Source organism: Haliotis cracherodii, unplaced genomic scaffold, assembly GCF_022045235.1.
Source record: "Haliotis cracherodii isolate W230 unplaced genomic scaffold, xgHalCrac1.p SCAF_9, whole genome shotgun sequence".
Classification (NCBI taxonomy): domain Eukaryota; kingdom Metazoa; phylum Mollusca; class Gastropoda; order Lepetellida; family Haliotidae; genus Haliotis; species Haliotis cracherodii.
The window spans coordinates 13,965,972-14,101,604 of NW_027266343.1; the positions used below are offsets into that span (position 1 = coordinate 13,965,972).

At 41.4% G+C, this 135,633-nt stretch overlaps 5 protein-coding genes across 5 annotated transcripts; 2 read left to right on the forward strand and 3 right to left on the reverse strand.

The window, feature by feature from the left end:
• The first annotated feature begins 4,811 nt into the window (after nt 1-4,811).
• On the forward strand, nt 4,812-34,465 carry LOC139452713 (uncharacterized). The gene is made up of 10 exons (XM_071234283.1): nt 4,812-4,857; nt 6,917-7,071; nt 7,874-9,621; nt 9,952-10,083; nt 11,168-11,319; nt 12,291-12,408; nt 13,531-14,332; nt 16,258-25,276; nt 25,715-25,814; nt 27,506-34,465. Exons 1-10 carry the CDS (start codon nt 4,838-4,840, stop codon nt 27,584-27,586), a joined length of 12,327 nt encoding a protein of 4,108 aa, XP_071090384.1. The 5' UTR covers nt 4,812-4,837; the 3' UTR covers nt 27,587-34,465.
• Nucleotides 34,466-44,977: 10,512 nt separating this feature from the next.
• On the reverse strand, nt 44,978-68,289 carry LOC139452761 (putative cytochrome P450 120). Its single transcript, XM_071234357.1, has 11 exons — nt 67,863-68,289; nt 63,350-63,427; nt 60,339-60,423; nt 58,267-58,302; nt 56,678-56,814; nt 55,290-55,369; nt 53,969-54,175; nt 52,745-52,855; nt 50,182-50,309; nt 46,978-47,065; nt 44,978-45,408 (listed from the first exon to the last, which is right to left on the reverse strand). Exons 1-11 carry the CDS (start codon nt 68,077-68,079, stop codon nt 45,277-45,279), a joined length of 1,299 nt encoding a protein of 432 aa, XP_071090458.1. The 5' UTR covers nt 68,080-68,289; the 3' UTR covers nt 44,978-45,276.
• A 2,663-nt stretch (nt 68,290-70,952) lies between these two features.
• LOC139452673 (uracil-DNA glycosylase-like) lies at nt 70,953-85,781 on the forward strand. Its single transcript, XM_071234217.1, has 8 exons — nt 70,953-71,130; nt 75,797-76,024; nt 76,583-76,678; nt 77,657-77,711; nt 79,014-79,056; nt 80,333-80,421; nt 82,317-82,495; nt 83,924-85,781. The coding sequence occupies exons 1-8, from the start codon at nt 70,960-70,962 to the stop codon at nt 84,071-84,073; spliced, it is 1,011 nt and encodes a 336-aa protein (XP_071090318.1). The 5' UTR covers nt 70,953-70,959; the 3' UTR covers nt 84,074-85,781.
• A 4,901-nt stretch (nt 85,782-90,682) lies between these two features.
• On the reverse strand, nt 90,683-104,635 carry LOC139452073 (uncharacterized). Its single transcript, XM_071233385.1, has 7 exons — nt 103,909-104,635; nt 102,440-102,694; nt 101,841-102,224; nt 100,766-101,105; nt 97,402-97,523; nt 93,002-93,080; nt 90,683-92,309 (listed from the first exon to the last, which is right to left on the reverse strand). The coding sequence occupies exons 1-7, from the start codon at nt 104,633-104,635 to the stop codon at nt 90,683-90,685; spliced, it is 3,534 nt and encodes a 1,177-aa protein (XP_071089486.1).
• Nucleotides 104,636-111,969: 7,334 nt separating this feature from the next.
• LOC139452492 (uncharacterized) lies at nt 111,970-124,364 on the reverse strand. The gene is made up of 2 exons (XM_071233988.1): nt 123,703-124,364; nt 111,970-114,274 (listed from the first exon to the last, which is right to left on the reverse strand). Exons 1-2 carry the CDS (start codon nt 124,087-124,089, stop codon nt 114,029-114,031), a joined length of 633 nt encoding a protein of 210 aa, XP_071090089.1. The 5' UTR covers nt 124,090-124,364; the 3' UTR covers nt 111,970-114,028.
• Nucleotides 124,365-135,633: the final 11,269 nt, after the last annotated feature.

Genomic DNA, 135,633 nt, shown 5'->3' on the forward strand with positions numbered 1-135,633 from the left:
ACTAGCCCTACCCACCACCTCGCCCCACCACCCCTACCCACCATCACCCCACCACACCACCATCACCACCCCACCACACCTACCCACCATCACCCCACCACCTCGCCACACTAGCCCTACCCACCATCACCCAACCACCTTGCCCCACCACCCCTACCCACCATCACCCCACCACCCCTACCCACCATCACCCAACCACCTCGCCACAGCCCACCACCATCATCACCCCTCAACCCCTACCAACCCCACCCCACCACACCCCCACCTCGCCCCACCAACCGTCACCCCACCACCCCTACCTCACCATCCCCTCACCCCACCACTTCGCCACACCACCCCTACCCACCGTCACCCCACCAACCCTACACACCCCACCCCACCATCCCCTCACCCCACCACCATCACTCCACAACCTCGCCACACACCACCCGACCATCCCCTCACCACACCACCTCGCCACTACCACACCACACCATCACCCCTGGTGTGGTATGCCCCCAGGACATCACGCTTTTCGTCACAAACTGAGATTGGGCAGTCGACGCGGTAGGGCATGGGTTGTGACTCAAGCTTACTCAATAGTACTGGTTTTTCGGGTCCAGGCCCGATTGACTGACTGGTGTTATTTGATTACCATCAGAAAAAAACAAACATAAGTCACTGACTCACTGACACAACAGCCACCGGATACACCCTTTGGACTCCTCGGCTCCTTACGTATCCTACATATGGAAAACTAAAGACTATATCAGGACGAACTCTTTCTTTCTTAAATGTTCTTCAGCCATAGTTTACTTCTCGGATCGACAATGACGCAGTTCTGTCAGCGGAAATACAGGCACACACATGACGAACAAATAAATGCATTTCTTCAGCTGTGTCAAAGGGAGAACTCGACAAAGTGGAGAACGCGGATCTGTATTGCATTGATCCATAAAGCTGTGTTGGCGATATAAATAGATACCCGATGATGTCACCAACTTCGCCCGCTTGTTCTGATTATAAAAAGGAAGCCTTCCCGTGTGTCTTCAGTGACCGAGCTGGGGTGATCAGGCGTTACCTCGCAGCTACAGATCCCCAGAACACACATGGATATACGTATGAATCATGTAATTAAGGTAAGTTTCAACATTCACATGCAAGAGCCGATCCAGCATTTTTAAAAGGGAGGGGTAAAAAATATCATCGCCTACTGCCTACAACATACTAATATAATAATGGGATGGGATGGGTTGGTGTGTGTGTGTGTGTGTGTGTGTGTGGTGGCCGTTGGCTGCTCCAGACGAACGATACGCACCCTTTTTCAGCATTACAGTCAGAGACATGGTGGTGAACACAGGACAGACCTAGGACTTGAAGACCGCGTGTCTTAATTTAACTGAAAGATCGCCAAGGAAGATCTGATTTTAATGAAACTGGTCTTTGTCTTCCCTTTACTGACAAACTCAGTGAGATGTTTGTCCATCAGTACAGTACAAGGACAAAATGGGAGGACTGGTCACACTAGTTCTCAATCGGATATACTCGACTTATTTCGCTTACTACATAATATTTTGACTGAGGCAAGCAGGATTTTCTTTACAGGAGGTTATCTACCCCTGATATTCCATCTGGAGTGACGTCCCTTTAACAAATATGGCCGACTCGACTCATGTGATTAGAGAGAAAACTACGACTGTTTCTTAATCGTCCGAAAACCCGTAACACGGGGATACATTAGTAGGAAATACAAACTAAAGGCGTTAACACTTATAAACGTTAAAAGGTCATCTGTATTGACACTAAATGTGGTCACGTGGGAGGTACGCTATCATCACGTGACTTTATTTGACGTCTGCTTCCTTTTGTTGTTTTTGAGATCATTTCATGACGAATGGTCGAGTTCTGGGAAAATGTCCCTTTGAAATACATTAGGAATCTCTCCCAATTCCAACATGTATGTTGAAAATATTGATCAAGGGCGAATTTAATAACCAAATATTGGGGTAAGAAACACTATATTTATTGATCGATCTTTTTTTAATTTCGTCTTTCTCTGATCTACAACTATCATGGAAGTATTTTACACGACATAACCATCACCTCAATTTTGACCCGAACGTCTTAAAGGTAGTGTATGCCTGTTGTTATAAGTTAGAGAGAGTTGGGATTTTAGTTTGAGATTTTTAAAATTCTTAGACAGCTTAAAACTAAAGATAATTGGCACCAACATAACGTTCTAGATGAAAGAAAATAGGGCCAAATATAGATTTAGTTCGCGAAACAATTTCGCGTTTGGAATGGTGATATTTTTGTTGAATTCGCCTTTAAAATGAACAAAATATATAAATCTACACGTCATTCTTGAATGCATTTATGGTATGGTGCCTATTTAGGGAGGTGAGGGACACCTGATTCACTACAAGGGCGTGTACAAGTCGGTGGTAGGCGGACCATGTGACTTCGTTTGTCCCTCGGTCCGTCCCTCCTGACATACATCGCCCGGATCCGTCACGTGATTGACGTCGAACACATTCGTGCACTTCTCGGATAGACAGATATACTTATCTTATATGTCACTTATATAGCCATCTTGAACAAGATTCAGCCTATCTAAACAAAGATCACTTCCGAGATTGAGTTCTCTCCACCCGATTGTGCCATTGGCATCAGCTCTGAATTCATTTAAGAATTGACCTTCACTTTGTGTGAGTTCATTGGAGTATGAACCTTCATAGAGTGAGGGCCAAACTGTATGAACGTCGGAGCTTGCGACGACGTTCATACAATGTTTGGCCCTCACTCTATGAAGGTTCATACTCCAATGAACTCACACAAAGTGAAGGTCAATTCTTATAATTTTTTCATCACAATTTCTTACCCCAAACGATGTAGGCCAAGATGTAAACACAATTTCATTTACGTACGTGTGACTTCATGTTTACACTGACAGCCATACGACAACCAGCTATATCGCGGAGTAAAATAGTTCCTCAAAAAGAGAGGTGACATGGGCGTATGGATGCACAACTTGCTCTTCAGAAACATCTTAAGCAGCACCTGTGTTCAAATCATATCCTCATTAGATGAGAAAGGTCTGTAAAGAACTACCTCAGTAAGTCAGTCACAATGACAGCGCGTCGTGATACATTTACATCAAGTACAAGACGTCAGAATGGCCGACACGATAAACGTGACGTGAGAGATTTCCGAAGTTGTTAATGAATGTGTGGCGGTTACATGTGTACGTCATCATTGATCAACTGGCCGATCATTGAAAGGTGAATAAAGATGCGTCAAACAGACACTAAGGTAAATTCATAGATTGCTGGAGACGGTCAATGTCAACCTTGGCACGGATCGAGTCGACTCTACGATAGTTTAGATGTGCATTTCATCGTTTGTTCATTAGGATAGGCCGCAGCGAGGATATTCGTGAACAATCATGCAGTCACGCTCTCTGACATTTCTCAATGTATACTGAAACGCTGAGACCAAGAATAAAGGTTCTAAATGATCAGAAAGAACGCTTATGTGTGTTTTCGTGCTAGGGAATTCGTCAGTGTTTACGTCATTAAAGAACACGGTCTCGTGAAAAACGTATGAACGTCAAATTGTGTCGTTCATACACTTATAATTTTTTAATTTGAAGTTTACACGATATACGGCTTTTCCATTGGACGAGAGGTTGGTCACATGACCGTGAAATTGACGTTCATAAGTGTATGAACGACACAATTTGACGTTCATACGTTTTTCACGAGACCGTGTTCTTTAAATGACGTAAACACTGACGGACTACTTCCACATTCCTGGGGAAACCCCTGGGAATACCCTAGCACGAAAACACACATAAGCGTTCTTTCTGATCATTTAGAACCTTTATTCTTGGTCTCAGCGTTTCAGTATACATTGAGAAATGTCAGAGAGCGTGACTGCATGATTGTTCACGAATATCCTCGCTGCGGCCTATCCTAATGAACAAACGATGAAATGCACATCTAAACTATCGTAGAGTCGACTCGATCCGTGCCAATGCTGACATTGACCGTCTCCAGCAATCTATGAATTTACCTTAGTGTCTGTTTGACGCATCTTTATTCACCTTTCAATGATCGGCCAGTTGATCAATGATGACGTACACATGTAACCGCCACACGTTCATTAACAATTTCGGAAATCTCTCCCGTCACGTTTATCGGTGTCTGCCATTTTGACGTCTTGTACTTGATGTAAATGTATTACGACGCGCTGTCATTGTGACTGACTTACTGAGGTAGTTCTTTACAGACCTTTCTCATCTAATGAGGATATGATTTGAACACAGGTGCTGCTTAAGATGTTTCTGAAGAGCAAGTTGTGCATCCATACGCCCATGTCACCTCTCTTTTTGAGGAACTATTTTACTCCGCGATATAGCTGGTTGTTGTATGGCTGTCAGTGTAAACATGAAGTCACACGTATGTATTGTGTTTAGATCTTGGCCTACATCGTTTGAGGTAAGAAATTGTGATGAAAAAATTATAAGAATTGACTTTCACTTTGTGTGAGATCATTGGAGTATGAACCTTCATAGAGTGAGGGCCAAACATTGTATGAACGTCGTCGCAAGCTCCGACGTTCATACAGTTTGGCCCTCACTCTATGAAGGTTCATACTCCAATGAACTCACACGAAGTGAAGGTCAATTCTTAAATGAACGTCAATTTCACAGTCATGTGACCAACCTCTCGTCCAATGGAAAAGACGTATATCGTGTAAACTTCAAATCAAAAAATTATCACTTGATATGTATCGACCTACTTGTTGGAGCGGTGTGTATATCACGGATCCTATACAATATGACACACAATATCCGATGCGTTGCATAAAGTACAGGTAGGACACATTTCTCAGTTGGCCCTTTCTTTAACTAGGGGTACAGGCTTTATTTTCCAAGCCTGAGCGCGTATTCAATATGGTAATAATTACAATGATTTGAGAATTGTACACATTCAAAAAGAAATTGTAGTTACTAGAGATCTAGTTAGTTAGGGTATTGTCGGTAAAGTGAAATTAAAGAAAAGTTTACAGAACTTTGAAACTTGGTGTCTGTCCATTATGGATCAATGCTCCCAAATGTTATGTATATTGCTTGATCATAATAATCTAGTTTGTCTAACTCGTATTACTTCTTGAGTAGAAAAAAAACAACCGATTTTGATATTACATTACATTCACGTTGGTGCATTTTCGGGTTTGCGGATCTTATGGATCAGTAATAAAACTCATTGGATTTAATTATTACTTACAAAACAAGTTCGTATAACGTTTGCAAACGTTTTTACATAAATATGGGACTAGGATTCACATGCCATCAGTCATGGACACTATATAGCGACCTCCATTTTCTTGTTAGGCTGAATGTCGTCTTGTCAATACTGCAGTGCCCCTTTAGTCTGTATTTTAGTATACTATTACTATTTGTATGATGTGTTCTAAATCCTCCAGTGAAATGTTCGATAGTCTGTGACAAACGAACAGTGCTGTAAAACCTTCGCGGTGATGTGTATCTAAAAATAGATGGGTATTCCCAACTATTAGTATTTATAGTACGGGTATTCCCCTTGCAAACCGGCTGCCGTTCCCAGTTTCACAAAGCAGCAACAAATTACAATGTATTTTATTGTAAATCCATTTGATTAGATGGATTTAAGCAGATATTGATTACTATATTTTTGTGTGCCCACTTTATGTTTCCGACTGGTTATCTGTGATACCTCTCATCAGTACACTATAGGTGACTTTGACAGGCAAATCGGGTTTGGTTTGGTTTGTTGTTTAACGCAGCACTCAGCAATATTCCAGCTGTGGTCTGTAAATAATCGAGTCTGGACCAGAGAATCCAGTGACTGATATCATGAGCATCGATCCACGCAATTGGGATCGATGACCTGCATCAACCAAGTCAGCGAGCCTGACCACCCGATCCCGTTAGTCGCCTCTTACGACAAGCATAGTCGCCTTTTATGGCAAGCATGGGTTGCTGAAGACCTATTCTACCCCGCGTCTTCACGGATACCAAAAAGATAAGAGATATTTTGGTATCATTTGGGTAGCATGACAAAGGCTCACCAACCTCTGCCACATCCATCAATGACATATCCTGAAATCCACTGGACCAATGATTCTGAAATTTCACATGCTTGTTCCCACCAGTGCTGAGCCCAGAATTTGTTCAAGAGGTTCAAATCCCTTTTCATTATGGCAACTGTGGCAGCCATATTGAAAAATAACTCCTATTTATTGCCATTATTGTTCAATATGTAATGAAAGTTATTGTATAAGCAGTTACATGTGATTTTGAGATTTTGACCTTGATTTGACCTTTATGTTTCAAAGATGCCTTTAAATTCTGTCAGAAGACATTTTTTCACTGTAAACATATTCTCCTCTGAATATGCCAGACACAGGAAGCTCAACTTTCGAATGTACTTTTCTTCTCATGGTGATATGATACTTTGTTGAAATCATGAGTAATTTAGGATCTTCAAGGATTTCAGTGTTGGTGTTTTGTTAATGATATGTCCAAATATGTCATAAAGAATTCTGAACTTATGTGTGCATGATCATGGCTATAAAACAATTCAAGTGCCTGTGAAAGAAATTCATCTTTGGTAGATTCAGACAAAGTTGCAAAATCAGGATTTCTTTCTTTTCTATCAGAATCTCTTGAAGCAAATTTTCGATGTGTGTCTCCATGGTAAGGTTGGAGTGTTTTAAACTTAAACAAACAATTAAGTTTTTCAAACAATTGAAATTGATAAAGCAGTTTTTGCAGATTAATAAACCATTGCTCAAATGTAGTTATTTGTTTTATCTCTATTAGTTAGTCATACACATTTATTTGAATATCAATATTAAATATGAATATCCTGTTATGGGCTGACCTATGCAGCATGACCTACTCCCACAAGAACACGTCCTTCGACACCCAGGAGGTCCTGCAAATACTGCATGAGCCAGACTGGACACGGGTCATCAGGCAGCCGCCGGTCAAGCCAAGGGCAGGAGATGTGTTCCTCTATCACTTCACAGAGGAAAGCAAGAAAGGTGAGATTCAAAGTTTTAGTAATTAATTGCATTTATGAATTTGTTGGATATACAACATACAACATGTTTTCTGTGAATATTAATCTAACAAATATAGAGATTACTAATTGATAAGGTTTTGTTTTCTGTGAATAGTAATCTAACAAATACAGACATCAATAATCAATAAGGTTTTGTTTTCTGTGAATAGTAATCAAACAAATACAGACATCACTAATCAATAAGGTTTTGTTTTCTGTGAATAGTAATCAAACATGACATTTTAGGGGTGAGGAGTTCGAAAATTTCCAAAACCCCTGGGTAACTCAGTCACTGCCTCCAACATTTAGTTTTTAGACCCTGCTGTCTTCATACAAATTTGTTGTTCAATCTACCACTGAAAATGGGAATATGTTTGGTTTGCTCCAGATTTGGGCCCAAATTTGGGACTCTGAGCAGGGCTAGATAATTTGCTGCATCTTGAATGAATGAATCATAATTTATTCATCTGTTAAAAAAACTAAAATTCCTAATACATTAATTTACCTGTCTACTTATTTCCAATAATGAAGGTTCCGTACATTCTGAATTTCATGAAAGAAGATAGAATCTTTGGTTTACTAGTGATGATGACACACAATGCAGTGATCATCAATTGCGTGGATCGATGCTCATGATGCCAATCACTGGATTGTCTGGTCCAGACTCGATTATTTACAGACCGCCATCATATAGCTGGAATATTGCTGAGTGCGGCGTTAAACAACAAACAACAACAACAACATATGCCAACCAGGGTCCTAAACATTCTTGTTTCCAACAGATGACTGGAAGTGTGACCAGTACCACTTTCACCATGATGGCACCAGGAAGCAACCCAAGAGGAACCCAAAGTTCAACAAGACATTTTTTGTCATCAGGACGAGTCATGGCAAAGACAGCCGGTTCAAGAAACATGCTTACATTCTGCTGGGAGATAGTGGCAATCTTGTTCTGTTCCAGTATCTGGGAGATCACTCTGTGGCAGAAGACTTGCCTCATGGGAACTCCAGGGACCCCGCTCAGATATACACGCGTCTATGTCCGTCCGTCATCAGAAGCATCAAGAATGTCTCAATCCGAGTAATAGAGACGTTCAAACAGATGGAAAAGGATGCTGGGACATCAGCAGCACCGATGATCAACAAGCCGCGATCATTAGAACAGATCAGGAACATCCGATTCCGAGAAAGACAGAAAAATAAATTGAAAGGAAAAGGAAAGAAAAAGAAAAAGAAGAAAATGTTGGTAAAAAGAAATGACAATGAGACAGAAGAGAAGACCCCATTACTTAAAGATGCAATAGGTGCTGACAATGAGAAGATATCAACGAGGGATGATTCAACAGATGTGCAGTCTCCGCACAACAGTGATGTTTCACCCAATACACAGAATAAGCTGCTGGAACTAGCTGATGTGTGTTCTAACAGGTATGTTGAAAACCAGACCACCGTGGAAGATCTGGAGGGTCAGGAGAATGGAAATGCTGACTCAGCACCCTTGGGCACACCGAAATCTACACACACGGATGCAGGTCAACATTGCACTGCTGACATGGATAACATGAAGGGTAAATACCCGGAACACGTTTCTGAAGACGATGTCATTCATTCAGCAGATGGAACTGGCCACTGGTCCACACAGGCAGGAGCTGCAGACTCTCCTTCAGGATGCGAGGACCCCTTGGACAGTGCTAATGTTGACACAGAACATACAACCGATCATACATACAGTTCTGCTACATATCTTCAAGATCAGAGCGTGTCTTCCAGCAGTCAAGCCAGTAACATCAGCATCGGCGAGAGAACCAGAACTCAGAATCACTCATCAATCTCGTCAAACAAAGATTTAGTCCCAGATTCTCCCTCTGAAAATTTACAAAGGGGGTGTAGTTTTCCCCTAACAAGCATTAACTCCTGCACATTGGAAGTTTTCATTCAAGATACCATAACCAGCGGGCAGTTACAAACAGTTCGAGACAAATTATTTGAGATTGAAAAAGAATGGCAGTGCTCTAGAGCCATTGCTAATACTGCCAATCAAATTGGAGCTTGTGAAATCGCTGTCCAGAATCATTTGCCCGTCAGTATCACAGAAACAAATCCCTCTTGCCCTTCTGTCATGACAGTACAAGCTGGAGGTAAATCTGATCAAGACTCTTCCTGTCAATTTTCTAACGTGACATCTGTACCTGACTCTGTAACATCATTCCTATCACAAGTCAAATCGGCATGGACTGCTCAATTCAACATGACAAGAAGCTTTCTGGGTAGCACAATGCATGGACAGTGTTTGTCGGAGATGCTACATGGTTCTCTCGACCTTCTCGCAGCAGTGCTTGTTGGAGCCTACAGCAGCTGCTGTAACCCTGTCTCACTACTGGAGACACTGTATTCACGCCCACACCACCTGGAGGAAATTACGCCTCTCCATGCAGAGGTAGACCCTGATGCTAAGTACAACATTGGAAACTACACTTTGTCGGGAAGGGACATCAATAGGCTTGAAGGTTCATCATGGTTAGACGACAGTGTAAGAAATCCCATCATTAACTCGTAATTCTTCTCTCTATGTACCTCTGAGCTTACACTTTATGTTAAGTACCGGGGTAAAAATCTTTTTGTTCACTATGAATTGTATTAAATTTTTTGATTGACAGTTCTTAGAAGTTGACTGATGACAAGGAGACCACAGACTTGCTTCACAATGACATAAGGATCTTTACGAAATGTTGCTATCATAGTATAATATAGAAATTGTTATCCATAAACGTTTGCCTACTTTATGAATTGTATTAATCTGGCGTTTTGAGTACTTTTATTATCCATTATGTGAAGACCAATATGCCATGTTATGTTTCAGGTCATTCATTCATATCTGCATCTCCTCACTGTGAAATATAAGCAGAAGTATGGCGGCAAGGTGTTTGTCTTGGAATGCTTCCTGGCCACGCTATGGGAGAACCACAATTACACAGAGTGGCTGTTCCAAAAGGTAGATGCTCGCTTCCATGTAAATAATTTCAACACTTTTCATATCAGTAGAAGTCCTTGTACAGATGGACCTGTTAATTCAGCTATTAACATTACTGCACGGTGTGATATGAGGAATAGCTCTGAGTTAAAGTGTTAAATATACAGGTGATCTAGCTTTGCATTGAAAAGACGGCATGTTTATCTCTCATTCTTTCATGATAAAATTAAGTTAGAACTCTTTAGTGTTAGCTCTATGGTGTCAAATGTTTTCAGTGGGTTCTTAATCTGAATTAAGGAAACACCAATGATTAAGCAAAGTTTGGTGCAGTGTTTGCTCAAACATATTTTTTTAATATCTTTAGCGTTTTCTTGCATATAAAATAGGCATTGCAAGTGTGTAGAACAGCAACTTTGTAAACCAACATGAAATCGGCATCCCTAAAGAACAGTAAGCAAAACTCTCAAGTTTCAGTTCTACCTCACACGTCAATATTACAACGTCACACCACTCATTGTTTAAACATTGCAGAAAACATCATGTCACAGTCGGCTACAGAAAAGCCCCACATTTCAAGCCGTCTCAGGTCCATTAAACTTGAAACACACGCTCTTATCTGATTTCTATCATGCTTTCTGCCCAAAATGAATTGCCACAAATACTTTGAATATTGTAGAAACCACAACTCTGCAGTTTCTAACCTGTAATGACATAAATGTTATAATCATTTAAAAACTATGAACAATGACTGAGAAAGAAGTTTTTTTCTATAAATATAAGCTTCTACAGTGTTCCAGCCATCTCATCGGCATTTTCAGTCAGAGGTGTTTATTATGATTTGATACCCCTGATTAACCAATCAGATTCAGAGTAATTTAAAAATTCATGGAAGAATTCATAGTGTAAACTGTTTTCCAAACCGACAACAGTCATAGATTATAATTGTCCATTGAATACCCTAACATTTAACCATTTGTGTTTTATCTCAAGGACTACTCCAAGTTTCTAACAATGTCTCACAAGTGCAACTTCAGATATGGAAAGAGCACACGTGAAGGGTTGACACTTTAACACGTTGATATACATTAAGAGTTGTTGCTTTCAGGAGCACCTGATTAACTATGACTGGATCATGATGCCGGTGTGCCGCAGCAGTCACTGGGTGTTGATGGCAGCCAACATCAAAGACAGAGCCATCAGTGTCATCGACTCCAGACCTTCAGTTCATCGTCAGACAAGCCTGGTACATCACTGGATGTAAGTAGGAAAGATATTGTCAGCTAGTGAGGCTCATCTGACATAAAGTCTAGTCATGGCCATGTAGTCAGCTGCTTGTGAGGTGTGCATCATGAGTCATCCGTTGTAAACATCTTCTTAAATATAACACTGGAGCAATGAAATTGAAACTTTACATACTTGTTCACACCAATGATGATATTCCAGTTGTTTCTAGAGGTTCGAATCCAAATTCAATATGGCCACTATGGCAGCCATATTTGAAAAGCTCTTTATGGCCATTACGTCATTTTGTCAAAATGGAATATCAATTGGTACATGTGTAGTAAGTAGTGATACAAACTTTTTATGGGTAATATTCATCCATTTTGTTTCAAAATGTCATGGGGGCGGTCGGGTAGCCTAATGGTTAAAGCGTTCGCTCGTCACGCCGAAGACCCGGGTTCGATTCCCGACATGGGTTCAATGTGTGAAGCCCATTTCTGGTATCCCCCGCCATGATATTGCTGGAATATTGCTAAAAGCGGCGTAAAACCATACTCACTCACTCACTCACTCAAAAGTCATGAAACTGTGGAACTGCACACACATTCTGTGTTTTGCAATATTTTATATTTTTACCTTCTTTTGATCATGCTCTCAAAAGGCATAGTTGCTTTGTAAACATCTCTTCTCCTGAAATTGCCAGACTGCTGACAGCAACTAACTTTCAACTTAATAATAAAGGCAGTGTCGTGGAAAGATCAATAATCTGACAATTGTTTGTTGTCATGTCACTTAAGCTGCGTAGTCATTTCTATGCACTGATGTCCTTTAGCATGAATCATTCCGTGGTCTTGTCAATATGTTTGAACATTTTTTTAAGAATTATGTGTCAGTTACCGGGTATATTAATCGAATGTACCCGGGATTGCAGCCATATGGCAATGCCCATGTATGAGACTTAACTCTAATGTTGACAACAGACTTCACTAACTGTATTGACTCATCAGGAAGTACATGCAGTGTCGCAGTGACCAGACAGGGGAGGATCTGTGTGTGTGGCAGGAGTCTCACTGTCCTGTCTTCCCACAAACGGACGGCAGCAGCTGTGGAGTGTTTGTTCTTATGGTAGGTAACGAGGGTCATTTAAGAATATTTTACAAATCATACGACCCTATTCTCACTTTCAGAATAGATATAATATTGTAAATAAAAGTGACAAAATCTTTTCCACAATCATAAGAAATATACAGTCCTTTGTACAATTCTGATTATGTCATGAGCATGCATTTATGAATCACTATCAAATGGTGATGATACCAGATGTTCACGAAGAGATGAGCGTATCCTGATCCACCAGTTGTGCCCATCACAAACACATGCAAAGGCATGTCAAATGTTCACCAATGAACATAAGATACAACACCATGAGGAATTGCATCAAGCTTCATTTCTGTCACTGAATCGTCAAATGTGGAAATGTTCCTCATATGTCTACCATTTAAAAAAATTGAAAGTTTTCATAAAACCTTGATCAAACAGCTTCGCAAGACAAACAACTTCGCAGGACACTCTTTGAAATCTTTGTAGAAAGGGCATGCTCAGTTGTACCTGAAAGTCTGACCATCATTGAACGATACCTGCAATTTTAGTTATACTGCTTAGCCAAATTCCCTTGTTTTGATTTTGTCAATTCCAGCAGAAATTCTGCATAAACACACAAATCAGCAAGAAGGCAAGCAGAATGACCATGAGGATAACTATATATAGGATTGCATATCCAGAGGAGAGGTGAAATGGGGTTTAAAGTCGCATTCAACATTTTGTATTTACATAGAAACTTGCATACATGTGCATGGCCGTGTGTGTGTCTGCTTGAACTATTTCTGACTTACACCAGTTCTACCACAATAGAGCCATGCCACAGTTTAGCGTGGATACCCGACTCAGACACATTATGCTGATTCTAAGCAGGCCAGTCCTTGGCCTAGTATCATCTTTTAACCTCTTTTGGTAGGGCATGGCCGGAGATTGAAATATTGACCTTCCACTCTCCAGGTAGAAAATCTATCCAATGTGGAAGACAATGTGGAATGGACATGTCTTCAGGTTTTTTACACATCAGTAAATTCACTTAAAATGATGCCTCCATGGTCTGGTGGATAGAGCATCTGTCTGGAAAGTGGAAAGTGTCCTGTTCACATGCTTGCATGTGACATAGATGATGTTCAAATCTCTTCATTATTTCAGTCTGCTGAGGCGTTGTTATCTGGAGTCCATCCGGCAGTAATGAGGAATTACCATGTTAATGGGTACAGACAATACATAAAGAGCAGACTCATGTCAGCTGTGCAGGTGGCTGAGGACATCGCCTTGATGGAAGATATGGAGAGAGCACCACCGACAGTTAGAGAAGTGGTGCAGGTGTCTGAGGACATCCACTTGGTGGAAGATATGGAGGGAGCACCACCGACAGCTGGAGAAGTGGTGCAGGTGTCTGAGGACATCCACTTGGTGGAAGATAAGGAGGGAGAACCACTTATAGCAGGAGAAGTGGAGCAGGTGTCTGAGGACATCCACTTGGTGGAAGATAAGGAGGGAGCACCACTTATAGCAGGAGAAGTGGTGCAGGTGTCTGAGGACATCTGCTTGGTGGAAGATATGGAGGGAGCACCACCGACAGCTGGAGAAGTGGTGCAGATGTCTGAGAACATCCGTTTGGTGGAAGATATGGAGGTTGCACCACCGACAGTTGGAGAAGTTTATCCAGTTGACAATGAGAGACAAGGCAGAAGACTTGCAACTGATAGGCAGCTGATCGAAGTATCTGTAGTGGCACCACCATCTACGACTGCACCGGTCTTATGTGCTGCCACTGATGTGGAGAGTATGACAGAAGAATTAAGGTCTGCATCTAAAGAGGAAACAACTTCTGAGAATGTAAAATCAAATGACTCACAAAGGTCATCGTCGAAGGATGTGATTGTTCTCGATACTGAGTCTGCACATGCTCAAGGAGCTGGCTCAGCTGATACACAATCTCCTCTGTTAGGTAAGTTTGATTTTATACAAAGCACACTTCAAATGCAGAAGTAGTCTGAATGATATGTGAATCACCTTCAGGTTTGTGGGTCTGGGAACTAAAGTACCCTCATCAAAAGAAAGTATACACAACGCCTCATCGATGATGACATCAATGGGCATGTGGTCTCTCTCCTGTTCTCTTGAGAAAGTCCTGGATTATTTGACCAGAGTGGGGCCTAGATTATTTGAGCTGAGTGGGGCCTGGCATTTCCCTTTTGCAACAGCATCCCTTGTGGCTGTCTTCTGAGAAAGGGAAAGACAACTGGGTGTTCAATTGTCCAAATCCTGCCGGACACCATGACGTCACTGCCTCCAATGTGGAGCCACTCGTTCACCTCCCCATCACCTGCATCCAGCCATCCAGATGGAACAAGCTCAACCTGTTCTCGTTGCTGAACAGTACACTTGACAATCATATTGTTTCGAGACCACTGTCTATTCGTGGATGTTGACAGGTCAAGGCCATTCTGTGGTGGGATATGCAGTTGCGCAAATGGCTGCCTTCCTGTAGGATTGTTCCTCAATCTGGTTGTGTCGCTGAAGTGTCTGGCAAATGGGCAGTTGGCTGAATCCGCGTGTTCTTGCAATATGGACATGTGTTGCCCATCAGTGACATTCCAAGACCGTCTTGCTCTGTTTTGCTGATAACTTTGGTATTTTCGTTGCATGCTTCTATATACTGTAAATCTTGAAATCAACGCGAGCGTGAATTAAATGCGAAAAATGCGAGTTGTCTTGGCTCGCATTATTAAACATCGCATTTATATCAACAATGAGACATTTTGGATAGCAGAAATACCAACTTAGACATACGTGGAAAACAAACAACTATGTTTTCCACATCACTGTTTATTGAGCAGCACTTGTAACTAGTATATAAACAATATCATTCAAACACTAATGACATCCTGTGAATTGTCACTGCTGGGGTCAAGACAAGAGTTCTACCTACTTATGTCATCACTGATCACACCTGCAAGTCCAGACAGACGCCATCCACGCAACACAGTGTCTTTGTTCTTTGCAACTGTGTTAAAGGCCGACACGTGCCAGTGTGCATGCATTGTTTTAGCAGAAGCACAGTACTCAGCGCTAATAAGCAGTTCTATTTGGTGTGTGATTGGATTAATGTAAGGTTGGATTAAGATGAGGATTCTGTAAACCTGACAGAGGACATTTTCTTTAGATAACATATCCACTGATGCTTGAGTGGAGGGGGGTGTCGCATTCATATTGAGTCGTATTTTTGGCAAGGGGCCAGCATTCCATTCTTTTGGAGATGCATTAATTTCATGATTTACAGTATTGGATCCAACTGCTTGATTTTTATACCCTCTATTTCATTGATCTTGTGCTATATTAAAATATCATGTTTTTTTACAAAGGTCGCAAAAATCATTTTTCTCAAAATGCACTTCTGACAGTCAGGCGATGTTGGGTGCATTTGGGCAGTCATTTTCAGTCTGAATTCAGTTTCCTTTAGCCAAGGTATAAGACTTATTCACAATCCAACAATGTCTATTTTCTTTTGATCATCAGCTTATTCAAAAAGATCCATCTATCATTAAATGCTTATATATCTATTTTTAGTAGGTTCATTGATATTTGATATGATGCCATCTTATTTTGGATAGCAAGATAATTAATTATTAACATTAATATCAAACAGTGTTTGTGGCTGGTAACTTTTCTGTCCATCTCCTCGACTGTCTGGCAGATAAATCTAAGACTTCAGTTTAATTATAACTCCTTGTATAGATTCTCAAACATATAGGTTGTTTGCATTATTTCAACTTTATCAAGATGAGATTTGTGGGCAGTAACTGCACCTGCCCGACTGCATTGTAAGGTTTTAAGATTATTTCAAACGCTGATATAATACTCTTCTTTCAGATCCTGAACTACAGCCATCAGCAGATCTGAAATCACAGTGCCAGATGTTATTTCAAAAACACAAGATCCATTTTGCGGCCCTTACAGTTGTTTGTCTGCAAGATGGAAAACTCAGCATGTCACATGTTGAAGAAGCATCTGAAAACCCGTTACTTAAAACCCACATGATGTGGGCAAGCACCTTGTCAGGAGCTGATAGCATTAAGCTGTTTAACATGTTTACTACATCGCTGCATCACATGAGAGGAAATCTACTGACGGAATCCGATGGGATATTTACACTTCAGAATATATGTGCAATTACAATTGTCACCGCCATACTGACAGATCATTCAGCAGATTACATGGACATCATCGATACGATGTTCCTGTACAGGCATGTCAGACTGCTGGACAAACACTCTGCTTCCTGTGGGAAGTTTGTCATCTGTTTGAGTAGATTCCAACAGAGGCTTTTGATGAAGAGATTTTCACATGAGATACTCCAGCATAGGTTTGCCTTCGTCCTGTCACATGAGGCATGTGGATCTGACTCATTTTGTGTTCGACTTTTGAAGGAAGTCCAGAGTGGGATAGAGGAGGATACTTTGAAAGCCTTGGTCCAGACATCTGACAGCTTACATGGTGGTTCATTCTCTCATTGGCTGTCAATAGGAAAGCACCTGGAACTGTATAGATCAGTGGCTGTGTTCCTGTCAGATAGCGACACTTGTGAATGTATGATAGGTTGTTGTCTGACAGGAAATGCTGCCCTCCTAGAGCTAATACTCCAAACGATGGATTCCGAGGTAGTGAATTCAGCCCTGCCAAAGTGTCGATATCTACCTGTTATCTCCGAGCCAAGTGACATAAAAATACTTGACACGCACCTGCTGCCTCCGCTTTATCTGGCTTGTTACTATGGCAACCGAACTATTGTTTCTATTTTAATTGAGCATAACTTTGACATCAACAAGCAGGTTTCAGGTGGCAAGGAAGATGGAAGAATACCAGCTGAATCCACACCAATCTCTGTGGCTTCACTCCAAGGACAAACAAGTACTGTGGAACTCCTGCTGAAGCATGGAGCCAACGTTGAAGTTGTTGATGTCAATTACAACACTCCTCTGCACATCGCGTGCAGTCAGAGACATAGAGACATTGTTACTACTTTGGTTGCAGCCTGTAGAGGAATTATGTCTGAGAGAAATATTGATGGGAACACTCCAATTCATTTAGTTTGTCAGACAGGAGACATTAATATTGTTGAAATTCTTTTGAATCTTGATTGTGATTGCTCTTTGTTGAACTATGGTAACTACCTACCACTTGATATAGCATGTGAACAAGGAGATGAAGGTGTGGTCAAGGCATTGCTACACAAGTGGGGTTACCCAGTACCATATGACGGATCCGACACACCCCTGCACAAAGCATGTCGAGCAGGCTTCCCACATATTGTACAGCTCCTTCTTATGTATGATGTGGAAAGATCAGTAAATGTGGATGCTGGACACCCACTGTTGATAGCTATACAACAGAACAGGCCTTGCATTGCAAGTATGTTGATGACAAAGAAGACATCCATGTTAGTGTTGGATGGTTATGGTAACACAGCTCTGTGGAGAGCCTGTGAAGGGGGACATGTGGAGATAGTGAAACTATTGGTGGAGAATGGGCTGGATGTATCACAGTCTGATTATTATGACACAGCTCTGTTGAGTGCCTGTAAAGGGGGACATGTTGAGATAGTGAAACTATTGGTGGAGAATGGGCTGGATGTATCACAGTCTGATTATGGTGACAGAGCTCTAGAGAGTGCCTGTGAAGGGGGACATGTGGAGATAGTGGAACTATTGTTGGAGAATGGGCTGGATGTATCACTGTCTGATGATTATGACACAGCTCTAGAGATTGCCTGTGAAGGGGGACATGTTGAGATAGTGAAACTATTGGTGGAGAATGGGCTGGATGTATCACATTATGGTTACACAGCTCTGTTGAGTGCCTGTAAAGGGGGACATGTTGAGATAGTGAAACTATTGGTGGAGAATGGGCTGGATGTATCACAGTCTGATTATGGTGACAGAGCTCTAGAGAGTGCCTGTGAAGGGGGACATGTGGAGATAGTGGAACTATTGTTGGAGAATGGGCTGGATGTATCACTGTCTGATGATTATGACACAGCTCTAGAGATTGCCTGTGAAGGGGGACATGTTGAGATAGTGAAACTATTGGTGGAGAATGGGCTGGATGTATCACTGTCTGATTATTATGACACAGCTCTAGAGATTGCCTGTAAAGGGGGACATGTGGAGATAGTGAAACTATTGGTGGAGAATGGGCTGGATGTATCACATTATGGTTACACAGCTCTGTGGGGGGCCTGTGAAGGGGGACATGTGGAGATAGTGAAACTATTGGTGGAGAAAGGGCTGGATGTATCACATGGTTGCACAGCTCTGTGGAGGGCCTGTGGAGGGGGACATGTTGAGATAGTGAAACTATTGGTGGAGAATGGGCTGGATGTATCACATTATGATGACACAGCTCTGTGGATGGCCTGTAAAGGGGGACATATGGAGATAGTGAAACTATTGTTGGAGAATGGGCTGGATGTATCACATTATGATGACACAGCTCTAGAGAGTGTCTGTAAAGGGGGACATATGGAGATAGTGAAACTATTGTTGGAGAATGGACTGGATGTATCACAGTCTGATTATTATGACACAGCTCTAGAGATTGCCTGTAAAGGGGGACATGTGGAGGTAGTGAAACTATTGGTGGAGAATGGGCTGGATGTATCACATTATGGTAACACAGCTCTGTTGAGTGCCTGTAAAGGGGGACATGTGGAGATAGTGAAACTATTGGTGGAGAAAGGGCTGGATGTATCACAGTCTGATTATTATGACACAGCTCTGTTGAGTGCCTGTAAAGGGGGACATGTGGAGATAGTGAAACTATTGGTGGAGAAAGGGCTGGATGTATCACAGTCTGATTATGGTGACAGAGCTCTGTGGATGGCCTGTAAAGGGGGACATGTGGAGATAGTGAAACTATTGGTGGAGAATGGGCTGGATGTATCACAGTCTGATTATGGTAACACAGCTCTAGAGAGTGCCTGTGAAGGGGGACATGTGGAGATAGTGAAACTATTGTTGGAGAATGGGCTGGATGTATCACAGTCTGATTATGGTATCCCAGCTCTACTTAGTGCCTGTGAAGGGGGACATGTGGAAATTGTGAAACTTTTATTGAAATTGTTGCTGAAGAAATGTGTGAATGTGTCCTTCACCAAAGTTCTGTTAAGAGTCTGCGCAAACAGACAAACTGATATATTTAGGTGTTTCGTCGACATAATGGAAACAGAACCACGACTGTGTGATGTATTTAGTCAACAGAACGAAGCTGGAAACACAGTTATACATCATTGTTGTGTTACAGGCAGCAGGGATGAAATATTGATGCTCCTGACTAAAGTCCCATTTTCTGTCTTCAACATGGTTAATGTTAATGGAGACACACCACTAGATCTAGCATTAAAACATGGCCATAAACACATCGTGAGAGATGTTATTACTGTAACAGAAATAAGTTCTGCAGCACCTAAACTGTTCAAAATGGCTATTAGACTTGGGGATGCACATACAGTAATGCTGTTGTCAAAGAGATCTGTTGGAAAAATAATTGGAAATAACTGGAACAAAGAGGAACTCATGAACCTTTTGAAGGATGTAGCTAGTAAAGGTAGTTATGCTATTTACCAGATTCTCAGCAACATGTTACAAAGCGCATTCAACACAAAAAAGTTGGAATCTTGGTGTCCATCAGTTCATATTTGTAAAGACCTTATTCAAAATGGGTGTTGTGTATCTGATGATGTTATGACAATGCTATTGGGCATGAAGAATGCTCTTCTGTTGGACATGTTAATAAATGTGGGATATTTGAGGACAAGCAATACCATTCACAGTACAAAAGCCATGGATATAGCATGTAAGCTAGGACTAGCAAATATTGTTGAAAAGATAGCCCTTTTTGGTGTTCCTGTCTGCCAGAATAATCCATGCCAAATGTTTTTGCATACAGCATGCAGGTATGGCCATGACAATATCACACATCTGCTCATCAACAAAGGTGCAGAGGTAAACCAAGCTGATGATAGTTTGAATACACCTTTGCACATAGCATGCAGAAATGGAAATATATCAAATATAAGAATTCTTTTAGAAGCCAGTGCACATGTGAATGCAAGAGACACCAATGGAGCCACACCCCTTCTGTTAGCATGTAAGTTGAGACACAGCAAGGTTGTCAAACTATTGATTGATGTTGGAGCAGATGTATCAACTTCAAATGATGCATGTGAAACATGTCTCCATTTGTGCTGTGAACGAGGAAAACTGTCTCTAGTTGAAATGCTTCTGGATGCAGGAGCACCTGTAGACAGCAAGGGACCCAATGACATAACCCCACTTTTGATAGCATCAAAGCATGGATATAGAGACATTGTAAAAACACTTGTGCGTCATGGTGCTAAAGTATCTAATATAGACATTAATGCCAATTCATGTCTTCATCACTTTTGCCGACTTGGTAAAACTGAAACAGTGAAATTTTTACTTGATGCTGGAGGTGATGCGTCTATTGCAAACAAGGAAGAAATGACATGTTTTCACATAGCATGCCTGATGAACCATCTGCAGCTTGTGGATATGCTGCAAGGATATGCACCAGCTATTACCTACAACCAAAGTCAACAATTCCAAATAATGTCAAAATCATGTAAACGTGGACAAGACTCAATTATTGACCTATTAGTAAAGAATGGATGGAATCCGTCCATTACAAATGGGATGAATGAAACACCTCTTCATATTGCCTGCAAATACCGACAGACTCTTGTACTAAGGGTTCTGTTGAAACACAATGCTAATGTTTTTGCAAAAAGAAATACAGGAGACATACCATTCACAAGTATCCTTGCTTGTCCTCGGATGTTCAAGGTGTTTTGTCAAGTGTACCCAGATGTATCCGTGTGTGATGATGAAAGGAACAGTGTTCTACACCATGCATGTATGAAAGGACTCCAAGAGTGTGTTAGTATTCTGAGTGAGAGGGGAGCAAGGGTAGACATTAAAAACAGCCTTGGCAATTACCCAGTTCATGTGGCTGCTGAAAACAATAATGCCCCCATCTTGAAAACTCTCTTGAAATATAATGCTGATATATCAGTCAAAGATAATGAAAATCAAACCCCTCTTCATTATGCTTGTGATGAGGGTCACACTGAATCTGTTTCTATGTTAATTGAAGCAGGAGCTGACATTGATGCCAGAGATTCACATTCATCAACACCTTTACACCTTGCTTGTAGAAATGGACATCTTCCTGTTGTACAGTTCCTGACAGAGAACAACGCAGATATCAACCATCTTGATAATCAACACAACTCTGGTCTTTGTATTGCCTGTGAGAACGGTCATGCAGACATTGCATCATATTTGTTTGGAAAGGGTGTTTCAATTCACATCAAGGGACATCGTGGAAACACACCACTCCACAGAGCATGCTCCCAGGGACATGCCACTATTGTAGAACAGTTGCTTTTAAATGGGGCAGATCCACTAGTAGAAAACACAAATGGAAATATTCCTTTGTATCATGCTGTCCTCTGGGGCCATGTTAAAGTTATAAGGGTACTTCTCGATAAATGTCTGCCATTGTTTCAGCTACATGTCAAAGGTCACAGATTTCTTAAAGTAGCGTGTGCACGAGGTCATCTTGACATAATACAAGACCTCCTTGATCATGGTGCAGGTGCGTCACTTCAACACTGTGACATGAGGCCACTAGTGAATGCTTCACTGAAGACTAACAGACTTGAGTGTCTTATCAAGATAGTGAAAAATGTCCTTGATATTGCAGATGTTAACGGGAAAACCATCCTCCATATCCTGTGTGAATCTAACAATACTCACCTGGACTGGATTAAGAAGGTTGTTGAATGTGGGTCAAATGTGTGCCCACCTAGCTCAAAGGATGGGAAATTGCCCCAACATATATGCAGTGAAAATGGGAGAGAGGACATCCTGCACTTTATACTTGACAAGGATGGTGACAAACTTGCTAAAGACAATGCTGGTTGGACTGTACTTCACTATGCCTGTGTGAATGGGAACTTTGTCCTTGCAGAATGGCTGATTAAGGATGGATTTGATATAAATATTCAAGACAACTCTGGAAATTCCCCACTGGATTTGGCAATATTGAATAGCAGATATGAAATAACTTGTCTTTTTGATCTTTCATATATATGTACACAACATAATGCACATTTAAACAGTCACTCAGTCAGGCACATCTGTTGTGAAAATCAGGTAGAATTTTTGTCATTATGCCTCAAATGCAGGGTAAAGTTTAACTGCGACCTGACAGGTAACAGCCTCCTCCATGTAGCATGTGATGAAGGAAGAGCAGAGATTGTTCAACTGCTCACATCAGCTGGATGGTTTCCATGTGAGACAAATACAATAGGAGAGACCCCGGTACACTTAGGATGTGGAGATCCAAACATTTTGTCTGTTATATTCAACACAGTTCTAGACAGGCAATTTTCCAAGAAGATGATGATGACTCAAGACATGGATGGCAATACACCTTTACATGTTGCTACATATGAAAGGTGTTCTGAAAATGTGGCATTGCTGCTGGAAAGAGGGGCAGATGTAAACATTGTAAACATGCACAAGCAAACAGTCTTGCATTTGGCATGCCAGTGTGGGGATGAAAATATAGTAGCTTTGTTTCTATCAGCGAAAGCAGATATATGTGCACTAGATGCACACGGTGACACACCATTGCATACTTCTTGCCAAGAAGGACACATCAATGTCCTTAAACTTCTCTTACTTCATGGAGGTATGTTAGACTGTGTAAACAAACAAGGACAAACAGTCCTTCACATTGCATCCGCTTCTGGTCAACCAAGTCTTCCTGACATTTTGGAAGTGGTTGCTGATAAAGATGCTTTGAAACGAGCACTTTGTGTCAAAGACTGGGAAGGAAACACACCTATACATGTTGCTGCAGGTGTAAACTGGTCAGAAGATATGAATCATCTTGTAAAGGTTGCAGATGTTAGTATGCGGAACAACGTCAATCAAACTGCTCTACACATAGCATGTACAGAAGGAAACAAGGCAGCTGTTCACTGTCTCCTCCGGGCTGGATCAAACGTAGCTGAAACAGACCTCAGAGGGGACACACCACTCCATATTGTGTGTCACAATGGATGTCTTGATGTGGTAAAGATGGTCATTCAACATGGAGGTGACACTGAGGTTGTTAACAAGGCAGGGAGAACACCACTGCATGAAGCAGCCTTCTGTGGACATGTGGACGTAGTGAAATATCTAAGTGAATGTGGTTGTGATATTAAGGCACTAGATAATACAGGAAATAGTGTTCTGCATCTGGCATGTAAATCTGGAAGCTCTGGCACAGTGGAAATGTGTCTTGCTGAAAAGGTTAAACCAAACATATATGGCAACACCCCTCTCCATGTTGCTGCCGGGTCTAGCAACAAAGATGTGGTAACAATGATTCTATTGAAAGGATATGATGTGAATGCTGCCAACAAGCATGGAGAAACACCGCTTTTCTTTGCCTGTTATCATGGAAGGACTATCACAGCTACAGAATTACTCCGATCTGGGGCTGAGATGGATGTTTCTAACACTGAAGGATACACACCTTTACACGTGGCCAGTCTGATGGGACATCTGGACACAGTGCTTCTTCTTCTGGCATTCAAACCTAATCTTAAAGTGAGATCATGCAGTGGGAGCACCCCACTTCACCTTGCTTGCCAAGGTGGGTCTGTAGGTGCAGCTGATGCTTTACTGAAGGCTGGAGCTAGAGTTGACTCGGTTGACAGGGATCTTAACACCCCACTACATATTGCCTCAGACAACAGCAGTGAAGACATGATCAGCCTGCTGGCAAGGTGGGATGTCAGCGCAGGTCCAAAGAATGTATTAGGTGACACACCTCTTCATGTGGTCTGTAAAAGAGGATTTGAACACATGATCATCAGTGTCTTAAAACTAACATGTGACATCCTAAATGAAAACAAGGAAGGCAAAACACCATTGCAATTAGTGTGTGAAAAAGGGTATACACATATTTTAGAAATTCTTCTACACAGACTTTGGGTATGTCAGAACCTCAAACAACCAAATCTTCAGAAAGATTTGACCAAGTGTAACCATAAGCTTTACTTCAGCAGATATCTTCATATGGCCTGTGAAGGAAAACACTGTGGCATTGTCAAACACCTACTACAACACAATGCTGATGTGAATCATAAGAACAAGACAGGGGACACACCTTTAGTAACAGCATGTAGAGTAGAAGCTCCTCACATTGTGAAATTGTTGGTGGAGTGCGGAGCTGATATACTGTTCCAAGACAAAGATGGACTGTCTCCACTACACATCACCTGCAGAAAGGGCAACAAAGATATTTTCAATGTACTTTTGGAAAAAGGAGCAAATTTGGGAGTAACAGATAAGCATGGACGTTCACCATTGTTTGAAGCTGTTGAGAATGCACATTTAGAAATTGTGTCATTGTTGATAGCACTGGGTGCAAATGTGCGTCTTCAAAACAGATACTACCGCACACCACTCCATGAAGCTTGTTGGGAGGGACATACAGAGTGTGTAAGGATGCTCATGAGAGCAGGAGCGGAGTTAGATGTTCCAAATCGCTATGGCAACACGCCCCTCCACAATGCATGCATGCAAGGGCACAGGGAGGTAGTGGATGTTCTGCTTCAGGGTGGAGCTGAAGTCTCACCAGTGAACAAGAGGAACATGACCCCACTTCACTACGCATGTCTCTTGGGACTGGCTGGCACTGTAGATCTCCTTGTCAAGGCAGGGGCAGATGGTAATGTCACAGACTCAAAAGGCAGGACCCCTGTGGACATGTGCTCAAGACAGGACCTTGTGGTCATCTTGACAAATAGGTAAACAATAAGTCTGCATTATGCATATCATTCCTTTAAAAATGGTATATGTGTACAGTCAAACTAAGTGGGTACTCTATCCAGTTTAAACAATTTAATAGTTATGATTATATTCCTCAAACATGTGGTATATAGGGTGGAATGAGATAGTTTCAATTCTTTCAGTATTATATTTTAATGATTATGGATTTTATCCCGATGACGTGTATCATTGATCATAATACTGATCACTGGATTAGTCTTGTCAAGACTTGACTGTTTACACCCTGCCATATTATTGCTGAGTGTGGCGCTAGGCAACAAACAAACACTTCTTTGTGATGTGGTGTGAGTGTTAGGTGCCACCAGGACATGCTTACCATTTTCACGAACACCTGGTGCCATAACTGATAGCATTGATCCATTCATGTACATTAATGAATGTGTTTTCTATTTCAGACATGCTGCTAATTCTGGGAGAAAGAGAACAAGTGGGAAAGTGTGTGATGGTGACTTGCCTCCCAGTAAGAGACGACGGTTTCAGGACAGTGTAGACAAGGTATGTATCATGTTAATGCAACAATATTGAACTTTGAAAACAACGTACTGCAAATATGTTTCTTCTTTTTTTGAATTCTTATCTGTACTCATCAGTAACATCCTAAAACTACTATAGAGATGATTTAGATCCAAACCTGTATTGTAAAGCTTAGTTTGTCTAAATAATGCTGGCCTTAATAATATGTAGCTGGTAGTATCCACCCTGAAAGATTATGGATGACTGAGTTCATAAGGAATCTTTATTCAAGAACCCAACAACATACTTGTAATTAAAGAAGACCCCTAAAACAGAAAAAAAAACCATAACTGCATGTTAGACTTTGCCATATGTGATCATGTATATAACACAATTACAAGGTAACATTAAGCAAAAACTCACACAAATGCATGCCACATTCATCCCATTCAAATTATATTAAAAATCCAGAATATAAACAAACAGATTCTACAGCAAGAATCAAGAGAAATGTTTTGGAATTCAGCATTAAATCATATATAATACAGACCGAAAATAAAGGCTAGCCTTATGCAATCGGTGGGCAATGCCAAGGACACCCATGAACTATTACATCCTTTGTTGCTGTCGAGATATCACTATGACACAACCTGAACAAGTAAACTATAAACTTTACTCATAAATAAAACATATAAACATGACTAGACCAATTATCAAGTCAAGCTATACATAAATACAATTACACTAACTCTTCAACAATATTATAACTCTGAATTTACATAAGTACAACCTTCTACATTTTCTTGCCAAATAGAAATAACATCACTTCATGAACATACCTTTAAAATACATGTTATACACATAACCAAACAAAGCAATGAATAAACTTCAAACCTTAAACATACTACTGACAAGTACCCAATCAAATGTAATAGGCCATATAAACACTCAACATGTGACCACAACAGAAACTTCTTTGAAGACTCTGACAAATGAACATAATGGGAGAGAAAGGAAAAAGTGATCAAAAGGTCACACTACCAAACTATATATTCACACTGTCACCCAATCAAACCCTTCAAAAAACTTGAGATACACTTCACCACCAGAAACATTGTCAAAGTTGTGTTTATGAAATACACTTCACTTCCAGAAACATTGTCAAAGTTGTGTTTATGAGATACACTTCACTACCAGAAACATTGTCAAAGTTGTGTTTATGAGATCTGTTCAATGTTGAACATTAGCAAGAAACCTGAAATAGATCTGAATGTACATAAAAAGAATAAAACAACAAAACAAATTGTCTGCTTGTTTGACTCTGCTACAAATACTAAAAAAAGTAATATTTGATATTCTTTGGGAGGCTTGGAATTGTTATGGACAGAACATATTTTCAATCACCGCTTCACGACATACAAATTTATGTCTGAGAAGAGGAACTGAACAGTTTATATTTCAAAGGTCTAAATCATTAGGCAATTTTCTTTTCATGTACCACACTCCGCAGCTATTTGTTAGTCATCTAATAGCAACCGTGTATGATCTAATAAAATCCTAGACATTGGATGTCTCCTGTATCTCATAATCTTCCATGACCTTCTTGTTATTTGTCAACGAAAGAAAATATATCTTCTAAATATATATATATTTCACTCATTCTAAATATTTCACACCTAACTAAATACATGCAAGCCCTTGTGAAAGAAAATCTTGTTCAATGTCTGTTACAGTCTGAAGACCAAACTGACAAGAATGAAGAGTTGGTACTTCTGTCTTGGAGTCTGCTAACAGGACACTGCCACAAGCTCTGATATACACTGAGTGGGGGATACAGAGTTCATATCCCAATGAGAGGCACATGGATCAGTGTATACCATGATATGGCTGCTCATTCTGTGCACATTATCTGGCAGCTCCTCCTCAAGTCATCCACAATGTGTGTACAGATAGATAGGTGTGTGATCTATGTATTTGATAGGCACACTTATAGGCATGCTTATATGTAGCAAAAAATGGCTTTAACATTGATTTATGGATGTAATTATGGAAACGTATATCAGGATGTCAAAATAGAAAGTCATTTAATGAATATTAATATAAGTGTAAGAAATGTGAATATGGACACTGTGGTTAGGATTTAAACAGAATATTGTTGTAGTAAATGCATTTGAATCCAACTTAATGTAAATATGTACATATAACAGTTATGTTAGGATGTGCAAAATAGAATATGGTTATAACAGTAGGTGAGTAAATAAAATTAATGTAAATATGAATACTGATGTTAGGATAACCAATGTAACCTATCAATATATATGACCAACCATGAGATAAGGGACCTTATGGGTGAAAAATCACATTTTGACTTTTCATAATATTTTAAAACTACAGCATCTTCGGCACACACAAAAACAATTCACAAGCTTCAATTCATATTTATCACAGAGATACACGACATTAAACATTTGAACTCACTTTTCTATTATAACTGTTTATGTAATAATTACAGTTTTTAGATATAATGCCTGATGAATTGAAAGTAAACCTGAAGGGTTTCGAAGTAATGTTTTTATTTCATTGCAAACTAACGAGAAAAATAAGATGTTTTTTGTACAGTCTGCACACATGGCAATTTTCACTGAAGTAAGTTCACTTATGACTTATGAAAAAAGCGACAATTAACATTTCAATACACATAAGAAATCATAAGTAATAAGAGTTGATTGTACAATTCTGACACTATGATAAGCATGTTGTTTATGAATTACTCTCAAATAGTGATGATCCCTGGTGTTTACAAAATGGTGAACATATCCTGTCTCACCCGTGCCACGCATCACAAACACATGGAAAGACAAGTCAATTGTTCACTTTTCCTCTGCCTGTTACGCATTTATAGTAATTCAAAAAAGGTTTTCTTGAAAGTGTTGTATTCGTTTGTAAATAATACAACGACATAAGTTATGTACACTTAAAACATTGCTTCATAACTATGTAGTGTGGGCAGATGGACACTGATACTAGAATGTAATCCGGGAATATACATTTATATGTAGCTCATGTAAATATGGACACTAATGTTAGAATGTAAACAGAGAATATGCAATTATATACAGTTCATGTAAATATGGGCACTATTGTTAGGATGTGAACAGAGAATATGCAATTATATGTAGCTCATGTGAATATGGACACTATTGTTAGGATGTAAACAGAGAATAAGCAATTATATGTAGCTCATGTAAATATGGACACTAATGGTAGGATGTGAACAGAGAATAAGCAATTATATGTAGCTCATGTAAATATGGACACTAATGTTAGAATGTAAACAGAGAATATACATTTATATGTAGCTCATGTAAATATGGACACTAATGTTAGGATGTAAACAGAGAATATGCAATTATATGCATCTAATGTAAATATGGACACTAATGTCAGAATGTAAACAGAATATGCAATTATATGCAGCTAATGTAAATATGGACACAGATGTCAGGATGTAAGCATAGAATATGGTTTCAGGAGTATGAACTTTAATGTAAACAATGTAAATATGGACACTACTGTCAGGATGTAAACATAGAATATGGTTTCATCAATATGAACTTTAATGTAAACAATGTAAATATGGATACAGACGTCAGGATGTAAACATAGAATATGGTTTCAGCAGTAAGACCTTTAATGTAAACAATGTAAATATGGACACTAATGTCTGGATGGAAACATAGAATATGGTTTCATCAATATGAACTTTAATGTAAACAATGTTAATATGGATACAGATGTAAACAATGTAAATATGGACACTACTGTCAGGATGTAAACATAGAATATGGTTTCATCAATATGAACTTTAATGTAAACAATGTAAATATGGATACAGATGTCAGGATGTAAACATAGAAAATTGTTTCATCAATATGTACTTTAATGTAAACAATGTTAATATGGATACAGATGTAAACAATGTAAATATGGACACCACTGTCAGGATGTAAACATAGAATATGGTTTCATCAATATGACCTTTAATGTAAATATGGATACAGATGTCAGGATGTAAACATAGAATATGGTTTCATCAATATGACCTTTAATGTAAACAATGTAAATATGGACTCTAATGTCAGGATGTAAACATAGAATATCGTTTCATCAATATGAACTTTAATGTCAGGATATAAACATAGAATATGGTTTCAGCAGTATGACCTTTAATGTAAGCAATGTAAATATGGACACTGATGTCAGGATGTAAACATGGAATATGGTTTCATCAATATGAACTTTAATGTAAACAATGTAAATATGGATACAGACGTCAGGATGTAAACATAGAATATGGTTTCAGCAGTAAGACCTTTAATGTAAACAATGTAAATATGGACACTAATGTCAGGATGGAAACATAGAATATAGTTTCATCAATATGAACTTTAATGTAAACAATGTTAATATGGATACAGATGTAAACAATGTAAATATGGACACTACTGTCATGATGTAAACATAGAATATGGTTTCATCAATATGACGTTTAATGTAAACAATGTAAATATGGACACTAATGTCAGGATGTAAACATAGAATATGGTTTCAGGAGTATGAACTTTAATGTAAACAATGTACATATGGACACTGATGTCTGGATGTAAACATAGAATATGGTTTCAGCAGTATGACCTTTAATGTAAACAATGTAAATATGGATACAGATGTAAACAATGTAAATATGGACACTACTGTCAGGATGTAAACATAGAATATGGTTTCATCAATATGACCTTTAATGTAAACAATGTAAATATGGATACAGATGTCAGGATGTAAACATAGAATATGGTTTCAGCAGTATGACCTTTAATGTAAACAATGTAAATATGGATACAGATGTAAACAATGTAAATATGGACACTACTGTCAGGATGCAAACATAGAATATGGTTTCATCAATATGACCTTTAATGTAAACAATGTAAATATGGACACTACTGTCAGGATGTAAACATAGAAAATTGTTTCATCAATATGAACTTTAATGTAAACAATGTAAATATGGATACAGATGTAAACAATGTAAATATGGACACCACTGTCAGGATGTAAACATAGAATATGGTTTCATCAATATGATCTAATGTAAATATGGACACTAATGTTAGAATGTAAACAGAGAATATGCAATTATATGCAGCTAATGTAAATATAAAACACTAATGTCAGGATGTAAACATAGAATATGGTTTCAGCAGTAAACAATGTAAATATGGATTCAGATGTAAACAATGTGAATATGGACACCACTGTTAGGATGTAAACATAGAATTTGGTTTCATCAATATGATCTAATGTAAATATGGACACTCATGTTAGAATGTAAACAGAGAATATGCAATTATATGCAGCTAATGTAAATATGGACACTAATGTCAGGATGTAAACATAGAATATGGTTTCATCAATATGACCTTTAATGTAAACAATGTAAATATGGACAGTAATGTCAGGATGTAAACAGAATATGGTTTCATCAATATCCATTTCAATGAAACTATGTAAATATGGAGATATACATGTCAAAATGTAAACATAGAAGATTCTTTTATCAGTATGAATTAAAGTGTTAGTAATCTATACATACAAGGAACCATGGAAATGTATCCAGGTAACAGTTTTTTCCACTTAAAGGGTTTCACTTATTAGATATAAAATTATCATAATTATTTAGTGAGTGTGCCAAAGGAGAGTATCTACCGAAGAGGTTTGTTCACTTGTAAGGTTTCTACTTCGCGAAAATTCACTGAATAATAGTTTCATCAATGTGACCTTTAATGTAACATATGTAAATGCGGTCACAATGTCAACAAAAAATTATGTTTTTATCCACATGTTTCAAGTGCAACTAATGTAAGTAAGGATTCTGATGTTCAACATCAGAATGACCTTTCATCCGACCAATGAAAGCGTTGCTTACCAGATCATGAAAGTCACAGTCGGAATGTGTTTTCTAATCATGCAACCTCGAAAATGTTAACACAGGGCATTCCTAACGACAGTTTCGGCCCATACGACTGATTCCGTCAAAATTATCGTCTATCTCTCGGATAAACATTTGAAGGGAGGAGGCGTTGCGCAGTACGTGGGAAACTACTGCCATACAATCTCAACCATATATTAGACATATATTTAGTTTTCAAAATTTTAATCAAACTGTGTAAACATATCTTTCAAGCGTAGCCTGAAATGGAAGTCGCCAGGTTGAAATGAGCGCCGTAAAGCTAGAGAAAGCTGCTTTTTAATTGGCTGATGTCTACTTCTCATTAGTCATTTCAGTGGTCGGTCAAAATTTGCAAAAGGTCATTCTGATGTGACCCGTAATGGGATGTCCTCAGATCTTTGTTTAGCGGCAGCGAGAACTTCTGCTTGAAAATACACCAAAGTAGAAGTATGATTATTTTTCATAATTGTTCTTTGTGATTGTCATTGCCCTGTCAGAATGTTTCAGGTCAGTTTAGTGTACATCAGAACCACGATATCCATGCGCAGTTATTTATCATAGTTACATTGTTTACTGTGCCACATTCATCTGATAACATATACTAAACAAAAAAAGTTAGAGATAATATCCTGGGGGATATTATTGTATTGTTGTTTTAGCATATCAAAGTTTACTTCAGAAAAGGCGTAGATTTTATACAATCAACATTTGAGTCTGAGCTTGATACCAGTAGCATCTGTTTGTGAGTGAGTCTGAGCTTGATACCAGTAGCATGTTTGTAAGTGAGTGAGTGAGTCTGAGCTTGATACCAGTAGCATGTTTGTAAGTGAGTGAGTGAGTCTGAGCTTGATACCAGTAGCATGTTTGTGAGTGAGTGAGTGAGTGAGTGAGTGAGTCTGAGCTTGATACCAGTAGCATCTGTTTGTGAGTGAGCGAGCGAGTCTGAGCTTGATACCAGTAGCATCTGATTGTGAGTCAGTGAACCTGAACTTGATACCAGTAGCATCTGTTTGTGAGTGAGTCTGAACTTGATACCAGTAGCATCTGATTGTGAGTGAGTCTGAACTTGATACCAGTAGCATCTGATTGTGAGTGAGTAAGTGATTCTAAGCTTGATACCAGTAGCATCTGATTGTGAGTGAGTGAGGGATTCTAAGCTTGATACCAGTGTCACGCTGTGCTAATTAGCATCATTTCTCTTCCAATGTTCTCAGTCAATATTATATGTATTTGTACAGTTTGAAAGAGAATTGTATTCTCCACCTTCATATGTATTTGCTTTTATTGTCACTTTTCAACTTTTCATGTAATTCATGATTTTGGGTCACTGAACACATATTTTGCGCTTGTGTATTTGCTGTTTATTGTCCCTACCAATTTCATTTGAATATTTATTGTTGTATATTTTATATCAGTGTATAGAACTTTTTATGACCTATACGCTCATAGTTCATATGTGTATATACTCATAATATAATTTTAGTTATATTTCAAAAACCGTGTTCTAGAAAACACACTCTCATTAACAAGACAGGGTTGTTTAGCCTTAGCCAACGTGAATAGGCTTATCTCCCATTGGTTTATTAATTAATTAAGTGACCAATATAGTGATGGTCAATTAGGGGCTCTTTCTTTTAAAGGCCGACTCAAATCTTAAGTAAATCAGTAACGTCTCGGCGGACTCAGGTCACGCTGCTGGCTGCTCACTGCTGTCTTACTGCTGGACCGACCTAGGACTCTTTGACGGGATTTGGTGAGATCTTGAACTCTCTCTGAACTGTAAATGTTTGGATAACTTTGTCATACCCACATTTGCTTATCCTACCCCTTGTATACCCTTTTTGTAAGTTCGTAGACTATTCTGCTTGCTCTTACATTTTATTATAGTGTTAGTTGTACTTGTAAGTTCATAGTACTACCTTTTTGTATCTTACAGTACTTAAAGCGTTGTAGTTCTTTTAAATCCATCTATTATCCCTTAGAGGTAATTATCCCGTCCTTTTGAGTCCCCGCTAATTGGTCCAATTAAGAGCTTATGTTAATTGGTCACAGCTCATTGTCTCAAGGTGTGAATTCCTGTCAGACGTAGACGTTAGCATATCCATTTTCTTGTCTAGCGTCCGGTGAGATTGGTTAGCACAGCCTATTTAGTTGTGAGTTTGTCAATTAGCTCCATACTCAGGTGTTTATCTATCAGGTCCTACATACCTGTTGTTGTAACCCCTACTTGAGTTTGATTGCCTATATAAATAAACTGTGAATTTTAGATTACAAGCCACTTGTTTGTATTATTTTTTCAATCCTGACCACTGCTATTCACTGCCTGACATGCGGGTCTAAGTCGATTGCCATGCCACACTAGTGAGGCGATTTTGGTCACCGTGATAACAGTAGCATCTGATTGTGAGTGAGTGAGTCTGAGCTTGATACTAGTAGCATCTGATTGTGAGAGAGTGAGTCTGAGCTTGATACTAGTAGCATCTGATTGCGAGTGAGTGTGTGATTCTAAGCTTGATACTAGTAGCATCTGATTGTGAGAGAGTGAGTCTGAGCTTGATGCCAGTAGCATCTGATTGTGAGTGAGTGAGTCTGAGCTTGATACCAGTAGCATCTGATTGTGAGTGAGTGAGTCTGAACTTGATACCAGTAGCATCTGATTGTGAGAGAGTAAGTCTGAGCTTGATACCAGTAGCATCTGATTGTGAGTGAGTGTGTGATTCTTAGCTTGATACTAATCGCATCTGATTGTGAGAGAGTGAGTCTGAGCTTGATGCCAGTAGCATCTGATTGTGAGTGAGTGTGTGATTCTAAGCTTGATACTAGTAGCATCTGATTGTGAGTGAGTGAGTCTGAGCTTGATGCCAGTAGCATCTGATTGTGAGAGAGTGAGTCTGAGCTTGATACCAGTAGCATCTGATTGTGAGTGAGTGTGTGATTCTAAGCTTGATACTAGTAGCATCTGATTGTGAGTGAGTGAGTCTGAGCTTGATGCCAGTAGCATCTGATTGTGAGTGAGTGATTCTAAGCTTGATACCAGTAGCATCTGATTGTGGCATTTATTTATTTAACCCATAGGGATTCAAGGTCCCATGCAACCTGTATTGGTGTAACAGGTGACTTAGAGGTTCAGGTGGTCAGGCAAGCAGACTTGGTTGATGGTGTGTGGATGGACCTAATGGAATGGATCATAGCTCACAATATCGATCACTGGATTGTCTGGTCTGGACTCACTTATTTACAGGCCACGTCATATAGCAGAGTGTGGTGTTAAACAAACACACGTTGTTAAACAAACACCATGACCATGTTTGTACATATTATTCCCAGTATGTTTCCTGTATATTTTGTACTGTTTACTGTTACTTTATTTGCTCTGCTTCAATGGTAAAAACACAACACATATGAATAGCGTCTTTTATCAATAACTAAACTTTTAATATTGAAAAGTTGGATTCACATTGTTCTTTACCTGCATCTAGTGTCTTAGCAAGATCAGCTGTTGCCAGATTGAGAGTTGACTGGTGGGGGAATGAGTAGGTTGTTGTGTGGGGTTGATGGTGTGAACACTTATCAGTGTGGTTGATGGTGTGATGTTTTTTTGTTGTTTAATGCTGCTTCATGGTGTGAACACTGATTGGTGTGGCTGTTTGTTTGCTCAGCATTATTCCAGCTATATGACAGCAGTCTGTAAATAATCGAGTCTGGACCAGACAATGCAGTAATTGACATCAAGAATTGATCCATGCAATTGTTTGTTTGTTTGTTTGTTTGTTGTTTAACTCCGCACTCAGCAATCGTCCAGCTATATAACAGCAGTCTGTAAATAATCGAGTCTGGACCAGACAATGCAGTAATTGACATCAAGAATTGATCCATGCAATTGTTTGTTTGTTTGTTGTTTAACTCCGCACTCAGCAATCGTCCAGCTATATAACGGCGGTCTGTAAATAATCAAGTCTGGACCAGACGAATCAGCGATTGACATGAGCATCGATCCACACAATTGGGATCAATGACATGGGATGCAATAAGCATCAACCATGTCAGTGAACCTGACTATTCGATCCCGCTAGTTGCCTATTTCAAGCACGGGTTGCTGAAGATCTATTCTTACCCGGAACCTCCCATGTCGGTTGATGTGTGAACACTGATCAGTGGAGTTTTCGGGTGGAGAAGTGTTTGTTTAGATTGAGTCAGTTGAATGTGTTATAGAACAGCAAGTGGCCATGTGATTCAGGTTTAAACTACGTTGGTGACAGAAAGAGGATCCTAATCAGGATAAATATGGTATTTATACCACCTTCCAGCACCGTAGATCATCGAGCCACGCATGCCCCCTGAGGTTGTATGAGTGAGTGAGTTGGGTTTAACGCTGCTTTTAACAGTATTCCAGTTATATCCCGGTGTGTCAACTTAATGTGGGAGGAAAGCCTGGTGCAGGTCTTAGACGGGTATGGTACTGACAAACCTAGAAACATAATCGGGCCAACCGTGATTCGAACACACAATCATAGGTTCTGGCGTGTCCAAGGGACGCAACTCTGCACAGCGAATTGTGGCGCCTTAAACGACTGGGCCACCCTTGCCCCCTGAGGTTGTAGGAAGTCTAGAGCCAATTACATGCATGATACATTCAGTTACATGACCAACAATGTCAAACCTCATGTAGGACACAGATATATACACTGAACAACAGGGTGTTACGACAAATAACAAACAAAACTCATTCCGTCAAACTTTATTGTAACATAAAAATGTGGAATTGTAAAAACAGTGCACAGTAAAACAGAATATCATGACTGACACTTCTCAATGAGGGCTCTATGTACCCATAATGGTACATACAGAAAAAAAGTTTTCCAGATGTGGAATGATGACCACAGCACAATAAATAAGTGTTCAAAGAAGCACACTGGACCTTCCTGTGGGAGACCCTACAATCTGGTTAATATGGCATCATTCAAGGGAGACTACTGTACTTTAAATCACCATTGTGCCCAGTGCATGTGGTGCAGTTCAGAAACCATGCGAGTATGTTTGATGATATCATCATCCTGACACGTACCAATGAACTGACAAAATATTATGCAGCAACTTGGTTAAACCATATTTATTTTCACAAAAGTGTGAAAATGGATTGGTAAAAAAGCAAAGCAGCAACTTTCACAAAGCAATCGAAGCACTATGAATGTATGATTCCCACAGTAACATGAAATACACAAATCAGGACTGCCCATTTGATGTACTGTGAGTTTGTTTTTTTGGGTTTTTTTTCTAATAATTTGTTCTTGAAAATACTTTTAAAAAATAACTTAGAGAAAGAAAAAGAAATGAAAAGAAAATGTCTCCCTTCTGATAAAACAAATTGCAAATACCTTGAAGCAGTGAGCACATATTAATTCTGTGTCTGACGTGGTTTTAAAGGATGCAAAACATTAAAAACCAAGCAAGATCTAATAAAGTTACAGATGGTTCATCTTTAAACAGGTGGATCAGTGAATGGCCACTCCTTGATAAGATGGACTGTGGTTATTATTCACGAAACACAATATACTTTGTAGAACAGAGGTAAAACAGAACAGTTTAAGTACAAAGCTCTTATGACATATGAATGCAACAAAATCCTGAGTATCTGTAAGTTTCAACATAAAAACAAGAAAATTCATACTTAAGTAAATGCTGTATAAAATACCCTCAGTGAAGAGAAGGATGATGCAAAAATATGATCCGCTATCTATCATATGATTTGACATATATGATCATATGTAGGATGATGCAGAACTATCTATCATCATAAGATCTGATATATATGATCATATGTAGGATGCAGAATTATCTATCATCATAAGATCTGAAATATATGATTATATGTAGGATGCAGAATTATCTATCATCATAAGATCTGATATATATGATCATAAGTAGGATGACGCCAAAATATGATCCTTTATCTATCATCATATGATCTGCTACATATGATCATAAGTAGGGTGATGCAGAATTATATGTCATCATAGGATCTGATATATATGATCATATGTAGGATGCAGAATTATCTATCATCATAAGATCTGATATATATGATCATAAGTAGGATGATGCAGAATCATGATGTGATGAGTTCCAACATTCCCACTGAACATTTCAAACAAAAAATGGAATATTTTATCGCGCATGGTTATTTAAGTTGTGACAGCCATGTTTAAATATTGCAGTTGTGACACTGATGTTTAAGTACTGGCAATATGACAGACGTGTGGCAGGTAAACCCCTGTGTACAGAGGCAGGCTGGAGACCTGGGCCCCGTTCCACAAAGCGATCTTAGCGCTACGATTGTCGTAAGTCAGTGTTAAAGAATGGGAGTTACGATCAACTTACAGCTAAGATCACTTTGTGGAATAGGGCCCTGGGTGTTTCCTGGACAGCAAAGACTAACAACACAACATACAGAACAGATGGATGGAATGCAATGCTTGTCACATTGTGAGACGGAGGGAACACCATCTTTCAAGGCCCTGCTGGTGTTGATATTTCATGGCAAACCGAAACACAAAAATAACGCTTGTGGAATAAATAATGTAACATGATATAATTACAGTTATGATCAGTTAAGAAGACAATCACATCAAAAATATAATTTTGTGCCAGAATCTTACCTGAATCCAACAATCTGAACAGAACCCAATGCAAGTTGTTCATGTATAGGAAGCACTTCATTGCAGACACTATGTGTACAGTGTATATCATATGAAGCACTTTATTCTGAGTGGGTTAGATTGCTGACTTTGTGTGCTGGTAATTAGATGCCTCACTCTGGCGGTGTGGGTTCGAATCCCGGACGGAACTCAACCCCCAAAAGTATGAGAATCTGTACTTTACAAAGAAAGTGTTATCCCAAATATAACAGTTGTTACATTTGACCACTTTCTAAATGTCATTGTGTGTTCATAGCTTTCGGCCATGAGAGCCGTGCAAATTTACACTTGTCAGAGGGGTACACAAAGTATATGATCTAGACTACCAGCCGAACTAGGCTGGAATTCCTGGGCTCGATCGTAGCGCCACCACTGGTTATTACGAGTTAAGTCCCTTCTAAGCCTCTCCTATGGACAAATAAGATTCCACCTCTCATATCACTTGCATTTGTATCAAACAAAATGGCGGCGCCCTGTCAAGACAATCTGATCGTTAATCAAGTTCTATATTGTGACAAAACAGGTCTTGCATCGCGAAGTGCATCAATCTGCATGAGCACCTTCATTAAAAACATGAAAAAATTTGGAAAATATCTGTTGACAACGAGTTGGCGGTGTACATGTTTTGCAAATCCTGCAATCGACTGAAATCTACACACACGACAATTTACTAACCGGATTTCGATTTTGTTGTGCGATTTTGATTGGACTTATACATAGACTCGTTAGTCCAGCTAAAATGTAACTCCATAATACCAGCCCAGTTCGGCAAGGGTGGAAACTGGATTTTTACAGTCAGTTAACTCCCTTGCCTTGGGAAGATGGACTACCAGTTGAGTAGGTAAGATCACTGACTCTGTGTGCTAGCGATTAGGTGCCTCACTCTGTTGGTGTGGGTTCGATTCCCGGACGGGACTCAACCCAAAAAAGTACAAGAATCTGTACTTTGCAAAGAAAGTGTAATCCCAAATATAACATTTGTTACACTTCATTCTTTACAATACATGTTGTTGTACAGTGTATATGAAGCACTTCATTGTAGACAATATGAGTTGTACAATGTCTGTGAAGGACTTCGTTGTGGATAATACATGTTGCACAGTGAAAATGAATCACTTCAATTTCCCACAAGCAAACAATGAGTTATAACTTATATAAACAAGTATAACTGATCAAAGAAAAGTGAAGAAAACACAAAGATTGTTTCATTCAACAGCACATAATTGACTTCTCTATTATAAAAAATATATAATTCCTCTCATGGTTACAGAGATATACACTTGTTACAAAAGAAACTAATAATGTAACATTTAAAAAATACTACTAAATATTTGAAACAACACAAACACAAACTGTAAGTACAAGCCGGAGATCTAGGATATTACTGAGAAATCCACTGACCAGTGGTGATTCACATTCATCCAAATAAGTAGTAATAAGATAAGGAATGAGCCCAGATCATCAATAGTCCCGGCAAACCAGGGAGTGACAGCATGAGCCTGGATCATCAATAGTCCCGGCAAACCTGGAAGTGGCAGCATGAGCCTGGATCATCAATAGTCCCTGCAAACCAGGGAGTGGCAGCATGAGCCTGGATCATCAATAGTCCCGGCAAACCAGGGAGTGGCAGCATGAGCCCAGATCATCAATAGTCCCGGCAAACCAGGGAGTGGCAGCATGAGCCTGGATCATCAATAGTCCCGGCAAACCAGGGCGTGACAGCATGAACCTGGATCATCAATAGTCCCGGCAAACCTGGGAGTGGCAGCATGAGCCTGGATCATCAATAGTCCCGGCAAACCTGGAAGTGACAGCATGAGCCTGGATCATCAATAGTCCCTGCAAACCAGGGAGCGGCAGCATGAGCCTGGATCATCAATAGTCCCTGCAAACCAGGGAGTGGCAGAATGAGCCTGGATCATCAATAGTCCCGGCAAACCAGGGCGTGACAGCATGAACCTGGATCATCAATAGTCCCGGCAAACCTGGGAGTGGCAGCATGAGCCTGGATCATCAATAGTCCCGGCAAACCTGGAAGTGGCAGCATGAGCCTGGATCATCAATAGTCCCTGCAAACCAGGGAGCGGCAGCATGAGCCTGGATCATCAATAGTCCCTGCAAACCAGGGAGTGGCAGAATGAGCCTGGATCATCAATAGTCCCGGCAAACCAGGGCGTGACAGCATGAACCTGGATCATCAATAGTCCCGGCAAACCTGGGAGTGGCAGCATGAGCCTGGATCATCAATAGTCCCGGCAAACCTGGAAGTGGCAGCATGAGCCTGGATCATCAATAGTCCCTGCAAACCAGGGCGTGGCAGCATGAGCCTGGATCATCAATAGTCCCTGCAAACCAGGGAGTGGCAGCATGAGCCTGGATCATCAATAGTCCCGGCAAACCAGGGAGTGGCAGCATGAGCCCAGATCATCAATAGTCCCGGCAAACCAGGGAGTGGCAGCATGAGCCTGGATCATCAATAGTCCCGGCAAACCAGGGCGTGAGAGCATGAGCCTGGATCATCAATAGTCCCAGCAAACCAGGGAGTGGCAGCATGAGTCTGGATCATCAATAGTCCCGGCAAACCAGGGAGTGACAGCATGAGCCTGGATCATCAATAGTCCCAGCAAACCAGGGAGTGGCAGCATGAGCCTGGATCATCGATAGTCCCGGCAAACCAGGGAGTGGCAGCATGAGCCTGGATCATCAATAGTCCCGGCAAACCTGGAAGTGGCAGCATGAGCCTGGATCATCAATAGTCCTGGCAAACCAGGGAGTGGCAGCATGAGCCTGGATCATCAATAGTCCCGGCAAACCAGGGAGTGGCAGCATGAGCCTGGATCATCAATAGTCCCGGCAAACCTGGAAGTGGCAGCATGAGCCTGGATCATCAATAGTCCCTGCAAACCTGGGAGTGGCAGCATGAGCCCAGATCATCAATAGTCCCGGCAAACCAGGGAGTTGTAGTGTGAGCAATGGTCCACACCATCGGGGCATGATGACCTACAATGGGCAACCGAACCGGGCCACCTGATACACATATTTGTCAGATCTTTCAACAAGCAAAGCCCATGGGCTGTTTGTTGTCAGGTCGTTAAAACAAAACACTAGTTAAGACTAAGTTTAAGTAGTTCAGTAACAGTGGGAGAACAATTGTCTCAGTCATAGATCAACATTTGTGTCTCAATAACTTGACCAATATCATAGACATTAAGAGAATTGAAAGTAATGATTACGACAGGAGATATTTTCTGATGAAAGATGACACCTTTCTGTGTGTAAACCCAAAGTTGGACCGGAGTTTCGCAGGATGGTCTGTAACAATACACTGTTGCAATATGATATGTATCTTGATCGTAAGGTTGCAATATGATAGATACCTCATTAGTAAGGTCACGATATGATGTATATCTCAATTGTTTGCTGTACAATATACCTCAATCGTAAGGTCATAGTACACTGTGAATCTCAATCATAAGGTCATAGTATTCTGTGAATCTCAATAGTAAGGTCATAGTACACTGTGAATCTCAATAGTAAGGTCATAGTACACTGTGAATCTCAATAGTAAAGTCATAGTACAATGTGAATCTCAATAGTAAGGTCATAGTACACTGTGAATCTCAATAGTAAGGTCATAGTACACTGTGAATCTCAATTGTTAGGTCATAGTACACTGTGAATCTCAATAGTAAGGTCATAGTACACTGTGAATCTCAATAGTAAAGTCATAGTACACTGTGAATCTCAATAGTAAGGTCATAGTACACTGTGAATCTCAATAGTAAGGTCATAGTACACTGTGAATCTCAATAGTAAGGTCATAGTACACTGTGAATCTCAATAGTAAGGTCATAGTACACTGTGAATCTCAATTGTTAGGTCATAGTACACTGTGAATCTCAATAGTAAGGTCATAGTACACTGTGAATCTCAATCGTTAGGTCATAGTACACTGTGAATCTCAATCTTAAGGTCATAGTACACTGTGAAACTCAATCGTTAGGCCACAATACCATAAATATCTCAATCTTAAGACCAAAATATTATGTTTATCTCAATCATAAGGCCACAATACGATGTATATCTCAATCGTAAGATCACAATACAATGGGGATTTCAATCGTAAGGACACAGTATGATGTATATCTCAATTGCAAGGCCACAATACAATACATATCCCAATCGTAAGGTCAGGATATGATGCGTATTTCAATTGTAAAGTCAGAATACAAAAACTAGGCTACCCCACCGCCACTTTCTTCAGTTAACTATCACCCATTGCAGCATTTACCAGTACAGTTTTCACAATATGAAATTCTACCTAACTGCACTAATTGCCAGACACACATAATTTCAAATCTGTAGCAAGAACTGTCACAATATTGTCATGCCAATATCATTTGGAGCACGTCTCCCACACTGTATAACAATATAACACATAATGAACACACAAGTACACATATTGAAAAAATCCTCTAAAAATTCAATGCACAAAAGGCAAAATATCATTTGTAAAACCCAAGTGGACTACCTATGTGAACTCAGGTTCCAGGTAGACTCACCTGTATGAATACATGTTCCAGGTAGACTCACCTGTACGAATACATGTTCCAGATAGACTGACCTGTATGAACATGTTCCAGGTAGACTGACCTGTATGAATACGTTCCAGGTAGACTCATCTGTATGAACACATGTTCCAGGTAAACTCTCCTGTATGAATACATGTTCCAGGTAGACTGACCTGTATGAACACATTCCAGGTAGACTCACCTGTATGAACACGTTCCAGGTAGACTCACCTGTATGAACACATGTTCGAGGTAAACTCACCTGTATGAACACAGCAACATCATTGAGTATCACAGCCAACAAGTGAACCAGTCGCAGAAATGTAAAATTTGAATAAATATTACTCAACTTTTTAGAAGGATTGTTTTAAATTCCACGTTAGACCTAACTCATATATTTGTGACCCGTGAAGATCCCGGGGTAGAATAGGTCTTCAGCAACCCATGCTTGCCGTAAAAGGTGACTATGCTTGTCGTAAAAGGTGACTAACGGGATCAGGTGGTCAGGCTTGCTGACTTGGTTGATAAATGTCATCGATCCCAATTGCCCCGGATCGCTGCTCATGATATTAATCACTTGATTGTCTGGTCCAGACTCGATTATTTAAAGACCGCCTTCATATAGCTGGAATATTGCTGAGTGCAGCGTTAAACAACAAACCAACCAACCAACCAATCATATATTTGTAATATGAGCCAATAACATTGATATGTAAATAGTACAAAACAGTATCCTTATCAAAAGTTGAGTAATACAATTTTATCTTATCCTGACTCATCCTTATTGCTTATCTCTTTCTCTTCCGAATATATGTATAGTAGTTCACAATTCCAATCATATTGATAAATATTTTTGCTAATTTTTCAATTGACTTGTTTCTTCACAAATACAATAATTGGACCAGCCTTGTGAACATTGTCATTGAAAACGAATACATAATACACTTGGTCCGTGGTGTCTTGACCCTAAAGGGCCCATCAAAGCTCCACCTCATCACATGCTGTAAGGAGCTCAGGGTGTGTCCACTGACACAAGGAACGTTTTCCACTAAAGTTACGTCCCTTCAAGGTGTCTACACTAGGGGGCAGTGACTTCAAATTGGATCAATTATGTGGACATACTGGAACATCTGTTACAAAATCACTATATGAACATTATAGTAATCCTGCATCTGACAACATAAGTCTCTACTTCAGGCATATATTAATCTAAGCTTCTTTTCAAATATATCAATAATCACAGCATGAACATCTGCAGCCATCAATGACCTTGAAGCCTGACCTTGAAGACTTGTGTGCTGATGTGAGGAGACTGATATTGACTGACACACAATCTAGAGTCTGGCAAGTCAATATGGCTGCCAAAGTTGAGTAACTCGAGTTGATGGAGGTAAGAGTGTCCTTAAGTTGTGATAAACACAGACACTGCTCTATATCACTGACGGCTGACTCTGGTGTTCAGATCTAAAGCAGCAATGGTGAACAGGCACAGAGACATGGATCTCAGATACGGAACCAGGTCTCAGATACGGAACCAGGTCTCAGATGTGGAGCCAGGTCTCAGATGTGGTGCCAGATCTCAGATGTGATGCCAGATCTCAGATGTGGATCCAGGTCTCAGATGTGGAATCAGATCTTGGTGTGGAGCCAGGTCTCAGATGTGGAATCAGATCTGGGTGTGGAGCCAGGTCTCAGATGTGGTGCCAGATCTCAGATGTGGAGGCAGGTCTCAGATGTGGAGCCAGGTCTCAGATGTGGAGCCAGGTCTCAGATACGGAACCAGATCTCAGGTGTGGAAGCCAGATCTCAGATGTTGAATCAGATCTGGGTGTTGGGCCAGGTCTCAGATGTGGAGCCAGGTCTCAGATACAGAACCAGATCTCAGGTGTGGAGCCAGGTCTCAGACGTGGAATCAGATCTGGGTGTGGAGCCAGGTCTCAGATGTTGAATCAGATCTTGGTGTGGACCTTGTTCACGAGTCCACAGTTAATGCATACATCTGCTGTTGGTTACTGTGACTTCATAAATGGCATTTCAAACTACCATACTAGGATAGAACATATTGAAACTGACTTCAGACAAAGCTATAAAAAGTGGAATGAGATAACAATGGTGGTGACCTTTGAGATCACAATAAACACCTTGAGAGACCAACAGCCAACAAAATGTGGCATAAAACTAAATGTCTTGAAGAAAATAGCACTCAAAGATCTAGGTGAAGGTAAAGGTCATTGGTCCCGCTTAGTGAATGTGGCAAGAATTTCTCCCTTGGGGCGTGAAACAGGCAGCCATTTCTGTGAGAGTTCCTGGTTGTCATGGAGATGCCACTGGTAGGCTCCCATCACCTTGTTCACTGTGGACTGAAACATGGCAGATCATTAAAGTGAGTGAGCGAGTTGGGTTAAACACTATAATAAACAATATTTAAGTTATTTCAAAGTCTGTCAGATGTGAGAAGAAAACTGGTGATGCAGATTTTGAGTACAAACAAAGTTATGGTGACAAAATCAAAACCAGGGCAAATCTGGGATTACAGCATCTTCCCGAGGCAAGGGAGTTAACTGACCATGCTGACTATGAAAGTTCAGTTTCCACCCTTGCCGAACTAGGCTGGAATTCCTGGGCTCGACCGTAGCGCCACCAGTGGTTATTACGAGTTATGTTCCTTCTTAGCCTCTCCTATGGACCAATCAGATTCCACCTCTCGTATCACTTGCATTTGTTTCAAACAAAATGGTGGCGCCCAGTCAAAACGATCTAATTGATAATCAAGATCTATATTGTGATAGAACAGGTCTTACATAGCGAAGTGCATCAAATCACGTGAGCACCTTGATTAAAAACATGAAAAGACTTGGAAAATATCTGTTGTCAACGAGTTGGCGGTGCACATGCTTTGCAAATCCTGAAATCGACAGAAATCTGCACGACATTTTACAAACCAGATTTCGATTTCGGTGCGTGATTTTGATTGGACTCTGCATAGACTCGTTAGTCCAGCCAAAATGTAACTCCATGATACCAGCCTAGTTCGGCAAGGGTGGAAACTGGACTTTTATTGTCAGTTAACTCACTTGCCTCGGGAAGATGGGATTACAGTGGACTGAAACATATTTGGATTATCTCTGATTTATGTAATATTATCAACAATTCATAATTTTATTATCAGCAAAAGGGAAAATGTATATTCACCATTATTAAAAAAAATAATTTCTTTTTAAAGGACAAATCTTTGATGAACGGTTGAATGTCTTCTTATTCCAACCTTTTGAGTGCCATTGGACACGTAAGCATGAACAGATAAATATTCTGTGAGTGTATAATGTCATGTTAAACAATATTTCAGTTAAGTCCCCATCACCTGGTTAGGGAGGAAACCAAAGTAAACGTGTACTACTTTATAAAACCCAGTGAGCTGGTATGTTGCTGCCAAGACTAGATTCCAAATAGTTTCCTATCTCTCCACACACTATTACAAATATCTTATCCACATGCTAAGGGGAGACAGTTCTTGATGGCTATCAAACTGTCAAAGTTAACACAGCTTCATGTTACATGTGACAAACTGATTTAGTTCCTGACCTAGCTATAACCAAGATGTCCGCCAAAGCACCACGATATTGTCCTACCTTGCTCATGTCAACAACGTTTGAAAACATTAACCAATCAAAATGCCTCAAGAGTTTGGCACAGATCCAATTTCAAATTTTGGCCTAGTCCGACCAACCCCTTGATGATTTAATTATATCAAAAGTTATGAATGACTAAGCTGGAAAAATATGTTTTTCTGAGTAATAAGACAAGGGAGGGAAGTCTTGATGCTTCTAGGCTTTGGAGACGGTCCAATGGGTCCAGGGTATTTATCAAGGCAGGACGGAGATATGATACACTGGATAATGGAGATCACGGAAGGACCAGGATGCCCTTACCTTGATGATGTCCCACACCAGTCTCTGACCCAGACATCCACGGGGACCTGCCCCGAAGCAGAACAGCTTGCTCTTCATGTCAGCAGAACTACAGACAGAACATATGTGACACACAGGGCATACAGAACTACAGACAGAACATATGTCACATACAGAACAAGCAGAACTACAGACAGAACATATGTGGCATACAGAACTACAGACAGAACATATGTCACATACAGAACAAGCAGAACTACAGACAGAACATATGTCACATATAGAACATACAGAACTACAGACAGAACATATGTGGCATACAGAACAAGCAGAACTACAGACAGAACATATGTCACATACAGGGCATACAGAACTACAGACAGAACATATGTCAGATGCAGAACTACAGACAGAACATATGTCACATACAGAACTACAGACAGAACATATGTCACATACAGAACATGCAGAACTACAGACAGAACATATGTCACATACAGAACATGCAGAACTACAGACAGAACATATGTCACATGCAGAACTACATACAGAACATGTGACATACAGGGCATACAGAACTACAGACAGAACATATGTCACATACAGAACAAACAGAACTACAGACAGAACATATGTCACATACAGGGTATACAGAACTACAGACAGAACATATGTCACATACAGAACTACATACAGAACATGTCACATACAGAACATGCAGAACTACAGACAGAACATATGTTACATGCAGAACATGCAGAACTACAGACAGAACATATGTCACATACAGAACAAGCAGAACTACAGACAGAACATATGTCACATACAGAACTACATACAGAACATGTGTCACATACAGAACAAACAGAACTACAGACAGAACATGTGTCACATACAGAACAAACAGAACTACATACAGAACATGTCACATACAGAACATGTAGAACTACAAACAGAACATATGTCACATACAGAACATGCAGAACTACATACAGAACATATGTGGCATACAGAACAAACAGAACTACAGACAGAACATATGTCACATACAGAACTACATACAGAACATGTGACATACAGGGCATACAGAACTACAGACAGAACATATGTGGCATACAGAACATGCAGAACTACAGACAGAACATGTCACATGCAGAACTACAGACAGAACATATGTCACATACAGAACATGCAGAACTACAGACAGAACATATGTCACATACAGAACATGCAGAACTACAGACAGAACATGTGTCACATACAGAACATGCAGAACTACAGACAGAACATGTGTCACATACAGAACAAACAGAACTACAGACAGAACATGTGACATACAGAACATGCAGAACTACAGACAGAACATGTCACATACAGAACATGCAGAACTACAGACAGAACATATGTCACATACAGAACATGCAGAACTACAGACAGAACATGTGTCACATACAGAACATGCAGAACTACAGACAGAACATGTGTCACATACAGAACAAACAGAACTACAGACAGAACATGTGACATACAGAACATGCAGAACTACAGACAGAACATGTCACATACAGAACATGCAGAACTACAGACAGAACATATGTCACATACAGAACATGCAGAACTACAGACAGAACATGTGTCACATACAGAACATGCAGAACTACAGACAGAACATATGTCACATACAGAACATGCAGAACTACAGACAGAACATATGTCACATACAGAACTACAGACAGAACATATGTCACATACAGAACATGCAGAACTACAGACAGAACATGTGACATACAGGGCATACAGACAGAAAATACATGAAACAGCACTACCGACATGACATACAGAACTACAGTAAACTACATTCATATCGAACTGATGGATATAACAAACAGTTTTTTTTGTCACAGCCATTTGCCGAGAACACACATGACATACAAAACATACAGAACTAGGCGGAACACACATGACATACAAAACATACAGAACTAGGCGGAACACACATGACATACAAAACATACAGAACTAGGCGGAACACACATGACATACAAAACATACAGAACTAGGCGGAACACACATGACATACAAAACATACAGAACTAGGCGGAACACACATGACATACAAAACATACAGAACTAGGCGGAACACACATGACATACAAAACATACAGAACTAGGCAGAACACACATGACATACAAAACATACAGAACTAGGCGGAACACACATGACATACAAAACATACAGAACTAGGCGGAACACACATGACATACAAAACATACAGAACTAGGCAGAACACACATGACATTCAAAACATACAGAACGGTGGTAGAACGAACTAGAGAGAATACATATGACATACAGAACTGTAGAGCGAACAGGGCAGAACACATGACATACAGAACTGTAGAGCGAACAGGGCAGAACACACATGACATACAGAACTGTAGAGCGGTCAGGGCAGAACACATGACATACAGAACTGTAGAGTGAACTAGACAGAACACACATGACATACAGGGCTTGAGACACAGGAATACATAATAAAAGGATTTGTTTTGTTCGTTTGTTTAACGCGACACTCGATGGTGGTCTGTTAATAATCGACTCTGGACCTGACAAGCCAGTGATCAAAATCACTCTCTCTCAAAGACAGACTCTCAAAAAAAGGAAATGAAAATATTTCATGCTGTGATGTTGTAAGGTGAGGTGAAATGGGGTTTAATGTCCAAGATGATTGAACTTATATAGCATTATTGCACTTATATAGCGACGTGCATGCATGTGTGTGTGTGTGTTTGTGTGTGTGGCTGCTTGTACTAGACCGGACTGATGCCGATTTATAGTGCTAGCCTACTGAGATACCATGCCGCAGTTTAACATGAATACCCCACTCAGACACAGTATACTGACTCCGAGCCGACCAGTCCTTGCTTTAGCCCCTTAATGCCGAACGCCAGACAGGGTAACAACAAGTACCATCTTCAGATTAGGGTTGTTTGGTTGGTTTGTTGTTTAACGCCGCACTCAGCAATATTCCAGCTATATGACGGCAGACTGTAAACAATCGAGTCTGGACCAGACAATCCAGTGATTAAGATCATGAGCATCGATCCACACAATTGGGATCGATGACATGCATCAACCAAGTTCCATCCACTCTAACACTAACCTGTAACTCTACAGTGGTACTGAAGACAGGGATACCTGATGACAAGTAGAGTGGTACTCACCAGTTTGTCCAGCGCTCGGGACGGAACTCCTCCGGGTCTTCGAACACTGCCGGGTCTCGGTGAGCGGCAAACGTCATGAAGACCACTGCATGATCCCTAGGAACCAGGTACCCGTCGATCTCATAGTCCTGAGGACAGCAGAACCATTATTGTTAATACATGTACTCAGTACATCAATGAGTACAAGGAATAGTCACAATGATCTCTCAGCAAGCTTGTTCAGAAATAGCCAAACCTCTCATCAAGTTCTGTCAGTTGTGGTCTTAATTTACCATTAATTACAATATTCATCACAGTAACAATGTTTCACAATGATGGGATGATAATTGTGTTGAGCTTTAGCAGGATGTATTGTTATTGTTGGTTTTGTGTTGTCTTTATTACATATTACAAGACCTACGCTATATTGTTACACCCTAATAATATCTACTTCCCCTAGATTTCACCTTGACCAAAAAAGACAATAACTCACTCACCCTGACAACCAAGGCTTGCATTAATAACTCTCCGACTAACTCCTATGTAATTGGCTTAATCTAGCAGGCTGGGTTATCTTGTTCACAAGGTCAGGGTAGACAAGGGGCATAATCCATATCCCATATCTTATTTATGAACATACTTCAGAGACCAATATTCACAAACCAATTTTATTCAATGATAGAAAAGGCCATTATAATAATACTAATAAAATCCTCAAAATTAACTTAACCTTAAATTTATATCCGATACAAAAAATGTAAAATATACTGTAAATCTTGAAATTAACGCGAGCGTGAATTAAATGCGAAATGCGAGTGGTCTTTGCTCACATTTTTAAACATCGCATATAAATAAACAATAAGACATTTTGGATAGAAAAAATTCCAACTTACATACTCTGATGTATTCCACACCACTGTTTATTGAGCAGCACTTGTATATAAAGTATATGAACTATGTCATTCAAACACTGGTTATGTCCTGTGAATTGTCACTGCTGGGGTCAAGACAAGAGTTCTACTCACTTATGTCATCACTGATCACACTGAGGACATCTTTAGATAGAGGGGGTGACGCATTCATATTAAGTCGCATTAATTTCAAGATTTACAGTATATAGAAAAACTCACCAAAAACAAACTGAGATTCTATTTATCATCAAAAATCATTCTGTTTCAGTTTCATTTCAGTTTGTTAACAGTAATCATGGAAATAACCAGTGAATGAGTGAGTGAGTATTGTTTTATGCCGCTTTTAGCAATATTCAAGCTATATCACACCAGAAATGGGCGTCACACATTGTACCCATGTCGTGGTGTGACGAGCAAGCGCTTTAACCACTAGGCTACCCGACCGCCTTTTGAGTGTTAAAGTAGTGCTAACCAGCTTCAGTGGCAGAAATAATTAGTGATGTCATTTGATTGTGTCATCATGGTAACCAATGATGTCACAATGTTCTGCAAAGCATTGTGATGTCATTTCATTAAAGTGATATATCCTGTGGAAGCAGTTTTGGATGATAAACATATATTATACAAACAGTTACTCTTGACGAGGTCAATATGCGAAAACAAGTGCCCAGGAACCCGATCCCTGAGGTGGTACAACCGGAATGAGGCCACAGGTTTTGCATATTGACCTCGTCAACAGTAATCATTCGTTTTGTTATTCAGAAATTGACCTTAAAGTTTATGGTGCCATTATACCATCCTCTGTTTCTTTACAGTCACTTGTACAAGACGCCATCTTGTTTTGTTGGTACAGATTAACCAATGCATTTCTAACCATAGTTTTGTTTATTTGTTTGTTGTTTAACATCACATTTTGCAATATTCCAGCTTTATGACGGCGGTATGTTAATAATCGAGTCTGGACCAGACAATCCAGTGATTGACATCAAGGGCATTGATCAACATAATTGGGATACAATGACGTGCACCAATCCACCCCAGTGTAAGTGAGTGAGTATGGCTTTACGCCGCTTTTAGCCATATTCCAGCAATATCACAGCGGGGGAAATGGGCTTCACACATTGTACCCATGTCGGGATTCGAACCCGGGTCTTCGGCGTGACGAGCGAACGCTTTAACCACTAGGCTACCCGACCGCCCCGATTAACCCCGATTAACCCATGTGGGGAATGTCTTTGGTGTGACGAGCAAGCGCTTAAACCACTAGGCTACCCGACCGCCTTTTGAGTGTTAAAGTAGTGCTAACCAGCTTCAGTGGCAGAAATAATTAGTGATGTCATTTGATTGTTAATAATCGAGTCTGGACCAGACAATCCAGTGATTGACATCAAGGGCATTGATCAACATAATTGGGATACAATGATGTGCACCAATCCACCCCAGTGTAAGTGAGTGAGTATGGCTTTACGCCGCTTTTAGCCATATTCCGGCTTCACACATTGTACCCATGTCGGGATTCGAACCCGGGTCTTCGGCGTGACGAGCGAACGCTTTAACCACTAGGCTACCCGACCGCCCCGATTAACAATGGAATTGCAAGTTTACCAAGTTTACCAAGTTTACCAACCCAAATATTAAAGTATAGATAAGTTCATAGACTTGCAAAGACTGACTTGTGTGACAATACGACGTCCGCCGAGAAAGGCTGGGTAGAGACGTTGAACCTCCAGAAATATGGCGTCCATGAAGTCAGGGTTGGACAGGCACTCCGTCTGCCAGGAGAGCTGCCAAAGGTCAAGGTCATGTAAAAGACAAATCTATACTGGCTGTGTTACTCATCAAATTGGAATACTCATAAAACATGGCAGTCTTTCATGTTTATTAAGGTAACCTGTTTCTTAAACTCTGCCATGACACTACGATTCCCTGGTTGTCATCCACGACACCATGTCAGTGAGTGAGTGAGTGAGTTTGGTTTAACGCCGTTTTTAACAGTATTCGAGTTATATAGCGGCGTGTCAGCTTAATGTGGGAGGAAAGCCCGAAGTGAAGCAGGTCTAAGACGTTTACCACTTCGGTGAAACCCACGAGCACAGGTATGGTGCTGACAAACCTAGAAACATAATCGTGGCGAACTGGGATTCGAACCCACAATCATAGGTTTCTGGCGTGCCTAAGGGACGCAACTCTGCACAGCGAATTGCGGCGCCTTAGACGACTGGCCCACCAGTGTCATCCATGACACCATGTCAACGAGGACATGTTAGTGATATACAAACAGCATCCCCATCTAAGACATGTGAGTTTTCATCTCAGGGATTTTTTCTCTCGGATTTATGATGTCTCTGGAGGGTCAGTTGGAGAAAAAATGCATTTCTAACCAAAGATTTGTTTGTCTGTTTGTTGTTTAATGTCTCATTCAGCAATATTCCAGCTTTATGATGGCGGTCTGTAAATAATCGAGTCTGGACCAGACAATCCAGTGATTGACATCAAGGGCATTGATCTACATAATTGCGATACAATAACGTGCACCAATCCACCCCAGCGTGAGTGAGTGAGTATGGTTTTACGCTGCTTTAGCAATGTTCCAAGACGGGGGACACCAGAAATGGGCTTCACACATTGTACCCATGTCGGGAATCGAACTCGGGTCTTCACCAGGCTACCTGACCGCCCCTCCACCCCAGTGAAACTGACTACCTGATTAGGGTAGTTGCCTCTAAGTAATTGGTACCATCGTCCAAAGAAAGCCTTTGTGGGTTATGACCTTCACCTTCTGCAGGTTACAACACTTCTGTCAGTGTACATTGTTTCCATGTTAATCAGTACCAATGTAAATATTTCCAAAAAACGAAAAAGATTGTTTTTTCAAACATCACATAGTAAACTGGTACCTTGTCCTTCTGCCCGACCTCAACAGCGAAGGAGGTCAAGATGGAAGCCAGCGCCTTCGGGACAAGAGCAGACGTGAAGAGCAGCAGATGGTTGTTGACAAAAGTGTCATTTTGCACCGCTGGGTCGTGGGCGATGGTGGATATATGTTGAGGGAAGGTTTTGTCTGTCTTCACTCTCCGTTCCTTGATGATTTCTAGCAGTTTTTTCTGCATTGACAGAGAAACAAATGTACATTGAGCATGGGAAGCATGAAAAAGTATTTGTTGTCAATTAATTTGAGAACAAAATTCCAGGTGTTTCAATTAGTCAATAAGACTTATATCTCAACTGCCAGCTTTACTGGAGGGAGAATGCCCCGCCTCTACAAAGGAAGGGGGCGGGTCTCGCTGTATTACATCCTGTTGGGGAGATGCTCATCTTGGCACCCAGAGCCTTACTGTAGATGGATTCCCCGCCTCTACAAGGACTGGGGGCAGGTCTGGCTGTATCACATCCAAAGGGGGCGGGTCTTGCTGTATAACAACCTAAGTGGGTGGGTCTGACTGTATTACAGCATAAGTGGAAGGGGTTCACTGTATTTCATTCAAAGTGGGTAGGTCTAACTGTATTACAACCTTAGCTGAAGGGGCTCACAGTATTACATTCAAAGGGGGCGGGTCTGACTGTATCACAACATAAGTGGAAGGGGCTCACTGTATTTCATTCAAAGGGGGCGGGTCTGACTGTATTACAACCTAAGTGGGCAGGTCTGGCTGTATTACATTCAAAGGGGGCGGGTCTGACTGTATCACAACATAAGTGGAAGGGGTTCACAGTATTTCATTCAAAGGGGGCGGGTCTGACTATTTTATTCAAAGGGGGCGGGTCTGACAGTATTACAACCTAAGTGGGCGGGTCTGACTGTATTACATTCAAAGGGGGCGGGTCTGACTGTATTTCATTCAAAGGGGGCGGGTCTGGCTGTAATAAATTCAAAAGAGGCGGGTCTGACTGTATTACAACCTAAGTGGGGGGTCTGGCTGTTATATATTCAAAGGGGGCGGATCTGGCTGTATTACAACCTTAGCACAAGGGGTTCACTGTATTACATTTAAAGGGGGCGGGTCTAACTGGATTACATTCTAAGTGGGCGGGTCTGGCTGTATTACAACCTAAGCGGGAGGGGCTCACAGTATTACATTTAAAGGGGGCTGGTCTAACTTGATTACAATCTAAGTGGGGGGGTCTGACTGTATTACAACCTATGTGGGTGGGTCTGACTGTATTACAACCTCAGTGGGCGGATCTGGCTGTATTACAACCAAAGCGGAAGGGGCTCACCTTGGCATCCAGAGCCTTACTGTAGGAGGATGCCCCGCCCCTCCCAGGGATCTTCAGGGGCAGGGGGACGGAGATGATTCCTGAAAATAGTAAACCATGAATTGTTAATACAGTTTGTTTTCTGCTGCTTTTTGCGATATTACAACTTGATCAGAGTGGAGAATACAAAGAATGGGCTTCACACAATTTACCTATGTGGGGAACTGAACCTTTGTCTTTAGCATGATGAGCGAAGACGTCACCACCGGGTTACCCAACTGTGTCTCTTTCACCATAAAATAAGTGTTTCAGAAGATTAAAATTAAAATAAATCAGTGATAATAATAAATAATGTATAATAATAGGCTATTTATAATGTGCATACTTCCACACCTTACATGGTCATTTGATCATTGTGCACTCAACAATCATTCTCAGCTCCCTGGGGAGAATACAACCCAATCTGTTTGTTAGGCCCTAAATGGTTAATATCCACATTGCCATTTTATCCTACTGGGTACCAATTCACTGCTGGGTGGACAGAGGCATATTTCAAACACTTGGCAAAGGAGACGCCCCTTTCCGTAACCTGCATTCGTCACCACTCGCCCCTTTCCGTAACCTGCATTCGTCACCACTCGCCCCTCCGTAACCTGCATTCGTCACCACTCGCCCCTTTCCGTAACCTGCAAGAAGACTCGTCCCCCTATCGATGAATGTTATATGCGCAAATTCGACAAACCAATCAGAATGCGCGTATGATTTCAAGTTCTTCAAAGAATCCCTCAGAAATCATTTTTGATTTTACATATGTCTAGCATCTAAAAATATACCCAAGACACAGTGAAATGTCTTCAGTCATACTGTACAATTACGCATGTCCCCATGTGCTTTGAATTGCGTCTGCAATATATATAATACATATTGAAATAATATGTGAACCATTACGCAACGAGTTGACAATTGTTAGGTTGGCCCGTTTGTGGTAAGACGGAACCCGGTCGCAAAATGGCCATGAGAGGGGCACGAGTCGCTATTCGGCTTGTCCTGGAATAACATGAGTTGGTCACGAATGCACTTCAGTGTGGGGAAGGACTGAAGCCCTAGAAACTCTCAGGAGCCAGGCTGCTGAAAAGCGGTCATCCATCCAAGGACTCTCTACGACAAGCTTGATTTGTGACCTCTGCACCGTGCACAGGATCATGTGCCATGACAATTATAGGTCAAAACAGACCAAGAGTGGACATGCAAATAAACTAGATCCAAATTATCTGTAGATATTCAGACTGGTAAACCAAAACATTATCAGTTTATTATTATCAGAGAAATTCCCTTAGTAGGGATTGGAAATGTCTTCATACTTATGTAACTGTTTATTGATACCAAATGAAGTCAACAGGATTACCCACCATGCCAGTGAGTGGTTGTCATGGAGATGATGGTGTCGCTGACTTCCTGTGCATCCTGGAAGTCCAATCCCAGAAAGAGGCTGAGGCAAATCTCGGTGACCAGCTGTTTGAAGAATGCATACAGGCACTTGGGTTGGCTGCAAGAACAGCATGTTATGATACAATCATTGTGGCCAGACTCTTAACGTAAGTGTGGGAGTGGGTAGGTCTTAAAGATGCTTTAAGCAGTATTTCATTATGTGTCTGACAAGAATCTGCAGTGATGCCAATCTTAGACATTATGACTTTGATAAAACCTAGAAGCACATCTGTGGTGCTGGGTGAAACTGGGATTCAAACCCAGTCTCAGGATGATTTCCTGACAGTGAACTGAGGGGACTCAGTCAACTGGGCCACATGTACTCCTACAGGTGACTATTCATTATTTTTTCACGAAATGTATCACAATATCATATTTCTCCAACTAACTTGTTTTGTTTGCATGTTTTTATTGGGTTGAAATTATACTTCCTTACAACTACATGTGTCCTACAATAGTGAAATTGTATAAAGGGTGAGATTGTATAAAGGGTGAAGTTGTGTGCTTTGTCTGCAATCTTGAACCAATCTGATTAAAGAAACTAACACAAATTCAAATGGGAAATAGCAAGTCTGCAAGCCTTTCCACAATTCACAATACAGTATTCGATGTAATAAGCGACCCGCTCTAATAAGCGCCCACGGCAATATTTTCTAATATATTGGCTAGTGAACAATCCCAATTAGAACCCCTTCCATTTGATCAATGTACACAGGACTTATTCATTCCTGTATAACCAGGGTTCGAAATAGCTGCCTGCCCGACCATCCGAGACAGGTTGATTTCTACTCGGGCTGTCAGATTTTCAAATCCCCTTGCCAAACGGTCAGGTTATATTTCATATGTAAAAATATTCTAAATATTTCCCGATGATAAGCATTATTTATATGATGTATTCTAGGATATTAAATACAAATCTGACCTAAAATGTGTTTGCTATTTCTTTTCTTGCATGTTCAATGAATTCGATTTAAAGTTTTAATTTAATTATCCTGAGAAACATATGATTATAGTGGGCAGGCAGGTTTTGGTCAGGGCTGGCAAGTATTTCTGCTAGCAGGTCCTGCGGTCTGGCTGAAAAGTTTGGGAGTTTCATACCCTGATAATACATATGTTATATGCATTCTTAATTATGAGAAATTAAATTCTGGAAAAAATATATCTGTCGCATATAAACATTTCAGGTTGTCAGCATAAACCACAAAATTTACGATTTTTCGACTCTGTTGTTTTTCACCAAAATAATATTTCTAGCTTTAAGAGCACCTGGGCGCTTATTATGTCGAATACGGTAATGACAATCCCTCACACAAAGTACAACATGTATACATGTCAGTACTTTGGGTGTGTGAGGGAAAGTTCTCAAGGTTCAAGATTGCCATGTTGACACTCGTGGCAGTTTTAATACCTTGAGAGTAACAAAGATGTCACATGTGGGGAAGGAGCTTGAGCTTACAGCCCCAATGCCTGACTGTGCTTATCTAATGACTAAACATGCCGAGATATTTACCTGATGTCCATACTGGCGAGTTTCTTGTTGAGTACTCTGTCATAAAAAAATATCACATTATCAATATTAAACGTTTGCGGTATTATCTGTATATTGAGGTACATTTTTTCCACGATACGTATCACAATATCATTTTTCCATTTAGAATTATACAATAAATCGTGATACGTATCTCAATACGATCTTGTACATCATAAATATTGTGAGACACTTTAAACCTGCAATACCAATCCCTTATCAATATCATGATTATCATTTCAATTCTGTATTCATATACAACTCCCAGCTCAGATGTACAAATACTCAAAGTGAGTGAGTGAGTTGGGTTTAACGCCGCTTTTAACAGTATTCCAGTTATATCACGGAGTGACAGTTTAATGTGGGAAGAAAGCCTGAAGTGATGCAGATCTTAGACGTTTACCAGTTGGTGAAATCCACGAGCATGGGTATGGTGCTGATAATCCTAGAAACATAATCAGGATAACCAGAAATCAGAGGTTTCTGGTGTGTCCAAGGGACACGACTCTGCACAGCAAATTGCGGCGCCTTAGACGACTGGGCCACCTGCGACCCCACAAATATGTAGCGCATCATCACCATCAGTTTTATAAATATTATATTTCACCATGGTAATCATAAATACATTATTGATCATAACCATGGTAACAGCTATTTATAACAAGCATGCCTTTTAACTTGCCATTTACCTTTGTCCTTTCATGGCTGAAAAATCACCAGTGTGACACTGAACATGAACTCACTTTATTTAGTCGCCTGCTATGAATGAATCTATGAAACTATAGCCATCGTAGGAGCTTGGCAATAAACAGGAACAGACAAGTCAAACCAGTGGTTGACAGCATGAGCAAGAATCCACTTTCGGGTACCATGACAACAAGCAACCAGGTCACGTATTGTGCCATCAGTTCCTTGTTATGAAGTGGGATGTCGTAACTAGTCCTGGGACCTAGTCTTGGTCCTAGTCCTGGGAACTAGTCTTGGACCTTGTCTGGGACCTAGGCTGGGACCTTTTCTGGGACCTAGTCTGGGACCTTGTCTTGGACCTTGTCTGGGACTTAGGCTTGGACCTTTTCTGGGACCTAGGCTGGGACCTTTTCTGGGACCTAGTCTGGGACCTTGTCTGGGACCTAGTCTGGGACCTTGTCTGGGATCTAGGCTGGGACCTTGTCTGGGATCTTGTCTGGGACCTTGTCTAGGACCTTGTCTGGGACCTAGTCTGGGACCTTGTCTTGGACCTTGTCTAGGACCTTGTCTGGGATCTTGTCTAGGACCTTGTCTGGGACCTTGTCTGGGACCTAGTCTGGGATCTAGGTTGGGACCTTGTCTTTGACCTTGTCTAGGACCTTGTCTGGGATCTTGTCTGGGACCTTGTCTAGGACCTAGTCTGGGACCTAGTCTTGGATCCAGGTTGGGACCTTGTCTTGGACCTAGGCTCGGACCTTATCTGGGACAACAACAAAACACTACCCACCTGCTGTATCATTGCCTGAGAACTAAGTCTTTTATTTTTTTAAGCCTAATAGAGTGTCCGACTGGACAGAAGCAACACCATAAACTGACCTGTCAATAAGCAGGATGTTTTCATAGCAGACAGTGTAAAGCTATATAATTACCCTCCTTTTATCAGTGATATGAAAATTTAGTCATAATATTCGTATTGAAATAGAAGCAACAAAACCCTTTCCATATTAATAAGAAATATCTGTCAAAAACAGACTGTACGATGCCAATTATATCATAAGCAGGTGTCTATGAATCACTATCAAATACATGTAGTAATGACACCAGGTGCTGGTGGAAAGGAATTGTATTTTTCTATTTTAGCTGCAAATTCGTAACAAATGTGAAAAATTCGGGACAGTTGGCAGGTATGAGTATTTCATGTCCGATTAATGTGGGAGAAAGCAAGAGAGCATGGGTATAGTGCTGAGAGACATAGGATCATGATCGTAGCTAATCTAGAATGAGCAGATCCTGGCAAAGGGAAAGGGACACAACTCTGCATGTGTCCTGTGACGGATGTGAGCAGGGAGGGAATGTCACTGCAGTACCTGTCGATGGTCTGGTGGTAGGTGCGGACACTGTCCTCTGTAAAAAGCTGACTCAGCGATTGTCTTAACACCTGCGCCTCCTCACCTGTGGTAATAGAAAGTAGGTAAGTCACCATGGTAACACAGAAACATACTACCTCCTGAAATCCCAACATCACTGATATTTTCTTATTAGATATTACATGTTTAACATAAAATATTATAATAAAGGGAGAGGGGTGCAATAGCTGTCGCAATAGGTCACATATAACAGAGAATATTAACATTAGTTCTGATATTGTAGCACCACAGGACTTCTGGACCAAGTCAATCATTTGAGTTTTATCTGCATTTATTCAGAGTATTATGTTTATTTCATATACCTATCCTGCATTACGTACTGCACATTGCTCTTACTCCCGAAGTCCTAACTAGAAATGAATGACGATCTATCAGCAACTAAAATAACATAAAATTGGAATATATTATTCCTGATAAAAAAAATAGTTTCAGATACAATTTTTCCTGATCCTTGCTTTAAAATCCATTAAAGTTATATCATTGTTTTAACCGAATCACCTGTAGATTCCAAGAAAACGTGTGTACAGCTGATTGCTGTTTCCGGCTTAGTTTACGAGAAAATGTGCAAGGTAATCTTAATACCTGGATGTAAAACAATGCCTAGAAGAACAAAAAATACAATTAAAATGGTAGATCAACATGTCGGGTGATTTTGTATCTCAAATTTCAAATTTGTACTGACCAAGTTTCTTATCACCTGTTCGTTTACTGGTATTCACTGAAGGGGTACGGTGTAATTTCTTTCTGCGCATAAAATTTGATACAATTTTTCCCGATCCTTGCATTAAAATCCTTTAAAGTTATATCATTGGGTAAGTTTTAACTGAATCACCTGTAGATTCCAAGAAAATGTGTGTACAGCTAATTTTTTTCTGTGCACAATATTCAGGGAAAAAATTCCAAAATACTGAATCCGCTAGAGGGGGGTGCACATTATACTTGGGTGCACACTATACTCAAGAAAATACAGTATTCAAGAGATATTAGATTGGTTCAATGCACAAACGAACAAACTGGTATGTTGTGTGAACCAATACACATGGACGCATCATATGTGACGTCATAGAACCATGACTCCAGATGAACCATTTGTCTCCTACCGGATTAGCTTCTAAAGTTGGGAAATGACGTGCAGCATATCGTGATAAGAATAAAAAACACCTGACTGATTGTTAGTTTTGTCATTAATTGGTACACATTGGAAACATCTCTTCTTGTTGAACCCACTTCTCTATGTGTTTCTATGGTTCGTGTTTCTTATGGCGGTGAGTATATTAACAAGCTACATATACCATATGTATACAGTGACTGAGGTTGGTGGAACGTTCAATGAGTGATTAGCTGCAGAAAGCCCTGGCTTACACACACATTGATTACCTCTTCAACAGCTGCTGTGACAGATTTAGTCCTTTTGAGATAACAAAGAGTCCATGAAATAAATCAGTAGTGGTTGGATGATACGCAGATGCATCTGTGGATTGCGATTTTTTACTTCTCGATACATGTATCATTCAAAGTCGCACATCGATTTTGACCTTAAATGTTTGCTTCAATAACTGTTCCACTAAAAACTAATCAGTACTGCAAGTTAATAGTGAAAACATAAATATTTTTATCCATTGCGCCATACTTGACACTGGCAACTGTAAATCATCAGTGTGCCAGGTATTTGGCCATCCTGTCTAGGAAAAAGATGGCTTACGTAACGCAGATAAGATCACATGCAAGTATCGTGATACATATCGGATCGTGAGTAAGGTATCGTGATTCGTATTGGATCATGAGTAAGGTATCGTGATACATATCGGATCGTGAGTAAGGTATCGTGATTCGTATTGGATCATGAGTAAGGTATCGTGATACATATCGGATCGTGAGTAAGGTATCGTGATACATATCGGATCGTGAGTAAGGTATCATGATTCGTATTGGATCGTGAGTAAGGTATTGTGATACATATCGGATCGTGAGTAAGGTATCGTGATACATATCGGATCGTGAGTAAGGTATCGTGATACATATCGGATCGTGAGTAAGGTATCGTGATTCGTATTGGATCATGAGTAAGGTATCGTGATACATATCGGATCGTGAGTAAGGTATCGTGATACATATCGGATCGTGAGTAAGGTATCGTGATTCGTATTGGATCGTGAGTAAGGTATCGTGATACATATCGGATCGTGAGTAAGGTATCGTGATTCGTATTGGATCGTGAGTAAGGTATCGTGATGTGTATCGGATCGTGAGTAAGGTGTCATGATACGTATCTGACCGCACAGTTGGTGTATCGTCCCAGCCCTTAGATGACACAATTTTTATGTCTCATTGGTTGAACACTCAGAGAATTGTCTTAGTTATTTTAGGTTCAGGTTACAGATTTTGAATATTATTCTTTCACAAAATCCAACCATCCAGACTATCTATACATATTCTTCTGATGAAAGTTTGAAAAATTTCCCTCTCCATGTTATACAATATACACAATTTATGGATAACAACTTCTTTACACTAAAAAAGTATATAAAACAGATGTCTGGTCTTGGAAGGCATTTAGAAGTGATTCACATAAGGAAGAGAATATATGGATGTCAACTTCTTTATTAAGGACCCCTACACCCGCCCCCCCCCCCCCCACCCCCCCCCCCACACACATTCACCTGAGGAAGGAGTAAGCATATACTCCGAAACGTTGTGTTCCTCATATTAAAGAAGTTAACATCCATATATTCTCTTCCTTAAAACAGATGTCACCCATAAAAAGATGTCTTCCATAAATTGTGTCTACTTAACTTTGTCAACTTCTAAGAAGTGCCTATCAAACAATGTTTCACAGTGGTGGACAAAGTTAATGATCCATCCATCCATGAACTCCTCTCCACTCTGTAACCATGGTAACTACTATGCTGCATCCTCTCACAGTAAGTAACCATTCCCAATCTACTACTCACCATTGGTAAACAAAATATTGTCTCCAAATATCTGTCCCATGAATGCCTTGTAGCCGAGCTCCAGGTGCTCCCCGCCATCTGAAATACAAGGCACAGCCATGACGAGGCCAGGACACGACCCTACAGTGTAAACTTTAGCAATCAGGGACTTAGGGAGTGGCCGGGGCAGGCAAATTTGGAAGAATAGCATGATTTTATTAAAAATTGAGATTGTCTTAAAGTTCCAATTTTCTTAAGATCAACGTATTTAACATTTTTCTGAGCAATCATGTACAACAAAGTTTGCAAGTCTTCTCTCTATTGGTCCTGCTATCAGTGACATACCCCTACCAAAGACCCGTGAAGATCCGCGGTAGAATAGGTCTTCAGCAACCTTTTGCCGTTAAAGGCGACTACGCTTGGCGTCAGAGGCGACTAACAGGCTCGGGTGGTCAGGCTCTCTGACTTGGTTTATGCATGTCATCGTATTGCAATAGGGTGGATTGATGTTCATGATGTCAATCACTGGATTGTCTGGTCCAGACTTGATTATTTACAGGCCGCTGTCATATAGCTGGAATATTGCTGAGTGAGGCGTAAAACAACACACAAACAAACACCTCTACCAAAGCAGGACATTAGTTATATAACTATATTATACTTTCATGTATCATGAATTGGAGAATCTGTTGTTCCAGTTTGGGACGTTATGTTGACTTGGGTCAAGTACCCGTAAGTCGAGATATATCCGGTCCCTGTCACACTGTCCTAACATGAGGCTGGAGAACCAGTGTTAGAAGTAAAGGGTGTCCTGAAGTCCCTGGGGTTCCTGCTGTTGTATTTGATTCTAAACATTCTGTGAATGTTTCATTTAACACTTGGGGCGGTGGGTAGCCTTGTGGTTAAAGCGTTTGCTCGTCATGCCGAAGACCCGGGGTCAATTCCCCATATGGGTGCAATGTGTGAAGCCCATTTCTGGTGTCCCCCGCTGTGATATTGCTGGAATATTGCTAAAAGTGGCGTAAAACACTACTCACTCACTCACTTAACACATGGGTTATCAGAAGGGCACTTGACTATAATCCTCAGCTTCGTAGACTGAGAGTAATTCATTAAGCATGTTAAGATGAAGCTCGGGAGGAGAAGTTCATTCAGTGCATGATACGTGTTGAGTCACACAAAGGATGAAGATGTCACACACAGGATGAAGCAGCACACGATTCACTGAATCATTCAGTCACCATCACATACAATACTACTTCCTTGAGCACTTATAATATAACTTGCTTCACGATAAAACTCATCTGGAACAAGAAGCAAAGAAAGTTTCCCAGAAAATGACACCAATAATCATGATAACTATATTAAGCCGGTTTCCATGGCAATCACCAATCTTGAGCTAATTACAATTCTACCATGTCCATACATTTGTAAGTAATATTCCTCCAACATGTTCAAGTTAGAGGTCTAGCCATGTTACCACATCCTTGAATATTATTTATCTACTGTGTTCTGTCTCCTTTCAATCACAATAAATACCCTGGACCCATAGCTTCCTTTTAGAAGCGGTGTCAGTAAGGCTGGGGTCGGGTAACTCGGGTACTCAGGTCGGGTGGGTCCTGAGAAGGACCCAGGCACCCACAGATCCACCCCGGACCCGTGGTTGGTCATGTGATATATTGTTTAATGACAAAAATAATCTTGAACCAATGGTTACACTACAAGTCACTAATGTTCGCATTTCTTTCTGACTATGCACCCAGACTTTTATATGTTTGAATAAAGATAAAACTTCAGTCAACGTCAGTGTATGAATGACCAGATTGATTTAAAAGTGTATCTCAATACATTTTTTCCATGGCTGCAGTCAAACTATTTCCAATCGATATTTACAGCCTTACATTTCCACACAACAACCTGGTTTTGTCTTTGGCAATAAAGTGTTAATATTAACATACACCAGGTGCACCAACGTTCAGAAGTGATGTCACTTTCCTCACATCACTAACTTTTCACACATTTTCTGTCGCTAAGGAGCAGGATGGGAGCAATTTTCAGCACATCACTTGAAAATGAAGCCATGGTATAATGGGGCCAGGGCACTAATCATAATAGTTTGTTTGTTAGTTGTTTAACGCCGCACTCAGCAATTATCCAGCTGTATGACAGCAGTCTGTAAATAATCAAGGCTGGACCAGACAATCCTGTGATTGACATCTTGAGAATCGATCCACATAATTGGGAACCACGTAAGCAAGCCTGACCACCCGATCCCATTAGTCGCCTCTTAAGACACACATTGTCGCCTCTTACCAGCTTACGGCAAGCATGGGTTGCTGAAGACCTATTCTAGAAGAGAGATATATACCATTACACAGTGTATAGAAAATGGACAATTCATGCTGAAGACCTATTCTACCCCGATCTTCACGGGGATGATAACAGAAGGGAGATATATACCATTACACAGTGTATAGACAATGGACACTTCATGCTGAAGACCTATTCTACCCCGATCTTCACGGGGATGATAACAGAAGGGAGATATATAGAGAATCTCACCCGAGTGTCTTTTGATATCATATATATATCAACAAGGGTTGACAAAAGTGGAAAAATTCCGAGGCTTGCTGAGGATTTTTTCCACTTTTGTCAACGAGTGTTGATATATTTGATATCAAAGACACGAGGGTGAGATTTTATTTATCATCCAACATCATTCTTTCAACTTTTTCAATTTGTAGACAGTAATTAGCAGTGTCTTCAGTGTAAAAAGTACTGTAAACAGCTTCAGTAGAAGAGCCATTTGTGATGTCATTTGATTGTGATGTCACAATGGTCTGCAAAGCATTGTGATGTAATTTCATTGCAGCGATATCTACAGTGTAGATATCGCTTGATCTCATCCAAGCGATATCTCCTGTGGGAGCCAGTTTTGGATGATAAATACCATTACATAGTGTATAGAAAATGGACAATTCATGCTGAAGACCTATTCTACCCCGATCTTCATGGGGATGATAACAGAAGGGAGATATATACCATTACACAGTGTATAGACAATGGACACTTCATGCTGAAGACCTATTCTACCCCGATCTTCATGGGGATGATAACAGAAGGGAGATATATACCATTACATAGTGTATAGACAATGGACACTTCATGCTGAAGACCTATTCTACCCCGATCTTCATGGTGATGATAACAGAAGGGAGATATATACCATTACATAGTGTGTAGACAATGGACACTTCATGCTGAAGACCTATTCTACCCCGATCTTCATGGTGATGATAACAGAAGGGAGATATATACCATTACATAGTGTGTAGACAATGGACACTTCATGCTGAAGACCTATTCTACCCCGATCTTCATGGGGATGATAACAGAAGGGAGATATATACCATTACACAGTGTATAGACAATGGACACTTCATGATGAAGACCTATTCTACCCTGATCTTCATGGGGATGATAACAGAAGGGAGATATATACCATTACACATTGTATAGACAATGGACACTTCATGCTGAAGACCTATTCTACCCCGATCTTCATGTGGATGATAACAGAAGGGAGATATATACCATTACACAGTGTATAGACAATGGACACTTCATGCTGAAGACCTATTCTACCCCGATCTTCACGGGGATGATAACAGAAGGGAGATATATACCATTACACAGTGTATAGACAATGGACACTTCATGCTGAAGACCTATTCTACCCCGATCTTCATGGGGATGATAACAGAAGGGAGATATATACCATTACACAGTGTATAGACAATGGACACTTCATGCTGAAGACCTATTCTACCCCGATCTTCATGTGGATGATAACAGAAGGGAGATATATACCATTACACAGTGTATAGACAATGGACACTTCATGCTGAAGACCTATTCTACCCCGATCTTCATGTGGATGATAACAGAAGGGAGATATATACCATTACACAGTGTATAGACAATGGACACTTCATGCTGAAGACCTATTCTACCCCGATCTTCATGGGGATGATAACAGAAGGGAGATATATACCATTACACAGTGTATAGACAATGGACACTTCATGCTGAAGACCTATTCTACCCCGATCTTCATGGGGATGATAACAGAAGGGAGATATATACCATTACACAGTGTATAGACAATGGACACTTCATGCTGAAGACCTATTCTACCCCGATCTTCATGGGGATGATAACAGAAGGGAGATATATACCATTACATAGTGTGTAGACAATGGACACTTCATGCTGAAGACCTATTCTACCCCGATCTTCATGGGGATGATAACAGAAGGGAGATATATACCATTACACAGTGTATAGACAATGGACACTTCATGCTGAAGACCTATTCTACCCCGATCTTCATGGGGATGATAACAGAAGGGAGATATATACCATTACATAGTGTGTAGACAATGGACAATTCGGGATGATTTCATCATGGTCACTAGTTTACTTATAGTCCATGGTTGTCTTCACTCCCACTACCAATGCTATTGAGGCCTACCTGCCAGCACTTTCTCCACTCCGCTGTTGGAACACACAAACACTGTGGGCTTGTTCAGGAAGCGGACAGAAAACACCCTGGATTTGTTTTGAGTCATGTACTTGTTTAGAAAATCTCTCGGGTTTTTGTAGAATTCATATGATTTATCTCCAACCAAAGGCCATCCCACAGTCCCTGGAGCAGTTGGGCTCATCGGGCTGGTGGGGCTGGTCGCCATTGTGTAGAAATGTCAGGCTGTATGAGTCAAGTGTAAATCAAGGATATTGACTGCTGACACACAAAATTCTTCTCTCCAGGCTATCACACTTCTTGATGCATCCTTACAGCAGGAACTCTACAGACTCAAGTTTCCCATGTGTCACAGGAACAGCATCTGTTCAGCTGATCTCTGGGACAACGGTGTTGTACTTTGGTGTTCTACACTGGTGTTCATTTCTGCAAGTGAAACAGAATACACATACATTGACATAGTTTAAATCAAGGATATTGACTGCTGACACACAAAATGCTTCTCTCCAGAGTCCTGGAGTCCAGGCTATCACACTTCTTGATGCATCCTTACAGCAGGAATTCTACAGACTCAAGTTTCAAGTTTCCCTCTGGGACAACGAACAGTGTTCTACATTAATGTTCCACATTGGTGTTCCACACTGGTGTTCATTTCTGCTAGTGAAACAGAATACACATACATTGACATAATGATATACCGTATTCGACATAATAAGCACCCACAGCGATATTTGCTAATATATTGGCTAGTGAACAATCCCAATTAGCACCCCTTCAGATTGATCAATGTACAAAAGACTTATTTATTCGTGTATAATACGCAGTTGTGTGTTATATGCACCCTTAATTATGGGCAGTTAAATTCTGGAAAAATATATCTGTCGTATAGTACATTTCAGGCTGTCAGCATTAACCACAAAATTTATCTTTCAACTCTGTTTTTTTCACCAAAACAATATTCTAATAAGAGCACCCTATTTCTAAATTTGAGAGCACCCAGTGCACTTATTATGTCGAATACGGTATATCAAGTTTAACATGCAGGGAATAACATAATCAAACCCATGATAATGCATTGGGATGATAAGCAAAAGGCTGTATGTGTTGATTGCTCAGGATGGCTATCCACACAGATCATAGAGATTGATAATTGTGAACTAAATATTGATCAATTATCGGTAAATATCAGAGAAATATCCATTGAGTAAATACGCCAACAAAATTGCTTAAGAAATCAACATATTTCATCCTACTGGTGAGTGGTGGCACAATTATGCAGTGATTACTTTGTAGAAATTTGAAGTATAACAAAAACAGTTACTTTCTATCTTCAGCAATTACATTATTGACAATAACAAGTCTGTTTTGGTAAATCTAAATTTATTTCATCACAATAGTTCATGTAAGGTATTATCGATGACACAATTTTCACATCAATAATCGTTAATATTTCTTCCCATAATGATAATTCCGATTGTCAATCTTTTTTGCCAGCCCTGTTGATTACTAGTAGTAGTACATGCTGAAGTAAATTAGGACAGATTGGTAGGCAAGTACTTTTTTATGAAATGCTCCAAAGTTTTGTGGAGAATTTATTTCTAGTAGGAGCATGCTGTAGAGGTAATTAATGTCTGCAAATCTAACAAATGTAAGGAGACAAGTATGGAAGTATGTTACATATTTTAATCATTACCTTATCACAAATGCTATGAACTAATATATAGTACCTTCAATCATGTTTAACACCGGACAGCCAAGGCCATCAGCATATAACAGTCCTACAAAAATTCTTATCAAAAGTCTGTGGCTAAATGTACAAAATTCTGGAATAAATTCTGCAGTAAAAACATAACCATGCCCTCCCTTAAAAAAATTTATACAAACTCATATTCACTCTATAAAATTTTTAATCTCTTGCATTTATAGTCAGGTGTATGTATTCATAACTTAATACCACAAGAACGTTTAAATGTGAGACATTGATTTCAAATTTTGTTTTATTATAGGATTCATATTTTGTATGTTTTATTTGCATGTTAAATTTTTGGGTATCATTCAAGTGAAAACTTTGAAAGTAAAGCTTGAAAATAATGAAAATTCGTGTATTGCTTATCAATAGTGGCAAATTCAGCGATTTGTCTGCAATACTGTGGTAAGTTACATTTTCTGCAAATCTTTCCGCAATCGCAGAATTCATCTTTGGCTGATGTAAGAAGAATGTCTACTAAATTAACATTAACATATATATACTTATATACTACAGTCTGCAATGACAAGTGTAACTTCAAGTATGACACATAGATCCTTGAGAAGTGATATGACTCAGCAAAATTTGTCCTGACATTCACAGTCCTTTCATCATTTATCTCCAGTGCATATCGTCCTAGACGTAGTGAAGCAAAAATTTATGAATAACTCCCTTAAGTCTAATGAAATTTCAGGACTGCAAATTCATCGATCGCGAAAGCAGGTAACCACAACAAAAACAATCCTTCACTTATTATTGCTAGATAAGTTACACCGACTGTGACCATAGTCTCTGCACCGACATACCATTAATAAACTGGCAACTAAAGACGACGATAATTTTGTCGAGGTGGCAAACTCAAATGTCAACCTAATCTGCACACCTCATGCTGACACTGATAATCGGAATGTTAGGTTGATTATGATACAAACGTCAACTGTTATGGTGTTGTATCAGCAGTTATCGGCGAATTTCCAGCTCAGATAATTCATGTTTCTAGCTTAGCTAATATTCATGATGATATTCTAAATCGACATTTTGTTTGAGGCGTTACCTGTCGTTGGTTCCAAATCATACGGCTCCCATAACCTAATCATCACCGTTGATCGGCATGTCCCTCAAGATTTACCCTGGGGAGGGTTAGCTCGCGTAAATTGTCGGCTTAGAACAAGTCATGATCACTCATCCGCATCCACTTCCGCAATAAACAAAAACGGTCGTGCCACTGTATCTAACACGGTATGTGATTGGCTATTTCGGACGAAAGAGCAAGTACAGACTAATTGACTGGGTGTTTAACAACCTTCACCTTTCGAGTTGACATATGGCGGGAAATAGCACATGCAGTACCTGCGTAGATTTGGAAGTGAATCGATCTTCCGTGTTTATAGTTGCTGGCCACTTGACAGTGCATTTAACCTACAGATTAGCGGCATGATAGGTCAAGCGAAGATCTCATCCTTTTTCAGCCCGAAGAACGCTAAGAGGTCAGCAGACACTGCCATAGACCAGGTGAGGGGTATTATAATTAGTCGAATACGGTATGTCGACTTGCCCTCAAACTGTTTGCCACGTTATCTGATTTAAATGGACAAAAATACTTTGGGGAGCACCTTTAGAATACAGTACCACAACTTCTCGTGAGGACGGTCTCGATCTGCCGTAGGTCACATGTCTCAAAGACAAGCAACCAGTTAATGTGAGAATCCGTCAGACGCGAACTCGCAACCTTCGGATTGTTAGCCCAACAGCTAACCGACTCGGCCACATCCACACTGTGAAACAAAGTTCAAATTTACCTAGTCATGCCTAAGATGTTACGGAACTGAGCGAAAAGGGTCAAATAGTGACTGACACTTACGAAGGTTACGGGTAGGCATGGTGTCTTGTGACTTTAGTCTATCGACACTTACGAGTGATCCCGAGGAATGATCCAATATGGCGCAAACTGAAAATGGCTCCAGACGTCAGACGTCAGACGTCGAACTCGCTAGTATGCATGAATGACATGGTATTTAATAATTCGTCGGGTGGATTTTGCGACAGAAAAGTGTTGTAGGGAACACTGTAAGGATGATGTGGATAATAGTAAGGAACGAGGGAGGCATTTGCATGTCTAGTGACGACACAACAGTGAGTTTGCTTTTGAATCAGTACTGAAAAAATGTAGCAAGTGAAAGTGGCTTGTGTGAATGTTTCAGGACAGTTTCCAGTAGCCAAAGTATTTGACACAAAACCATTTCATTCTCCACAGGGCTTGGCGTATTCAGTGACATTTCGTGTAGAGATGATAGATCACGGGGAGGAGCTTATGCACACTTGATGACCCCTGACTTCACAGTGCATTGTTTTGCCAGTGTATCTGGCAACAAAATACTACAAATTACGTCATAGGGTATTGTCACGTGTTTGAAAAGTTTGTGGTACTGTATTCTAAAGGTAGGCCTGTCAGGCTAATCGTTTTTGAAACTGCTAGCCTGACTGGCTTGTTATTTCTGACCTTCCTAACGAGTCAGTAACTCTGATCATTCAGTTTCATATCTGCAAAGACGTTTACTAGTAAGTCTTACTTTGACTTTGATTGTAAAACGTCTGTGCCTAGTCATTGCATCCCTTAGTAAACACAAGCATTCTGATTGGATAAAATGAATACCGGACGTCAAACAGCCAATCAGCAGTAGTGTTTCACGACTCATCCTTCTGGTAATAGTCACGTTCATGGATGTAGCTCAGTCGGTTAGCTGTCGGGCTAACAATCCGAGGGTCATGAGTTGCGTCCGACGGATTCTCACAAGAATTTGTTTGTCTTTGTGACATGTGACCTTTGGCAGTACTGTGGTACTGTAGTCTAAAGGTGCTCTGCCTGACAAATTTCACTAGCCACGGGCTATTGGCTGGCAGTTGTTTAGAGTCTTTCTATTTTTGACAAAAATGGTTTGTTAAGGCTAAAACTTATTATGCTTAGGATGGGTGGCAGAGTCGACTAAGGTGCCACAATTCGCTGTGCAGAGTTGCGTCCCTTGGGCATGCCAGAAACCTATGATTGAGGGTTTGAGTCACGGTTAAAATTCCAGTTCTCCTCGATTATGTTTCTAGGTTAGTCAGCACCTGTGCTCGTGGGTTTAACCAAAGTGGTAAATGTCCGAGACCTGCATCACTTCGTGCTTTCCTCTCACATTAAGCTAACACACCTTTGAGAACTGTTCAAAGAGATATTAACTCGCACTTATGCTAGAACCATGTTTCAGTTGATGCTGGCTATTGTAACACATTACATACAGTAAACTACGTTTATAACGAACACACTTATAACAAACTTACGGATATAACAAACTGTTCTTTTGGTCCGAGCCATTTCCCATTTTATCATACAAAGTTGATGGATACATATATGGATGTATAATGAACACGCTCATAACAATATAACGGATATAGCAAATACACCTTGTGGTCCCGTGTACTCTGTCAATGATAATGTTTAAGTGTATAACGAACTGTTAATCCCTGACCTGAGCTCCTCACATGTCACTGATCTGCCTATCAAAACTGTTCAAAGCGTCAATAAGTAATTGAAGGCAATTGATTTACTCTTAAAGGGGAAGTGTACACGCAAAAATCACGTTCTTTCTTTTTCTAAACAAAACGCAATTTTAGAATTAGTTAGTATCTGTGTTTGGAAAATATAAACTCATTTTTTTCACAGTGAAAGTAGGAAGCTAGTGTGAAAATGATATGCCGTTATGAGGCCTTCGTTTTTTGAGCTAAACAGGCCTGAGTTATCCCCCTTAGATTATGACGTAATTGGTGCCAATTCAACTGGGTCCCTGTCTATTCTCAACGCAAAAGATATCAGGTACCAGTTTGCGGTAAAACAACATGGCCTACGACACACTCCGGCGCAGTGGTGACTCAGCTAGAGACACACCTGTACCTACACCACGTGAAGCGGCTCTAACAAAGCATGATGACGTCATAATGTTTATCAATTGGCACCAATGACGTTACATTGCAAGTGGCATAAGCCATGGTGTTTTTGTTATGGAAATAGAACACTCGGTAAATGTGAAAAATATAAATCGTTTTAATGCAAAAAATATGTTAATTAATTGTGATATTTTTATATTTTTGTCTATGACACTACTAGGTTAACACTTTTAATGTGGAAAAAGTACAAGAAAAATAGGTTCATTTCCGTGTGAACTTGCCCTTTAAGTATTGACACCTTGTCCTCAAATTACACCCTCATTTAACAACAGTAACACAGTGATTGAAGTGGCTATATTCTGTACTGTACCTGTACAGTACTCACTTTTGTTATTTATCGAGTAACATGATGTCAAATGACTTGATAAAAGATGTCTGATGGTCAAAATGTGTTTAACATGTATAAAGAACGACGGATATAACAAACTAAAGTTGGTGGTCCTTTGAGTTTGTTATAACCGTAGTTTATTGTAATTATATTCAGTGTTCTGACAGATCATATCGTGCGAGCGTGGGAAGTGATAGAGAAACACGATTTTATTTCAGGATTGTAGAAAATACTCAGTAAGTGGGGCTTTACCTCTATATATATTTTAGTTTGATGGAACGAACAGTAGCCTCACTGACCATTAATTAGACCAAATCAAATTATATTATTGTTGATTTGTTCTACTGTATGTCACCTTTCAGTCAGTTTCCAAAATACATTAGTAGCTGTAGAAAAATAAGCTTATTATGTTCTTTATACTGAAATAATGAATTCATGGATATATGTAACCATAGTTCTGACTTCAGTGAAAATATGTGTAATGAAATACACTATGAAGCAAATACGATTCATATCACAAATATTGGGTAATGAATACGAATACAATAACAAATCAGCAGTTGATGTATTATTTGTTATATTCAGTGAATCAAAAGAAACAGAATTTTTATTTCCCCCCCCCCCCCCCCCCCGGCATATAATGCGGGGGGATATAGCAGTCTGTCCGTCGTCATTTCCTCTTCCAAGGCAGAACTCAGAAAACTATTCAGTGTATTTGATCGATGCTTGGCAAATCTATCAGTCACATACTGAAGTGGTGCCTTCTGATATTTTGGGATTTTTTTGAATTTTTTTTTGTTGAATTTTTTGAAATTTTATGGAAAAATCCCATTGGGGATGGGGTTCGTTTCCGGGGCAGAACTCGAAAACCATTAAGTATATTCGATCAAAACTTGGAAAATGTATCAGTCACATGCTAAAGTGGTGCCTTTTGCTATTTTGTAATTTTTAAAAATCTTTATGGAAAGAAGTAGGACAAGGACACGATTGCTAGTTTCACGGATAATTTTGCGCGACTTGTTTTTGGAGAGTATTTTCAAAGTTTGAAAAGAATTGTTTCTATTTACAGTATCTAATTTAGTTATTGTTTCTTGTAATTTGTCATTTGTTTGTATAAAAAAAACCACAGAAACACACTTGTTTTACTTTCCATTTCATATGGATGCGACCATGGTGGATCTTTTGTGGGTAAACAATGTATGCTTCTTCAAGAACATTCAACTCTTGACTCATTACATACAGAATTGCACATTTACTTGTGGTTACTTTACAGACAGCTGCCGGGGGGATATATCATCTTTCTGATGACTCTTGTTTTGACATGGTTTGTTCATTATCATGATAATTAGTATATTTATATTTTTATATACTGCACTTATCCAGGTACTATCTGCTCAAATAGCAAATGACCAGTGACCACATTACTGTCAATTTAAATATAAGACTAGAGTGTTGTCTTTGAAGAAATCTATGCATATATGGATATTTTTAGATACAGGGTATGTAAATGCACATGATTGCATATTTATGAATATTCAATTCAAGTGGCCACGAATAACAAATTCAATTCATGAATGGATACGGTTCGATTCACTGAATACATGAGTGAATCGTAACAGCCCTAGTGTACAGCTAAGAAGCGACCTTTTTTGTGGCTAAATGTGACTTAAAACTATGATTGGCGTCCTAAATTCATCTACAGCTCATAAGGTGGCTACGTAAAACTAAACATAACTGGCAACAAAATTTGTTTGAGATATATGTTGGCTCCCTAACAAACAAACAGACGTAAAGGGTTGGTGTACTCTGATAACACTGTTCTGTAATATCACTTCAAATTAATAAGCAACAATATTGGCATTTCAGAACACTCCCCCAAAGAAGAATAAACCAGACAGCATTCCAGCTGGTAAGGAAGAGGTCTCACCAAGCTCACAGACTTTGTCTCCAGATCAACACAAGAAAATAGAAGAAAACCGGATAACGGCGCTAGCCAAAATCCATGCCAAGAAAACCTCAGGCCTTGTTGTCAATGTTGGGAAAACATGGCGGAAGGCTTTGGAGCCTGAATTTTCTAAGACCTACTTTCTTGAGGTGAAATATGCACTGGTCAAATTTACAAAACTAGTCAGAATGGGAGCGAGGATTAGAGTTGGTCCCCAACAACCTATGCTGGCCGTAAGACGCGACTTAGTGGATCGGGTGGTCAGGCTTGGTGATTTGGTTGATTGTGTGTCATCTTACCCTAATGGCATAGATTGTTGCTCACAATATCAATCACTGGATTGTCAGGTCCATACTGTCATCAGGCTGAAGGGGTGTAATTGTAGCCTAGTGGTTAATGCATTTGCTCATCACGCCGAAGATCCGGGTTCGATTCCCCACATGGGTACAATGTGTGAAGCTCATTTCTGGTGTCCCCTGCTGTGATATTGCTGGAATATTGCTAACCGTGACGTAAAACCATATTCATTCAATCACTCATAAAGCTTAAAAATTTGCTAAGTATGACGTTAAAGAACACAAACACAACTCCACGCACGCACGCACGCACACAAACACACACACAAACACACACACTTGATTGACTTTTATTGCATCCCAGGATTTTGAGGGATCTCTGACTGACCATTTTGTAATTTGCATCCCCAGCTGAGTGAGTTTGTTCAGAAAGAGCGAAGCAAGTCTACCATCTACCCGCCGGTAGATCAGGTGTTTAGCTGGACCCAAACCTCGGACATTGATCAGGTAAGGTGGTCTGTCCTAGCTGGAGAACCAAAGGAAACAAGTACAACTTTTACTCTTTGATATTTTGAGAGCAAACTCCACAACAATGCTATCCCATAGTGTCATCAGGTCACTCTATACATGTGTCAAGCAGAGCTACAGACAAGCATAGTATTTGCATAAAATCCCTCTCCTCCCCCCCACATTTTTTTTATTCAAAACCCAATTACTTTCAATTAACTTACGTACAGAAACGCATGCATTAAATGAAAAACTCAGATGTATAAAACAGCTCTCGTAAATTACCCAATAAAGCTTTTTAGCATGCGTGCAAAAGAGCTAATTTCCGAAACACAATTACGAGATGATTTACTTTCCGAGTCAAGCCTATATATTAAGAACAGTTATATACATCCAAAACATTATTTCATTTTTTCAAAAACTTAAGATGTTCATTAATTTTGGGAAAAACCCAATAGAGTGATGAATAGTTGAGTGAAAAAATATAGGTTACCCAATGAAAAATGTAATAACCCAATTAAAATAGAAACCCAAGAGTAAAAACTCCATTGCTCAAAAAGTTATCTGGAGCTCTGTGTCAAGTCAGTAGTATTCTCAATCATGATATGATGACTACCTTTAATCCGAGAGTCCCTTGAAGATTCGAGTCGAGAATACGTATTACAGGAGACTACGCTTGTCGTAAGAAGCAACTAATGGGATCGGGTGGTCAGGCTCGATGACTTGATTGATGCATGTCATCATATTCCAGTTGCGTAGATTGATGCTCATGATGCCAATGACTGAATTATAGACTCAGTTATTTAGAGACCATCGACATATAGCTGGAATATTGCTGAATGCAGTGTTCAACAACAAACAAACATACGATAGTCGGAGATATGTTCTACGTCACAGTGTCCTGTGTTAGCTGTGAAGGTGTAATGTCCGAGCTATGTCTTGCATGACCTTGATTGTAGCATTCTGTTTGCTGTATAGGTGAAGGTCGTGATACTAGGACAGGACCCGTACCATGGACCCAAGCAGGCACATGGTGGGTTCTTGGCTCATTTATGAAAGTAAATGAATAAAGAGATATAGTCTTGTTTTAACTCTAGGATACTGTTGTTATGAAAGTAATGTGTCTCTAGGATACTGTTGTTATCAATCAAGTGTATGTACTCTAGGATACTGTTGTTATCAATCGAGTTAATGTACTCTAGGATACTGTTGTTATCAATCAAGTTGATGTTATCTAGGGTTCTGTTGTTATCAATCAAGTTGATGTTCTCTAGGATACTGTTGTTATCAATCAAGTTGATGTACTTTAGGATACTGTTATGAATCAAGTTGATGTACTCTGGGATACTGTTGTTATCAATCAAGTTGATGTACTCTAGGATACTGTTGTTATCAATCAAGTTGATGTACTCTAGGATACTGTTGTTATCAATCAAGTTGATGTACTCTAGGATACTGTTATCAATCAAGTTGATGTACTCTAGGATACTGTTATCAATCAAGTTGATGTACTCTAGGATACTGTTGTTATCAATCAAGTTGATGTACTCTAGGATACTGTTGTTATCAATCAAGTTGATGTACTCTAGGATGCTGTTGTTATCAATCAAGTTGATGTACTCTAGGATACTGTTGTTATCAATCAAGTTGATGTACTCTAGGATACTGTTATCAATCAAGTTGATGTACTCTAGGATACTGTTGTTATCAATCAAGTTGATGTACTCTAGGATACTGTTGTTATCAATCAAGTTGATGTACTCTAGGATGCTGTTGTTATCAATCAAGTTGATGTACTCTAGGATACTGTTGTTATCAATCAAGTTGATGTACTCTAGGATACTGTTGTTATCAATCAAGTTGATGTAATCTAGGATACTGTTATGAATCAAGTTGATGTACTCTAGGATACTGTTGTTATCAATCAAGTTGATGTAATCTAGGATACTGTTGTTATCAATCAAATTGATGTACTCTAGGATACTGTTGTTATCAATCAAGTTGATGTACTCTAGGATACTGTTGTTATGAATCAAGTTGATGTACTCTAGGATACTGTTGTTATCAATCAAGTTGATGTACTCTAGGATACTGTTGTTATCAATCAAGTTGATTTACTCTAGGATACTCTTGTTATCAATCAAATTGATGTATCCTAGGATACTGTTGTTATCAATCAAATTGATGTACTCTAGGATACTGTTGTCATCTATCAAGATATTATGTTAAGATAATGTAATTTATCAAGTTGATACTTTGCTAAGACATTGTTGTTATCAGTACAGGTGATATGACCAGTGCGATATATTACTCTGATATTTTCGTCTTCTTCCAGGCCTGTGTTTTAGTGTACAACAAGGGGTCCCACCTCCACCCAGGTCAGAAATAGTATTTCATATTGCTCTAATTATTATGTGCATTACATTTTAAGGGCTGTTTTTGCTTTTATTCCCCCTGGTAGATAATGCAGGGTGGAAAATAGCATAGTAGCAATCAGTCTGTTGGTTCACACTCCATCACAGAATTGATCACATCCATCAATCAGGTCATAGAACTGATCACATCCATCAATCAGGTCATAGAACTGATTACATCCATCCATCAGGTCATAGAACTGATCACATCCATCAATCAGGTTATAGAACTGATCACATCCATCGATCAGGTCATAGAACTGATCACTTCCATCGATCAGGTCATAGAACTGATCACATCCATCAATCAGGTCGACCACTGCTGTCTGATGTTGTTTTGCATGGAAACAAGTTGGACTTTGACTCAGTTCGGAGTGAGGGCTCAAAATCTGTCCTCTATTTCTTCTTGCAACTTAACACAGCTGTCCACCAGAATGGGCACTGGTGTTTTGAATAGGGACCTCAAATGTTTGGATATCTTTTGGCATTTCCATGGAAATACGTGGAACTTATGCCATTATTTATGTTCTGGTGGGGAACGTTTATGGAGCAGAACTCAAAAACCTTTCATGAATTCATCATGAATTGGTGCACATACATCAATCAGTAGTGAACTGGGGCCTTTTGCTAATTAGGGACATTTCATGGTGGCCTAAAACTAAGTAGAGGTTGGGTTGTTGCTGCAGAACTCAAAATCTGTTCCTAGTTACAAAAATTTGCAAACACAGCAACCAAATGTTGAACTCGTGTCTTTTGTAAGACAATTGGTAAGGACAGTGTTATTGTTGTTAATCCATTCCTACATGTCACTCACTCACTCACTCACTCACTCACTCACTCACTCTTTGTTCACGACCGCCTCCGTGATCTAGTGGTAGAGCGTCTGCCCGGAGAGAGGAAAGTCCGGAGTTCAATCCCCGGCCGCGTCATACCAAAAGACTTTAAAAGATGGTACTTGTTGTTACCCTGTCTGGTGCTCGGCATTAAGGGGCTAAAACAAGGACTGGTTGGCTCGGAGTCAGTATACTGTGTCTGAGTGGGGTATTCATGTTAAACTGCGGCATGGTATCTCAGTGGGCTAACACTATAAATCGGCATCGGTTCGGACTAGCACAAGCAGCCACACACATGTGCATGCACGTCGCTATATAAGTACAATAATCTTGGACGTGACGTTAAACCCCATTTCACCTCACCTCACCTCACCTCACCTCACCTCACCTCACCTCTTTGTTCACAGCCTGGTGAACATGTACAAGGAGCTCGCGAACGACATCGATGGTTTCGAGCACCCGGGCCACGGCACCCTCAATGGCTGGGCCAGACAAGGTGAGCAGCAGACTGGACCACTTGTTGAAGCAGGCTGGGACCACTTGTTGAAGCAGGCTGGCACCACTTGTCTGAAGCAGGCTGGGACCACTTGTTGAAGCAGGGTGGGACTACTTGTCTGAAGCAGGCTGGGACCACTTGTTGAAGCAGGCTGGGACCACTTGTCTGAAGCAGGCTGGGACCACTTGTCTGAAGCAGGCTGGCACCACTTGTCTGAAGCAGGTTGGGACCACTTGTCAAAAGCAGGCTGGGACCACTTGTTGAAGCAGGCTGGGACCACTTGTTGAAGCAGGCTGGGACCACTGTCTGAAGCAGGCTGGCACCACTTGTCTGAAGCAGGCTGGGACCACTTGTCTGAAGCAGGCTGGGACCACTTGTCTGAAGCAGGCTGGGACCACTTGTCTGAAGCAGGCTGGGACCACTTGTTGAAGCAGGCTGGCACCACTTGTCTGAAGCAGGCTGGGACCACTTGTTGAAGCAGGCTGGCACCACTTGTCAAAAGCAGGCTGGGACCACTTGTTGAAGCAGGCTGGGACCACTTGTTGAAGCAGGCTGGCACCACTTGTCTGAAGCAGGCTGGGACCACTTGTTGAAGCAGGCTGGCACCACTTGTCAAAAGCAGGCTGGGACCACTTGTTGAAGCAGGCTGGGACCACTTGTTGAAGCAGGCTGGCACCACTTGTCTGAAGCAGGCTGGGACCACTTGTTGAAGCAGGCTGGGACCACTTGTTGAAGCAGGCTGGGACCACTTGTTGAAGCAGGCTGGGAACACTTGTTGAAGCAGGCTGGGACCACTTGTTGAAGCAGCCTAGGCCACTTGACTGTAGCTTGAGTCAACCAAACTTGATTTCAATCTTCTCCACTTTAACTGATAATACTCAACATGTTCAGATTTAAGTTCTACGGGTGGTGCAGTGTTAGACTCTATTCCCCACTCAGGTACACTGTGCCCATTACTGTATCCCTGGCATGTTATAGCTGGAATAACCCTAGAAGTGCTATAAAACCCAGCTCACTCGCTGTAGCATCTGTTAAAATAATTAGCCCCCGCCCCAACGAAGTTGGCGAGGGATATAGAAATGGGTTCCATCCGTGTGTGTGTGCGTGTGTGCATCCCGAAATCCTTTGCGGAGCATAACTCTGTTTAATATTTCTCTACGAAACTTTGCATGTCTATCAGACTCATGCTTAACTGGTGCCTTTTGCTATTTAGGAATTTCATCAATTTTTATTTTTTACGTTTCCATGGCAACAAGTTGGACTTAGGTTCTATAAGGGTGCTGTTCGTTTCCGGAGCGTAACTCAAAAACCTTTATATCCTTTCTTACAAAACTTTGCATGTCTACTAGGCACTTACTGAACTGGTGCCTTTTGCTATTTAGGAATTTTATAAGTTTTATTTTTTCACATTTCCATGGCAATAAGTTGGACTTAGGTTCTCTAGGGTAGAGTTTGTTTCCGGAGCATAACTCAAAACCCATTCAATACTTTCCAACAAAAACTGTGCATGTTTACCAGACACATACTGGACTGGTGCCTCTTGCTATTTAGGAATTTTAGAAATTTATATTTTTCCTGTTTCCCTGGCAATAAGTTGGACTTAGGTTCTACAGGGGTGGTGTTCGTTTCCAGAGTGTAACTCAAAAACCGTTAAATACTTTCTTACAAAACTTTGCATGTCTACGAAGCACATACTGAACTGGTGCCTTTTGATATATAGCACTTTTAGAATTTTTTATTGTTACCTGGTTTGGGACCATAACGTGTTAAAATGGGCGGGGGATATAGATGACTTTGTCAACTATATGCTTGTTTTCCTTGTCTCTATCAAACTGCTCTGTATGATGCAAAACCTCCCTCCATCCTCTCTCCATCACCATCCTCCCTGTCTGTAGGTGTGCTGCTCCTCAATGCCTGTCTGACCGTGCGGGCCCACAACGCCAACTCCCACGCCGGCAAGGGCTGGGAGAAGTTCACTGACGCCGTCATCTCCTGGCTCAACAAAAATGGGGAGGGGATCGTCTTCATGCTGTGGGGAGCCTACGCCCAGAAGAAGGGGGCCTGCATTGACAAGGTACTATCGTTTCTAAGGCCATTTGGTTTCTTATCTAGTTCAAGATCTTGATAAACGCCACAATGGACTTACTAGCAGGCATCCATATACTTGAACAGATTAAAAAATCTTTTGTATGTATGTTTTTATAAACTTCAAATATCTTTTACACAATTGTTGGGACTGAAATGCAGTATGGAAGAACATTATGTTCACTCAACCAATAAGTTCAGTTGCAAATATTCCATCTTTCCGAGGCAAGGGAGTTTAAAAATTAAGTTACCTCTCTTTTCTTACAAGGCTGAAGTTGAGTTACTCTATCATAGCGCCACCAGTGGCTATTAAGAGTAATGTCCCTTCTTTGTCCCTTCTATTGACCAATCAGATTCTACCTCTCGTATTACTTAATATCTAATATTGTTATGTAATGGCTCTTGCCTTGTGATGCAACAAGTCACGTGAGCACCTTGATTTAATACAAGAAAAGATTTGGAGAATATCCGTCAACACCCCGTTTATGGTATACAGGCTTTGCAAATCCTGCAATTGAGTGAAATCTGCATGGCAGTTTATGAACCAGATGTCAGTTTTGTTACGCGATTTTGATTGGACTGTGTATAGACTCGTTAATTCAGCCAAAACAACGCTGAAATTTCAGTCTAGTTCTGCAAGGGTGGAAATAGGTTTTTTTAACAATTGACATCGGAACAGAGCAGTTGTTTCCCTCGGTCAGGATCAGCGGATTATCTCCCGTATCCTGAAACACTCGACTTCCAAAGGTTTCACCTAAGTGGGGAACTTCTATGACCTGCACAGCCATGATGGCAGGGGCTTTCCTCACTCACTCACTCACTCACTCACTCACTCACTCAGCCGTGATGGCAGGGGCTTTCCTCCAACATCAAACTCACTCACTCACTCACTCACTCAGCCATGATGGCAGGGGCTTTCCTCCAACATCAAACTCACTCACTCACTCACTCTCACTCACTCACTCCCGAAGGTTTCACCAAAGTGGGGAACGTCTATGACCTGCACAGCCATGATGGCAGGGGCTTTCTTCCAACATCTCTCTCACTCACTCACTAAACTCACTCACTCACTCACTCACTCACTCACTCACTCACTCTGGATTGTCTGGTCCAGACTCGATTATTTACAGACCGCCGTCATATAGCTGGAATATTGCTGAGTGCGGCGTCAAACAACAAACCAACCAACTCACTCACTCTAACCTTAGCCTATGACAGCCCATATATAAGGAGTAATATCTACTGAGACCGTTCAACAAGGTCAAGTTCAAGGTGAAGGACTCAAACATGTTTAGCACAAACTGTTGTAAGATTAACGAGTGTATTTGTTGTAAGATTAACAAAGTCATGTATTTTTTGTATGTCTTAACAACTTGTTTGTTTTGTTGTGCTATTAACAATTGTGTAATTGTTTCAGAAACGGCATCATATCCTAAAGGCTGTCCATCCGTCCCCACTTTCCGCGCACAGGGGGTTCTTCGGATGCAAGCACTTCTCCCAGTGTAACTCGCTGCTGAAACAGCAGGGCAAGACACCCATTGACTGGGGGAGGCTCCCCAGGGAGTAGAGAAGTCCAAAGAATGAGGAACATGCAAACAAATCGGTTTTACTTCATTATTATCAAATACACGACTGCAGATACTGAAAAAGAGGTGTAGGTGTAGGTGTGTTTGTTATTTCAAAATTGTTTGCACAGGAAAAGTGTCAATTTTGTTTTGATTTGTTTTTATTTGTAACAATTTAGTCTAAGTATTCTCCGCTCACACTGCCATGCTATTCTGTGTTATTATGAGTATACCACATGGTTATACCATACATTCTGTGTTCGCTGTATGTATTTGATAGTAGAGGGACTAATCAGGAGACTTATTGATGATTTTGTTATACTTGGAACCAAACTGAAAAATTCAATTCAATCATATTTTAAGTTACTGTTTGAATGTTTTTGACCGAGGAGCCTTGAGCGGGGCATATTTGATAGGAAGATCATTTTATGATGTGAAGGACTAACTTTCAACGAATTCAGGATTCAGTGCTCCACAGTCCAATTTTCTCAGAGATGCTTTTTGATTGGATGATATTTAGCTACTGAGCTGCCTCGACCTCTATATGGATATCAGCACACACACAAATCCATTCACGGAGGAATTTCGAAACTGTTCAAACTGATTTTCTGTATTGTTTTGGTCATGTTCAGATATGAAATAGAAAATGAAAAAATGCTAAATTTCACATAGCAATGATAGTACAATAGTGACGTCCCTGTTGAAACAGTGTGGCTGTGTTGTTCAGGACTCTCTAAATACTCTTGCATACAGAGAGAACATCTGGGTAGAATAGGTCTTCAGCAACCCATGCTTGCTGTAAATGGTGACTATGCTTGTCGTAAGAATGGACTAACAGAATCGAGTGGTCCGGCTCACTGACTTGGTTGATGCATGTCATCCAGCCCAATTGCGTAGATCGATGCTCTTGATATCAATCACTGAATTGTCTGGTCCAGACTTGATTACTTACAGACTGCCGTCATATAGCTGGAATATTGCTGAGTGCAGCATTACACAACATAGCAACCAACCAACAACAACCAATTGCGTTGATCGATGCTCATGATGTCAATCACTAGATTGTCTGGTCCACACTCGATTATTTACAAACCATCGTCATATGGCTGGAATATTGGTGAGTGGCTTAATAAACAAACAATCTTGCATACACAATAGTCTGCCATGTCATCATCACCCTACCCCCCACCCCCCATCCCCCATGTATACGTGCTGCTCCTGCTGCTGGGGGGTTGCCCTGTGTGAGTGAGTGAGTGAGTGAGTCTGACATCCTCCTTGGGTACCACCACTACTGTGTTCATGTATATATGTGTTGTGAAAGATCTGGGCAACACCTCGGCAGCCGGAGTTAGACGCCTCCATGCACGGCATTAAATAGGTGTTAGCTGTTATTAAATCAATCCTCCAATATGATCTATGTAACATCTGTCACTTACATTCGAGTGGGGGATCAAGTGGTGTTTTACAACATTGACATTTGTGTTCATTCTCGTGCTCTGCTATTGTATATGGATAAGACATTTTTGTGTAGTAGCTAACCTGGTCATTTTCCATGGTGACCAGGTATATCAAGAATCAAACAGCCCAGGAGCAGGGTTAAGGTGAGCTGTCATCATATTAGACACTTTAGCACTATAAGGCTTAAAGATATAAAAGACTTGGTTCTCAGGCAATGTTTTTTGAAAAAATAGTGCAGGCGGTGTCTTTTTGGGGGGGGTCTTTTTTTTTTGGTTGTTCAAACATGTATATTACCAAACAGACACTTGTGTAACCAAATAAACAGTTGTGTACAATCAACCTAGGAAAGGGCCTCCCTACGTAAATGTATTTACTTGATGAGAAAAATACTGGAATACAGTATTTGACTACCATTGCCCTTTGAATTATTAATGATTTTTTTGTTTTTTGTTTTCTTTAAAAATGGAAATAAAAATGAAACATGCGGCAAACATTATGATGATGCGAGCGGAGCCTGAGAACGAAGACTATTATTTTTTTAGCCTAAGACAGCACATTTGAGGTTACTTGGCTAAAAGGAACCTAACATCAAACAGGAAGTATTTTGTAAAAACGTGGTGTATATGATGATGATGATGTTGATGACGATAATGATGGCAATGGCAAGTTAATAATGCACAAGAACAGGTAACATCAATATGGATCCACAACTAGCATAAAGAAAAGACCTTGTTTCATTGAATCAATATTAACATAGCATTGTGAGAGTTTTGACCAATTACACAGTAATTGATCTAATTTGACTCAAATTTATTACAAGAGGTACACATCCTGATGAATCTGGTTTCTCAACATGCCCGACACTAATGAAGGTGCTGCTGTTGCTGCCGCCTCCCCTGGGTTATGTACAATGAGAAGTCTGATACCTACTTTGGATACCACCTCCACTGTGTTCATGTGTGACTGACTGTGTCTGTGTGAGTGTGATGGAGGAGGTGCCAATGGCAGCACAATCAAGTGGGTATTTGTGTAGGTAGTCCTTTATAGATCTTTAGCAACCCATGCCGTAAAAAGGCGACTATGCTTGTCGTAAGAGGCAACTAATGGGATAGGGTGGTCAGGCTCGCTGACTTGGTTGATGCATGTCATTGATCCCAATTTCGTGGATCGATGCTCATGATGTCAATCACTGGATTGTCTGGTCCAGACTCTATTATTTACAGACCGCCGTCATACAGCTGGAGTATTGCTGAGTGCGGCGTTAAACAACAAACCAACCAACCTTGGCAAACTGATAATAATATTAAGAATCCATTTGTCAAGCGCTCATCTCCATACACTGACATGTTCAAAGCGCAGCCTTAAAAAGGTGAAGTGGGGATGGTATGGGTTTTTTCAATATATAGAGGAAGTTGGTTATAGGCAATACCGGTAAGGAGAATCTACCTGGTATTCCTCTCACAAAAGCTAGACAGATGGTACATAGGATTGCGGAAAAGACATTTTGAGCATAGTTTTGAATTCTGAGTCAAGAGGACACATTAGTTCAGGTTGTATCTTGTTCCATTTAGCTGGGGAATAGGAGGAACTATTTCCAAAGTGTGTGGATTTTACGGTTGGGACCATTAATAAATGCTGATTCTGAGATCTCAGTGATCTGGTCGGTTGGTACAAGGTCAAGAGGTCGTGCAAATATCCTGGCGATATGCCAGCTACACACTGATAGGTTCAACACAGGGTTCTTGTAGGTGATTAGTTTTGGTATCTCTGATCAGAGAAGATCCTTGAGACGGTATCTCTGATCAGAGAAGATCCTTGAGACGGTATCTCTGATCAGAGAAGATCCTTGAGAACTGGTGTAATGTGGTCACGTTTTGGACATAGGGATATGATCCTGGCTGCTGTGTGCTGGATGGGCTACAGTTTGTCAAAGAGATGTTTGGGTGCACCTGTCAAAATAACAATACAATAGTCTACTCGAGGTATAACCAAGGGCGGGGCAATTGTAATGGAAGCATCTCTTGTCAAATATTTCCGGACTTTCCTTATGTTCCTGATTTGCGAGAAACATACTTTGGAGATGTTATTGATACGTTTTTCTGGGCGAAGTTCCGAGTCACGTGGGATTCCAAGGCCTTTGACTGTCCATGAGTATTTTTTGTGAAGCACCAACTCGGATGGTGTCAAGTTCGGCTTTTGCGCATCTGCGTGTTTGACCAATGAGCATGGATTTGGTTTTGTCGCCATTTATCTTGAACATGTTAGAAGTCGTCCATGCTTTATATATGGCCACATCGACCAGCTGTGTGCAACTGCTTCTGTTGCTGCCGAGGGACATGCCTTGAAAACCTTCATTAGCTGGGAGCCATCAGCATGAAGATGGCGTTGAAGATTGTTCTTGTTCTGTAGCACCATGTGGTTTGGTGTAAAGAGTAGACAGCACTGGTCCAAGTATTGATCTTTGAGGGACACCACAAAATAACATCCAGGGCGCCGTTCCACAAAGCAATCTTGGCGCTACGGTCGTAAGTCTGCTAAAGTTACGGAGTAACGATCGTCTTTGCGCTAAGATCACTTCGGGAACGGCGCCCAGAAAATTTCGATGTAAGTTTCAATTTCATCCATGAAATACCCATGAGGTACAAATTCATAGTACCAGACGTTGAACTTAGTCTGTCTACAAGGTAACTGTGCCTTCAGGTCCAGCTCGCACAGCCAGTTTCTTAAGTTGTAATTTGTGCATTTTGTGATCGTGAGACGTGATCTTCTTTAGATTTGAGTTCTAATTAGGTTTGCCCACAACGAGATGGCCGACCAAATTGGTTAAATAGTATCCTGTACTTTCTACAATGATGTGACACCCCACAGACGACTACAAGTGACATGGTTGAGGCAAAGTTGTTCCATGGAGTTGAACATCTAATGTTGACTGACATTTTTCAGTGTGAGTGGGTGCTGCGCGTTTTCAAACAGTGCTATGTTGTGTTGCCTTTGTTTAGATGAATATAATAAAGTTTTTTAGCAAACCAACGACATCTCGTGTTATTGATGTGTAGAGTTGCGTCCCTTAGCCATACTATTGTTGGTTTGAATCCCAGACCCGCTCTGATCATTGATTTGAACTATTCGTCAGTTTCACCAAAGCCATAACCATCTAAGCCTGCATCATTCAGGGCTTTCCTCACACATTAAGCTGACACGCCATGATAAAACGGACATTGATTGCGTGGATCACTGCTCATGATGTCAATCACTTGGTTGTCAGGTTCAGCCTCGATTATTTACAGACCGCCGTCATATAGCTGGAATATTGCTGAGTGCGGCGTTAAACAACAAACAAATAAACACTCACTCGTCCACCCACCCACCCGCTTGTACAAAACAATCTTAGGGCTACGACTGTCATTAGTCTGTGTTATGGTATGGGTGTTACGATGACCTTGGCGCTAAGATCACTTCGTACAACGGCACCATGCTGTCTATCTTGTCGGGGATGCAGCTGCTTGGCCCGTGTCGACCAAACAATGAAGACACATTATTGCAATGCGTACCTGCTTGTGATAGCATGATTATGCGGATTGTTGCTCTTGCTGTCAACCTCTAGTTTGTCTGACCTGACTTGATTATTTAGAAGCAGCCCAGGTAAAGCTGCAATATTCTTGAGTGGTAGTCTCATGAGAGTAAATGAACCTCACCAATGGGATATTGCTAACATCTCTTAAATGTTGCTGGCACGAAACATTCCTTGAATTCCAGTGACTTGTATATTGAATATTTCTTCGTAGCGTTCAGACGATCTTAGCTCCCATACTTTAACAAAGACAAACGACAGTCGTAGCGCTGCGATCGCTTTGTGGAACAGGGCCCGGATGACGGTCCCATAGATTTCACAGCCTTCACACTTGTAATGATGAACTCAAGCATTCCTTCGTCAAAGGGAAGTAACAGGCTCACAAAACTTAGTTAAAAGTGTAGCTAGCGAACTCTGGTAAATATAACCAGAGCATAGTATGTTACAACTATCTGTCGCACAATTGCTTTTGGATTGGAATATAGATACGAAACAGTGTGTGACCCGGGCCCCGTTCCACAAATCCACAAAAACATCTTAGCGCTAAGGTGATCGTAACTCCCATACTTCAACACTGGCTTACGACAGTCGAAACGCTAAGATCGTTTGTAGAACGGTGCCCAGTCTTCTATCATCGTACCCCGATGGCGTGGAACGTTGCTTAAGGTTTCGACCACCGGTTTTCATTCGTCAACTCTGAGTGGTTGTATGACGCCCAATATTTCTATTATCCCATGTTACAAATATACTTCCATATGTATTAATGTGTTACTTGGCAACCTTATGCTGAGTTGGCCTGATATGTCATCAGTAAACTATCTTCCTGTATCCCTCGGGGACAAATGCTGGCGGAATTATTGTTTGTTTGTTTGTTTTTTAACGCCGCGCTCAGCAATATTCCAGCTATATGACGGCGGTCTTTAAATGATCGATTCTGAACCACACAGTCCAGTGATTGACACCATGAGCATCGATCCACGCAATTGGGATACGATGACATGCATTATCCAAGTCAGCGCGCCTGACCACCCGATCCCGTTAGTCGCCTCTTACGACAAGCATAGTCGCCTTTTACGGAAAGCATGGGTTGCTGAAGACCTATTCTAACCCATATCTTCACGGGTCGTGACCGCTATGAGGCTGGGTAGTATCTATAGTCACTGGACACTGGACACCTCCTTTAGATTTCTAACATTAAACACTCTGGAGAGATAGTGCGTAATTCGTCTAAGCACTCGACGTGGGACTTGAACGTTCCAATACAATGAATTCTCAACGATCACGACAACATCTTGGCATGTATGAACACATGAAAACCACACTGATCTGAATTTATTACACTTCATAATTCATAAACACATGTATGTTTCAGTTTTTTTCAGCAAATAGATCACCGTTCCATATTCACAGTCGTCGTGGCATAATGACTTCTGTCACCAAGGATGCGGATAAATCAGTTATGTGACAGGAAGGCTGTGAGGAGGCGCCACCCCAAAAAGAAGTGCCAACCCAGAAGGAAGTGTCACCCAAGACTGTGTCACCCCAGGAAACAGCAGGTCTCCATGTAACAGTGTCTGCAGGTTCACTTCGGCTTGGACCTGGTGGGCCTGGCGAGGTTGTTGATCATCCTGCTTCTATGCAACAGTGCCAGCGTCTGGCGGGATTCGTAGATCCTCGAGGTCCGGTTCCGGAAAGACTGTCGCCTGTTCCACTTCGTCCTCTCATTCAGCCCGGGAGAAGCATCAGTCTTGGGGCATCCCGGTCTCTCTGTATCCGCAGCCGTACATTCCGACTTGTCTATGTCCTTCGTCGCAGCACACCCAAGGTCGTCTTTCTTAGGGTTCAGCAAGGTCTCTAGGATCTCCATGTTCGGCGTAGTCGGAGACGTTGGCTGTGTCGATCTGGAAATCGAGTCCCCCCGACACATGTCGGCCTCACCAACGGCTGCCCCGGACTCGAGACTCTTGGATTTACTTGTCTTCTTCCCTCGCGGCTTTCTGTCATCATCACATGGAAAAGCAGCCCCCCTGTTTCGTGTTGCTTTCCTGCCGCCTTCCCGCTCCCCCAGCCTCATCACAGTTCCCTCTACGCTATCCAGTTCCACATCCAGGCTGCAGTCTGCACTCATATTCCCCAAACTCAGGCTCCCCCTTCCCCTGACACCCTCGCCATCACATGCCCGGGGTTTAAGCGTCTGTCCACTCCGTGCTAGCTGAGCTGACTTGAGCCTTCTCGAGCCGACCTGTTCACTCGCATTCTTGTTGGTGTCAAATATCTTATACTTGGAGATATCAGAATGAAGCTGTATTTTCCTGTGGTAGAGGTCACTTCGCATTTGACTCTCACTATCGCTGGACCTTACAGGAATGAGTTGAGTGACGTCAGGGGCCATTCTAGCCATCCGTGTATTACTGTCGTCCATCTTGTATACCTGACGTTGCCGGGGACCGGGGGCGCTTCTTAAGCTTCTGACACTGCGAGGCATCTCTGATGCTGAATCGGGATCGTCCGTGGGAGAAGCATCTTTCATCCGTCCACCACGTTTCAATTGTTCCTGCGCGTTTTCCACGAGGCAGCAAGCAATGCACGCACTCCTATTGTGACGCTTGTCCATGTGATCCGTACGTCCCGGGGTCTCTCCGTCATCCCTCGAAGATTCTGACGTTGGTTTGAACATCACATGCGTGGTGAGATCTGTCGAAAGACTGATGTCAACATAGCTGATGACATTTTGTCCATTCTCTGTGACGTCAGAGGTTTTCGAGTCAGACGCCACCTTGGAATCTGATGGTGTTTCCCTGTCGATCATGGTCGCAGAGCTGCTAGTGGTTGGCGTCATTACAATGGACGTTTCCGCTCCACACTCTGGGGACTCGTTGCCTACATGATCAGGTTCAGGTTCGTTCAGGGCTTTCAGTGCTTCGCACACGGCGCCGGATATCCGGTCCACGGCAGACACATCTTCTTCCGGTTTATGATAATCGGGGCCGACCTTGAAATCCACCTCGAGACACACGTTGGGATTACCGAAAACACCATCTTGACCCACTCGCAGGGTGTCGCGAAGCGATTTAGGAGCAAGGTCAACGTCACTGGTGCACACACGGCAATCGGGTCCATGATCACAGTGTGAGGGATTGAAGATATCACAGACATCCTCCTCCGTCAGCTTGGAGTTGGACCCGGATGACGTCAGAAAAGACCTCCACCTAAAGGAGGAAGATATAAAAGATATAGGGCTTCATGTTACCCAAAGGGGAACGGTTATAGGTGAAACTATTTTCATTATTTCACTGAGTCTCATGAATTTTCCTTCATGCTAAATGCCTAGTTGTTGCCATGTTCAATTGTTTCCTGTTTGTGAAACGGCCGTCAGCAACGTCATGTCATAAAGAATATGACGCCATCCATTGTTCATGATGTCACAGACATTTTGTGTGATGCCATATGATTGACTGAACTGGGCCAAAATGCACAAAGCGATCTTAGCGCTAAGACTATCGTAAGCCTATGTTAATGTATGGAAGTAAAGATCATCTTAGCGCAAAGATCACTTTGTGCATGTGGACCCAGGTGTCTTCGTTTGAAAGAGGAAACCCTCAATGTGTGTTACATTCTCGCAAAAATGACTATAGGTAAAGACCTACATACTCGCTGTTATCAGTTACGGAAACTCGGGACTTCACTCGGGAGAGATAATACGGTATGCCTGTAGTTGATGGGTTATTATTTACTTCACTGCATAGATTAGCAGGACATCGTCTGCTATTTCACGAGTTGCCGACATGAATGAAAATATATATTTCTCAGGTTACCGAGTTAGATAAACATAACTTATTATTACTACAATTTCATTCATCATCAATATCTCGTGAGTAGCCCCTGGGGCTTTGTCCCGTACCTGTGAACGTCCAGGTACAGGTCTGACGTCACTCTCTCAGGACGAGACGAATCTTCATCCGACTCACGGGCCCGACCTGCTGGGGGTGAACACAGTTAAATTATTCATCGATTCAACTGCTCATCACCACATCATTCCAAAACAATACTGCCTCTCTGCGTTTACACGTGATTCAAAATAAATCGTTAGAGAATATATTCATAGCGGTGATTCAACCTGCAAGCGCTACAAAACGATCTTAGCATTAGGACTGCCGTAAGTTTGTGTTAAAGTATGGAAGTTACGATCGTCTTGATAGTAGCATTACTTTGGTCTACGTATTCACAATAAAATAAATATATAGAGGATATGTGTTTCTTCTTGTCAAATAACATGTTAAACCCATCATTTTCAGGTCACGAGATTAGATAAACACGTTTTTTGACAAGGAAAACGTTCGGAAGTCTCTGAAGTCTCTGTGTCATTGAGAGCCTGAAAGTAGTTCCAGCATTATGAGTGAGTCTAACAGCACACTCCGGCGCAGTGGTGACTCAGCATAACACCACAGGCTAAGTTGCATATCACGTGACCGGACTTTTCTCTTGTTTGTAAACAAACGCGCTTTTTCAGAAATCAGTATAGAACGGACTAATGCAAGTATTTGGGGGCGCTTAACATATTGTTTTGCATAATTATATATATATATGCTACTACCACTGCGACAGTGAATCTCATGACAATATAATATTTATACATCAAAGTGACCGTATCGCTAGCTCTCCGTTGGGCTTCGATGACAGCACGTGGAGCCGTACAACCAATGTAAACAAAGGATAACTACGCAAAAACAAATAGATTTTCACGTATTAGGATACTTCCTTAATGAACCGTAACCATTCTTTGACATTTGTTTATGAAAATGTGTAGACTTGTCAAACATGAAACAGATGAAAAGCATATTAAATATCTTGAATGGGCTGTGAAAGACATGGCGCTGGCCTGTGGCAGAGGTACTATGCTGGCTGGCTGCCGGTCGCATGGAACTCTGGGTCGGAGAGTGGTCTAACAGTATTCCAGTTATATCACGGCGTGTCAGCTTAATATGGGAGGAAAGCTCGACGTGATGCAGGTCTCAGACGTTTACCACTTCGGTGAAACCCACGAGCATGGGTATGGTGCTGACAAACCTAGAAACATAATCGGGGCGAACCGGGATTCGAACCACACAATCATAGATTTCTGGGCCTAGATTTTTTAAACGATCTTAGCCCTAAGATTATCGTAAAGTTATCTTAAGGAAATCGTAGGCTATCGTAGCATATTTTCGAAACTCTCGTAGCCCTAAGATATCTTAAGTTTGTCGTAAATCTAAGATAGCCCTATACCTGTCGTAAGTTTAATTTATCTTCATCCAAGATGGCGTCATACTTTTCCATAGATATTTTACCAAACAATTAGTCCGCTTTACGTTCAAACATTGACATTTCATTTTGTAAAACTTAGTGATTCAAATTGACACTTCGAAAACACGAAGAACGCATCAAGGATTTCACGTCAAAAATGTTCTTAATCGCGACAGCGATACACATAACTGTGGAGTCGATAGCTTACATTATTTTTCTATCCGAGTCCATGCTGAAGGAGTGTGAAACAACATACCTTTTCGATAATTTGGGAAGGATAAAAACGGAAGGTGTCGACAGGTTACAGTAGTGACCGTGACCTTATTGATAGTTTAGGGGGAGCTAATCTTAGTTCAAACTCTAGTTGAGAGTGGTTTCCCTTTGTATTCGCCCGGGACACCTTGCTCAATGGTACAGTTTTCATAAAGCGCAGAGTTCCGCTGTTATATTTTCTGAGTCGCATTTGTGTCAATGCTTTAGTCTTTATTTTCGCATTTTATAAAATTGTATCAATCTATATGCGTAAAAACAACCATAAAGGTTTCGCATAAGTTTTTACATCTAAAATCGTGTGGGACGGGTGGTTTTAATAATTGAGTGAGTGAGTGAGTATGGTTTTACGCCGCTTTTAGCAATATTCCAGCAATATCACGGCGGGGGACACCAGAAATGGGCTTCACACATTGTACCCATGTCGGGAATCTTAATAATTGAATTTTAACTATACAGTGTAGTATTTATTGACTAACAAGGAAATACATGTGATCAAATATTTGTATACAATATCTAATATTTTTCTTGCAAAAGTAATTGTAATTTGTTTCGTTTTAAATTCAATACCTACGTTATCTATATCCTCTTGAAAGACAAATATTTGATAAAAAGTGATTAAAAACTGTCTGTTGAACAATTGCATTCTTTAAAAACAGGTGATTAACGACATATAGATGTATTCCCTTATAAATATAACAATTTACTGAAATTTTGACAGCAAAAGTTAAGCACAGATTTTTGTATTGACAAACAAATCAAATAAAAAATGAATTCCCATGCTCGTTCTGGTTCTCGTAAAAATGTAGCATAGATTGCACATTGTCTAAAATTCACTTTCAAATATATGCTCGCAGAAACAAAGTTTATTGAATGAAATTTACTGATCAACATAAAATACACATTTTCAACACAATAATCTTTGCATTCAATAAACCGGTTTTAAAATATTTTGATGTTTTTAACATTTAAGTCTACATCTTCCCGTTTTATGTTTAAAAAATATATAGATATACTTGAGACCATTCAAACAATAAAATCGTTGTCACGTTTAGGGTCAACGGACAAATACTAGTAAACGATCCTCAGCAATGCTGTCAGACAAGCCAAACATCATTGAACTACGTTCTGGAATAGATTTGACACATTACAAAGTATTTCGCTCCTTAGTCAGATTTAAATGAAATCAGACAAATCAGTTTATTAGCTCTACTTAATTTAAAAGGATAGAAAATGACTACATTATATGTATGTTTACATTAACTTGTGGCGTGTTCAATGAGACAACATAACTTGGCAATTCCGAAATTATCTCTCTTTGCGAACGAAAATTAGTGTCATTTTAAAATTTTGAAAGAATTATGGAAATAGATAGATAGATAAAAAATAGTTTCATCATCTGAATACATATAGCTTGATATTGTATTTAAGTCCTTGGTTAATTCGTGAAATATATTGGATACATAAATAACAAAACAAACTTAACAAGCTTAGATTGTCATAAAATCCTGCTTGTGGGTGCGCTGCTTCCTGAACAATTTTTGTTTTGAGTGTTTCCACGTATAATGTTGGTGTTTACACTAATATAAACTTGACTTTTGACATAAACACAAACATATACAGTATACATCACTGAACATTAGACTTGAACACGCATGTTAAATGCTGAACGCATATGCTGTTCGATCAAAGGTCTCGTCATTGTCATTTAGAATAACGTCCCTTACTTTCGTCCTTGACTTTGTATGCGATGTGTTTATATCATAAAGTTCTGCGCGGTCACGAGAGGACCATTTGAAGTGAAAATAGTGAAGTATCTTTTCGCACACTATTTCCATTCTAATAGCTAAAGTGTGGTAACACTATACTTATTGATTATAACATTTTTTGGCTTTGAAAAATGCTATTGCATGGCACACGAATGCTTTTTGTTTTCGGTTAGTCATGGCATCTTTTATCATAAGAACAACACGTCTACATGTAGGATTGTACAGAATTTCACTCAAATATGTGCATGTTAAACAATGTGACCTGACAATGTAATCATGAATTCCGTGTCACTTATCTATGTTGTTGTTATTGTCAGCAGCTGGGAAATCCCTGTGACGTCATTGGGAAAACACCCCGCTTTTCTATCTCCAACACAAATGAGTTCTCTGTCAGAGTTACGATTGGTATCGTAGCTCTGAGCGATCTGCGACAGGTTTACGATAGTTTCGAAAATCTAACTTATCTTAGCCTTAAGATATCTTATCTTTAAATGTAAGTTGTTAAGATTTATCTTAGCTAAGATCGTTTCGAAAATCTAGGCCCTGGACCCGTGAAGATCCGGGTTAGAATAGGTCTTCAGCAACCCATGCTTGCCGTAAAAGGCGACTATGGTTGTTGTAAGAGGCGACTAACGGGATCGGGTGGTCAGGCTCACTGACTTGGTTGATGCATGTCATCGTATCCCAGTTGCGTAGATCGATGCTCATGATGTCAATCACTGGCTTATCTGGTCCAGACTCGATTATTTAAAGACCGCCTCATATAGCTGGAATATTGCTGAGTGCGGCTTTTAAAAAAAAGAGCAAAATACAATAACATAGGTTTCTGGCTGAGCCAGTTTTCAGCTTGCATAAGGAACCCAACTCTGCCACCCATGCCCCCAGTTCTGCCATAAGTGATATTTCTGAGTGTGAATTTTAACTTTGGTGTACATATTGGAACGGACAATAATCATTCCGTGACGGCATGCGTACTCACCCCTCATTCCAAGTATCTCATCCGAAGGCACGTCTTTCGGGGAGAGGCTGTCGAACGGTCCGTACTGGTATGGCGGGAACGGAAACGGCCACGAGTCATCTCCCTGTTCTTCCTCCCCGAGCCTGGAGAACAGAACACACAGTGAGACAGCAATGGCAGCGGTAAGCACTTAAACGGTGTTCCAGTTTTACCAGACTTAGTTTATCGTGGGAGCCAATCGTAGACGTTTAAGACTTTGGTCAAACCCGCAAGTAAGAGTCAAAGGACGCGACTTCGCACAGCCAAATTACAACAGCCTCAGTCCGTACAATGGTGGTGTTTTTATGGTAACTTTACATTTGTAATGAAAAAAAATATTTTTTCGTAGATAGCTGCCAAAAGGTATATAATACAAAGAATATTCCATGTGTCAAGTGAAATATCATGTTTCTCTCATCTCGTGTTTATTACCCATAGCGTTAGAAATAACCGAGATCTTATTAATGGGCGATCTTTTTTGTAACAAAGGGAAATAACTCTCCTTTTGAAATGATATAAGCGACGGTCCAACCTGTATGTGCACTTGTGCAAATATCACTTCACGCAAACCATTGCATTGTTTACGTCATCCGGACGGCATTGTTGGCGTCATTCGAATCTTATTGTGGCGTGGGGTAGGAATGATGTCACAATATGAACGACGTCAGAGCGAAAGATTGTTGACGTCATTCCACAATTGTGGTTTTGTAAGGCGGCGGTCCAATCTCATTAAAATCAGACCTTAGTTCTCGCTACCACTAAACAAAGATCTGAAGACATCCCATTGGGGGTCATGTCAGAACGACCTTTCATCCGACAAATCAGAGCGTCGCTTACCAGATTATGAAAGTGACAGTCGGAATGTGATTTCTAATCATGCAACCTTGAAAACTTCACCACGGGGTATTCCGAACGATAGTTACGGGTTTAACGACTGAATCCATACAATCTAGACCATCTATTAGCCATTCCTGAATGTGTTTTTGTTTAGGTTTCAAATTTGTCATCGAGAATTTGTCAAAATGTTTCGAAGAGTAGTCGCCAATTGGAAATTAGTGCCGTAAAGCACGAGAAAACTGCCTCCTGGTTGGTCATTCCATTGGTCGGTCAAAGTCTGCGCAAGGTCGGTCTGACGTGACCCGTAATGGGATGTCCTCAGATCTTTGTTTAGCGGTAGCGAGAACTAAGATCTGATTTTAATGAGTTTGGGCGGTTAGAGTGAGTGAGTGAGTTGGGTTTAACGCCGCTTTTAACATTATTCCAGTTATATCACGGCGTGTCAGCTTAATGTGGGAGGAAAGCCCGAATTGATGCAGGTCTCAGACGTTCACCTCTTCGGTGAAACCCACGAGCACGGGTTTGGTGCTGACAAACCTAGAAACATAATCGGGGCGAACCGGGATTCGAACCCACAATCATATGTTTCTGGCGTGCCCAAGGGACGCAACTCTGCATAGCCAATCGCGGCGCCTTAGACGACTGGGCCACCCGTGCCCCGCATAATTAGAGAGCTGTACCAGATCCGCGGCAGTGAGAAGGACATGGGCCATCGGCCCCTGAAGGTTCCCGGGTGGTGTAGCCCTCACGCTGGGTGACTATCCTCGTGATGCAACAAATATTATATTTGGGATAACACTTTCTTAGTTAAGTACAGATTCTCGTCCTTTTTGGGGGGACCCAACCCAAAGAAGTAGTAGTATTTCCAACTGAGACCGTCCAAATAGATGCAGGCACCATAAGTCCTCTGTCAATTGCGTTGGTGACACAGTTCCCGCCCCAGTTTCACCTACAGGGGCGTCTATATGTTCTGATAATAAATCCTCACGACAAATAACGACCTGTGTTATTCATAAACACCCCCGGTTACACTAAGAAAGTGTTATCCCAAATATAACATTTGTTACATTTGACCACTTACTAAAGCCCTGGGAGCCCTGCCACTTTATATTCGTCAGAGGGGTACACAACGTACGTGATCTAGACTATCAGATGTCGGATTTTTTTTTTTGTGGAAGCCTCGGTGGCTGAGTGGGTTAGATCGCTGACTTTGTGTGCTGGCGATTAGGTGCCACACTCTGGCAGTGTGGGTCCGAGTCCCGAACGGGACTCAACCCAAAAATGTACTAGAATCTGTACTTTACTAAGAAAGTGTTATCCCAAATATAACATTTGTTACATTTGACCACTTTCTAAATGGCATTGTGTGTTCATATCCTCCTGCTGTTAGGGAGAGATGAACGTTTTGAGGTTATTTAAGAAATGACTTTCACTTTGTGTGAGTTCATTGGACAATGAACCTTCATAGAGTGAGGGCAAAACTGTATGAACGTCAGGGCTTTTACTATTTTTTACCTCGTAGGATTGAGCGCTGGATCTATACACAATTGTATTTAAAGTGGTACGTGTGATTTCATGCTTACACTGACAGCCATACAACAAGCTGTATCGCGGAATAAAATAGTTCCTCAAAAAGAGTGGTGACATGAGCGTGTGTATGCTCAACTTGCTTCACATGAACATCTGATGTAGTTTACAACAAAAGTATTCAAATAATATCACCATTAGATGAGAAACGTCTGTTAAGAACTAGCTCGGTAAGTCAGTAACAGTGACGGTGCGTCGTAATACATTTACTTTAAGTACAAGACGTCAGGGCCGGTCGGGTAGCCTAGTGGTTAAAGCGTTCGCTCGTCACGCCGAAGACCCGGGTTCGATTCCCGTCATGGGTACAATGCGTAAAGCCCATTTCCGGTGTCCCCCTCCTTGATATTGCTCGAATATTGCTAAAAGCGGGGTAAAACCATATTCAAAATGACCGACACGATGAACGTGACGGGAGACATTTCCGAAGTTGTTAATGAACCTGTGGCAGTTACATGTGTCAGTCATGATTGATCAATTGACCGATCATTAAAAGGTGATTATAAAGATGTGTCAAATAGATAGGTAAATTAACAGATAACTGTAGACTGCCATTGTCAGTCCAAACACGGATCTAGTCGATACTACAATAGTTTTAATAAACATTTTTTTCGTTTTTTTTTCACTAGGATGGGTCGTAAAAAACGTGTGAAGGTCAAATTGTGTGGTTCATATCCTTATGAACGTCAAATTCGCAGTCATGTGACCGACCTCCCGTCCAATGGAAAAGATGCATATCGTGTAAACTTTCACATTAAAAAGTTTATTAATACTTGCCGTCTGCTCTCATGTCCATTGCTCGATACAAGTCATGCATTTAGCCGAGTGCTTTTATGGTCCTTCCATGCTTCGATTAGTAGGCTTTGTACATGACGTAAATGTGAATAGTATCATTCGTGAAATGATTAGGACCTTCCAAACGTACCTGTATGTTTCTTCTCCAGTCCCCTCTGCTGGCGAATGGACTCGCTTCTGGTCCGTCACAGACGTCTTCTTCTCGCCCGCCTTTTTAGGCGAGTCCAAACTGACGGTACTCCGAGGGGAAGTGGGTGGTGCTCCTGGCGACTTTGGTCGATGGTCCAGCAAGTGTATGTCGTCTTCTCGAGGTGCGTTGGCGCGACTTGTCTTCTTCTTCTGCCCAGTGGTTCTCGCCGTCTTGTTCTTGGCGATCTTCACTGGGGACTTGTGCTGCGGAAGGTTCATTGAGTTCCTCTTGGGAGACGGCGATGTTCCCGAGGCACTGAGTGGCGATGGCTTCTCCGGAGCTGCAACAGAGTCTTGAGAGCTCAGCCTTTTTGGTTTGGTTTAACGCCGCACTCCAATATTCGCAATATTCCAAGCCTTAAAACAACTGATTCAGTGACCGACCAATGCCGCCATCATCTCTCGGTTGGTTGTAGTGAGTGAGTTAGTGAATGAGACTGGTTTTAAGCTCCCGTTGAGCAGCTTAGATGGCAGCTAGACTCAATTAAAGATTTATTATTTTGTATAATTGTTATTATTTCAGTTCTATCACCACGAAGTGATGGGGGGTCGTAGCAGTGTGTGTGTGTGTGTGTGTGTGTGTGTGTGTGTGTGTGTGTGTGTGTGTGTGTGTGTGTGGTGACTGCTTGTCCGGAGTTAAGCCGGTTTCATAGTGCTAGCCCACTGCGATATCGTGCCTAGCGCCAGGCAGGGTAACAACAAGTACTATCTTTGAACGTCTTTTGATATGACGCGTCAGGGGATCGAACCCCGCTCACCGATCATTCGCTCTATCCACTACATCACGGAGGCAGTCTTAGATGAATACATCTTTGATGAGCACGGGTATGGAACTGACAACCAAGTATCATTATTTGGTCAAATCGTTTACTCGAACTGCTCGATCCTCACAACACCTGACACAGCCGAACTCGCTGCCTGACATCACTGGGCTTCGCTCCCGAAGCTGATTGGAACGCCCACTTATTTGAAAATGTGTACAGCTGCATTAACATCGGCCCGCCTGTGGTACTTACATTTATTGCCGTGGCTCGTTCTTGTCTGACCAGAGAGCTTGGCCTTGAGGACCTCCCGGGCGTTGATGTCCGGAGTGCGGGGATTGTCCAGTGTCCTGCCGGCGTCGTGTGGGTTGACGGTGTCTTGCTGTCCCTGATGCTGGTTCTCCTGCATGTTCCCGAGCGTCCCCTGTGCCTCCGCTCCAACCTGTCTGCCAACAACCCGGGGCCGGCCTTTAGGCGCGTCCTTCTGCAGACTCTCCAGTGGCGCGTGGTTGGCCGCTGCGGTTGCAATGCGCGCCAGAGTCGCTGCCGATGACCCCCCGCCAAATCTGGCCCACAGGACGTTGTGGGTGGCACTTTCTTCCTGTCGTTTCTTGGAAGGGGACGGGCGATACACCCAATCTGAAACATGTCATCACACCCAGACGTCATGTACTGCATAACCACACTCCGGTTTCATACACTAAAGTTAGTGAATTTGGTTTAACGTCTGAGACGTCTGATCATTTGGGGCTTTCCTTCCACATCAAGCTGAGACGCCGTGATATTACTGGAATGCTATATATTGCTAAAAGCGGCGTAAAACCATACTCACTCATCATACAAGATATACAAACCCGGGAACTCCTTCTTGTGCTGGTTCTTTATCATATCGGCCTGGTCGTAGTAAGGTTGCTTCTCCTCCCGAGTGAGGCTGTTCCACACGTCGCCCAGCTTCATGCTGATCTGGGAGTTGGTGTCGGTGTTAAAACGTGATGCCAGCTTGGCCCGGTAGGTGCGCGCCCACACCATGAATGCGTTCATTGGACGCTTCACGTTGCCGTTCTTGTTGCGGAAGCTGGAGCCGGGCGTACGATACCGATCCCCTGTGCCTGTGTTACCATAAAATCGGTTATCTTATGATTGCAACAGTATGTAAGATAGATGACAAATGTTATTTTACAACACTATGTAAGATAGATGACAAATGTTATTATACATCACTATGTAAGATAGATGACAAAGGTTATTTGACAACAGTATACATAAGATAGATGACAAATGTTATTTTACAACACTATGTAGGATAGATGACAAATGTTATTTTACAATAGTATGTAAGGGCTAAAATATAGTTTTCTCAATAGCAGGTTTGGACAGATGGAGTACAAAGGTCACTTTATTAACACAGACTCTATTCGCCACCCAATAAAAACTCCAAAATGATATCAAGTATCGCAAAATACATATTTACGCGTGCCTTAGTTTAGGTGACCCCAAACTCTATCCTTAGCCCTTGGATCATTGAATAACATTAGTGGCGAACATACCTGTATGTATTCTATAGCTGCTCCCTGTATGTAAGGGTTAATATCAATCTCATTAAAATCAGACCTTGGTTCTCACTACCGCTTAAAACGGGGTATTCCGAACGATAGTTACGGGCTTAACGACTGAATCTATACAATCTAGACCATATATTAGCCATTCGAGAATGTACTTTTGTTCAGGTTTCATATTTTTAAGCGATAATTTGTCAAAATATGTTTCGAAGCGTAGTCACCAGTTTGAAATAAGTGCCGTAAAGAACGAGAAAGCTGCCTTCTGATTGGCTAATGTCGACTTCTTGTCAGTAATTCCATTGGTTGGTCAGAGTTCGCGTAAGGTCGGTCTGACGTGACCCGTAATGGGATGTCCTCAGCCGACCTTTGTTTAGCGGCAGCAAGAACTTAGATCTGATTTTAATGACATTTGGGTTAATATTCAATTTCGAGGTTTAATTATATCAAACTAATACAAATACCAGCGGACTCATTTTCTCCTCCTTATTTTGAGCTTACCAAAATGGCGGAAGGTGCCGGTATACTGCATTCTTGCCAGAACTTGGAATCTTGGTCCACCCACGACTACTGATAAAATGCCTTGATATTTAATTTCAACGTTTATCCAAAATTGAAATAAGCATTCCTGAAATGTCTATTCATTGATTCATTTTGTTCAGCCTCCATGTACATTTCCGGTATACTGACTACCTGGCTACCATGTTTGATTATTTTCTTCAGATCATATAGCATCTTGACGCTCACAGGTTTACGACTTCACCTACCAGGTACCACGTCCTTGGCCCGGTCCGATGGGACGGATACTGAATCCGGGGACTTGTGACGAGCTGTGACGGGCGAGGGGAGGATCCCGGATGTTGGACTGCCTTTGACTGGTGTGTTGTTGGGGATCCTAGGGGACCTGTTGTCATCCTGTGATGGGAAGCTCGGGGAGTGAGCTGCAATAACTGGAATCTTGTTGAGATACACGACATGGCCAGGCTGAGTTGTTTGGGCGGCAGCTTGCTCACTGCTGTGTATGGGAACTAGGTTAATGTCCGAGAGTTTTTGTCCTGGCTGAAGGAAGACAAAACGGACATCCGGTTTTGGTGCCGCCGGTGCCGGTGCCGGTGCCGGTGCCGGTGCTATCGGTTGATTCTTGCCCGGGGGGTACACATAACGTACATCCTGTTCATTTGGCTTTTTCAGTATTTGCTGTCCAATAATTTCATCACAAAACTTGGATCCTCGGGCGTCCCCCAGGTTAACGATCTCAGTGATATTCTTGGCACCCAAATTTACACTTGTCTGTGAATCATCGGAAATATCCATCTTTGTTTCCGAGTCATCCGATGATAGTTGTAAATCAGTCCTTAGAATCTGGTCGCTCGTCAGTGTCTTTCCGCTGGATGTAGCACGTTCCATTTTATCCCCGCTCTTTCCTCGCCATGGGACAGTAAATGTCTTATTGGACTTAACGGATCGTTTGGCAGCACTAACTGCGTTACCCATAATAGATGTAGCAAGAAAGTGACAGATATAGGCGATGATTTATAGATGGCCGTCCGTCGGTATGAACTGCCGTTGTCTGTGACGTCATTCGAATTGTCGTGACGTCACTGCCATAGTAACCAAACGTCACAGTACGGCATTGTTCATTTCGACGACACAAGGGGTCGGTGCGTATTGATGCCGTCAAGAGGCAGCAAATGTATACTATCAGCAGAAAATAATGGTATGATTAGCGTCCGGCTGATTATGTCTGCTAGTGTTATCCTTGAACAGCATGTCTGCTAGTGTTATCCTTGAACAGCTGTTATAATTTACTGGACCGGCTCCGTGGTCTTGCTGTAGAGCGTCTGCCCGGAGAACGGAAGCTCCGGGGTTCGATCCCCGGCCACGTCATACCAAAAGACGGTACTTGTTGTTACCCTGTCTGCAGCTTGCGCTCGGCATTAAGGGGCTGAAACAAGGACTGGTCGGCTCGGCTCGGAGTCGGTATACTGTGTCTGAGTGGGGTATTCATGTTAAACTGCGGCATGGTATCTCAGTGAGCTAGCACTTTATATCGGTATCAATCCGGACTAGTACAAGCAGCCACACGTGCTTGCACGTAGGTATATAAATGCAATAATCTTGGTCGCGACGTTGAACCCAATTTCACCTCACTTCACTTATGATTTACAGACACGCGTGCGTCTTAATACGCATACACGTACACGCGTACGTAAATCCTATCTATAGATATAGTGCGCCTTTGAATGTCAAATTAAACTAAATAACGTCCAAAACAACACGTGACCTCCATGAATACTCTAAATGGAGAGATAAAGGCCAAGCAGTGGCTTGACACGTACACGTGTTGCTGGGAACACTGGCTGGTGAGCTGACACGTCCACGTGTTGCTGGGTACACTGGCTGGTGAGCTGACACGTTCACGTGTTGCTGGGTACACTGGCTGGTGAGCTGACACGTCCACGTGTTGCTGGGTACACTGGCTGGTGAGCTGACACGTTCACGTGTTGCTGGGTACACTGGCTGGTGAGCTGACACGTCCACGTGTTGCTGGGTACACTGGCTGGTGAGCTGACACGTCCACGTGTTGCTGGGTACACTGGCTGGTGAGCTGACACGTTCACGTGTTGCTGGGGACACTGGCTGGTGAGCTGACACATTCACGTGTTGCTGGGAACACTGGCTGGTGAGCTGACACGTTCACGTGTTTGTGGGTACACTGCCTGGTGAGCTAACACGTTCACGTGTTGCTGGGGACACTGGCTGGTGAGCTGACATGTTCACGTGTTTGTAGGTACACTGCCTGGTGAGCTTACACGTTCACGTGTTGCTGGGGACACTGGCTGGTGAGCTGACACGTTCACGTGTTTGTGGGTACACTGGCTGGTGAGCTGACACGTTCACGTGTTGGTGGGTACACTGCCTGGTGAGTTGACACGTTCACGTGTTTGTGGGTACACTGGCTGGTGAGCTGACACGTTCACGTGTTGCTGGGTACACTGGCTGGTGAGCTGACACGTTCACGTGTTGGTGGGTACACTGGCTGGTGTGTTGACACGCCCACGTGTTTGTGGGTACACTGGCTGGTGAGTTGACACGTACACGTGTTGGTGGGTACACTGGCTGGTGAGCTGACACGTTCACGTGTTGCTGGGTGCACTGGCCTGTGAGATGTCGCGCTCTGGTGCATGAGATTAGTATTCTCACACATTTAGCCGCCGTGCCTTTTTCATGTTCCATAGCCCATACACTTGTTTACCGACAAATACATCTGTTAAAATGGGTACCATTCCATCCGTACTGTTTCTAGTTTATTTATTTTTTACAGCAGCGACAAACGGTCGTAAAATCTCATACAATGTGTGAGAGTCCCCAGCTGTTTCGCTCTTGTTTGATGTGGTAGACATTCGTATATATTGATTTTGTTTTCTTAATTAACTATTTTATATCAGTATGTTAAAATAAATGTTTTTTTAGCTATTTCAGATAATACAGCAACTAACAATTATTTATGGCATTTATTTCACCTGCTTCAAGTAACATTCTTCATTGATCTTTATATACTACTCGAAAGAAGTTAAAGAACACACGATTAATTTGTTATACTCTTACATGTCACGACTGATTAACTATAGTAATATAAAATAATCGGGTGTTCTTTATCTTCTTCTGAGATTGAAAATGTTCGGAAATATACATAACCTTCTTCTGTTTTCTTGAGGGGGCGGTGAGGTAGCCTGGTGGTTAAAGCGTTCGCTCATCACGCTGAAGACCCGAGTTCAATTCCCCACATGGGTACAATGTGTGAAGCCCATTTTTGGTGTCCCCCGACGTGATATTGCTGGTATATTGCTAAATGCGGGGTAAAACCATATTCACTCACTCACTCTGTTTTCTTGAACGGACTGACTGAAGGGTATCGGGTGGTCAGACCCGGTGACTTTTGCTCAGTTCGTGTCATCGTGTCCTGGTGACATTGGTTGTTGATCATGCTTTAAGGTTTATTCACGGGTCGAGGTGTGAGTGTTGAGTGCGGCGTGAAACAATATTCACTCACTGACAGAGCAGAAGTAGTAGCCACGTGACTGTTTTCGTAGCTGCCAAGCATGTCCTGCATCCTCTTATTGAACATGGGGGCACGGGTGGCCCAGTCGTCTAAGGCGCCGCGATTCGCTGAGCAGAGTTGCGTCCCTTGGCCACGCCAGAAACCTATGATTGTGGGTTCGAATCCCGGTTCGCCCCGATTATGTTTCTAGGTTTGTCAGCACCATACCCGTGCTCGTGGGTTTCACCGAAGTTGTAAACGTCTTAGACCTGCATGTTTTCGGTTTTTATACATGATTTATCACATATTTGTATGACAAATCGTGTTAATTTGCAAAAGGTTACGACAACAGTAAGTGAAATATCAAAATATTGTAAAACAGACTCCGTGTCCCTTATGGGCCACCGTAGAGCAGCAGTAGTAGCCACGTGACTGTTTTCGTAGCAGTCAAGCATGTCCTGCATCCTCTACTTGAACAAAGAATAAACAAAGTTTAAAATGATGAACAAACATCAGTTGTATTGATAAACAGAACACTAAGATAAACTCATTTGTAATCTGCATACCCTGTTCAAGTCCACCGCTGTTGTATATTCAGTCCTTCCCTAGCTTCAAACGCTCCATAATTACTGAACCCTTAATACAGAAATTAATTTCAAATAACCCCTGCCAATGATCAAACCCTGATTATGACTATCTGACTGACAGAACAGGTCTTCAGCAACCCATGCTTGCCGTAAAAGGTGACTATGCTTGTCGTAAAAGGCGACTAACGGGATCGGGTGGTCAGGCTCGCTGACTTGGTTAATGCATGTCATCGTATCCCATTGCGTGGATCGATGCTCATGATGTCAATCACTGGACTGTGTGGTCCAGACTCGATCATTTACAGATCGCCGTCATATAGCTGGAATATTGCTGAGTGTGGCGTTAAACAACAAACCAACCAAACCAACTAACTATCTGACTAGAAAATATGGTCGTGCATATTTCGGGCTCTGCAGTAACCTTAACCTTAATCGGTGAACACTTATTCCGCATGAACAAGCGGGTTCATGAACTACACACTCAATCAGTCATTTCTATTTTGTGTTAAATGCTCTCTGAAGTCTGGGCTGCATTTAAAAGGCTATGACAGTCATATTGACATTACCGAGTGCGAAATCGGTCCACCAGAAGCTCTCGTAAAAGCTCCAACTTCTCATCATCAAAGAATTACATCCTCCTCGTCTGCCACAGAAGCCGCGGTGTCCTGGAAATCGGTAATCTCCAGCTAGTAAGGACGAATGTCGTAAACCTATGTTAAAGTATGGGAGTTACGATCAACTTAGCGCTAAGATAGCTTTGTGCAACGGGTCTCTGGAAGTCACAATATGTGACTTGGCTGGATTTGTGGCGTCGCCTGTTGTTCGCTGTGTCAGCCACAGGTCATCTAGCCCAGACTTGATTATTCACATACAGGCCATCTGGGTGAAGCTGGAATATTGTATTGTACCTGGCGTTAGAATTAATGCCAGATAACATTACATTCTAAATATATTGAACGAGAATTGTGTGTGACAAGCGAACGCTTTACCCGCTAGGCTACCTGACCACCCCTGCTTGTCGACTGACGGGATCGGGTGGCCAGGCTCGCTGACTTGGTTAATGCATGTCAACGTATGTCAACGCATGTCACAATTGCGTAGATCGATGCTCATGTCAGTCACTGGATTGTCTAGTCCAGACTTGATTAGTTACATACCGCCGTCATATAGCTGGAATATTGCTGGGTGCGGCATTACACAACAAACAAAACATGTAGGAGGAAAAAAACACAAACTAGGGTGTTCATGTAATCGTTTATTTGTTTCAGAAAAGCAGCGTCAACCCGGGGTATGAGGGCTGTGACATGGACGGCTGGGGATGTCGACAGTCCTACTACAGCGACAACACAGACAGGAAGAGACAGAGAGAAGAATAACTGAAGGAAAGAGTGAAGGAGGCTAAACTTACACCAGGACGAGCGAGGGTGTTCACTTTTACTTCAATATGTAAAACAATCATGTCTTCATTGCGTGCACAACTCTTACAGGGATACAATACTCAACCATCTGGTGCCAATTTATGTTACGCTCAAGACGTTGAAATTAATGTCAGGCTTATCATCAATACTAATATATATCATAAAATGTCAGTTTGGAGGTAAAGGTAGTGGTTATGGAATGACGAATCGAATTTGACAAGTCTCTCTTCAAGTAATAGATACTCAAAAGTTGTTTTTTTCATTTTATAGGCGTAATTCTTCCCCTCACACGTGAGGCCACTGAGTAAGTAAGTCGGCTAAACGCCGCTTTGAACGTATTCCTGTTATATAACGGCGTGTCAGCTTAATGTGAGAGGAAAGCCCGAAGTGATGCAGGTCTCAGACGTTTACCACTTTTGTGACACCCATGATTACGGGTATGGTGTTGACAAACCTTGATCGAACCCATAGTTACAGTTTTCTGGTGTGCCCAAGGGACGCAACTCTGCACACCAAATCAGACGACTGGAACACCCGTGCCCTCGCGAGACTGAACAAAGTAATGTCCGTACCAACGTGTTTAATATAGGTACGCAAACTACATATAAATCGCCGTAAAATCAATCCACACCAAAGAAGGAAATTTCAACACGACAGGATTAATTAACATAACATTAGTACTTATTTTGTACGTTTAAGTGCACAGGTTCCTTAAAACTTTGCACATGCATTAGAGAAATAAGACTTTGTTTAACAACCAAAAATAACAAAAATGCATGTTATGCATTTTTTCGAGGAACTGACTTCTTCATGTTACACGAAGTGATATAGGTTTACATGTACAATAAACACATTTTGAAAACAATGATTGCTCACGTGTACAATAAACACATTTTGAAAACAATGATTGCTCGTTACAACATATACTCGTGTATACCCGTATAACGCCATATACCAGTTTTTTCACAACCCAGTCAGATGCTCATATCCTTCACACCAAACAGCATCAATGCTCTCATTTGCTTGAACTTCTATATCCGTTACGTCATACGATTATACTGTTGCTGAGATTGCACCTAAGAAGAATATCCATGTAAACGCACATTCACAACTCGCATCTTTCCGTAACCTTTACGAACATTCGTCACCACTCGCCCCTTTCCGTAACCTGCAAAAATATACGTCTCGGAATAACACGAATTGGACACGAAGGCTTTACGAAGGCTTGTCCCGGAATGGCACGAGTTGGTCACTAATGGGAAACAATTTTACGTAACTCATTCGTAACTGCTCGTGTCATTCCGGCACACGTAATTTATGATCTATTACACATATCAAGACAGATAGCTTGTATCACAGCTGCTTCAACAATGTCCTAAATACATGTGTACAATACGGACGTTTAGCATGTAATTTATCTAATGTACGCAAGTTCAACCTTAAAGCATATTCCGTCGTTCATGCTATATCTATGAGGGTTGATTGATAAGTTTTAAGCCTCACATAGAAGGAATTGTGTAACAGTGAAATCTTTTGTTGTGGGCATTAGATGACGTCATAGAGGTATATCCACAAGAGGAACCTCAGTCAGTTGAGCAATCTGTTTCGCTGTGACAAGTCTGTAAAATGAACTGGGGTCTGTGATTTTTGAAAAAAAGGACAAAATTGAGGAACGTGCAGTCGTCAGGTATTTGCAGATTGTGGTTTGGACTCAGGCTGAAAGTGGTGAACCAAGTTGTCATCCATAGTCACAAATTGTTACAAGAAACTTTCTGGATCAGCTCCCAACAGAGCTCGATTATCACAAGACGTGTTTTGTATCAGAAGCTGATACTATCTTCATTGCCAAAGTTTATGTGATAATGGAATTTACACTTTCCTGGTACATGAACTAGCATATGAGGCTTGGAACCTGGTGAACCAAGGTGTCATCCATAGTCATAAATTGTTACAAGAACCTCTCTGGATCAGCTTCCAACAGAGCGCGATTATCACAAGACGTATTTTCTATCAGAAGCTGATAATATCTTCATTGCCCAAGTTTATGTGATAATGGAATTTACACTTTCCTGGTATATAATTTAGTATATGAGGCTTGGAACCTATCAACAATCGTAGATACCAGCGATCGAGGCAGCTTGTTCATCGTGGCTCGCCCGAAAAAAAGAAGACTTTTATCTGATTACATGTACATAGAATACGAAAATATGAAGGCCGCTCCCCAAAGTCAAATGTCCATTTAATGACAAGACCTCTTTTTGTGTTTGTGAATGTGTGAAAATAGCGTTGAGAAGGTGCAGATCGTCTATAAAAGAAATCCAGGCCTACAGTACTTCCCATCAGCTGCAATGATGCTCCCAATGTATACCTGAAGCAATCACTACGGTTGTCACAGCCAGTTCACACAACAGTCATCTCCTTCGCCGCCTTGTGATCATAGAACTTACAAATAGCATCTCCCCGAGGCAAGCCTGTCCACTAGCCTATATCAAAGCCGAGCTTCTACCCTTGCCACATTAAGGCCACTTTTCTTGGCTCGACCCCGACGCCACCTCGCGTAGATCACGAGTTGTGTCCCTTGTGATGAAAATGCGATATCCAATCAGATCGTTGTTCTTATTTCGTATAGCTTCACAAAGATGGCGACTACCAAAGGCGACGATCTAGTCGATCAGATAGCGAAGCATTCGCGATTTCATCCCTGACACAAAAACATAGACATTCGTTGGGAGGTTTAAAAAGTTGAAAAATACATATTCGTGTCACCAAAGACAGGCCGCGGCAAATCACTTTCATGCGAAAGCGCACCAGTCGTGTATGTTGATTTTGTAAAAAGGTTCTCTTATTGGACTGTCGACATGTGCGATAGTCCAATCATATTTAGCACAGAAAAGTGGGCTTGATGTATAATAGCAAGGGTGGAAACAGGGCTTTGATAATAAGGCTAGTGGACGTTCTTGCCTCGGGAAGATTACATACAGAGGCGTAGACCATGCCGGTATATGGTCTCTGATAGAGGCATACATATTAGTTTTTTCATTCACCACAACCAATATTTTCCACAGCAAATGTCAGTCATGACACTTAGCGTCACACAATGTTTTGACATACACCACGAAGATCGCTTATTACTCAACATATCAGCTCGGCGCTCACGATATACGATAAAGGCGAGAGTGTGAGGTTAAACGGCGCCTGTAGCAAATGCTAGTAATATTGCGGGGACATCAGCTTCACATATAGTATCCATGTTGAGAATCGAACCCAGGTATACGGCATGAAGAACGAACGCTTCATGCACAAGGCTATTCCAGCAGGTCAGCCGACTCAACGTCTGTCAGGACACCGCAAGTTACACCAGGACAACCGGTCAGTACTGACCACTCGACGGGCACCTGTTCTCTGGTAGCGATTTAGACTTGTCCAATTCTGTTTGGTCTGTCCCATCACATGTCAACCTAGTCCCTCAGTCAGCAAGACGACCCACATCCCCTCCCTGCAAGCGTCCTTCTCAGATGTCTCACCAGGACAGAGCCAAGTTTGGGGGGAATTGTGTTAGGCTTGACAATGACAATTATTTTAGACTGAGCCATATTAATTGCCAAGCAGACTTGGGCAAGTCTTGCATCGACTGCTTGGGTATAACATTGTGGCCGTCTAGGCTTGATGTTCCTGTTTCTGAATGCGCTATAGTCTTGAAACATGCGTCTAGGGTAACTGCCGGCATGTAAAGCACTCCCGCACTATTCTAATTAAGCAAGCTTCCATCACCACGTATTGTATCAACACTTTCGAAAAGGACGAAACTGAAGCAAGCAGGTGACTCATCGCACATGATGAGGTCAGCTGACACAGGTACAGTTGGTGGGGAGGGGGTTGGTGTCTGGGTACATGAGGTCATCTGACACAGGTACAGTTGGTGGGGAAGGGGGTTGGTGTCTGGGTACATCAGGTCAGCTGACACAGGTACAGTTGGCGGGGGAGGGGGTTGGTGTCTGGGTACATGAGGTCAGCTGACACAGGTACAGTTGGCGGGGAGGGGGTTGGTGTCTGGGTACATCAGGTCAGCTGACACAGGTACAGTTGGCGGGGGAGGGGGTTGGTACATACGAAATGGTGGACACAACATGAAGGTGAAGGGTGTCCTGCATACTCCGCCTTCAACGACAACGACGTGATGAAGGCGGCGCCCGAAACACATTCTCTTGGGGCCGTCTTTCGCCCACATGTAGACACCACGCCTAAAGTGTCAGATCTACCTAAAATCTAACCTATCCTCCAGGTTTTCGTGGCTCAAAGGATTAGAAGGAAAATAGCCTCGTCATCTAAAGGAATGTTTCGAGTTCTCAAAATACCCTTTCCGTGTTCAAAACATCGTCACCAGCGTTGTGGCAGATTAGGAGTTTGGGGGAACTATTGAACGATGTGGTTCTTGAATCCATAAAACTGCATATGTGACTTTGTATACATTCACTGGCAATGTATAATACTCGTTCGAAGAACCCTTTCAGGCGTATATCCTGTTTCAAACAGTTTTCACCTCTGTTCACTGTACAGAATAATATTCCATGTCATGATTGTTTCCATGGCGTTATGTTCGGTGGCATTGACACTTTCTTAAGGGGAGACACCGCTCATACAACTTGGCCTACTCGACTCCGTCCAAGAGGACCTCAGTCAGCACCATATTGGAACTACTTTCGTGCACGTGACACATCACACAACAAAACCTGTCGTGAAGACATTCAAATTGTCAATTACAAAAGCTGCTCTGGGTATAATGTAGGTAGCGGAATAAGCCGAGTGGACCCGAGACGACCCGAGTGGACCCGAGTGTTTCTCATATGTGAATGAGTTGCTGAAGGATGCTGACGCCGAGCATGGTGACGCACGACCTCCAGTTGAAGTTGCCCTGGGGTATGTAGTTGCGGCTGAGGCTGTCCATGCTGAGGGCGCGATGAAGCACCGAGTCCATGAACGAACCCTGGTCCAGGCAGTAGCGTTGTCTTTTATTCCTCATCAGCAGCGACTTGGGGATGGCGACGATTATGGACTCCGAGGTAATGTCTGTCTGTGTGGACACATCCTGGGGAGAGAGGAGACACATCAGTTGGTATTACATTGGTGTGTGAGTGGGTGGATGGCCGAGTTGGTGGGTGGGCGAGTGGATTGGCGAATGAGTGGATGGGCGAGTGAGTGGGTGGGTGGGCGAGTGGATTGGCGAATGAGTGGGTGGGCGAGTGAGTGGGTGGGTGGGCGAGTGGATTGGCGAATGAGTGGATGGGCGAGTGAGTGGGTGGGCGAGTGGATTGGCGAATGAGTGGGTGGGGGAGGGGGTGGGTGGGTGGGCGAGTGGATTGGCGAATGAGTGGATGGGGGAGGGTGTGGGTGGGTGGGCGAGTGGATTGGCGAATGAGTGGATGGGCGAGTGAGTGGGTGGGCGAGTGGATTGGCGAATGAGTGGGTGGGGGAGGGTGTGGGTGGGTGGGCGAGTGGATTGGCGAATGAGTGGATGGGGGAGGGTGTGGGTGGGTGGGCGAGTGGATTGGCGAATGAGTGGGTGGGGGAGGGTGTGGGTGGGTGGGCGAGTGGATTGGCGAATGATTGGATGGGCGAGTGAGTGTGGCTGGACGAGTGGATTGGCGAATGAGTGGATGGGTGGATGTGCGAGTGAGTGGATGGGTGGCTGGACGAGTGGATTGGCGAATGAGTGGATGTGCCAGTGAGTGAGTTGGTGGGTGGGCGAGTGGATTAGCGAATGAGTGGATTGGTGAGTGAGTGGGTTGCTTGGTGGGTTGTACGTTGATGGGTGGATGAATGAGTTTGCGGCTGATGAGTGAGTGGGTGGACATTGGCCATATTAAACGATCTATCAATATCCTTCTTTAACTTTGTTTATATATATATTTGTTCATAAGTTCATAAACGTAGTTTATACAATATAAAAGCGAATATGTCCTTTTCTACAGAATATCATCAGATACATTTTACCATCACTGAAGGACATGCCGTGATTTGTTTCTGTTGATGATTTCCAATACCGTGAAACTTGTTGTTTCAATCCCAGTGTATGTATTTCGTTCACATCAATCTCATTAAAATCAGATCTCTCTGCCGCTAACAAAGATCTGAGGACATCCCATTACAGGTCACGTCAGAACGACCATTCGCGAACTTTGAATGACTAACAAGAAGTCGTCATCAGCCAATTAGAAAGCATCTTTCTCGAGCTTTACGACACTCGTTTCAACCAGGCGACTTCCATTTCAGACTACGCTTGAAAAATATGTTGACACAGTTCCCGATTAAAATTTTGAAAACTGAACAAACAAACATTCCTGAATGTCTAATATATTGTTGCGATTGTATGGCAGTGCTTTCCACATATTGTAAAACGCCCCCTCCGTTCAAATATTTATCCCTCGGAAGCGAGAGATAAACGATAATTTTGACGGAATCAGTCGTGCGGGCTGTAACTGTCGTTTGGAATACCCCGTTTTAACGTTTTCGAGGTTGCATGATCAGAAAAGACATTCCGACCGTCACTATCACGCTCTGGCAAGCGACGCTCTTATTGGTCGGATGAAAGGTCGTTCTGACGTGACCCGTAATGGGAAGTCCTCAGATCTTTGTTTATTTATAAAGAGACTATGGCTACACGGTACACTCATTACTGAACCCAACATTGCCACTGCCTTCAGGACAGACATTTCATAAATTGTGTTAAGTATCGTGATGGGGTAGGCTCGTGGTTAAAACATTCGCTCGTCACGCCGAAGCCTCGGGTTCGATTCCCAACGTGGGTACAATATGTGAAGTCTATTTCTGGTGTCAACAGGCCGTGATATTGTTGGAATATTGTTAAAAGTGGCGCAAAAAGCATACTTACTCTGTGTCGTGATTCAAGGGAAAGGATAAGATTACATTTCACCCTACTTTAATCTGTTGATGCAGTGTACCAGCTGCCACGGATCCCATCACTGATTCACAACCCTGTGCTGATGTATACACGTAGGTAATGTCATAGAATGCTTATGCAGGTTGACTTAACTTGGGTCCATGTTGTGCATGTCAAGTTGATTGGGGGCGGTCGGGTAGCCTTGTGGTTAAATCGTTTGCTCGCCACGCCGAAGACCCGGGTTCGATTCCCGACATGGGTACAATGTGTGAAGCCCATTTCTGGTGTCCCCCGCCGTGATATTGCTGGAATATTGCTAAAAGCGGCGTTAAACCATACTCACTCACTCACTCACTCACTGGAATCTAAAATCACCTGGAGTTGCCTCCCTTGTACTCAAGCACACGTTGAGTCGGACATATTAAGTGTCACTGATGCCCTACACCTGTCTTGGTAATTGATATAGGGTCCTGTCTGGTGACAGTGTGTGTGAAATGGGATTTATAGCCTCGTAATGATTATGAATCTATTTCATAATCACACAATAGGGAAGTATAAGATATATTGATGCATTACGGTGGCCATATTGGATTTGGACCACTCGACAACCACGATTAATATAACTCTAATCACGTGATCACTCAGCTCCTAGATCACGTGTTGTTTGGCTTTTTGCGAATACCGCCGTTAACAATAATATATTAAAGAGTAATTGCAGAAAAAAGGGCTGGAGGGGGATATTTGATTAGTAAACAACATAAAGATATCAAGTCGAGTCCAGGTTGTTTCTAAAATAAAATAAAACGAAACACAACCACATGTAGATGCCGCTATTTAACCTCACGTCCAACGTTACAACGCCAACCAATCGGAATGGCTTGCAAAGTTGGTGTGATATGGGTATACATACCCTAGGCGATGGAGGGATTGTCACAGCCACGAGATCACTCAGTGATGACTTTCTAGACTTACTAGTCTACGTATTAATCACAATCCAGGTCCATTGGCCGATATATTAATAGAGTCACAATCTCATTAAAATCAGACCTCAGTTCTCGCTACCGCTAAGCAAAGATCTGAGGACATCCCATTACGGGTCACGTCAGAACGACCTTTCATCCGACCAATCAGAGCATCGCTTACCAGATTATGAAAGTGACAGTCGGAATGTGATTTCTAATCATGCAACCTCGAAAAGTTTAACTCCGAACGATAGTTACGGGTTTAACGACTGAATCCATACAATCTAGACAATCTATTAGCCATTCCAGAATGTTCTTTTGTTCAGGTTTCAAATTTGTAATCGAGAATTTGTCAAAATATGTTTCGAAGCGTAGTCGCCAATTTGAAATTAGTGCCGTAAAGCACGAGAAACCTGCCTTCTGATTGGTCATTCCATTGGTCGGTCAAAGTTCGCACAAGGTCGGTTTGACGTGACCCGTAATGGGATGTCCTCAGATCTTTGTTTAGCTGTAGCGAGAACTAAGATCTGATATTAATGAGATTGATAGAGTCAAGGCCATGCAGACCAATGGTTCATTACATGCACGTGCCACCATGGTAATATAACATGCATCAGTTAACACTGGCAGTACCAAACCGTCATCAGTCGGATCTCACAACAAGCATTGATCACTGTAAAGCGGTTACGACTGCCGGAACTATATGACAGGTAAGGTATGTAGTGTCTGGTTGCGAATAAATGTTCATGAAAACAATAGTATCAGCCCACGCAAACGCAACCATGCAATCAAAGCCTCGCGTTGTTCCGGGATATCAGGTATATAGTATTGATATGCTGGAGCAGATGGTGCCCTCGCGGGAAGCGTTCTTGTATGTAAGTAGGTATATATTGATCTGATGCATGGGCTCCAGACCGTTACTTTGATATAAAACTCTCGTAATGTTCATAATGATAACTTGCTGAATTAGATTTCCTTCACAGAGAGAGAGAGAGAGAGAGAGAGAGAGAGAGAGAGAGAGAGAGAGAGAGAGAGAGAGAGAGATATTCATGCTCATGATGTCTGCTGTCGACCTTGATTATTTACAGACCGCCGTCATTTAGCTGTTTTTAACAGACCGCCGTCATTTAGCTGGAATATTGATGAGTGCGGCGTCAAACCACAAACAAACGTTTTTGGTGATATCTTGAAGTAGTCTACAAGCCAATGATTAGCTTAATTACACAGAAACGCCTCCCTTTGACAGTTGATCACAGAACCTGTACCCCTGTACCCCACCCCCTGAACCCTGTACCCCACCGCATACTGCTCACTTTATTCAACAAATCAGTGAAACACATGGTATTTGAGAGCGGTGTGGGTTGAAAGTGCAGTGTGGGTTCACACCCGCGTGCACAGCGCAGGTAGAGGGCCTAGGGTGTGTGCGACTTCGATAGACGCAACTACCCTTGGTTCCCGACATACCGTAAGTTTACGTGTCGCGATTGACAGAGGCAGCTAAAGACTCAAACGCTCGTAAAATATCGAATGGTGTAGTGACCAGGTTGCAACAGGTAGTGTCATTTAGAGTTACCTCCCTTGGTTGTTGGCAATTTAACCCAGGTCAGCTTGATCGTCCGAGATATCATAGTTTCTAGGAGGCCAGCTTGACCAATATAAGAGCGACACGAGGGCGGTTCGTGGCCTTTTACGGCCTATATACAGCGTCTTATATAATTGCCAAGTGCGGATTCGCACCTCCCTGAAAACACCGACTTCCTGCCAGCTTCCAACATTATGCCGGATTCGAGAACGGACCACGGGCCTCTTTCAAGGCATTCGACCGTGACAAATTCTGGACATTCGTAAGTACACTGACATATATCATAGGCCCTGCTACCTATTGCGGATGCCACTTATTTGACCCAGTGTGTTGCCTTTTCCGATTGTAACCATACAAAACTGTGTTCATGTTTTGATGTCACAATTTCTGAGTTTCAATTTGGAAATACACTGTATTTGTGATATGTGGCCGTCATGTGTGAACAAGATTTGTGAACCTTATTTCTGAAATAAGGTCTCTGTTTTCAGACACAGCAATGAGCTGATGCCTTTAATAGAATGAGTGAGTGAGTATGGTTTTACGCCGCTTTTAGCAATATTCCAGCAATATCACAGCGGGGGATACCAGAAATGGGCTTCACACATTGTACCCATGTCGGGAATCGAACCCAGGTCTTCGGCGTGACGAGCGAACGCTTTAACCACTAGGCTACCCGACCGCCCCCATTTAATAGACGCAACATCATTGCTTCCAATTTAGTTTGAGTCGGCGTCTATTACAGACCAGGTCTATTTGTTCTTCCAATTTAGTTTCAGAGCAAATACGGCAGCAGGAGTGTTATGTGTTTACAGGAGATAAAATTCATTTTCTCCGACTAAAGTTCAAACTAAATCCCCAACTCGCTAGCGAACGCGGAGGCGTCCTTGGAATAGGTTGTTGAAGTCATCAGTCTTAGTATTTTTTTTAAACCTCGACTTGACAAGTTAAAATGAAGATAAACACACGAATCATGACAAAAGAATACATGGTTTGTCCTTCTGTTCGGGATTTTGATAATATGTTTACAGTTACCATGGCAACAGGTACGTAAAACGCGACCACGATTGATTGCAATGGATATCCATGATTGCGAGAGCCACGTTCTCCGGACAAAACACATAACATACAAGGCACGTTAAAAAACTAGATAAATACCTGTTCTGTCATGACATCAATCAGACATACACTTTGTCAACTTTCACCAAAGCCTGCAGCAAGGAGGTGAAAACAGACGCCGCAGAAACGACAAATGAGTATTTGTTTCCTGAATCGGTTATTTTTTCACTTTTACTCCGAGATAAGAAAATTTGATCGACATCCTTCTCGTATATCCATTGCACTCGTGTATCTACATTCGGTATGCTAAACACCCTGGAACCCATCACTACCATAGCATCGTTTCCGAAATGACGTTAGCATCACGTGCTCTCTTATTATTATTTGTTTGTTTGTTTGTTGTTTAACGCCGCACTCAGCAACCTTCCACCTATATGACGGCGGTCTGTAAATAATGGAGTCAGGACCAGACAATCCAGTGATTAACATCATGAGCATCGATCTACGCAATTGAGATACGATGACATGCATCAACCAAGTCAGCGAGCCTGACCACCCGTATCCCAATTGCGTGGATCGATGCTCATGATGTCAATAACTGGATTGTCTGGTCCAGACTCGATTATTTTTCAGACCGCCGTCATATAGCTGGGATATTGCTGAGTGCGGCGTTAAACAACAAATAAATTAAACAAACACAATGATAACAGATTCGACATGTATAGAACATGGGGCGGCTGTTACACTTCCTAAAGCAACTGCTTAATTGATGTTTACAGAAAATACACGGGAAACACAATCAGTCCACGACATGTAGTATTTGAGTAGCTAGTGTGGTGTCCATGGATATTAGTCTCAGTGAGTTGGAATTAACGCCGATTTTAACGGCATTCCAGTCATATCACGGCGTGTCAGCTTAATGTGGGAGGAAGGCCCAAAGTGATGCAGGTCTCAAACGTTTACTACTTCGGTGAAACATAATCGGGATTCGAACCCACAATCATAGGTTTCTGGCGTGCCCAAGGCTCGCAACTCTGCACAACGAATCGCGGCGCCACCTGGGCCCCTCGTGGATATTAAACAGATACTGTGGTAGTCTCACATCTCAATGCCGTTACATGCTATCTAGGCTACATAAACGCGGTTGAACAACGCTCGCGGTTGCTATGGTAAGTACACTGATGTATAATATATGATGTGTGCACACGGCACTGATTTTAAGGCATAATATATAGGCTGCTATATTAACAGACCATTATCACTTAACTATTTTACTCTTAAAGTATACATTGTTGAAGGCACGGACCTATATATATATATGTGTGTGTCTTTTATCATTCAAAAGGGGGCACAGGTTGCCCAGTCGTCTGAGGCGCCGCGATTTGCTGTGCAGAGTTGCGTCCCTTGGGCACACCAGAAACCTATGATTGTGAGTTCGAATCCCGGTTCGCCCCGATTATGTTTCTAGGTTTGTCAGCACCTTACCCGTGCTCGTGGGTTTCACTGAAGAGGTAAACGTCTTAGACCTGCATCACTTCGGGCTTTCCTCCCACCTTTCCTCCCACCTTTCCTCCCACCTTTAGCTGACACGCCGCGATATAACTGAAATACTGTTAAAAGCGGCGTTAAACCAAACTCACTCACTCACTCACTCAAAAGGTTGGGTATTGTCCAAGATACAGTGTAATTTTCAGCCTTTGTCTAAATTAATTCGTTCCATGTGTGAAACTCGTCCATTGTTTCTGTGAAGTCCCGGTAATCAATGACTCGACAGGCGACAGTCAAACTAAATGATTAACGAAACTTCGAAGAGCTGCTAATTCGTCCGAGGCAAATCCAATGTTATTATCTCGTGTGTTGTTGTAGTGTGGTCACAGTTATTAAATCAGTCACAACGCTAGGGGTCAAGGACGTGTTAGCACGTCTGCTGCACGTGAGAAACGAGAACCTGGCTTCAACAATTAGTATACACGCGGGGAATCGATATCTCCATACAAACGACTGGCAACTCGCCTTTGAAATCATGACAATAATTTCAATAATAAATCCGAGTAACATGGTCTGTTGTAGACACAGACGATGCCTGTTCATGACGTAATGGCAGGTAATATTGTTTATTAGGTTATGGTGTCAATCATCTAAGATTTGTACCGGGCAAACCCAAGCTTCCGTCGACCTGCCAAACGGATCAATAGCCATGATATATGTCAGTTGATTCTTCCATTTGTTTTTAAAAAAAATCTACTTAAATAGTTAAAGCGTTGTTGATACCGCGGAGTAACTTTGTATTGAGTTGCTAAAATTAAACCACAGCTGACATTTTCCTGCCACCGATGATCAATCGAAGACTTTGTTTATTTCTGATAAACACAATTACTTATGGAACAGGCGCGCTCCTTGAAGCCACAAGGCCCCAGGCATTGTGTATTGCACCAGAACGATTGTGTATTGATTCCTACACGGTGTATTGTTTCAGGGAAGCAGTGGGAACCAGAATATCTACCAAGCATCGATCCACGTCACGACTTTTCAGTTCGACCTGACTCACCTTGAACGCGAAATAGCTGACGCAGCACTTTAAAAAGAAAATAATCCTAACTGAATAATTTATGTGTGTGCGTCTTCTCGGTTATGGGCATATGTACGTGGGTGGGTGCGTGCGTACGTGCGTGCGTGCGTGCGTGTGTGTGTTGGAAGTATCATGTTTCAAGGCTTATCTCGAGTTGCACTGAATCCAAGCCACGACTCATAACCTATACTTTGATATAGATTTATACTGATGTATGTAGTTCAGGCTTTTAATGATGAAGTTTCGTAAATCTTAAAAGGACATCTTGTAATGGCTGTACGGTTATCTCGAAGCCTCTTTATTGATAAGTGTTTTCGTATCAGCTACCCCACCACTGACTTCCTCTAGACCCTAGACCCAATGTACTACACCACTGACTTCCTCTAGACCCAATGTACTACTCCACTGACTTCCTCTAGACCCAATGTACTACACCACTGACTTCCTCTAGACCCAAATATTTATACAAGTATCACAACTGCCCCTGCGCCCCCCGCCTCGGCTGGGCTGGCTACGGCACTGGGTACAATGTGTGAAGCCCACTTCTGGGGTCCCCCGCCGTGATATTGCTAAAAGCGGCGTAAAACCATACTCACTCAATATTCTATCTCTCATATATTACCTAGGAACGTGACACAACAAGAGGCTTTTCTGGAACTGTCCATTCTGTCAGTTAATAGTAAACAATGATGTCACACGTTGCTCTACCATGATGCTATTCTGCAAACGTGCGACTGGCGAGGTGATATTAGTTTCGCCTAACGCCCACCAGCATGATAACAAACGCATGTATTAATAATCCATGTACGTTGTTACAATGTAGGGCATGTTAGTAATTCAGATAGGCATTGTATACACTCTTAGGTCCAATGAAACACAATTACTGCCTATGAACATCTAACAGCAGATGTGTTTCAGTGTATGCGCAGTTTGTGGGGCATCCTAGGTCGTACACACATTAGCCTTGCTCCAAGGCTGTACTGAATGAAAAGTCTATGAATGTGTAGTAATTCTATCAATTCTTTCTAGGCAAGTCTAGATATGTGGACAGAAAGGACTCCAGTATCTTATAGGGAAAACTTGTTCTTATTATTTACATAATCTAGAAATTATGACTTGAACTAATAATTATTGCCTTAGAGACTTGTGCAAGTCTATACACACATGCGATTAAACTTATTCAACTTATCCCAATCTGTGCTGTTTGGAATGTCCTCAGGCCCCGTGGGTACCCGGTTTAGAATGGGTCCCCAACACTCTGTTACTTGTAAGAGGCGACTAAATGGATCGTGGGTCAGACTTGAAAGCGTGTCATCTACAATTACGGCTTTGGGCGTTCGTTGTTCATTATGTCAATCACGGGGTTATTAACTGCCGATGTCATGAAGCTGGAATATTGTGGAGAGCAGGGTTAAACACATAATGATAAATACATTTTGTCTCTTACCTGTTTTGCCCCTATTTTCTTCCTGAATTGTCCCACGGCATCAGAGACTGTTTTGTTCTTCGTGGTGAAGCGATGTAGGTTTATGAGTCTCATGGAGTAGGAACACTCCGGCATTGGGCACACGAAATGGCCGATCTCGGCGTGTTTGGGGTTATAGGTTCCCGCAAGCTTGCCCTCCCTGATGACTTCTTCTCTGAGTCGGGCTAGGCAGTCAGTGCAGAAGGTGTGTCCGCACGGTAAGATGCGGGGCCGACGAAACAGCTCCCCACACAGGTAGCAAACGAGAGACGAATCCTGCCAGTACCAATTCCCGCTCTCGTCAGAAGAGCAACTCCCTTCCATCGTCTCACTGGCTCGAACACTGGTCTCAATCAAACTGACCACCATTCTTCATGTACAGACGACAAGACACGGAGACATAAGATTCGGGCTCAACCGAGTTCGGCATCTGATCACTGGGCATGCGGACGCCATGTACTGATGTATTCGGGTGCCACGTTTGATGTTCAGCCAAGAAGGTTCCGTTAACATCCAATCATAACACTCATTTTGTCTCATACACAGTGGCTGTTGATCCAGGCGATGCGTTCTGATCAATCAGATCCAGGTGCAGTTAATTCATCAGCCTTAACTCCTGCTTAACATCAACCAGATCTGGTATCGTCTGCCAGACACAGAAAATGGCGAGATTCCTTCGTGTCAATACAGTACACTCTGACATCTACAATGGTCGACATCCCCAAGATATCGACCCACTCCAGCCACAGTATCAAGCCGCGCTCTGTCGTCTGCTCGCTTTAGCTTCGTTATATCTCATCCACAGAGAGAGTATTGTCGTCTGGCGACGGCTAACGAATACCCTTTAGGCAGCAGTGAAGGGTCTACTTTAACACTATATCATTGTGATGTTGAAGACCTGTGGGCAGCTTTGAAAGGGTCCACATTGACACTTTATCATTGAGGTGTTAAAGACCTGTGGACTTGTTCACAATGACAGATGGTGATATTAAATAATAATGCACGTAATATCACGCAACAAAAATGAGTTTTACGCCGCAATAGTCCGAGCAAGCATACCACGACGAAGACACCAGAAATAGGCCTGACACATAGCCATGTGGGGAATCGAACCCGGGTCCTCGACAACGTTTATTTAGGCCACACCACCACCCTCCAGTCGACAGAACTGCAGACAATATAACTACTCAAGATGTCCAGATTGTTTTACTCCTGAAAATGAAGGTCCCAACGTAAAGGACAACAGTTAATATATTTTAGGTTCTGTATATATGATGCTGGTGTAGGTTTAATATATTTGCCTATATAATCTATTTTATTCACGTAAAGAGCAAACGGTTACACGTGCCAATTTGGTCATCTACGCTACAATAAGGATAACAACACCCCATAAAATTGGAATCATGTTTGGATACAGCCCATATGTATGCTACTCAAGAAAGTTAAGGATCCCCGATTCTTTCATATTAATATAGTTAATCTGTAATGTGATGACAGATTAACTATAGAAATATGAAAGAATTTAATCATATAATCGCAAAGCAAGATGTGCAAAAACCGTTCAAAAGGTAACCGCGGCACTAATTTCAAATTGGCGACTACGCTTCGAAACATATTTTGACAAATTCTCGATTAAAAATTTGAAACCTGAACAAAAGAACATTCTGGAATGGCTATTAGATGGTCTTGATTGTATGGATTAAGTCGTTAAACCCGTAACTATCGTTCGGAATACCCTGTGTTAAAGTTTTCAAGGTTGCAAGATTGAAAATCACATTCCGACTGTCACTTTCATAATCTGGTAAGCGACGCTCTGATTGGTCGGATGAAAGGGGGTTCTGACGTGACCCCTAATGGGATGTCCTCATATCTTTGTTTAGCGTTAGCGAGAACTAAGATCTGATTTTCATGAGATTGTTCAGTTATATTCCAGCGTATCTGTTAAATGTAGTGGAAAGATCAATAGTCACGGGTCTAAGACGGAACACTTTAGTTACATAAGAGCGGAATAATGTTTACAAACAAAGGATCGTATTCGGGGCGAATTTGCGATTCGGACCCAGGATCATTGAATACTGGCACGCCTAAGGGAGGCAACTTTGTATATAGAGCGAATTGCAGTGTATTATGCCGTACAAGGGGAGTAATCGGCAATCAGGGTCCCTTGCGACCCTACTAACCATATTTTAAAACCCCATTAACTACGTATTACAACATTGTAATGTTGTCGAGGCCTGTATATTAAGGTCACGGTTCTTACGTATGCTGCTGCATGTAAGTGAAACCCACGAGCACGGGTAAAAGGCTGACAAACATAGAAACATAATCAGGACGAACCGGGATTCGAACCCACAATCATTGGCCACCCACGACCCAGTATCACCTAGAGAGGTAATATCGCTTTATGCGACAGTGAAAAATTAGCAAGCTTTATTCAGGCAGCTTGTAATTAACCAGTTTTTTTAGCATATAATCGATACAAAATTAGGTCACACATTATCAGACAGCAAATATGACAAACCTGAAGCCTTGGAGTAAGGTTTTAGAAATAGACCAACGTCCAGAGAATCTGCAGACCATAGTAGTCATGTCGACGCCATGTGGTCTTACAGCAGGATGTCATGTGGTCTTACAGCAGGATGTCATGTGGTCTTACAGCAGGATGGCATGTGGTCTTACAGCAGGATGTCATGTGATCTTACAGCAGGATGTCTTGTGGTCTTACAGCAGGGTGGCATGTGGTCTTACAGCAGGATGTCATGTGATCTTACAGCAGGATGTCTTGTGGTCTTACAGCAGGGTGGCATGTGGTCTTACAGCAGGATGCCATGTGGTCTTACAGCAGGATGTCTTGTGGTCTTACAGCAGGGTGGCATGTGGTCTTACAGCAGGATGCCATGTGATCTTACAGCAGGATGTCTTGTGGTCTTACAGCAGGGTGGCATGTGGTCTTACAGCAGGATGTCATGTGATCTTACAGCAGGATGTCTTGTGGTCTTACAGCAGGGTGGCATGTGGTCTTACAGCAGGATGCCATGTCTTACAGCAGGATGTCTAGTGGTCTTACAGCAGGATGTCATGTGGTCTTACAGCAGGATGTCATGTCTTACAGCAGGATGTCATGTGGTCTTACAGCAGGATGCCATGTCTTACAGCAGGATGTCATATGGTCTTACTGCAGGATGCCATGTCTTACAGCAGGATGTCATGTGGTCTTACAGCAGGATGTCATGTGGTCTTACAGCAGGATGTCATGTGGTCTTACAGCAGGATGTCATGTGGTCTTACAGCAGGATGTCATGTGATCTTACAGCAGGATGTCATGTGGTCTTACAGCAGGATGTCATGTGATCTTACAGCAGGATGTCATGTGGTCTTACAGCAGGATGTCATGTGGTCTTACAGCAGGATGTCATGTGGTCTTACAGCAGGATGTCATGTGGTCTTACAGCAGGATGTCATGTGATCTTACAGCAGGATGTCATGTGGTCTTACAGCAGGATGTCATGTGATCTTACAGCAGGATGTCATGTGGTCTTACAGCAGGATGTCATGTGATCTTACAGCAGGATGTCATGTGGTCTTACAGCAGGATGTCATGTGGTCTTACAGCAGGATATCATATGGTCTTACAGCAGGATGTCATGTGATCTTACAGCAGGATGTCATGTGGTCTTACATCAGGATGTCATGTGGTCTTACAGCAGGATGTCATGTGATCTTACAGCAGGATGTCATGTGGTCTTACAGCAGGATGTCATGTGGTCTTACAGCAGGATGTCATGTGGTCTTACAGCAGGATGTCATGTGGTCTTACAGCAGGATGTCATGTGGTCTTACAGCAAGCCTCGGAATCTTTCCACTTTTATCAACTCTTGTTGATATATTTGATATCAAAAGACATGAGGGTGAGATTCTCTATATGTCATTCTATTTAGATATACTTGATTTATTATAAGGTTGTTTTGTGTGTCATGGAAAGATTAAAGGTATCCCTATCACAAGTGGAGTTGCATATTCCCCTACACCTTCCGTGAAGTAGCACAGAGATGTGATTGATGATACCATGATACTCACTTCCTTAGTGTACAGAACTAATCAAACCAACAAACATGCTCTTGAACACTATTGTTGATGGAATGTCTCTAAATCTGCCATCATATTCTGGTGCTCTGGCAGTTGGTTCATCTGCTTATTGGTCAAAGTTTCAACCCAACAAACCATTGGTTGAAATGAGAGCAATGTCAATCAAGTTTGACCATCCACTCCGTTTGTTGCCTCTGGTCAATGCCACACTCATCAATATTCCAGCTATATGATGGAGGTCTATAACATAATCAAGTCTGACCATCCAATCCATCTGTTGCCTCTGGTCAATGCCACACTCATCAATATTCCAGCAATATGATGGAGGTCTAAAACATAATCAAGTCTGACCATCCAATCCGTCTGTTGCCTCTGGTCAATGCCACACTCATCAATATTCCAGCTATATGATGGAGGTCTATAACATTATCAAGTCTGACCATCCATTCCGTTTGTTGCCTCTGGTCAATGCCATATTCATCATCAATGACACACTCATCAATATTCCAGCTATATGATGGAGGTCTATAACATAATCAAGTCTGACCATCCAATCTGTTTGTTTCCTCTGGTCAATGCTTCACTCAGCAATATTCCAGCTACCGGTATATGATGGAGGTCCATAACATAATCAAATCTGACCATCCAATCCATTAGTTGCCACTGGTCAAAGCTGCGCTCATCAATATTCCATCTATATCATTGTGGTTTGTAACACAATCAAGTGCGGACCAGACAAACCAGTGATTGATTCTATGAGCAATGATCCCAAGTGTTGCTGTACGATGACTAGCAATCAACCAAAATGCCAAGCCAGACCACTCGATCCATTAGCACCTTTTTTGAAAGAGACTGAGGCTGTCATATTCCATCAAAGATATCAAGGGCAATATTATTGCCATTTGTCAATCACTTATCTCCATGCACTATATTATGCTCGAAGTGAAGAGTTTCAGCAGAGGGGTTATAGGTATTTACATATATATATATAAAAGTTCAACACGAGAGAAGAATCAGTCTCAATTATTTACAAAAGCAGTGAAAATTATATGAATAGATCACTGAAAAACCAATGATGACACAAGGTGTTTGCGAAAAGCGTAGGCTTATCCTGCAGTCATTCACACAATCTGCATAAAAGTCACCAATGACAACAAAACAAACAAAAAATTCTTAACATTTTTATTCATCCAATGTATATGGAGAATACAGGCCTACCATCATATCTGGCAGCAATAAAACCAAAGAATACAAACGATGACTTTGCGTAGACACAAGTCAAGCTAACCATTGTCAGCAGACGGCAACATATGAAAATATATTTTAAATAAACCGCTTGTAGCAAATAGTAAAAAATATCTTTGTAATAGTTACAATCTATAGTGCAGAGAACGTCATTCATGTGACTGACGACAGTATCTTCGTGAGGCTACACCCACTGAGACAACAAGGAAGTATGCTTGACACACACAGATCATCCTCGATTATCCAGAGTATTATACCTGTATTCATTTATGATAAATACCCTGGATGCATTCACATTAGGAGCTTTATAAGCCATATAGCAACCAATCAAATTACTCGCATGAGCGAGAGAAATTCTGTGCTATATTAATGATGTGACAAATGGAAATGGTGGCGTTATTTATGAAACGAAACTATTGTGGAGAACGGGTCCAGGGTAATTATATCAAAATAAATAAATAGTACACTGGACAAACGAGGATATGCACGGATATGATACTTATATACAACTCATCAAAACTGTGTGCCGTCTATACACCAACAGAGGGCTATGCCAGAGGTGCTTGTGCACCATCAGGAAAAACACATTTGTCAAAAACAAATCTCATAGCACTATTTCAAATTAGTGTAATACCATGTGATTTCTTATTGATATTTTTACAAAAAGCTCTTTCAAGACCCTCTGCTTGTGCCCATATGACTACATTAAAGCTAAGTCAAGACCCACATTAGAGTGAGTGAGTGAGTTGGGTTTAACGCCGCTTTTAACAGTATTCCAGTTATATCGCGACGTGTCAGCTTAATGTGGGAGGAAAGCCCGAAGTGATGCAGGTCTCAGACGTTTACCACTTCGGTGAAACCCACGAGCACGGGTATGGTGCTGACAAACCTAGAAACATAATCGTGGCGAACCGGGATTCGAACCCACAATCATAGGTTTCTGGCGTGCCCAGGGAACGCAATTCTGCACAGCGAATCGCGGCGCCTTAGACGACTAGGCCACCCGTGACCCCACCCACATTAGAACATTAAGTTGATTTGACAGTCTGGGTGACAGTCAGGCCACAAGGAAACTAACAATACGGTGTGGGTCACTTAGTTCTCATGTTATAAGTCATGTAGTTCAGTAAGGCTTTGTGGAATATTCAAGTAAAACTGCAAAAGTGGTTCAGAATAATTGAACAAAAATAGGAGAGACACATCTTTCCTAGCTTTCTTACCTTGTGTACCTCGTATCTAGTTTATGTTATTTTATTAAATATCAGTGTTTATCAGACACAGGTAGATGGTTTCTTTGTTTTATATCAAAGTAATTTTACATTAATCATATAACAAGATCACATGGAACTTGTAAATATAAGGTTGTTGAAACACCTGAAAGCAAGGAATTATAATTTCTGTGAATAATCATATCATCTACAAAACGATCATATTGGCCTTACATTGAGGAACCTGGCGACAGAATGTCATGCCATATTTACATAATCAGTAAGTTTTCACATAAAAACCACTAACATTGAAATGGAAACATTAGCATTTCCAGTGAGGATGACACTACCTAAAGTTCAAGGTCAAAGATAGAACAGTTTTGAGAAGACATCACCCAGAGTTCAAGGTCAAAGATGGCACACAGTTTTGAGAAGACATTACCCAGAGTTCAAGGTCAAAGATGGCACACAGTTTTGAGAAGACATTACCCAGAGTTCAAGGTCAAAGATGCCAGAGTTTTGAGAAGACATCACCCAGAGTTCAAGGTCAAAGATGCCAGAGTTTTGAGAAGACATTACCCAGAGTTCAAGGTCAAAGATGCCAGAGCTTTGAGAAGGAGACAGGGCAATATGGATAACATAGGAAGATGTAAGGATAGAGGGTTATCTTGGTATTAAAACTTAATGTTACACTCACAACAGCATCAACAATTATGCTCTTAAAATGCGTAAACTTTTACCATTTGTATACTGAACACAACAGCAAAATATAAAACACCTTGATAGTAAACTCAATCAAAAAACTCATTAACATATCAAAGTTTGGATTTTAAAATGTAAAAAGCACCTTCAATCAATATGCATCTAAAAGCCACAATGTGGGTTCATCATGATAGTCTTATAACCTAGAGATGTTACACACCACAAACATATGGAAAAGGGAGACAACTGGTGAAGAGGGCATGAAAAGACTACAAGCATAACAACTGTGCATTTCCATATAGGAAAATATGTCCATAATAATCAGCCCATTTACAGGATGATATACACAGAAAAACAGTCAGCAAACAGAATACATATACATGAATATATTCTATGTATGAAGGTTCTAGTTGTTGTACAACCATGAATATATGCTAAGTATGGTGTATCTAGTTGGTGTACAATCATGAATATATGTTATGTATGGTGTATCTAGTTGGTTTACAATCATGAATATATTCTGGTGTAATATCTGTCATAACATCCCACCATGCAATACTGTGTAATGGTGTCCTCGAGTCTTGAACTACAGTCATATTGAGGTCCTGTTTGACACTAGTCTTTTGGGCAACAGTATCTAAACATGAACACATCCTCAAAAAGCAATGAGAACTGAAACAATGTCTCCAGGTCTCCAGGAGATTCAAGTACCTGGAATCTATCAGTCTATCAGCAGCATAACATGGATGGCGTTTTCAACAAATCTTAGCTTCACAGCTATCATAAGACAGTACTAAGATGTAGTTGTTACAACATTTGTTTGGCTAAGATTACTTAAAGATTGCCTGTAACCTTGAGTGAGTGAGTGAGGTTTAACACTGTTTTGTAGCCATGATCCACATAAGGATCTTAGTATTGTCATGTACTGTAACACAGATGCCAAGATCCACAAGGACTACAAACATTGTGAAATACAGACTTACATGACTCAACTTTCTAAATTACATCATTCAGTGTTAATATAATCTGTTTTCATATTGACTAGGATTATAGAAAAAATATTGCCAGTGGTTCGACACAGCGAAAAAAACAAAAACATTGATAGCCACAAGGAGCATAGTGATCAGCATCACGACAAAGCAATGTCCACACAAAGATGAACACAAGTCTATGTTAAAGAATTGTTGCTAGGACATTCGTAGAGCTAAGATCCCTTTGCAGTCCAGGACCATGTACTGATTAACATACAAGTTATTGGCTCCTTCCACACAGAGATCTCAGTGCAGATGCTACGGTAAATCCAATATGGAGTACAACAGCCCACACCATCTGATTGTGACCAGGACCAACAGCAGAAGTGCTACAACGGAAAATAGGCAACACACTGTAATGCCTTTTTTAGCTATCTCACAGATTTTCCCCAAAATAATTCAGGTGGGCATGGGTGGGTAGTTAAAAGACCGGATGTGGCTGGAGTTACTGCCCCTTACTGTTAACACTGCATGGTCATGCAAATCATTGGATTAGAGATTCATTCTGAAAAGTAGCAAGTTTTTATGTCAAAGTTGTCTCGTTACAGATAATTCTGAAATGGACACCTTCTAGTCACTGATTGTCTTCTATGGAATACTATAAAAACAGCATGTCACACAATGTTTCATCACTGAAACACACATCACGTCATACAAGTCACATTCTTTCATTTAACGTTTAGCGACATGTGGCTATTTCTTACACGCAAATTATTGCACAAGTTGTCTATGAATAGGTATCTACTTGTCTCAACATCACATTGGTGGTTTCTACAATTCAACTTTATTCATAGCATTTTAAAACCTAAACATATCCACACAAGTTGTTGTTTCAATGTTCATGAACTAATTTCAAGAAGTCAATCTATGTAACCAATCAAACAACTGACATCTTCCTGTGGCAAGGGAATTTAGTGACTATAAAAGCCAAACTATAGGCTGGAATCATGGAGTTTTGGCTGGACTAAAAAATCTATGCATAGTCCAATCAAAATCGCGTAATGAATCCATGTTCATAAACAACATGGCAGATTTCAGTTGATTGCAGGATTTGCAAGGCATGTGCACCTCTAACTGGGTGTTGACAAACGTTTTCCAAATCTTTTCATATTTTTAATCAAAGTGCTCAAATGATTTGATGTACTTCGCAAGGTTAGACCCATTTTATTACAATAAAGATCTTGATTATCAATAAGATCATCTTTACTGGGCGCTGAAATTTTGTTTGAAGCAAATGAAAGTGATGTGAGAGATGGAATTGGTCAATAGGAGGGATTAAGAAGGGAAGAAGCGCTGATCGAGCCTCTTTGTTCAGGCAATGGTGGAAACTGACCTCCACAGTTAGGTAACTCCCTTGCCTCAGGAAGATGACAACTGATTGTAGATAGTGTCAATACACTACACGTTACTTTCATGAAATTTGTCACCTTCAACTTGTGCCAACTAGTATTGATAAAGGTAAAGAATGGAAGATTCACTAAACAAGAAGTGACCAGAGTCACTTGGTCAGAAACAAGAACAGACAATACTGCACTGAAAATATGGCCATGTACTCCACTCCATTTCTGGTAGGGATATTCTGACTGATTGAGAATGACTGCTTCATTTCAAGTTAAAATAAACATTAGGTGTCTTCCTATAACAATATGAACACTTCCTATCAAACCTGGGGTAGAACTAATGACATCTTTCCTTTAAACTCAGAGTTTTTCAGCTCATATACACATGCCAGGTATTTACTTCAGAGTTTAGGAATAAAGTATTTTCATACAACATGGCTGCCAAAAGTCTTGAGGTATGAGCCCAAGAGAAGCTGCTCCAGATTCTCTATGTTAAACAGTAATTATCATTACCATTACTTTTATGAAATCGTCATCCTATTCCACTTCCTGATCACAACTGAAAGTTATTCGTTTTTACAGAGGACCCCCCAAATTATTAATTTTTTTAAATTGGACAGATTGGTATTTTTCGAAGATAAACAATTGTCATGACAACAAAACGAAAATGAAATGATTGTTACTCTTACAAAACATTAACTTTTGAAGAAAAAGTTTTGCTAAACAAGCAGATTATACTCAGCTTCATTACCAGAAAGTTAATATTACATTATCATACAGGGGACCGTTGCATAAATCAGTTGTCATGCTCTATTCATTTGCATCAGCAAATTGCAATGTCTGAAATAATTTGCAAGCAAAGCCAGGATTTTAGGGGTGCTCTTCTTGACCTCTGAGGAAAACAACGTTCAACTCAAACAACGTGTCTATATGTTGCAATGAACATTCAACTGATGGTGTCTGGTGCCAACAACAAATTTTCAGAAATTCCACAGATACTTCTTACCCTAAGACTTTTGTAAATATCCTGTATATTTCTTTGTTACGTGTTCAATACTTCCTTGTCGTATCTGGTAAGTTATTTCCTGTGAACTGTCACAATGTAGGATCTAACATTAGCAAATCGGAAAACATATCAACCAGGACAGGGAATGCATACATTATATCGCCATAACCACGTCAGAAGCAGATGGATTGCATCCTTTAAGATGAGACCCGTGAAGATTCCGGGATAGAATAGGTCTTCAGCAACCCATGCTTGCCGTAAAAGGTGACTATGCTTGTCGTAAAAGGCGACAAACGGGATCGGGTGGTCAGGCTTGCTGACTTGATTGATGCATGTCATCGATCCCAATTGCGTGGATCGATGCGCATGATATTAATCACTGGATTGTCTGGTCCAGACTTGATTATTTACAGACCGCCAACATATAGCTGGAATATTGCTGAGTGCAGAGTTAAACAACAAACCAACCAACCAACCTTAAAGATAAAATGATAGTGAATTGGTAACTGAGATTCCAAGAGTGGAAGGAAAATAAGACATATTGCCAGACGTTGGACAGTACACTGTATGACCTGTATAAAAGGGTGAACGTATATGAGATCATTGTAGCATACATTGTAACACACCGTGTGCAAGTCTGGAGAGCACAGACCAGCACGAAGGAGTGCACGTTTTAGAAAACGCTATGCATCGCAAACTTTGCAATGTGACTTTCACTTTACTTGCAAAATGGTTTATGCAACAGTCGCATCCTACATTTGATAATGTACTGTGAAACAGCATCGCAATACCAAACTGAAATGTTGTTTATGCAACGGGCCCCTGGTTCCAAAACAATGCAAGGATCTGGTTTCTATGGGAAGAGAATTGAAGCCGACGGTTCAGCAGTTACATTTCTCCTGATTGTCAAACATGTCAGTTATTATGATGATCATTACATGTACATGTCCTGGGATTATGAGTGAGTGGGTGAGTGAATGTGTGTGTGTGGGGGGGGGGGTGGGGTGGGGGTGGAAGGGGCCGCTTTTATCAATATTTAATATTCCAGCAATGACAGGGGACAGGGGACAGCAGAAATGGACTTCATACATTGTACCCATGTCGGGAATCAAACCTGGCCTGACAAGCGAATGCTACCACTAGGCAACCCCACCGCCCCCAAACGCAACTAAGGGTGAGTAGTAACCACGCATCTTCACCCAATTCTTGTCCTTATATTGATCGCTGTTCATAAATGTGGATAATCTTTTATCTCTTACTGCACTGACATCTTGACCATGTTTGTTGTCTCTAGC

What these genes read in the sequence shown, in the direction of transcription:
- LOC139452073 (XM_071233385.1), bottom strand. Translation starts at nt 104,635, where the DNA reads ATGGGTAACGCAGTTAGTGCTGCCAAACGATCCGTTAAGTCCAATAAG. An exon ending in GCACAAGAAGGAGTTCCCGG is followed by an intron (nt 102,225 to 102,439) that starts GTTTGTATATCT and finishes GACATGTTTCAG; the next exon opens with ATTGGGTGTATCGCCCGTCC. An exon ending in CTGTACCTGGACGTTCACAG is followed by an intron (nt 92,310 to 93,001) that starts GTACGGGACAAA and finishes TTCCTCCTTTAG; the next exon opens with GTGGAGGTCTTTTCTGACGT.
- LOC139452492 (XM_071233988.1), bottom strand. Translation starts at nt 124,089, where the DNA reads ATGGTGGTCAGTTTGATTGAGACCAGTGTTCGAGCCAGTGAGACGATG. An exon ending in AGAAAATAGGGGCAAAACAG is followed by an intron (nt 114,275 to 123,702) that starts GTAAGAGACAAA and finishes CTCTCTCCCCAG; the next exon opens with GATGTGTCCACACAGACAGA.
- LOC139452673 (XM_071234217.1), top strand. Translation starts at nt 70,960, where the DNA reads ATGCAGTACCTGCGTAGATTTGGAAGTGAATCGATCTTCCGTGTTTAT. An exon ending in AAACCTCGGACATTGATCAG is followed by an intron (nt 76,679 to 77,656) that starts GTAAGGTGGTCT and finishes TTTGCTGTATAG; the next exon opens with GTGAAGGTCGTGATACTAGG. An exon ending in AGGGGGCCTGCATTGACAAG is followed by an intron (nt 82,496 to 83,923) that starts GTACTATCGTTT and finishes TAATTGTTTCAG; the next exon opens with AAACGGCATCATATCCTAAA.
- LOC139452713 (XM_071234283.1), top strand. Translation starts at nt 4,838, where the DNA reads ATGCGTTGCATAAAGTACAG. An exon ending in ATGCGTTGCATAAAGTACAG is followed by an intron (nt 4,858 to 6,916) that starts GTAGGACACATT and finishes TGACCTATGCAG; the next exon opens with CATGACCTACTCCCACAAGA. An exon ending in TTCAGGACAGTGTAGACAAG is followed by an intron (nt 25,815 to 27,505) that starts GTATGTATCATG and finishes TGTCTGTTACAG; the next exon opens with TCTGAAGACCAAACTGACAA.
- LOC139452761 (XM_071234357.1), bottom strand. Translation starts at nt 68,079, where the DNA reads ATGGCGACCAGCCCCACCAGCCCGATGAGCCCAACTGCTCCAGGGACT. An exon ending in AGGTCGGGCAGAAGGACAAG is followed by an intron (nt 52,856 to 53,968) that starts GTACCAGTTTAC and finishes GACCTTTGGCAG; the next exon opens with CTCTCCTGGCAGACGGAGTG. An exon ending in CCCGAGCGCTGGACAAACTG is followed by an intron (nt 47,066 to 50,181) that starts GTGAGTACCACT and finishes TTCTGTCTGTAG; the next exon opens with TTCTGCTGACATGAAGAGCA.